At 35.3% G+C, this 140,017-nt stretch overlaps 2 protein-coding genes across 3 annotated transcripts; one reads left to right on the forward strand and one right to left on the reverse strand.

The window, feature by feature from the left end:
- Nucleotides 1–1,868: 1,868 nt before the first annotated feature.
- LOC121374428 lies at nucleotides 1,869–88,292 on the forward strand. The gene is made up of 18 exons (XM_041501530.1): nucleotides 1,869–2,012; nucleotides 5,856–8,040; nucleotides 15,586–15,690; nucleotides 17,625–17,733; nucleotides 18,155–18,251; nucleotides 18,617–19,715; nucleotides 26,065–26,144; nucleotides 26,385–26,490; nucleotides 64,961–65,184; nucleotides 66,311–66,392; nucleotides 67,554–67,679; nucleotides 70,174–70,229; nucleotides 71,484–71,589; nucleotides 78,940–79,013; nucleotides 80,751–80,849; nucleotides 81,117–81,236; nucleotides 82,558–82,655; nucleotides 83,031–88,292. The coding sequence occupies exons 1-18, from the start codon at nucleotides 2,010–2,012 to the stop codon at nucleotides 84,682–84,684; spliced, it is 6,423 nt and encodes a 2,140-aa protein (XP_041357464.1). The 5' UTR covers nucleotides 1,869–2,009; the 3' UTR covers nucleotides 84,685–88,292.
- A 9,724-nt stretch (nucleotides 88,293–98,016) lies between these two features.
- On the reverse strand, nucleotides 98,017–122,765 carry LOC121375115 (histone H4 transcription factor-like). 2 transcript variants are annotated; one of them, XM_041502360.1, is made up of 11 exons: nucleotides 122,650–122,712; nucleotides 121,728–121,890; nucleotides 115,949–116,149; nucleotides 112,845–113,071; nucleotides 111,835–111,940; nucleotides 110,814–110,966; nucleotides 105,235–105,312; nucleotides 104,196–104,316; nucleotides 101,686–101,824; nucleotides 100,737–100,861; nucleotides 98,017–100,296 (listed from the first exon to the last, which is right to left on the reverse strand). In XM_041502360.1, exons 3-11 carry the CDS (start codon nucleotides 116,127–116,129, stop codon nucleotides 99,927–99,929), a joined length of 1,500 nt encoding a protein of 499 aa, XP_041358294.1. In that variant the 5' UTR covers nucleotides 116,130–116,149; nucleotides 121,728–121,890; nucleotides 122,650–122,712; the 3' UTR covers nucleotides 98,017–99,926. The 2 variants fall into 2 exon arrangements, with proteins under 2 accessions (XP_041358294.1, XP_041358293.1); XM_041502359.1 differs by lacking the exon at nucleotides 121,728–121,890 and having other exon boundaries at nucleotides 122,650–122,765.
- Between the last annotated feature and the right edge of the window lie 17,252 nt (nucleotides 122,766–140,017).

Here is a 140,017-nt window from a genome sequence, read left to right on the forward strand (position 1 = left end):
ATGTGAAAATTACCAAATGTGCTCTAAAAGTGTTATTAAACAAAACAAACTTTTACATTGATTAACATTCTGGTACAGTCGTAGTTGTCCCACTTGACATTGCAGTGGGACGTAAGACTTTGATATGTAACAGCAGTTTAACGGTGTTAGTACCGTTTTACTAATAATTTGACTGTAATTACAAACATTCATGATGCAAAATTAGTAAATAGGCAGGTTTACTGTCTGATACTAGTTTGGTTAAAAAAAATTAAATGATTGTTGAGCAGTGGATTGATAATATGCACTGATTTTTTTTTACTGTTTTTTTTTTGGCACAGCTGATTCTCGGTTGAGCAGGTGTCAATACTAACCTGTATATTTATAAATATGCTGGTGTTGGGTATGCAGTTCTGTGCATAATAAACACCATGCTTTGTTTGCTTTCTCTGTTGGGAGATGCTCAGTCTTGTTTATGTTCGTCTGTGTGGCACACACACATTTACTACTATGATCAGTGTTAGTAACAAACAAAGCATAGTTCTCTTGGATATCAATATGTTTGTTTTGTTTAACAACACCACTAGAGCACATTGATTTATTAATCATCGGCTATTGGATATTAAACATTTGGTAATTTTGACATATATTCTTAGAAAGGAAACCTGTTACATTTTTCCATTAATAGCAAGGAATCTTTTATATGTATCATCCCACAGACAAGATCATGGATATCAATACATTTTTGGGCTGGGTTTTTTGTGTGGGTTTTTTTTTTTTAAACTGAAGCGAAATTGGTAATTTTCAAGATAAATCAGTGTTGTAATTGCTGCAGAAGACTGGTTGGTTCTGTGTTTCACAGTGTGAAGGAAGAAAAAAACAACAACATCCATAAACATCCAACCCACCCCCATATTTCTGTATGTTTGTTAATTTAATGCCATATGCCTTAGAAGTGGGGGTGGGTGTATGGGGTACTGGCTTCAAACTCTGAAGATATTGCATAACCCCATCCCCACCCCACCCCCGCTGAAAAATTGAAGTAATATATTAACTGCCCCTACACTCATTGAGGTTTTGTTATTCCTATTTATTCCAGTTTGTACACAATTAGCTGGAAAAAAAAAAATTTCATATTCATATATAAATACTCTATACAGTACTGCGTAAAACAAATTTGGCTAAAGCATTTTCAATTTGGCTAATAAAAATTCCATTTGGCTAATATTTTGGCTACAGGTATTTTTGATCCAGGGTGAGCCCTGCACACCCTATTAGTGTGTCTCTTATTGTATTGTGCTAAATATTATAACACTTTAACAAAACATGTTCAGCCATGTTTTGCACATTGCATCAATAATTGATCAGAAAAAGCTGGCAGCTTGCAGGGAAGCAAATTATTAGCCAGTAGGCAGATTATTGTTTATCAATAACACCCAGCATCATATGGGCTAAGTTCTGTGTTTAGTGTGGTTATCACTTTCACACAGCTTTTAAAACAGGTACAATTACACAGTTGTCTCTGCAGTAAATACAAACTGACAGAGAATGTTTTTGAAAATAAAGCATCTGGGCAGGTTGAATTAATCAATTTATACTACCGCATTACTCATTCCCAACCTTTTGTAGTGCATGTTGTTTGGTCTGCTGATTACGTATGTTAAGTTATTTGTTATTGATTTTTCTATGCCCGTATCCTATAGCCATACATTTTGTTATCACAGTGGGGTTTTTTTTTAAACACCAAGCCAGGCATATTGAAAATGGTTGTTATGGTTGACTTTTGTAGTAGAGGGTAGACAATTAAATAACGGTGAACCGTGATCAGGTAGCTTAGATCAATATCTAGACAGCAGCAGCATCGCTGTGTCATGTGACCGTAGCTCAACTCAATCTTAATAATTTATTCTGTGCTGGAAGTGTAGGATGTGATGTTCAATGGACATGCTTTGGTTGCTGTGACTTGGTCTGACAGCCCACTCACAATCAACACTTGACACCACACTGGACATGTAACACTGGCACTGATCATGGTAAGGAAATCTGCTTGTGGTACCGGTATACAGGTTTTGATAGTTAGTTTTAATGGTATTGTTCATACGGTGTGTCACTGCATGTAACTTGGTGGTTGCACATGTACGTGTATTTTGGCACACATTCCTTAGTAGTCGTCATCAACTGCGTTATCTTTCACATTGTTCTTGTAATTGCATGTTATACTCTTACAGGATTGGGGTTGTGTTAGATTATGTGGTGAAAACAAAACCAATGTACTTACTAACGGTTCTGTATAGTTTTTGTTGTAAAGCTTCAATAAGAGAGTGATTTTAATCATATATCACAAAAGAAAGCGAGTTTTATGCGGTTGAGAACACACAAGTTGTAATGTGTATGGTCTCTTATGGCAATGAATATAGTATTCTGTCACAAACAAAATGATGTCATTGATTGACGAATTGAGATGTTATCTCTCTTTCACTGTTGTGTGCTTTTATATGTTTTTTTTAAATATTTTTTCATGCAATATAATCATCACCATTTATAATTAAATAATTAAATTTCTGTTACATTCATTACAATTTAACGTCATTCCATTGGTGAAGCTGTAGCAGCATGAGTTTATTCATTTCTCGATGAGCTTAAAAAAAAAAAAAAAAATGTCGGGGTATGTCATATCTGATGACGTCACTTTATATTAGTAATTTGTCTTGATTTGTTACTTGATTAGAACTAAAACAAAATAATTCAAAAAAAAAAAATTAATTTTTAGTGTTATTATTAGTAAGTATATTTAACACTTAATTATAAGGATTGTCTGTTATTTCTTTTACGTTCATCTGGGTATGAACCAAACAAATCATCCACAAACTTATATGTGAATACCCCGATGAACGTAAAATTAATAACAGACAAACCTTAAATAAGGAAATAGAAATGTGATCAGTATTGCCAAGAATACAGAGAAGAAATAATTAGTTAAGGTTGTACACTATCATGTGAAACTGATTAAGCACCACGTTAAACTTTTTTTTTAACAAGGCCAACTCCTTAAGAATCACCAACTTTTTAAAATTTGTTTTATTCTTCATTCGTCCTTTTAAAACTGTTTTGCTTTTTTAGTATAATATCTAAAAATAAATAAAAAGACTAACTGGCCCATTTTTAAAGAAGTGTTCATTAAGGATCACATGCATGTGCAGGAATTTAATCAGTGTGGGGTTTAGACTGGGTTGTGAAGTTTCTAGGAGGTGGGGGTTGAGCTATGCTCCTCTGGAAAATATGTGTAAAAAAAATATTTTGTTTACTTGAGTGGGGACCTGTACAGGATTTATATGTCTCATGATCATTAGCAGTACTTGTGTGTTGTGGAATTGTAAGACGTTAGATATAGGCATTTCTTATAGATATAATATATCGGAGGTAAATTCGGAAAATGTTCCATTTTCACTGTTGAGGAAAACAATGTAAAATATTTTATGGTGATAAAATGAAAGAAGACAGGAGTTGTTACCACAGAATATGGGTAGGTAGAATTAGACTGCTCTAACTGACACCAGAAACATATCTTTTGTCATGGTAATGTCATGGTGATAAAATTGGCCATAAAATCCATCTACCAATCATATAAAGGAAAATGAAATGCTGGAAACAGGCTCTCTATTTGATTATGCATGCTGCATGAGGCACAGCCATGGCTATATTCTCAAGTGGAAGCTTAAAATCAGATTATTACTGTCGCCGATCAATATCCTGTCCTTTGTGCATTACTTGTGGCGATGAATACTGATGGTTTAGAATAAAACCGTTTGACCTGTTGGTAGTGCAGTTACACGCTGTGGTTTTATTATGCAGCTTGTTTTTGCCAGGTAATCTCAAAAACACATAATTAAATTTTCTTTGCGTCTATACACTTTACGGCAATCTGATTGGTCCAGAGGTGCTTTTTTTTCCCCCATTCATATCTCGATGAACCCAAAAACATTAAGCCATTCCTACTATCATCCCAGGCCCTACGCACTACTTGCAACAAGCCGAATTATTCGGGCAATCATATTTGGATATTTTGAAGAAAACTCACGTGAAAGCTACAAGAAATGTATACGATAAATGAATGGAAAATGCTATGGCAGAGTAGACATATGGATTGATACGCATTGATTAAAAAAAAGAAAAAAAAGAAAAAACCTCTTCGCTAATCATGACATGAGACTGTCGTTTGCCAAAGAAATCATGTAGGAAACTTCACGCCTGTAACTTACTTGTAAGCCATGTTCAACAGCTGTTGGCGAAAATTAAACGGTTCCACCGACAGCATAAATGTTAGACACATTCCCTTCATTCACTTTCATAAAATATAAACTAAACACGAATAGGACAATTCCTTCCAATATAGGCCTAACTAAATGATCCGTAAAAATGCACAGCAGCTAGATTCAAGTAATAGTGAATGAACGTTCGCATTCTTATGGGACATAAGTCTCAATGAAGTTTACACAAACAATACTACAGGCATATTTAAAGCTAAACAAAATAAATTCAGTTATGTATTGTTAAAGTATGCATATAAATTTAATTATAAGATTTGACCGCAATTATTTTTTGGTTCATGCAAGTATGAACCGAAAAAACTATCTGCACACTGTATGATCCCGCGTAAAAGTGAATATAATACCTCTAGCCTATAAAATCCAACACAAAATGTTTATTTATTTATTACATGTTTATTTGATGATGCCGATGTTTGTCCTCATGGGCTAAAGTGTTGTACTTGTTTACAATGTACTAGTTCTGTCAGTAGTTGGTTCGAATCCCTGACCTGAACGCATAAAAAGCTTAAATTGCATTGTTTCGCAGGTGTTGATTCTTGAAAAATAATCTACACCTAGAACAATAGTGAGACATAACAGATATGAATTAAAGTATATTTATTGTGTATGATGCCAAAATAATGGTGCCATGATATCGCAATACTCCACAGTACCAGACAATGCCCATCCCACCACACATGTAATTGCACCTGACAACACCCAGTATGGCTAGGATTGGCTCAATACCTCTTGGTAAACTCTTGACGTTGATGTGCTTACTGGTTATAATATTTTATTGATTTCACCACCATATTCCAAATATTATTGTGCCATCCATGCTAGTTTTAATTATTTCAGGTAAGAAAATGATTAAATCTAAATTTCATTTGCTACCAATAATAAACATTTGTAATATTATTGTCATAAACTTTGGATATTTATATATGTTTTTATGACTTATAGAGGTTATTGATTTTATATTGTATCTGAAACAAAACTGTCTGCTCCAATTCATCTGTGTAAAATACAGTTTTTGTTGTTTCATTTTATTTTACTTGTCATTTCTAAATGGGCAGGACAGTTCATACCAGTCATGGGGCAATGGTTGGAACAGAACAAATCCAAAGTCCATCAAGGGAAATGGATTGTGCGACCCATTACACCTCAGTCGAGTGCTCTATTGCTAAGCTACATCCAATCCCATGAGTTGGGAAATAGTTCTGTATACATGGACATACACAGCTGTGTTTAATGTTTCATATAGCAAAATACATTTGTAATGTCATTACCGTAGTATATGTCATATAAACACAATTATATTTCTTACACTGCTAAATAAGGCATGAGTATACAAATGTATATGTAGTTATGTAGATATTGCAGGTACATCATAAATGTATGTCTTTAAAAATTATTTAGTAGTTTTCTTTTCTTTATTACACCAATGAAAATTGTAACATTGTTTATTCTACAGACTACAATTATAACATTGTTTATTCTACAGACTACAATTATTTCAAAAATGAATGTTAACAAGATTGAAAGTGACCTTAATTAATGTATTTTCAGTCTACTGATGGTGAGAGCAAGCTCCCGAAAAGAAAATCTCTTCTACCTGGCATCCAGAAGTCACCAGGCATTTCGAAACCAAATTCAACAAGCCTGACGCAAACAGTGCCAGCAAATGCACCAATCAAAAAGCTGGAAATCGGAGAGAGAGTTTCAATTAGTGGAGTAAAATATGGTACCTTAAAATATTATGGAGAAATTCCATTAGCCAGTGGTATTTGGTGTGGAATTGAGTTGGATGAAGCAGATGGTAAGCATGATGGTGAAGTGGATGGACGACGTTACTTCACCTGCGAACCCCAACATGGTATTTTTGCACCCATTGATAAGGTGGAAGCAGTGCAATTTGTGCAGCTAAGTACAGAAAAAGATTATCCTGTTATTTCAAAGGAGAGCCCTGTTCATCAGCAAGATTCAGGAAAGAAAACTCAGTTTGATGAAGCAAGTATTACCAAGAAAAGATGCTTGCCACAGCTTTCTTCGAGGTCAGCTATTTCGAGTCACTTGCCATCTGCAATTATTTTCAATAAGAATGAGCAGAAGCAGATCCCTACAAAGTTCAGTGCCCCTAAGCATGAGGTGGGAGAGTCTAATATTGACCTTCAACATGGATCTCAGGTTACAAAGATTTCCAGTATTGTGACTAGTGCAATAAAACCTGTCATACAGGCAACACTGCAATCTCAAGATGCTGTCTCGAAATATAAACAAGAGTTTTTAGAACATGCAACAGATTCCAGCTATACTGATGCAAGTAGGCCAGATGCAGTACGAAGAATACCAAAAGCATCTAATCTGCCTGGTGCATCACGTTTACCCAAATATGGTAAAACTGACAGCAGGACTCTGCACAAGGCAGCTACAAGTACATCAGATACAAGCAGCCAGCACAACCAGCCAGCTATGTCACAACCTAGCAGTGATAAAACCTTTAACACAACATTTAATGTTGACAATGATGAATCTAATGGTGGAGACGGTTTTAGTGATGGAGTCAAGCTCCAGCTGAGAGCTGACAGCCGGCAGTACTTAAACCTGACATTTGATGCCGATAATGGCATGCCGTCATTTTACAGTCTACCAGATGTGGTGTCTTCGGCATCACCATCCCCAGAAACAAGGAAGAAGAATGAACAAAATTACATCTTTGACACCTGTGCTAGTGAAACTTCAAGTCTGTTAGATACTGCCATTTTGGACAACACTGATCTTCTAGATAACACAGATGTGAAGCAGTTAGGTGACATGAATTACCGGCCTGTAAAGGAAACCAATACATCTCAGACAGGTAAACTATTGGCATCCTATCCAGGAGAGGTGATAACCTCAACACCTTTGGCACAAGAGAAAATAAATGTGAATTCAGATTCTTGTGACTCTGTTGGACACAGACATGGTTCTGGTGGCCGTGTGCCAATACTTCCAAACCCGGGGATTCGTGAAATGTTTTCTAAATTGCCCGGAGCTGCTATGCAGAATCAAACTCAGATTTGTTCAAATGATGAAGTTGAAAATAATTTGTATGGAGATGATGACAATATTCTAACATCAAAAGAAAACCAAACATTTTATATTGAAGATGATTCTGTGTATAATACCACAGGGAACAGTGCTAATGTTGATATCAGTGTTCCAGTAGATGGATTATTGGTGGATAAAACATTTGTTGTGGAAAAGGGTATTACTGAAATTTCGATGCCATTGGAAGAGATGGAATTATTGGAAAGTCTTGGAAAGGAAGAACTTATTGAAGACTTTCTTGGGGCTATTACTGAAAGTTTTGTTCAGGATTTGGAACAGGTTTTAGACACAAAATGCATGACTGATTCAGGAATTTCGGCCAGATCAATGACGGAATCAGCAATTTCGGACAAACTTTGTGTCAGTTCCACAGGTTTGAGTAAACAAGGCATGGAGACAGTAACTGTTTCAACATCTGAAAATATAAAGTCGATGACTGATTCGGGGATTGCAAAGTCTATGACTGAATCGGGTCTTTTGGAGGCAATGCCGGTGATGCATTCTAAGAAGAAAGCCATGGTAGATTCGGGCATATCCGATGAGTGTATGAGTTCTAGTCAGCAAATTGACTTTGAGGAGCAGAGGCTTGAGTCCGACTTGAAAGCAGGTCATGTGAGGCAGGAGAGACCTGTATCGCTCATTTCCGCCACCAGTGCAGACACAGGTAACATTTTAAACAGTATAACCATGATTATAGGTCATAACTATTACTAGTAGTCCAATATATCTGCCATAGTGAATTTGTCATCCGGTTCAGTTATGATTTAGAACAGTTAGTTGTTATAACCAAGTTGGTCACATTGCGTTTACACAAAATTTAACATACAAACTCACATTTTGCCTTGAGTGAGTGTTCAGTAAATATTCTGCTAGTCCCATCAGCTTTGTTAAACTTTTTCGAATAGTTTTGTTTTGAAGTAAATAAGTGCTGCTGTTATGTTTCGTTCAGATGGTTAACCATAAATGTCCTTACAGACAGAAAGTAAATTGTTTGGACATCACTTTGAACATAACTAAATCAGATCACCTTCTCTCTGTTCAGAAATTTATCATTAGTGGTCTAAAGGATAGTAATGGCAGCTCTTATATTTCACTTTCACAACAAAACTTTTGCAACAAAAATGGATTGATATTCAAGCATTTTCAAAAGTCAATCAAAATTTTGTAATCTGCAGCTAACAGAATACTAACTTAACACTTAAGTCTTCTCGACACAAAATGGTGAGTTAGCATGTTAAATATCATGTACATGCAATGACGTGACCAACTTGGGTTGCAAACTTAATCTGACATCAAATTAGTTTAATGGCATATGTTTTGGACTATGTTAGAAGCTGATCTAAGTTATCACATAATACTTAAAAGGTTAATAGGGCAGCCCATGATTATAAAAAATTTAATTTCTCGCTGTTGGACCTCTATACGAAAACTAATAAATACAATATTTATTTGCATTTTGGTATAATTTCTGAACATCACATATTGGTCAGCATTTGTTAGGCACATTGAGTTAAGAAAGGGAGATACTATGTATTCTGTTGAAGTACAAAATAGATGGCTAATTTGCTGACAGGCTAAACCAGCAGACTGAGCAGTTAGCTCTTTTTAAAAACTTGTTTGGATGATTAATATAACAACTTTAAGGAGGAGGTAATCCTGAATGGTCAGTCCTTGTTATTCCTGCCTAAAACTCATATGTAACTTGCTGGTCCATCTTGTTATGGACAAGACAAGACAAGAATTTTATTCTCTTACACTGAATGCAGTCTGGAAAAAATATCAACAAAACTGATTTACAAAGTGTTTTTTGCAGTGGTACTGGACATTGTATTTGATTATTATTAACCCGGAATACTGACCCTCTCAATGGCAATTTGTAAATATCTACCTAGTTTACACAAAAGTCGCTTTTTAGTTGAAGAGAATAAATGATAAACAGTAATTACACTTGCTCTATTTGTATAATAATTAGGTATATACTCATGTAGATAAAGACGTACAATTAAAAATAAACTGGAATTCATCACCAACATCTGTATTGCATGAGTGACATATTATTCTATTTTGCCTCTCAATATTAAACCATATACAAGTTGAAATTGTTCCCAGTTTGTTTGTCTTGCATGCGATTTGCTTATGACCCTCACTGTGTGGCTAGTATTTTATCTCATTGTTGAGTAAGCAACATGAAGATTGTACATGTGGGGACTTGAAACAGGATAGCCAAGATCAGGTCACAGGTAAAGTAATAGTTGTATTTTGTTTTAACAGTAAAACAATGTAAACTGTGTTATATGTGTTTGTTACATATCATTCATGATTATTCTAAAGATTCCTCAATGAATACATACATGTATGTTTACTAAAAATAAGATTTTAACATTTTGAGGGTCAAGTTTTTAAATTTGTCATTGATATGTATTTGTGCTTGTGCATTATAACTGTAACTTTGTTATATTCCATTCAAAGAGCCACTTTGTTATACTGTTTGCTGTTATAGCAATGCTGGCTGTCCACTGACTTATTAATGCAATGCCAACCAGTGGTTTCTTATTTATAGACATGCATGTACGACACATATCAAACCATTATTGTAATAACCACATGTACGCCGGCCTGTTGGAGGAATAATAAATCAGTCATTGTTCTGTGTATTTGACATGTTGAGTATATGACGGTTTTGTAGTCATTGATAACCTGAAGAAATGTATTTAAGTTAGGACATGTATGTTTCACGTATGAAACAGAAAGGTATGGACAGCCAGGCATTATTATATACACTGAGTGATTCAAGAGTAAATGAATGAATGGATCTTTAACGATACCCCATCTATTAAAATATAGATCGGCTGTTGGGAGTCAAACACAGTAAGTACATCAATGTAAAGTAATTCAAGAGGTGACAGAAAGTGTATTTATTTATTTATTTATTTATTAGTAGACTTTTTTAAGATGATTTGTTAGGTAAGATATATAATTAGGTACATGGGCATCAATCCGGCTTTAAGAGTGGGGGGGGGGGGGGGTTCATGTTTGTGTGTGTGTGTGTGTGTGTGTGATAAAGGAAAAAGATGGGGGGGGGACATTTATATAAATTGTTCCCATGAGTTGAAAAGTGAGGGGGACGCATTCCCCCTGTCCCCCACCGATCGACGCCCATGATTAGGTACACTGGTAAAAGCTAAATATGTTAACATTTGCATATATTACTTTTCAAAGGTATCAGGTAAATTATTACCTGGGGAAAAAACTATTATTAGACTAGATAAGTGAATAAAAGTTTTGATAATTTCATAATCAAAATATATGTCCCTGAAAGGTCAAATTAATATCATGGATGTTTTATTGTGCTATATACCTTAAAGTGCATTGAAAATCTGCTAGTGTGTGTGTGTGTGTGTGTGTGTGTGTGTGTGTGTGTGTGTGTGTGTGTGTGTGTGTGTGTGTGTGTGTGTGTGTGTGTGTGTGTGTGTGTGTGTGTGTGCACGTGCGAGCATGCGCGTGTGCGTAAAATTGGTATTAATTATGAGGTGGTCCTAAAATTGAATTCCAGTGTTTGTTACTAAAATGAATGTGACAAAAACACAATTTACATATGACGTGTAGTTGGTGAAAATTCGGCTAAATAAAATATACTGACATTGAAGAGAAACTTGAAATTGTATTATAGAAAACCAACAAATGGTATGGTGTGATATGACAATATCATAAAGTTTAACATTTGAACATATGACAATATCATAAAGTTTAACATTTGAACGTCACATTGCATTTCGTGATACATGCAAATTGTTTACAAGTAAGGTTTATTTTTCATTTCAACTTATTTTTGTGCTTATATCCAATTAAGGTTCAAGCACGCTGTCCTGGTCTGTCTGTTCAGAACACTGGATTAGTTATTAATGGTTAGTGAGAGAGAAGAGATTATAGTGCTCTTACAATTACCTATTGAGTTGTTAAAACTCGCTCTGGATGAGAGCCAGAACCAGGCTGCAAACCCTGTACCTACCAACTTTATGTCCAATGACTTAACCATGACACCACCAAGTCTGGGGGTTTCTAAACCGTATATACTGTTTGGTATCGGTATCTTGTCGATACTGATTTACCGTACTAACCAAATCTCAAAATACTGAAATTTCTATATTGAAAAATGTTTTTTTGCCATTTAGTAAAGCACTAACAATATATCTGACAAATGCAAAATGGCTAAAAAGAAAAGCAGATGGATATGTTCTTCTTCAGAATGGACAGACAAACACGTACATGTATGCACTTTGTGTCAACGGAAAGTATATAAAATTAGCGGGTGAGCCTTATCTCGGGTATGTTTTTAAAGCTGGATATACCGAAAATACCAATTGATCACAGTATCGGTATTGTGTCAATACCGAATACCATACCAATAGCAGGGTAAATCACCCCAAAAATACTGTTACCGATACTGAACCTGAAATTTCAATGCCACCCAGTTCTATTTTTGATTAGTAGCAATATTGATCAAATTATTCAAATTTTATGTATGCAAAGTTTCTTTTGGACATGATAATAAATAAAGTTAGTTAAATTTGTGTTTTTATCTGTGAGTTTGTCAACATTGTCTGAAATTTGTAATTTGTGCATTACTAGATAGAGACCAGGAATAGAAACTAATGTTCACCGTCTCGTGGAAGTTGTTGTGGACAAGTACAATTTAAATAATGCTGAAGTTGTTGGAGACAAGTACAATTTAAATAATGCTGAAGTTGTTGGGGACAAGTACAATACAATTTAAATAATGCTGAAATTGTTGGGGACAAGTACAATTTAAATAATGCTGAAATTGTTGGGAACAAGTACAATTTAAATAATGCTGAAGTTGTTAGGGACAAGTACAATTTAAATAAGGTTGGAAGTTGTTAGGGACAAGTACAATTTAAATAATGCTGAAGTTGTTAGGGACAAGTACAATTTAAATGACAGTGAATTTGGTAGGGACAAGTACAGTTTAAATGACATTGAAGTTGTTAGGGACAAGTACAATTTAAATAATGCTGAACATTGTATTTAAATGACATTGAAATTGTGGACAGGTACAATTTAAATGACATTGAATTTGGTGGGGACAAGTACAGTTTAAATGACATTGAAGTTGTTGGGGAGAAGTACAATTTAAATGGCATTGACATTGTTGGGGACAATTTAAATGATGTTGAAGTTGTTAAGAACAAGTACACCGTTCACCGTCTCGTGGAAGTTGTTGTGGACAAGTACAATTTAAATAATGCTGAAGTTGTTGGAGACAAGTACAATTTAAATAATGCTGAAGTTGTTGGAGACAAGTACAATTTAAATAATGCTGAAGTTGTTGGGGACAAGTACAATACAATTTAAATAATGCTGAAATTGTTGGGGACAAGTACAATTTAAATAATGCTGAAATTGTTGGGAACAAGTACAATTTAAATAATGCTGAAGTTGTTAGGGACAAGTACAATTTAAATGACAGTGAATTTGGTAGGGACAAGTACAGTTTAAATGACATTGAAGTTGTTAGGGACAAGTACAATTTAAATAATGCTGAACATTGTATTTAAATGACATTGAAATTGTGGACAGGTACAATTTAAATGACATTGAATTTGGTGGGGACAAGTACAGTTTAAATGACATTGAAGTTGTTGGGGAGAAGTACAATTTAAATGGCATTGACATTGTTGGGGACAATTTAAATGATGTTGAAGTTGTTAAGAACAAGTACACCGTTCACCGTCTCGTGGAAGTTGTTGTGGACAAGTACAATTTAAATAATGCTGAAGTTGTTGGAGACAAGTACAATTTAAATAATGCTGAAGTTGTTGGGGACAAGTACAATACAATTTAAATAATGCTGAAGTTGTTGGGGACAAGTACAATTTAAATAATGCTGAAATTGTTGGGAACAAGTACAATTTAAATAATGCTGAAGTTGTTAGGGACAAGTACAATTTAAATAAGGTTGGAAGTTGTTAGGGACAAGTACAGTTTAAATAATGCTGAAGTTGTTGGGGACAAGTACAATTTAAATAATGCTGAAGTTGTTGGGGACAAGTACAATTTAAATAATGCTGAAGTTGTGGGGGACAAGTACAATTTAAATAATGCTGAAGTTGTTGGGGACAAGTACAATTTAAATAATGCTGAAGTTGGGGACAAGTACAGTTTAAATGACATTGAAGTTGTTAGGGACAAGTACAATTTAAATAATGCTGACGTTGTTGAGGACAAGTACAATTTAAATGACATTGAAATTGTGGACAGGTAAAATTTAAATGACATTGAATTTGGTGGGGACAAGTACAGTTTAAATGACATTGAAGTTGTTGGGGAGAAGTACAATTTAAATGGCATTGACATTGTTGGGGACAATTTAAATGATGTTGAAGTTGTTAAGAACAAGTACAATTTAAATAATGCTGAAGTTGTTGGGGACAAGTACAATTTAAATGATGTTGGAAGTTGGGAACAAGTACAATTTAAATGATGTTGGAAGTTGGGGACTAGTACAATTTAAATGCTGCTGAAGCTGGGAACAAATACATTTTAAATAATGTTGGAAGTTGTTGGGGACAAGTACAAGTTAAATGACATTGAAGTTGGGACAAGTACAATTTAAATGACACTGACGTTGGGGACAAGTTCAGTTCAGTTTAAATGATGCTGAAGATGGGGGACAAGTACAATTTAAATTATGCTTAAGTTGGGTACAAGTACAATTTTAGTGACACCAGACCCCTGGACCAGTAATTCTGACCAAATGTTTAAGATGCTGACTGTCAAGCTCTTTCGCCATGGAAACCCACTGTTACAATTTATTGCAACAAAATTAATTTGACATAACATATTGTTGAATTGCTGTTTTATTTGGTCTCGATAAATCTGGATGTTTACAATATTCATAATCGGATCTTGTTTTTTTCCTCTGAATCCATTGCCTACTGAAATTGTCATAATGTTTGATTGTTGTAATAACAAGAGACATGTTCAGAAGGCTAAATATTCTTGGTCGACCCATTCTACATTCTGAGCCTAACATTAAATGAATGTAATCAGATACGCATTTCTTGAATTTCTATATTTATATACACTGAAAACAATTGCAATGTTCATAAGAAAAGCAATAAATGTTAGGGTTTGACCACGATAAGTTTTTGTTTTAGAAATATCAACATTGTACTAGTCCCAATTAAACTAATTCTGAAAATATGCAACAGTCGAAAATAAGAAACCCATGAATGCAGTAACAAGCCATTGCCAAATACAACTGATATATTCTCGAATAAGATACCAGTGATAATTGTTAATGGCACCAATTTTAATGCAGTGTTTTATTCAAACGAAATATTGAAAACATCTAACAAGCAAGAATCCATTGTTCGAGAGAATGATATAGGGAGACCTGATCAAATATCGATCGGAGTCTCGAGTTCTGCTGAATCCGGAAAGGTTGCCAGATCTATGGTATTTGTTGTCCTGCATGTGGTTTTAGCTTTTATTTTCTCGGGATGCCTTAACAGTGGGAGGACTAGTGATTTTTCCTGGGGACTAGTAACTTTTCTAGACTACTAATCCCTCAGTAGAAATATTTCTTAATTATCTACCCATGGAGGTTGTGGTGAAAACTGAATCTTGTACACAATTCTGTTTTAATCTTAAAATAAGTTCGTCATGCAATATATTGAGCAATGGAAGTTGGAAAGTTCATTTGAATTTATGAAGACAACAGATGTGACTTAATTGTTGGGAATATATGCATGTTACTGACACCAGTTGGATTTACATTAGTACTAAGGGTTGATTTACTTTTATGTAACACAGTTCCAGACATCCTAGGAGTAGGTCTGTGGTTAATAATCTAGATATAATGCATCTTGTAGAAATCTCCCCAGGGAACATGAGGGTATATTCAGGACAGACATGTCTCTATCTTTGGTAGATATACTCCTGTGTCAAATGGTTAAGCACTTCATGTAACTTACAGAAGTCTGCTCGATTTAGTTTATATTTGACAAATGTTAATAGCTACTATTATTATATCTTTAGCACATTTTCTGTGTTTATTTTGAAGAAAATTAGCTTTTGTTACTTAATTTTTTTATTGATTTGACATAAATTTGTAAAAAATATTAATAATTGTTTTTTAAAATTTCGGATGTTTGTATGAATGTCAATGTTAATTTTGCTTTTGCAGGGTATTTCCCAGACACTGACTCAGAGATTGGCACCTTGACAGCCAATTCCCCATCTGATTGGATGGAAAAACAGAGTGTGGGGTTATCCATTTCAGACAAAAAGAGTGAGTGTTAGCAATAGCACATTAAAGATTCAGGTTTAATGTACATGGCAAACTTATAGTGATGGCTGTCTGACAAAAATAACATCGGGTTAAAGTCGGGTTAAAATTTAGTTAAAGTTCACTTATGAAAATATTTCCACTTCTGCTTTGGCTCTTATGTTTACAGACATCATTCTAGTATATGTTGGGAATATGCAGAATTATATTTAGTTAAGTATGATTAATGTTTTATTAAAATGAGCTTAAAGTTTTATTATTTAATTTTTTCAGTTGCCCATACATGTAACTGTTGAAATTGTTTAATGGATGACTTTCATATTTAGCATTGCTGTTCACCAAATGATAGTGTTTTAAATACACACCCTCAGCCTCAGGAATGTGATTCCAGGGAAGTGGGAAGGTCATTTAGAATTGGTTAAAAAAAAATTAAAAATCACTTTAATTGCATTAATTTTGAATTAATTAAGGGCCGGCTTTCGTTTCATGATAGTGCAATATGACACTAGGGCAAAGTCATTTGGTTAAGTTTCTCTAATTGCCTTTGGTTTTTAAATCCTATAATGGTTAGCTTTCATATTTAGTATTTGTATACTGATGGAAAGAAATAAAGGATCACACAGATAGTAACAAGAAATAATGACTACATCAAAATCAATTCATATTGTCAGAAGTTGACTGGGAACAATATAGGTAGCACATTCAAATGAATTACATTTGGTCTGCAGTTCGATTTGTTCCCTTATTTCTTTCCATCAGTATATATAAGTGTTCCTGCATGATATACCAATGATTGATTATAATCAAAAATTGATCTGTTTGACTATCGATGTGATGATTGATTCTAAAAATCCATAATCAATTATATAGGGGAATAAAGCTAACTGTAATTGTTCCTCCAGTTTAAATAATGGAATTATGTAAATATGTTGTGAGTTGTTGTTTGTTATTAATTATTAAAAAGAAAATTAGCAATTTGTAGGGTCTATACTGGTGAAACCGCTATGGTCCTTATAATTCAAATCTATCTTTTATATATATAATTCTAACTGATTGTGTAATCCAAAAGCTGATTGGTTGGTTCTAATTAATTATAACCATTGATCGATGATGAAATTCAAACTGATTCCCCTCACTAATGTTCATAAGGTGAATAAAGAAAGAAATGTTTTATTTAACGACACACTCGACACATTTTATTTTCGGTTATATGGCATCAGACATATGGTTAAGGACCACACAGATATTGAGAGGAAACCCGCTGTCGCCACTTCATGGACTACTCTTTCCGATTAGCAGCAAGGGATCTTTTATTTGCGCTTCCCACAGGCAGGATAGCACAAACCATGGCCTTTGTTGAACCAGTTATGGATCACGTTTTAAGTTTTCAAGTTAAATATTGTAATTATTTAATATGCTCTAAATGAAATGGGGTTATGACATTAACACAAATGAGTTTGTACCGTTCTTAGACAAACATAACATCATCATCATCTATCATTTGACATCTATGGTAGTGGCTTACAACTGTCTTTGATTTAATGTAAATTTTATCAAAATGATTTTAAACTACATTGCATTGTGGAATGGACTGGTGATGGTAGGAAAGAGTTATGATAGCAATGGTAGGTTTTTATAATGAAAATAGTGCTATGATCAGTGATAGTAGGAAAGAGTATTGCAATAGTAGTTATTTATGATGAAAGTAGTGCTATGATCATTTTGTGGAATGAGGCCCTGGTCTTGAATGTTAAAATGTGGTTTTAGAATTAATTTTAGTCTTAGCACTAATATGTAGCAAGATAATATAGTTTGAATACTGTAAAATAAATGACTGCTAAAACACCTCATGCTCTTTATTCATGCATGCATTAAATAACCAGTGATAATTATGTTTGTGTATATAATACTTGACACTGACAATGTGTTTTAATCAGACAAGGAACTGATGGCGGTGCAGACTGTGGAGCCGGAGACCAGGTCAGACTTCTATAGTGATGCTGGGACACTGCTCAACACAGACTCGGAAACAGACTCGGACGACGCGTAAATAATACACAATTATACACTCAGATCAGATATACATATACACATACACATACACATACACATACACATACACATACACATACACATACACATACACATATACATATACATGATAATAAACTATGATGAACTATGTATGAGTATTATTTGATTATAAACTAAGATAAGACATAATTTATGATTATAAAATATGATCAGCTGTATTTGATTATAAACTAAGATCAGCCATATAATTTATAATTATATAAACTAAGACGAGCTGCTGGTCAACAGAAAAAATACCGATCAGTTTTTTGAAATAGTAAATATATTATATATATAATTTATATATATTTGGTGATATTTCTTGTTTTTATTAAGTTTTGTGCGTGAATAATGAGTATATGATATATGTTAGAAGGAAGTGTTGTTGTTTCAGGGAGGAGGTGGCTGGCGTATGTATTACAGCATCTGACCTCAGTGGGATTGGCCTCCTACAGGATGACTTCGAGTCTGCTGATGCATTCAAAACAATGGTGAGAATGCAAACGAATTGACTCAAATCAAATATTAAAACGCTTTGAAATCAAATTAGTTTTAATATAACTTATGTGAGTATTGCTGCTAAGTTTTTAATCAAATTTAGAGATGTTGGTAATGTGAGTTGTTTTGTTAAAACTGAACTGTAACATTTATCGGCGATCACTTTCTTGTTTCTCTTGGTTTAAACAATATTTATTTCACAAAAGAAATGGATTGGCAAACAGGCCATTGGCCTATATTAATGCCTCTCCTTTCTCTTTGTTGCTGTAAAATTGTATTCCTTATCTCTGTTCCTTTAACAAGACAGGAGACCTACCTCATATGATTTTGATGCATGTACATTTTTTTTTTTTTCAAGGTCATGGACAAATCAGGTTCCAAGGATCAAGAAAAAGATAATTTTTTGAAATCCAGTACTGACCAAAGTGAGACATCTGAAACGGCGTCTGAAACCACTACTCCCTCTGTGTCAAACGGAGATTCTGTCATAGAGAGGGAAGTCATTCCACTTTCTAGTCATAGTGACATTCACTCTAGTCATAGTGATGTTAATTCTAGTCAAAGCGAGATTGCTGGAGAAGTTAGCAAAATTAACAGCTCCAAACCCAGTGAATTGTTGCCAAGTAAACCCAATTTAAATGTTGGGTATGTGGAACTAGTCCATGAGTCCTCAAAAGAAAAACATTCTGAACACAGGAAGTCCAGTGTAAAGAAGAAACCAATGGAAAAAGTGGAGCATAAAAAAATCAATGTAAGTAAAGTGAGATCCTCGCTGGCTGACTACATCAATTCACCCATTCCTGTGAAACACAGTGATGAAAAAGAAAATGAAACAAAGGCCAAGAAAAACATGTTGAACAAGAAATGGGGAGATAATAAAAAAGTGTCAACAGCAAAATCTTTAGAAAAAGTCAATGGAAATGAGTCGGACAAAAAGGAAAACTCTGAAAACAAACATAACAGAATTATAGTGGAAAAGGAGATTCCCAAAATTAAAAAGTCTACTCCAAAAAGCAAATGGGGGAATATTATGTCAAAGATTGAGGCAAACAAGGAGGTGCCATACAAGCCTAAACCAAAAAGCGAAATAAAAAGCAAGCTGGACATTTTTTCTGTATCAAACACGTCAACACCTAACATTGTGAAAAAAGAAAAAGAGTTGAAAAAGCCAAGATCAAAACTAGTGCAGGTTCAAAAGCCTGATTTCAGCAAAGTGAAAAGTAAGCTGAATATTACAGCTCCTCCAAGTGTGAAGAGAGACCAGTCACCAGCAGATGTAAAGAAAACAAGTTCATCAAAAAGCGGCAAGCGGCAATCAAATGGCAATTTGCATGTTGATTTGAGTGAATCATTAAACTCGGCCCAGAGTTCGGCTCGCACCAGTCACACAGATCTCAGTGGAAACGTGTCCGACAGCCAGTCCCTTTCTCCAGGCAGGTCCAAGTCTCACACACCAAGTAAGTCCATTGCAATCACTTAATCTAACTGAAATAAAACTAATAAATAGTGTGTTTCTTTGAAAAGTTAATTCATCCAATAAAAACCAGTTTCATTTCATTTCAACTTATTTTCGTGCTTATATCCAATTAAGGTTCAAGCACGCTGTCCTGGGCACACACCTCAGCTATCTGGGCTGTCTGTCCAGGACAGTAGGTTAATTGTTAGTTGGTTAGTAGTTAGTGAGAGAGAAGAGGGTGTAGTGGCCTTACACCTACCCATTGAGCCCTTAAGAACTCGCTCTGGGTTGGAGTTGGTACCGGGCTGCGAACCTGTACCTACCAGCCTGTAGTCCGATGGCTTAACCACTACGCCACCGAGGCCGGTAACCAGTTTCAGATATGATTTTAGTGTTGCGAGTAAAAACATGACCAAAACCTGTGAAAATATGTATCATGTTGGTGATGATGTTGGTGACTTTCAATTAACACACACCAATCACCTAGTAATTAAAACCCAGGAATGACTGATCATATTATGTCATCTTTACATCTGTATTATTACATGCAGTGCCAACCATTGTCATTTTATTGCACTAACACTGAGTGTACTGCTCTCGAGTCTAGTGGATTGCATCAAAGGCTGCATCTAATACGTGTATATAATGTAATTCGTAATACTCACCTGTCAAAATATCACAATCTTAATTGCAAGACTTTATTATTTGGTGACCCAAATTTTAGTACCCACGAAAATAGTGTTATATTTAAATCTGTTCAAGACTTTATAATTAATAGCAAACGTTTCGATAACTAACCATTCATTATTCCTCCTTCTCCCTTCCCAACTGTGACTAAATAATATCATATCAACTATCTATTTTTATTTTTCCTTTCTTCTCTCTCTCTTCCATTCTTCTCATCTTAGCTAATTTGAATTTATTTAAATTATTATACTATTTCTGTCATCTTGATGTATCAAACTTGTATTTATAAATGTAGGGAGAGGCCTTAATATAGGCTCTTGCGTGTTGGCCAATCCCAAACCGCATTTTGACGGCAATAAATATTGTTTAAACTATCTAATACGTGGCCAAATTTCTGTTTAGTTTGGATTAAGCTAAGTGGAATATTAGGCTATTGATTTTTAGACTGGCCCCCTGCCTTCTCGGTGGTGCTCTTCATTGATTTCATCATCTGCAGCAAATGTTTACTCAGACATCACTCGCAGGTCAAGTGTGTTACCACTGTAGTAATGTTCATGCAGTGTTAGAACTTCATAGCACATCCACCAGTAATGGTGGGCTTCAGTTCATTGCACTGGTAATGTTTACTGTTTTCACTCTTTATAAGGAATCCAGATGCAGAAACAAAATTGTATCCTATATTTATAAATATATTATGTGCATTTCTCATTCGGCAGTTCATTTTGACTTTAGTGTCATGCCAAAGACAGTTGTAGCTTTCATTTACAAATTTGTCCTAGTTCACAAAAGTTAATCCACACCTGTGATGTCACACTATTGTTTTTAGTGTAGATTATTTTTCAAGAGTCAACACCTGTGAAACAGTGCAATTTGAACTTTTTATTCATTCAGGTCTGGGATTCGAACCCACTACTGACAGAATGTATTCATTGTAAACAAGTACAATACTTTAGCGCACGAGGCCAAACATCTGCATCATCAAATAAATATGTTATTTAAGCCTTATAAACCTGATACTAGTGATCATAATATATTCTGGTGGAACACTGCGAAGATTGTTGGAAACTAAATCGGAAACCATATATTACACATTTAGCATGTGCATCACACTTAATGTCAGCCATCCACTGCTGAAGATTTCTTGACCAAATTCCCATTGGGCTATTTCTTATCACAGCCAGTGCACCACTACTGGTATATCAAAGGCTGTGGTTGGGCTATCCTGTCTATGGGATGGTGCATATAAAAGATCCCTTGCTGCTAATCGGAAAGAGTAGCCCATGAAGTGGCGACAGCTGTGTGGTCCTTAACCATATGTTTAACGCCATATAACCTTAATTAAAAAATGTGTTGAGTGTGTCGTTAAATAAAACATTTCCATTTCCATTTCTTGACCAAGTCATTTTAACCAATATTTTATGGAAAAAAACAAAATAATAGAAGTTAATTTAGTAGTCGTGTCATTTGTTTTAATGGACTAAGTTGGCGAATGCACTTGGAAGTGTAGATTCATCATAAATAACTAACTTGCCCATACCGGGCTTGTGAATGGTTTTTCACGAATCTACACCCCCTCATACATTCTACTAGGTTGATTTTTTTGTGCGTTCTGCATTAAAAATCAACCTAATATAATATAATATGTTTTGTTAACATATAACCCTAGAAATACTATGTGTAAGGAATTTCAAAAGAAAAATGAGAAAATGAAAACGGTCTTACAAAGTAAAATTTTAAAAAGAAAACAATAATCGCAGTGTTTGAAAAGATTGTTAACCCAGGTATTTAACTTGCCCTGGTTTAACATCTGGGGATAGTTGTTTTATAACACTGAACAATGGTGAAACTTTTAAGGTAAAAATAAATTTATGAATCACGAATCCAAAAATGTTATACAATGAAACCCTTCAACACCGGACCTCCTCTAAACCAGAATCCCCTCCTAACGTTTTTCACGGTCCTGTGATTTACGCAATTTTTAACACTAAATTGTACCCCTCTAAACCAGAATCCCCTCCTAACCAGATGTTTTCCACGGTCCTGTGATTTCGCAACTTTTAACACTAAATTGTACCCCTCTAAACCAGAATCCCCTCCTAACCAGACGTTTTTCACGGTCCTGTGATTTACACAACTTTTAACACTAAATTGTACCCCTCTAAACCAGAATCCCCTCCGTAACCAGACGTTTTCCACGGTCCTGTGATTTATGCAACTTTTAACACTAAATTGTACCCCTCTAAACCAGAATCCCCTCCTAACCAGATGTTTTCCACGGTCCTGTGATTTACGCAACTTTTAACACTAAATTGTACCCCTCTAAACCAGAATCCCCTCCTAACCAGACGTTTTTCACGGTCCTGTGATTTACGCAACTTTTAACACTAAATTGTACCCCTCTAAACCAGAATCCCCTCCTAACCAGACGTTTTTCACGGTCCTGTGATTTACACAACTTTTAACACTAAATTGTACCCCTCTAAACCAGAATCCCCTCCGTAACCAGACGTTTTCCACGGTCCTGTGATTTACGCAACTTTTAACACTTAATTTGTACCCCTCTAAACCAGAATCCCCTCCTAACCAGACGTTTTCTACGGTCCTGTGATTCACGCAACTTTTAACACTAAATTGTACCCATCTAAACCAGAATCCCCTCCTAACCAGACGTTTTTCACGGTCCTGTGATTTACGCAACTTTTAACACTAAATTGTACCCCTCTAAATTGGAAACCCCTCTAAACTGAACACCGGACAAACATTTCGGTTCCAACGTGTCAACTTAGTGTAAATCTTGCCCCTGAAAACTGGATGATCAAACTGATACCAATCAATGTGGCGCCACGAATTGCTCATAATATCACTCTGTCCGGAGTACCTGTCTGTGAACACGTAATATGTGCATACTTGGGTTCACTGTTATCAATGTAATCACTGTTACACGCCGCTAAGTAGGCAAGGTTGGCAACAAGGCAATAAATAATTAAAAGACCCATCGCCAGCTTTGATATTTAATTAACACATGCGTTGTGTTGTATTTTTGGTCAAGATAGGCTGAGTTTGGGTTTGTGTTAGGTGTTTTTATTAAGTTACGAATGTGATTTAGGTGTATATGTTCCTTCACAAATGTGTCTCATGATTTGCTTCAAAGATAGACAAAAATAACAATGAATTTAATTGACTGTCTTCCTATTGTGTGAATTTGTTGTTGTTTTAAAAATGGTTATTTAGCAAAATAAAGAGTAAACAAAAGTAATGTTGGCTTTTGCATGGTCGAACAGGTGTTAGTAACGTTTTATTTTCATATCGATTTTCAACATGACGGAATGTCCAGCTAAACGTCGCTGTGTTGAACTGTCACTCGATAAACTTAAAATAAAATTAAAAGTTTCGAAAGTATACCTAAACCAACATTAAGATCTTTGAGTGAAAAGTTTGGTATAGGAAAATCAATATTTGGAGACATCATCAAGAAATGAGAGGTTTATAAGGCAGAGTTTGAAAAAAACATTAGCGGAAATAAACAGCGGTTAAAATAATGCATACAAGTTTGATTCAGCAATTGATTGACAATGCCCCATAAATGCAAACAATTTCAACATTTCATTGTTGTTATTATTGTTATTTTTAAACACTTTATCATTTTCCCTATTTCATGGAGAATGGAAGGTAGTTACATAAATGCAGACCCCTTAAAACCGGACACCTCTGATAACCGGACATTTTACTTGGCCCCTGGATGTCCGGTTTAGAAGGGTTTCACTGTACATATATATTCAGTCATTTACCAGAAGTGCCAATAGAGCAGACTATTGTGGAACGCCAACAATGTATGACTTTAAAAACTAGAGAAGGTGATCACCTACGATTTATAAAAGTAAATACATTTTTATACAAATGTTCTAATAGAAAATAAAACAATTTTCCTCTTAATAAACTTTAGTACTAATCCTTTTTTTAGAACAAGAATAAAATGAACGGCAGTTAATTAATTTTGTTTTACCTTTTTGTTTGCACATTAAATTTAGGACATAATTTACATGGACATTTATGCTAAAAGGAATTGGATTGTCTGAATTTATTTTTGCTCAACCAATAAATGGGTTGTGCATGTTTTCAATTCTGATAGGCCTGTAGAACAATGATGTCACATTTTGTGGAAACCATCTGAAGATTGATAATGAAAGCGCTTTTGATTAAATTTCTTTTATTTCTGTATGTTTTCTGTTTTTGCTTACATTTTGGTTTTTAAACAAATATTCCATAAATGTTAAGCCGTATTCACATATTCACTGATCCAACCATGCAGCATATGCATACGGAAATGAGATCGAATAATCAGACGTAGTATTCACAATGTTCCAATATAAGTGCAATACATGTTTGGCAACAGGTCTTTGTAACTGTATTAACTTTCTCAGATGCACATTGATCTTTTGGTGGGAGGTATGCTTTTGTCAGCTTCTTGTGTGTGGTTTGGCATGTGGATATGATTTCAGTCGCTACATGAGGTGATTGAAATAAATCTGGATGCTGTATCCATATGCTTATCTCGTGCTGTGTCCATATATAATATCGGTGTACAAGTGAATATAGCTGTATTAAGCTTAGTTGCAGTGACTATGCAGACCATGCAATTGAATCAATCTGTTACACAAGTTAAATTTTATTTCTTTGCTTTATGCAGTCACATGGTTATAGGTCATTAAATAATAATGGATTAAATATATTGAATACATGTCTGTGGAATTGCTGTCGAGTTTGAACAATAACGTTATGACATTTAGATGTATATCTGGGAAGTTACCCTTGTCTGCAGTTAAAATCTTTGCAGTGGGTTTGACCACAATTTACAAAGATGTAGAGTTTATGAAGATCACACCATTGGATGACAGTATTTTCTTGTTCACCTCCAAGTAAATGTCATGCATGCTTTCCTGGGTCAAACCTCAACTATCCAGGACCTAGATTAATGGTTAGTACTGTAAATCAGGAAATGTTGGTGAGCCAGACATTTTAGCTAATATGGCAAGCATACACAAGATGATAATATTTTATGATGCTGAATTTGAAAAGACATACAACAGACTGTTGAGAGACATTTTGTACTATTGTTTTGTCAGTGATTAACTGAACACACAACAATGGTGACATGCTATTGATTGAAACTAAAGGACAGCAAACAACAATAGTTGATTAGCAGGCACATTACTGCAATTTTCTACTAAATTTATGTTGTCTGTAAGCTGCATGATGACAAAATTATCCAAAATTTTATTTCAGCTGATCTTACAACTTAAGGGTGGGTTTTGTCTTCTGATCTGGCAACTTCGCTAAAGTTTTATGTTGCTAATATGTCACTTATTTGGATTTCACTAAATTTTTACATCACTAATATTTTAGGATTTACAATATTTTGGTGAGTATGAGAGAAGCAAGTGTAGTCGTCTTACATTAAAACATTACTCTGAGGACAGGGATACAAACCAAGTTTGTCGCTCTTAAAGCTCATCAACTTACCACTATTATGTTTAAGAGAAGTCAGTGTTAAAACTCACTCTGGGGACTGGGCCCAAGTACCTGTCAGTCTTAAGTTAATCTAGTAAATAGTTTTTAAAATTATATTAATATTAGTAACAACTAATGAATCTAGTTTTATTTAGGAAATTCTTTGAGTCGAGTTTCAAATCTGAAGTCTGAACATCCATCAAGTGCAGGAAGTTCTCGCAGTGATATTTCTCAGGTATGTGTCTAAGTGTACATAAACATGTCCCTAAAATAACATGATTTTTACATTTTCAACATTAAAATAGGTCTTGAAATTTTGAGGGGTTTTAAACATTATTTAATGAATGCAATACTTATTTTCATTATCTGGATTCTAGCAATAGATTTCATTAAAACAATTATAACAGATTATTGCACAGATACTTATTGTAAACATTGTCTGTTGTTTTATTAGTTACCTTCGTTTATTGATTAGGTGTCGGTGAAAGTCCAGAATGAAAAGAACATTAAAAAGTCTGAGATGCCAAGAGCAGACAAATCAAAGAGGTTTAGTGACGTGAAGAGCTCAATTCCGCCCCCAGGTAAGTGATTTCTAAAAACTCATGTTTGTTTCTCATTTAATCTTATTGATACAACACTAGGAAAAAAAATAGATATAGCTATATTCATTTTACAGGTCTGTTTCTTTCAATCAGTGAAGACTACTTAACCCAATTTGACCATAGTCCCATATTATTGTGAATTTAGAATATTAAGTATTTTCAATCATTTCTTAGTGATATAAAATATTTTTTTAAACTAGAATACATACATGCTGCTATTGGTGTCAGTGTTTGTCACACCATTATGTGTGGTTAAAGTTATGAAAAGCAAAAGATTACTTTTCGGATAAAAACCAAAAATTGTTTATGTTTAATTTAAGTTTTTGCACTTGGTTCTACAATTACTGCGGTAGGTGAACGAAATTCCATAGCAGGCGTATATTTGTTTTTACATAATTACATACATACTTGCATACTAAGGGCCAAATTTACGAAGCCTGTTTTTCTGAAACGCAGGTGTTTAAGCATTGTAAATATATGTAGTTACAGGCATGTAAGATATAAACAGGTTTTGTAAATTCGGTCCTAAATGTACAAGAGACAATTGTCCTATGTGGTACACATGTTTTGTCTTGTGACAATTTTTGCAAACCTAATGAAAAGGAAGATGGATGGTTTGGCTAACATGAAATTCATTGTGCATGTCTTAAATGTTATGATGTATAATGTTTCTGCATGTTATAGCATCAGTTTGTTACCCTAACAGTATTTTGTCTTTCATGTATTAAAACTTAACAATTAGTCTTAATTAACTGGTGAACATTCTAGAGTTTTGTTTTTACTCTTTTATTAGTTTGGTCTGTATCATTTGTATAACAACACTGCTTTTTCTGTCTGCAACATGAAATATTTCCCTCAAACCTAATTTTATTCATAACACCTTGAGCAAAGTTAATAAAAATTAAAATTTTCTGTTACTTTTTTATTTTTATTAAAAAATTACATAGTTTATAGAATCCTATATAAAAAATCCTAAAAGGCCATACCTTCTAAAGAAGTGCAAATAAAGTAAGTTTGTTGAAATGTGAAGCCAGCAGCCTGACAGTAGATAAGATGCTGTTATAAATGGTTTGGTAAAACGGCTTGATGTTTAACTTGTAGTGCCAAGAAAATCCATTTCAAAACCAGCAGAGAAAAAACGTGCAGTGGCAATCAAAATTGATGTTCCTAAGAAAGATGCACAAAAAACATCGAACTCAAAACAGTCGCCGAGTAAGTGAAATGTTAGTGGCCATCCCGTATGTTTGTAGTCCGCTGGCCTCTGCATGGACAAAATGTCTTGACAAACTGAGCTTTCAGCACGCTGATTTTTGTTTTCTGTTTCCTTTTCCCCTCACATTCATTTGTTGTGTAAATACCGCGGTGAATTATTCTGTCGCCTTCCTTCAGTGTGAAAGCTTGTTTTATACCTATAACTATTCATTAGTTTTTCTCAGTTGTGGTTATTTGATGTTTGTTTTCGGGGTTTTGTTCTAGTATTAATATAAACTAGTTTACAATGGTCATGGATATAAATATTATTTTAGAAAAAAATGGAATTAATAATCATACTAAATGAAAAATAAAGAATAACAGTTTTCATTATGAAAGCTTGAGGTGCTTGCATCGCAGGATCAAACCATCTCGGTGGATCCATTCAACTGATTGGATTTTTTCTCATTCCAACCAGTGCTCCACAAGTGGACAAAGGCTGTGGTATGTGCTTTCCTGTCTCAGGGAAAGTGCATATAAAAGATCCCTTGCTGCATTAGGAAAAATGTAGCAGGTTTCCTTGGATGACTACGAGTCAGATTACCAAATGTTTGACATCCAATGAGGGGGCAGAATGTAGCTCAGTGGTACAGTGCGATCGATCTAGGATCGATTCCCGTCGGTGAGCCCATTGGGCTATTTCTCAATCCAGCCAGTGCTCCACAACTGGTGTAACAAAGGTCATGGTATGTACTATTCTGTCTGTGGGATGGTGCCTATAAAAGATTCTTTGCTGCTGATCGAAAAGAGTGGTGACAGCGGGTTTCCTCTCTCAATATATATGTGGTTCTTAACCATATGTCCGACGACATATAACCTTAAATAAAATGTGTTGAATGCCTTGTTAAATAAAACATTTCCTTTCTTCCAATAGCCGATGATTAATTAATCAATGTACTCCAGTGGTGTCGTTAAACAAACCAAAATTTTACTTTTTATGAAAACTATTATTTTTGTTCATTTCCCCTGCAGTTGGACTATCAATTTGTAATTTTTAAAAAGTAAATTTGTACATTATGATTAATGCATGTTACAAAATGTAATGATTATACTTAATTTTTACCTATTGTCATTATCATCTAGAATGCCAACCAGTCATCAGTCCAAAGTTAAGTTTTGTTTTGGGCACAAAGTTTAATTCCCATCTGCTGTGTGCTTCATTTTCATTTCAACTTATTTTCATGATTATATCCAATTGAGGTTCAAGTATGCTGTCCTGGGCACACACCATGGCTATCTGGGTTGTCTGTCCAGGACAGTGGGTTAGTTATTGGTTGTTAGTGGTTAGTAAGAGAAAAGAGGGTGTAGAGGTCTTGTGCCTACCCATTGAGTTGTTAAAACTTGCTCAGGTTGGGAGCTGCGAACTCAGTACATACCTAGCAGCCAAAGCTGTGTGCTAACGTTTCTCTAAATAATATACAGTAGTCAATAACATTGTTAATTATATTTCCTTGTTACCTTCCTCCGAGATGCGAGAATAGAACAGTTTATACATTTCAGTGCACCTGGTGTTGCAGTCGACAATATCATAGTAACTAAAATTATTAGTAAAACAAAATAAACATTGTCCAGAATTAAAATATATGTATTTTACTTAGTAATGAAGTATAATAAAGTGACAGTCAGGTATGTGGAGAAAACGGTTTTGGTTTTGATTCACTTGTTGCTTGCACAGTTTGGCTTAATATACTGCACAACACGACAAACTGTAGGCAGTTTTATAGCTACAAATATAACATTTTTTAAATATGGATCAGAATCTGGAATTGTGGTCGTTGGGGGGGGGTCTAGCAGAGAGCACTGTTCCATGAACTATAAAATTAATGCACACCCTCGGTTAAAAATCAACTATATAACTTGACCTACAACCCACCCTTCAAATGCCTAATCAACGACAGTCACACCCTTGTTTTGACTTCATACACAAGACATGTAGCATTTCTAACAGTAATTGTTTGATATGGTAAATTTGATGAATTCATGACACTTTTTATTTCTTTAATTTTTTTAAAACTTAAACCATATTGTGTCTTAACATTATGAAAAATAAAAACATACTGACGTGTAAACTGCTTTGTCTGCTCTCAGAACTGTTTTTACAGGGGTATAGGTAAGTAGACCAGTTTTTATTTCAATGTGGCAAAGCATTATAATAATGTAACTAATTTTGAATTTGAATGACATCAGTATTACAATGACGTCACTTTGCATCTCCTTACAATAACAATAAACTGGGTGCATGACAATTCCGTTTTAAGAACGCTCGAAAATTCCAATTCCAAATTGCTATTCAAAATGCTTTATTTGAAGATTACTAATGCACTAATTGTGTTTGAATTATGATAAGATATGTTATATTTATTGTCTACGAAGCCAAAACAAGAGTGCGAAAAGTGATTGGCATCTAACTTAAGCCAGGACATAACGTAAAGTAGTGTTTTGTACATGCAAATACATATATATTTTATTTGATCTGAAATAAAATAGTGAGGCTAGCTTTGTGTAAAATATTACTTAAAATGCCCTAAACCTAATTCATAATTCTTTAGAAGTAAGAATATCGTCACCATACCAGTAGAAGTTGATTAACAAAAATGTCATTAAAAGGCATTGCCTCAGGCCAGTATAGTGCCCTTGGACCTATAATAAGGTCATTGTGAAAAGCTCCATTTAATACAATTTAAATACAACAAGAATTTAATTGTAGTGAACACTATTCTGTTTACATGATGTGCAAGCACAGACAATTTCAATATTTAAAAGTTATTTAAGTAAATATTATGTGTGGGATCAATTAATTTGTAGTTGGTTTTTTACAAATAAATGTCGAAATAACAACACATTATTTATCTCAGATTTACTATGTATTCTGTTTAGTAACTTTCAGATAATGTTTATAAACATGTTATGTAGATGCATTTTGCAGCTTGTCAGTTTATTACATAAAATGTATTGTTATTCAAGTAATGATTTAATGTACCTATAGTAAGTCACAGAGTAGTTTATATTTATCACATTAGTACATTTAAAAAAAAAACAATTCATGAAAAATGTTTCATCTTATTTATGCACCAAAGCACATACTTATTTCATTCAAGGCAAAACTGCAAGGGGAGACAAATCTTTCTAACTAATGGACATGGTCATATTCCTCCTTTGATCACAGTTTATTTTAAAAACTTGCAATTGTTTAAGATTTAAAAAAGTGTGTTTGTTTGTTTGTTTGTTTATATATATACAACCTGTATATAACATTTGGTAATTTTGACATATAGTCTTAAAGAGGAAACAGCTATATTTTCCCATGTGTTAAATGGATCCAACAAACCACAGCACATATATCTGAAATAATGTTTGTAAAACCAATGATTATGGAGGACAGCCCTGAAGATTCCCACACAACTTATAACCAACAAGACCGATTGAAAACTGATTTTATTATTTTCTAAACTATAGAAATACATAAAACATGCAAATATACAAAGAAATCTGGTCTGATAAGATCATATGTTTGACCTCTGGTCAGAGGACCTCACATGATGCTATTAGTGAGTCTTCATAGTTAAATGACAACAATTCCCCAGCCATTGTTTATCCCAGCATTAAAACTAAAACACTACAATTCATAATACAAGGTTTTTCCCAATATGACGTCATAATATGGGAATCTTTGATCCATTAACAGTGTGTAAATGGAGCATTTTCGAGCACTGTTCGATATGTGCGAAATAAACATTACAGACATGTGTTGGTCTTCTTTAAAAACCATTGGTTCAAAATGATCTGTTATCGGGTGCATTTTATGGATAACAAAATGATGCGATAAACATACAGTTTCTAGATACATGTGTCACTAGCTAAGTGGCCAGCAGTGGTAGACTTGCAGTAACACTGCCTGAACATTTTAATAGTTTGGTGGAGACTGACAAGTTTCTTTAACTTTTAAAAATTTATTGTGGTTGATATGACCCAGTTCTAGGTATTTGGCAAGTCTGTGATACTATACACCCTTGATGCTATACACCTGTAATGCTATACACTCGAGATGCTATACACCTGTGATGCTATACACTCATGATGATATACACTTGTGATACTATATACCCATGATGCTATACACCTGTGATGCTATATACCTGTGATGCTGTACACCCGTGATGCTATACACCCGTGATGCTGTACACCCGTGATGCTGTACACCCGTGATGCTGTACACCTGTGATGCTATATACCTGTGATGCTATACACTCATGATGATATACACTTGTGATACTATATACCCGTGATGCTATACACCTGTGATGCTATATACCTGTGATGCTATACACTCATGATGATATACACTTGTGATACTATATACCCATGATGCTATACACCTGTGATGCTGTACACCCGTGATGCTATATACCTGTGATGCTGTACACCTGTGATGCTGTACATCCGTGATGCTGTACACCTGTGATGCTGTACACCTGTGATGCTGTACACCTGTGATGCTATATACCTGTGATGCTATACACCCGTGATGCTGTACACCTGTGATGCTATACACCCGTGATGCTGTACACCTGTGATGCTATACACCCGTGATGCTGTACACCTGTGATGCTGTACACCTGTGATGCTATACACTCATGATGATATACACTTGTGATACTATATACCCGTGATGCTATACACCTGTGATGCTATATACCTGTGATGCTATACACTCATGATGATATACACTTGTGATACTATATACCCGTGATGCTATACACCTGTGATGCTATATACCTGTGATGCTATACACTCATGATGATATACACTTGTGATACTATATACCCATGATGCTATACACCTGTGATGCTGTACACCTGTGATGCTATATACCTGTGATGCTGTACACCTGTGATGCTGTACATCCGTGATGCTGTACACCTGTGATGCTGTACACCTGTGATGCTATATACCTGTGATGCTATACACTCATGATGATATACACTTGTGATACTATATACCCATGATGCTATACACCTGTGATGCTGTACACCCGTGATGCTGTACACCTGTGATGCTGTACACCCGTGATGCTGTACACCTGTGATACTATATACCCGTGATGCTGTACACCTGTGATGCTGTACACCTGTGATGCTATATACCTGTGATGCTATACACTCATGATGATATACACTTGTGATACTATATACCCATGATGCTATACACCTGTGATGCTGTACACCCGTGATGCTGTACACCTGTGATGCTGTACACCCGTGATGCTGTACACCTGTGATACTATATACCCGTGATGCTGTACACCTGTGATGCTGTACACCTGTGATGCTATATACCTGTGATGCTATACACTCATGATGATATACACTTGTGATACTATATACCCATGATGCTATACACCTGTGATGCTGTACACCCGTGATGCTATATACCTGTGATGCTGTACACCTGTGATGCTGTACACCCGTGATGCTGTACACCTGTGATGCTGTACACCTGTGATGCTATATACCTGTGATGCTATACACTCATGATGATATACACTTGTGATACTATATACCCATGATGCTATACACCTGTGATGCTGTACACCTGTGATGCTGTACACCCGTGATGCTGTACACCTGTGATGCTGTACACCTGTGATGCTGTACACCTGTGATGCTATATACCTGTGATGCTATACACTCATGATGATATACACTTGTGATACTATATACCCATGATGCTATACACCTGTGATGCTGTACACCCGTGATGCTATATACCTGTGATGCTGTACACCTGTGATGCTGTACACCCGTGATGCTGTACACCTGTGATGCTGTACACCTGTGATGCTATATACCTGTGATGCTATACACTCATGATGATATACACTTGTGATACTATATACCCGTGATGCTATACACCTGTGATGCTGTACACCTGTGATGCTATATACCTGTGATGCTACTAGAACTCCATAGTCATTGCATTTCAAAATCTTCTTGCTGACGTCTTTTTCTTCATGTTTCTTCTTTTTCGAAACCTGTAGAAAAGCAACAAGTCATGAGTATTAATGTTTTATTTGGATTACATACAATATTGCTGTGTGAGATTAAACTCTACAAACAAATGATGTGTTGAGAAAAGTTGCCAATATTATCATTAATAATCTACCTCAAAACAGTTTTGTAATTACCTTCTTTATGTTTTTTTCTTTGTGTAAAATGATCTGTATTTGGATTTAGGATCCGTTATGAGGTATCTTGGTCAACTATATACTTTTAGTCTTACAAAAAACTGATGTTTTCAGAAAATTTGCCAGACTATATTATAATTAATAATTTACCTCAAAACAGTTTTGTAATTACCTTGTTTTTTGTTTGTTTTTCTATGTAAAGTGATCTGCAGTTAGAGTTAGGCTCAAACATGATGGTATATTTGGTAAACTAATATACATTCAGCCGTACAAAAAACTTGTGTGTTGAGAAAGGTTGCCAAACAGTATTACCCTGGTATAATTAATAATTTACCTCAAAACAGTTTTGTAGGTAATTTGTTTTTTGTTTGTCTTTATGTAAACTGATCTGCAGTTAGAGTTAAGATCAATTACGATGGTATCTTGGAGAGTAATTTAGTGTTTAGTCTTACAGAAACCCTAGATAAACCACGTGCTATCTGTGTGCCACTTGAAACTCACCTTCACTGAACTTCATCATAATGACAAACTGCCCTTCATAGAATATCCTTATCTAGATCTTTACTGTATTACATGTAACCGAAAAATGAACAAAGTGCCACTCTATGTTCTTAGTAACTAATTTACAATAGTGTTTATTATTTATTTATTTTATTTTATTTTTTTATTTTTTTTTTTTATTTTTTTTTTATTTTTTTTTATTTTTTTTTTTTTTTTTTTTTTTTTTTTTTTTTATTATTTATTTTAATGTACAAGGTTGCTGCTCATATTAAAACTAAAACATTCAAAACCAACCTAGTACATATACCAGTTTATATTCCTAGATATCTATTTGATTTTTAACCATGCATTAATTAAAGGTCCATTGTCAAATGTGGTTGCATCATGTTTTTAAAAATTAATCTAATATTCTACTTTCAAATAAAAAGACAGAGATCTATTTTTTAGGGGATACAACCCACCCATCTTCTACTCAGGTAGATCATAGTCACTTTCTTTTGTAAAAGGTGTTTTATATTCCACAGAACTGTTTTTCACGTGTTTTATATTCCACAGAACTGTTTTTCACGTGTTTTATATTACACAAAAATATTTTTTTTACAGATAAGAACATGGCACAAGTGTTTATTTATTCTAAAAAAATACCTTAGTATCATCTGGCTCTTGTGTTGTGCAATTGTGCATCATCTTTTAATATGAACCATTTACCCTTTGTGAATGTAAGCAATAGCTTTGTTAATACAGATGGCTAAAACCATGCAATGCCATGTGGTGTGGTGGAGGCTCTCATTGGGATATTAATTTTAAACATTTGTGACTTCATTTTCGTGTTTTTGTTTGTAAAATAATGTCTAAAAGATTTTGTAATACTAGATTAATTATAAGAGTTGCTGACAAAATATATTGCAACATATTTTTTCATACATACAAAATTAGTGGGAGATAAAATCCAATTTTGGCTGATACAAATATTAGGATGACCAGAAATGCATTGTCTATACAGATGCTATGCATGCATAACAGAAAAACATACTAGTAATTGTATCTAATGTGCACTTTTAGTTGTTCAAAGGGCTGTAGGGTCTATATCAGAGGAAAACATGTTATACTGACGACAAACTGAGGGTACCGGTAATCTCTTTAAAGGAACTGTTCTGAGTTTGCCTTCATTGTAAAAAAATTCTGATTAATAATTCCTTTTAATGACTCAACTTACAGTTTAAATAATAAATGTTCTTGTTTAGATCATGTCTTTGCATCCAGTGTGTTTCTGATTGTCTTAATATTCCTAGTAGCTTAAATGTCTCCTAATATTCCTACTGTAGTAGCTAAAATGTCTCTTGATATTCCTAGTAGCTTAAATGTCTCCTAATATTCCTACCGTAGTAGCTTAAATGTCTCTAGATATTCCTATTAGCTTAAATGTCTTTTTATTTCCTAATACATGTATATATATTTTTTCATACATATGAAATTAATGGGAGATAAAATCTAGTTTAGATTAAGTGCTGTAAACATTAGAATGACAAGAAAGACATTGCAAATGCAGGGACTGATATTCTAGACAAGAAAACACAGTGCATATGTAATAGTAATTGTTGAAAGGGCTCAACTAGTCAGGGACATGATGCAATAGCAGCAAACTTGGGTCATGCTAGTGTCACATATATCCGTTTACTGTCGGTTTATCGGTTATCACATCCATTTGTCGTCCATAAAACACATTCGATAACAGATGATTTGAAACCAATATTTCTTAATGAAGACCAACACATATGTTCATAGCATTTATTTGTCGGATCTAGTTTTAACATGTTTTGGACAGTGCAAGGATTCCCATATTATGACGTCATATTGGGATGTAGTTTAGAAAATAAAAATATTTACTTTTCACTTGATTTTGCTGGTTATAAGTTGTATGGGAATCTTGAGAGTTGTCCTCCATAATCAATTTGTTTTACGGACATAATTTCGAATATATGTGTCATGTTTTGTCAGATCCACTTAATGCTTGTGTTTAAACTGATCCAATAAATGGATCAGTTTACAGACATATATGTGTGTCTATAGCTTAAGTCTCTTTATGGGGTGAGGGGCAGGTGTAGATCAGTGGTAGAAATGTAAGGTTTGATACAGACACTGGGTCATGCTATGTGTCATGTTTTGGGGGAATATGCTTTGCCTTACTGGTAATCAGTAACAATAGTAGCCCATGTATACACCATGGCAGCAAGATTGTTTGGATACACTATGCACAACACTAAGTGTGACAATTACTTTGGTCTCAAATTGAGTATCCACTGATTTAAACAAACGTGTCAAACAGTTCTGTTCTCTGATGGAGAGTGACATAAGAGTTATACTATATGTTATGACAATGATTTTACAACAAATAATTTATGGATTGTGCTGTGACATTCTTGTTAGATGTGAAATGCAGAAAGTACTACTTAGAGTATCCCCATAAAGGCCCCCAACAAGATCACCATTTGCATCCTGGATGATATAAGATTCTTCCAATCTGTTAAAAAAAAACTTTGAAAAGGTCAGAGTTGAGGAAATGATTTTGTCTGTAAGAATATGATCTTCTGACATTTCTTTGTGTGTCTCTATACTGTCTTGTCTTTAATTGACATTTGAAAAACACGCTGTTCATCTTACAAATTCTTGCTCTCATTTTGGGTTATGTCAGCAATATTTTCATGCTGTCCGAGCATATTTAATTTTTTGGAAAGTTTTCTTTGTGTCATAATGAGCAGAATATTGTTGACAATTATATGGATGTTATTTGGTGACAGCGACAGTCAAACTCCAGCAACCCAAACATCTGCATTGACAAGAAACAGTGATGCCAAGAAGGGTATGTTCTGTCTGTGTTAATTAGCTCATATAGAACATAAGAAAATTACAACATCCAAAAGAGAATCATTTACTGTAATGGTTGCAAGACAATTTTTTAATGGTACAGTTATTGTCAGTTTACTTGTGTTTAAGCATGATATGTGTTTAGATTGGTTTTTTATGGTAGAAAGTAAAAAAGGCAAGATATAGGTATTACTTTTCTGGTAGCAACAGTGTCAACTTTTGGGTTAAAATTTTGCATTAAAGTTTTGTGTTTAGATCTATCCATATTTCACAAAATATAAGTACTAAATCAGTGAACAGGGCAAGCTGTAGCACTCGCCAAATTCGCCAATTGCGAATTTTGAAAGCATTTGGCGAATTTTATTTTAAATTGGCGAAATAATTGCATGTAATAACTGATGATATTTTGTTATAAATTAACTGGGGTTTTTTTTGCAATTTTTGAAGTTTCATAGAAAATTTGGCGAAATGTCACCCAGAGCTAACCCTAAGTGAACCAACCTATGGATGTTCATCACAACTTGCATGTGAAAAGAATTTAAAATTCATTAATTAAACATTTTTAATTAAAATATTTTTGTGTTTAGCTTAACATAAAAGTGTTGTGTGTAGCTCTATTTCTTATAAACTATAAGTCCTAGATCATTGAAACTTGTTTTTGACAATTTATTTTCTCATATATGGGATTCTGATCTCCAAAATGTCATTCTAATAAATTGTGTTTCATGAACAAGCTGCCAACATTGTTGCACTAAACAAAGAATATAGTGTAATTATGTCACTGATGGCAGGAAACTAAATATGACAATGTAGATATTTAAAAGCAATTACTTTTAAATACATCTTATTTGCTATTTAGTAATTAAATTTTATTGTGTAGTATCATGTTTTTTTATTTCTTTTTATTGGCATAATTTATGGAACTCTTTCATAAGGGTGCAACAGCCGATGTCAGTCTGTGTGGATCACACACATGTTAATTGGTTCTGTAAGTTTAATGACATGTTTCCTTTAAAAACTGGTTGTTTTTACCATGGAAATAATAAAGAAATTATCAATCACATTATGATCACACAAAAATAATGAAACCTGTTTGAGAACTAGAGGAGGAGGAGGAAATGATTTATTTAACGACGCACTCAACACATTTTATTTACGGTTATATGGCGTCAGACATATGGGCAAGTACCACACAGATACATAGAGAGGAAACCCACTGTCGCCACTTCATGGGCTACTCTTTTCGATTATCAGCAAGGGATCTTTTATATGCGCTATTCCACATATCACGGCCTTTGTTACACCAGTTGTGGAGCACTGGCTGAAACGGTTAATAGCCCAATGGGGCCACCGATGGGGATCGATCCTAAAGCAAGTGCTTTACCACTGGGCTACGTCCATCCCCATTGTTTGAGAACTGTGTTATACCTCTCATTCAAGGAATTGTGTTAGAACTGTGTTATACCTCTCATTCAAGGAATTGTGTGAGAACTGTGTTATACCTCTCATTCAAGGAATTGTTTGAGAACTGTGTTATACCTCTCATTCAAGGAATTGTGTTTATACCTCTCATTCAATTGTTTGGAATTGTGTGAGAACTGTGTTATACCTCTCATTCAAGGAATTGTTTGAGAACTGTGTTATACCTCTCATTCAAGGAATTGTTTGAGAACTGTGTTATACCTCTCATTCAAGGAATTGTTTGAGAACTGTGTTATACCTCTCATTCAAGGAATTGTTTGAGAACTGTGTTATACCTCTCATTCAAGGAATTGTGTGAGAACTGTGTTATACCTCTCATTCAAGGAATTGTTTGAGAACTGTGTTATACCTCTCATTCAAGGAATTGTTTGAGAATTTTCAAATGATCCTTGCACACATTTAATAATCTCTATATGTCACAAGTATTGTACCGTACCTGGTAGTTCTGATTAAACATGCTTGTATAGTAGCATCCTTATAAACATTATTTTGATGTAAAACTGTTTGATATAGCCATATATAATTCTTTCTGCCCATGTGAACTGTTACTTCAATATATAAGTAAAGGGAGAGAGGTATATGCAGTTACTAAAAACGGATGTGGCATGTCATATAATAGATAATAGTTTCCTCCTGCTAATTTATCCAAATTACTTCACAGTGCCAGTTAGGCCAAACAGGGGACAGCTAGCTGCCTTGTGGAATATTCCATATGTTAACTGGGGGTTACAGCTTATTCTGTCTCAAGATAGAATGTACAATCACATGTTTGGCAACCTGTCAACCAACTCTACTTGTTTCCCCCACAGCTATCCTATAATTGCAACCTGTTGATGTCTACCAGATATTTGTCACTATTCCTTGCAGAACACTTACAAACGTACACAAGAGATGTTGTTTACAAAGCAATTCTATTACCCTCTCCTCCCTAATTCCTGATTTGGGAGCAATGGAAGTTGTTTTAAAGGCCACCCCCATTTTGAGTGGCCTGTCTTTTATGGGTCACTTGATTTATCATACTGGTATTTCACAATTCTAGCTTTGTGTGGCAAAAGGCTTTTTTTTCTTGGAGAAGTTTGTTGGCATGTTACAAGAAATGTGGAGTTCTTGGCATTCTTTGTGGAGTCGGGACTAAAGATTGGTATTTAGAGACAGCAGTTTTGTGACTTAAGTACACAATGTATTTTATATACACAGAAAATTATTGAAGGATTTATTTTGGTTCAAGTTTTCTTGAATCATGTCCTCTTTTTTCTTTCTTTTGTTTTTTCTTCTTTTTTTTTTGGATGCAAGGTTCACTAAATGCAGTGCATTGTAAAATAATACATTCTGGTATATAAAGATGACTGTATAGACAAAAACATTTCTGACATTGTTGCAAAATCTGCTGTACATGTAGACATGTAAGAAAATATTTCTTTGTTTGCAAGTGGATTACATGATTTTCAGTACCTGGGGAACATCCGGTGGTTTACTACACTGCACAGATAGTAACGTATGTGTGACAACAACTTGTGAAGAATTACTCTGCAATGCATATTGGTCTTCAACTGCTTAAACAAGTGTCCGTTTGAAAGTCATTTGCAAGGGCAACATGTTTTTTTAACAAAGGAGGTGTAACTTGACATTTAGCTAAATACCAATAAACAACTGTGTACTCTACGTCAGAGACTGATCATCACATTTGAAATAGGATTTTGTCCTCCGAGCGGTGGTGAAGTTCCAGGAGATAGTTTATTCATCTTCGTGGTTGTTATAATTCATCATGAGTACAAGCAGACGGACAAAACAGTACTCCAGTTATTCTTTGCCTTATGTCGATTATGGTAGGGTCAGCTATGGTAGAACATCTGACTATGGTAGGACATCTGACTATGGTAGAACATCTGACTATGGTAGAACATCCGACTATGGTAGAACGTCCAGCTATGGTCACAGTTCTGATTATGGTAGATCAGATACTTACAGAAGCTCTGATTATAGTCGCAGTTCTGTCAGCAATAAACTTGACCATACCCGACAGGATTACAACAAGTTTTCACTGGAAGGTAGGTTATAAATATATATTCCTTAGAATGAGATCTTGCTTTGTAGAATAAATATTAACTTAAAACAAATTGCTTTGAACATCTAGAGCAAGGTTATTATTATCTAGAATCATTATTTAGGATCATCGGGAATTCAGTATTAAAATAGCATGTTAGGTTTTAATGCCTTTGAAATTTTAAGAGTAAAGATACTATTATAAAGGTTTAGTGCAAATTGCATGTAGATACCATTAATAAAGTTTGTTTTGTTTAACGACACCACTGGAGCACATTGATTAAATTAATCATTGGTTATTGGATATCTAACATTTGGTAATTCTGACTCGTAGTCATTGGAGATCCTACTGCAGCAAGGGATCTTTTATATGCACTTTCCCACAGACAGGAAAGCACATACCACAGCCTTTGTCCAGTTATTGTGCACTGGTTGGAACGAGAAAAAACCCAATCCGTTGAATGGATCCACCGATTTGGTTTGATCTTGCAACGCAAGCACCTCAAGCGAGCACTCAACCGACTGAGCTAAATCCTGCCCCATGCCATTATTATGACAAAAGTAATTAAAAAGTTTGACAAATATAAAACCCTTTTTAAAACTATCTTGAATGTGTACAGGTAGTTTACAAAACATTTGTGGTGTCACTGAGAAACTGAAATTTGATTATCAGTTCTACATTATAATCAGCCTTAATTGTATTACTTTCACATAAGCCAAGTGCAACAGGTTGTCAAAATGCAGTAAACAAATTTATGTATTTCTATTTTGACTTGGAATGCAGCACCGTATTTTAAGTTGTTCACAGGTAATAGCTGGTGGTGCTTGCCAGACAGACAAGCTAGTTTTGTTTTCTTTTAGCAAACAGCCAATAACAGCAGCCAGACTCTGATGTCTCTACAGAGAACTTGTACATTGATTTATTACTATTAATTACATACATGTAGTTAAATTCTGTTTAATATCTATGCAAGTAATAATATAATTAACTTGACATCCACTGAGGGGATTTGAAATAATACTAATGTACTTTAAAGCTGCCATCTTGCTCACTGTATTATATTGTGTACTAATGCAAAATGTACCACACATAACTACAGTTTGTATAAATGTTACAGGTATCTATGCTGTTAGCAGTTATCTTCAGAAGAGGGGTGGGATGTAGTCAAGTGGTAAAGTGCTTGCCTGATACACAGTCAGTGTGGGATCAATCCCTGTTGGTGGACCCATTGGGTTATTTTTTATTCCATCCAGTGCACCACAACAAGGAAGGAAGGAAGGAAATGTTTTATTTAACGACGCACTCAACACATTTTATTTACGGTTATATGGCATCAGACATATTGTTAAGGACCACACAGATATTGAGGGAGGAAACCCGCCGTCGCCACTTCATGGGCTACTCTTTTCGATTAGCAGCAAGGGATCTTTTATATGCACCATCCCATAGACAGGATAGCACATACCACGACCTTTGATGTACCAGTTGTGGTGCACTGGCTCCAGCAAGAAATAGCCCAATGGGCTCACTGACGGGCATCGATCCCAGATCGACTGCATATCGAGCGAGCGCTTTACCACTGGGCTACGTCCTGCCCGCTGCACCACCACTAAGGCCACGATATGTGCTGTCCTGTCTGTGTGATGGTAGATATAAAAAATCCAATGCTATTAATGGAAAATGTAGCGGGTTTCCTGTCTAAGACTATATGTCAAATTACCAACTGTTTGACATCCATTAATAAATCAGTGTGCTCTAGTGGTGTCATTAAACAAAACAATGTTTAACTTTATCTTTAGATGTTTAATTTATACTCGAGTTGCCATGTGTGTAATATGTGTTGTAGCATACACCAGTGAAATAGCACCCCACCTCTGAGTGTTATAGTGGAGAATAACACATTCTGTCACCTAGATTAGTGAGTATTGTGAAAGAATATCAAAGAATGGTGTTCAACAGGAACATATTTCATGTGGATGGTCTCATGTAAAATGGAGCATTCGCTTGATGTGTGGCTGGTTTGGGATCAATCCCCATCCGTGGGCCCATTGGGTTATTTCTCACTCCAGCCAGTGCACCACGACTGGTACATCAAAGGCCGTGGTATGTGCTATCCTGTCTATGGGATGGTGCATATAAAAGATCCCTTGCTGCTAATCGAAAAGAGTAGCCCATGAAGTGGCGACAGCAGGTTTCCTTTCTCAATATCTGTGTGATCCTTAACCATATGTCTGACGCCATATAACCATAAATAAAATGTGTTGAGTGCGTCGTTAAATAAAACATTTCTTTCTTTCATGTAAAATGGTTAAACTTTTTAACTGCTCAAAGTCCAGCTTTAAAGTACAAATACAGTGCTTGGCCAAATGCAATTATACAATATTAGAAGGAAAATTATACAGAACATCACTAAAGTTAACATGTATAGGATCTAAGTAACATATGTGCAGTTAATTTTGGAACTACTGTCATTTAAAATATTGCTTGTATTTTAGTTGTAAATGAAATGCTAATTTCTCCTTCTGTGTGCTGCTGACTTGCTAAGTGATGAGTTTATGGATTAATTAGCTATTCGCTGGTGATGGTTCCTGTTCAGACTGTCAGCTATTATTAGTTCACGTGCTGCCTGCCAAAGATAAAACACTTGGTGGAGTCCATTCTTTGTGTTTTCATATCAAGATTCTTGAATTAATGCCAATTTACTTTATCTCTTACAGATTTACAATCTGTATGTGCAAGTTGAATAACGGCTTATGAAACAGGAGTAACCTTTTTCAGAGTTGAGAAATAATGAATACATGTGTGCTCTCTAGTTGCTAATAGATATGACCATTTTATGTGAGGAGTTACATACTTGTGTATGTGATGAATTACATACTTGTGTATGCGAGTGTATGCGAGGAGTTACATATTTGTGTATGTGAGGAGTTACATACTTGTGTATGCGAGGAGTTACATACTTGTGTATGCGAGTGTATGCGAGGAGTTACATACTTGTGTATGTGATGAATTACATACTTGTGTATGCGAGGAGTTACATACTTGTGTATGCGAGTGTATGCGAGGAGTTACATACTTGTGTATGCGAGGAGTTACATACTTGTGTATGCGAGGAGTTACATACTTGTGTATGCGAGGAGTTACATACTTGTGTATGCGAGTGTATGCGAGGAGTTACATACTTGTGTATGTGAGGAGTTACATACTTGTGTATGCGAGGAGTTACATACTTGTGTATGCGAGTGTATGCGAGGAGTTACATACTTGTGTATGCGAGGAGTTACATACTTGTGTATGCGAGGAGTTACATACTTGTGTATGCGAGGAGTTACATTCTTGTGTATGCGAGTGTATGCGAGGAGTTACATACTTGTGTATGTGAGGAGTTACATACTTGTGTATGCGAGGAGTTACATACTTGTGTATGCGAGTGTATGCGAGGAGTTACATACTTGTGTATGCGAGGAGTTACATACTTGTGTATGCGAGGAGTTGCATACTTGTGTATGCGAGGAGTTGCATACTTGTGTATGCGAGGAGTTACATACTTGTGTATGTGACGAGTTACATACTTGTGTATGCGAGGAGTTACATACTTGTGTATGTGTTTTATATGTCACATTGTGTATCAAATTATTATTCAGTCAGATTAGGTTAAACATCCATTAGCAGTTTCTTGAACTGCTGTCACGTTCATGTATGTCTGATGTGCTGTAGGCATCAGCAGTGAATTCCTGTGTATTGTTAATCGTGGCACTTACAAAGGTCTTTCGTAGGTTGTCAAGTGAAATATTTCTGCATTACTGCAACACAGCACATATGGGTATAGAATGAAAGTAACCCCACACTTTGCTGTTGTAGTGTTTGATGTGCAGCCTGCACAGGCTTTAGAAAAACAAACAAAACAAATGGCATGTGTTGGTCTGAATATTCTGACCTTATTTGCATAAGTGTAAACAGTTTACACAAGTAAAATTCTTAAAAATTACTAACAGATTTGGGTAAATGTTGGTACTAATAGTTCAGGCCATTCCAACCAAAGTGTTGACTAAGCATTATGTTTAGGTCATTCCAACCAAAGTGTTGACCAGGCATTATGTTCAGGCCATTCCAATCAAGGTGTTGACCAAGCGTTATGTTCAGGCCATTCCAACCAAGGTGTTGACCAAGCATTATGTTCAGGCCATTCCAGACAAGATGTTGACCAAGCATTATGTTCAGGCCATTCCAACCAAGGTGTTGACCAAGCATTATGTTTAGGCCATTCCAACAAAAGTGTTGATCAGGCATTAGGTTCAGGCCATTCCAACCAAGGTGTTTACCAAGCATTAGGTTCTGGCCATTCCAACCAAGGTGTTGACCAAGCATTAAGTTCAGGCCATTCCAGGAAAGTGCATGTCAGGAATTTATTTTGGAGAATGCTCTTGTTCCTTAGAATTAATGAAAACTCACTACCAAGGACTGTTTTAACCATGTTCAACCTGTCATTCCAATATGGTGGTAGGTGAGTAATGGCAGCTTCTAATTGTTGAAGAGGTGCCTCTGGACTTCCCGGATCACCAGAATATGTTTCGCTCTGCCAGATTTGCCAGACGCATTACAACTCCTTTCCTCAGCCTACATCTAATAATGGTCACTCTCCTAGTGACCCAACTACAGCTAGGCGGTTATTTCGGTCTCTCGCCTAGAGACATATCTGAGAGACATCTGGAATGGAGGGCACAACGGTTGGGCTGACTGGGGGTGGGGGTGCTGGATGGATGGGGGTACTCCACCGGAAATAGGTTAGGCCATAGGGCGTAAGCGGTTTAGGCCGTAGGGTGAGCTAGGGTTGTCCAGGGGACTACCTCCCCCCCCTCCGGGGCCTCCCCATGGTTCGGCCACACTGAAGTTCCCGATAGGATGGATGTGCTCTCTATCTTTCTCTCCTAATAAATAAATAATAATAAAATTCTAATAATCTTAATTATTAAATAGCAACTTCCTGTGGCTCATGTCTAATCCAGCCTTTCCCCCCTTTTCCCCCAACACACAGGGCTTAATGTTCTTTTAAATTTGGCTGCCCATATAAAATTGGTGACAAAATTTTGTGGCTGTCTCTGTATTATTTTTATATTATAAATACCTTTAGATTGCACCATTAAAATTTTAAGTATAAATGCCCCCCTTTTGTTTATTTGTTTTTTAATTATCTTTTGGCATAATTTCAAAATTGTCCCAGTAACTTTCTGTCCCGGAGCAGACCCCCAGCTATCCAGAGTTTGGCCCCGGGATAGACATGCTTGAAGCCTTAGTGGCATATAAGCATGTTAAATATTATCAATCAATCAACCTGTCAGTCATACCCTCCCCCCTCCCAGTTTTCATTTGCTCTCTCCTCTCATGCCTGACCACCATGTGATTGACTGAAACAGAATAAAACAACAATCACTAGCTACTAATCAGATTATGATAACACCTGCTAACAGAGATATTTTCCAGGTGGACACATTTCTTCCATTCTGAAAAGTGTTTTTTTCTCTCTTTTTTTTTTTTTTTTTTTTTTTTTTATCAGTGAGTGTTCATGGTTTGTTTAGCAATTTCACACACCTGTCCATTTCATCAACATAGATAAATGTAATGGACCATGAGTAAATGGATCTGAGCTGAATGTAGTGTGGTGTGAGTTACTAGTAATAGCAGAATCAGTTCTTAAAGTTTGACTGTCCTGATAAGACAATGTTGTATCACATTAACCAGCAATTTTACACAAAAAACCTGGAACATGTAATGAGTAAATGGATCTGAGCTGAATGAAGTGTGGTGTGAGTTACTAGTAATAACAGAATTAGTTCTTTCTGTCTGACTATACTGATAAGACAATGCTGTACCAAATGCTGTACACAAAAAAACTTGGAACATGTTGTTTTTGGCAACTTAGTCTGTAAAAAAAAAAAAATGTTTTGTTCAATTATTTATTTTTCATTTTCATTTCCTACAGTTTCGAACACAGTCTGTTTATTATATTTATCTCACAGACATATTTTTTTAATGTTGATCTGTTTCATAAAAGTAGTCCGACAAAAATGTTAATAACAATAAAACACCACAGTAATATAAATAGCACCCAGCAAGTTTCTGTTAACTGAGAGCATTGATTTGAAGCAGGAAGGAAAAGGAATGTTTGTTTAACTACTATAATTAGGTGTTTAATGGTAATTGTGATATTTAGATTTGAGGGTGAGAAAATACCATGCAACAGGCTGTCCTCTTTAGCAGCAAGTTATCTTTTATATGAGGTTTCCCACAGACAGGAGAGAACATATACCATGGGTTTTTTACGGAAAACTTACTGGAATGAAGACAGCTCATATAAGGATCAAACTATTAACCATTAAGGACAGAGTTAGCCAACTCAATGGTTGCATTTTACTTTCCTCCATTTCCGACATATGACTGGTACGTTGAGATTAACAACATAGGTCAGCAGTCAAACGAGATCATGATGATGTGTTCCACTGCACTGTATTATGATACACATCATGTTTACATGTGGCATTTGTACATGCATACATACTTACACACAACCACAAACACAGTCACACATGCACAGTCACACAGACACTCACACACGCATGCACACACACACACACATGCACACACACACACACATGCACACACACACACATACACGTGTGTACACATACACGCGTGCACACACACACTCAGACACGCATGCGCACACACACTCAGACACGCACGCACGCACGCACACATGCACACACACACACACATGCACACACAAATACACGTGCACACATACACAGAGACACACATGAGGGACAGGCTAGCACGATACGCCATATTGAAATATGTAACTAATAGTCCATTAATGTAAAACAATTGCTGGTGCCATCTCTGTGATGAAGTCTGTTGAAGAACTTCATCTTCACTTAGCAGGAATGTGTTGTTTCAGTCACACACTGACACATTGACAGACAAATGGAGAACATGTGTTTTTACTGATTGAAGAATTTTGAACATGCACAGATAACAGACATTCAAAGCAAACCACTTACAAGTCAATAAATTCCAGGTTCTGACCCATCCCACAGGTTAATGAAATGAGCTTCCTTCCATGTGGGTTCCAGGGGAGATGCACTGTGATTTCTGGTACACCAGCTGTCGGTGAGTCCTGCAGACTTGAAATCATTTCCTCACTAGGTGACCAAGTTGAAAGACAAACATTCTTTGATGCTTAATAGACTTAATTTCCATCAGCATTCCTATTGACATTGAATACTGATCCTGTCACATCTAATTGTTCCTGGCCAGATAGGTTTTATAAAGTGGAAAGGTGGCAAAACATACATATAGCCTATATGCTACCAGTAATCAGAACATGACCTCTTGCTTCCAATTCATTGTAAACAAAACAAAAATGTTAAGAGAGTTAGTATGGGTTTAAAAGGTAATAGCGTGTTATATATGAGTGTATTTCATTTATATACACATGGAAATTAATCAAGCGCCATCTAAATTAAATTGTAATGGAGCCAAAAAGGTGCTTAGAAGTAATTGTCCATGTCGAGATGGAATCGATAAATTACCACTGAGGAGCAATTTTGTATGATTCCAGCTCCATAGTTAATTTCCATTTATTGCCCATTTGGGCTCAAATACTCTTGGTAATATTTTTTCGATAAATGCACAGTGTGGAGATTGCTAATACAGCCACTGATTGGCTGGCTTAAAAAAACAGTTGGTTGTTTGCCATGGCCGGAACTTCACTTTCATTTATATAATGTTTCCATTCATGAGTCTGATTACACATACGATATATGATCTACAAACATGTAGAGGAATGTTTTACTCGTTTGTTTCATAAACATAAAATGGTGTGTTTTCATTTCTCACACACCATGTGTTATTTTTGATAACACATGGGTTGTTAACACACATGTGTGTGTTATCAATTTTAAGACATACGACTGGCTGCTCCTAGGTGATGACCAGGTCACCAGTACCATGCATCCAATGAAAAACAGCACAGTGGAAATAGAATACACTGTGACTTATAGTTAACCTGACAATCATGTGTCTGTGACACATAAGTTAGCTACAAGTGTAACGGCTGTGAATAACGATTAGTCGAAAAAGATGTTAAAATTTGCTTAAAACCTGGATTTTGAGGATACGTTAAAAATGGAATATAACATTTGTGTCCGTTAGATACCATATATCCCACAACTCGTTGTTTAAAAACTATCAAACTTGCTTTTGCTCATTAGATAAGATAAAGCAAGGGCTTTAATAGCATAGAAAAATAATTGTTCTGATGCAACCACAGTCGTATTATTTTGTATTGTAAACATTTGGCTGTAAAAAGGTCACTGTTATGCCATGACGTCACTCACATTATGTCATGTACTGCGCATAAGGGTATATGACGTAATGGCTGATGGCTTTGTTGTAGACTGCAGAGGAATTTTTATATTAAAAAACATTTTAAAATGACAATGGGTATTAAAGAGAATAACCAACTTGCTACGAGGAGTTACAAATTATTTGTCCCTCGAATAACTGTTGTAAAACCCTCACCATAGGCTGAGGTTTACAACATTCATTCACTTAGGACAGATAATTTGTAATTCCTTATACCTTGTTAGTTATCCTATAAACATTTCTGTGTATATTTACACTTCATTATTTTTTCCTAGAACACGTTAAATATTGATGTATAATGACAATGTCTCTTGCTGTCAATCTCTTTCAATATCATCTGCATATACAACACTAATTTCAGTGTTTTATATTCACAAAAAGTTCACTATTACTTCTGAACTATAAACCACATGGTCAGAACTAAATTAATTGCTTAATTAATTTCTGTGTGGTTATTGTTCATCAGTTCCCTTTTTGTGCAAACTGACTGCAATAATTTCTACAAACATGAAGAACAGATGTAAAATAATCACTTGTCCATTGAACTAGGACCAAATAATATTTACAAATGTGCCACAATCTCTACTTGTGTGACAGTCTACAGCACAATGTAATAAATGTATTGTGATGTGTTGTAGCACAAACACCACTTAACACTATCATGCAGCCTATCCAGCCTGAATAGTTACAATAGTTACAATAGACCTAACTGGTAAATGTGTTCTACTTGTATATATTTGTAATAGCAAATGTGATCCATGTAACAATACACACACATGTAAGTGTATTTTTGTCATTCTAAAGATAAGTTTTTTCTACCTTGGACTTGTGACATTCCAGGTCTGGGATGGTTTTCAAGTCTGAACATCAGCTAGCCACTAAAGTAATTATCTCTTATTTTAGAGTCAGTCTGTTTGCTGAAACCCCAATCACCACCTTAACACATACAGTTTCTCACACTACCTGTTTAAGACAAATCTCCTGTCTCAGTAGATATGTGGGAAAGATTCCCAGCTTTCACTGGCCACTGAATTTTGTAATCTCAGATCTTTATTTACTTGAGTAAATGGAAAACACTTGAAGTTTTTGTGTGTAACAGCTCCGGAAATAAGTGAGATAATTTAAAGAGACTTTCAGAGATTATAATTACAAAGATGTACTGTTTCAAGATTCAGACTTTAAATTAATTTATAAGTTTTATTCAGATTTATTTATATCTTTTTCACAGTGGCGTGTGTAGTTGTGGATGATCCCGACTGAGACCTGTGTATTGATAGGACTTGATTGAACACTGTCAACACCAAACTGTTTAAATATTTGCCTGGATTCACAGTCGTTGGTCTAGTTCTGCACTTCAACCTTGGCAGGTGCCATGAATTTACACATTGACTTAAAAACATTTCAAAGCATTCAGTTATTTTTTAAAATAAAATTAATTGGTTTTCAAATATTTGCCAGTTCATTAACTGTTAATAAAACAAAATCATGAAGGGGTGGTGGTTTTGGGGGTCGAAACCCCCACCCCCCCCCCCCCCCCCCCCCCTGCTCAAGGCGAAAAAACCTTTCATATCCCGATTTTTAATGTAATTTCTTTCCAAAAAAATGTCGTCAGAAAGCAGCTTGGCTAGCCAGCAGAAAACACCTCAGAATAGCCCTAGAAGGGGTCAATTCGCCAGACACCTCGACCCCCCCCCCCCCCCTGCAAAAGTTCCTGCGCACGCCCCTGGGTATAACTATAAAATGCACCTGATAGCTGTTGTTATTTCTAAACATTTCCAGACTTCTTTCATAGATAATTTAATATAGACCAACTCAGGTCTTTCTGGTGACTGTATTCTCATGTAATGGCACTATTCAGTCTTCACAAAGTTTGACAAAACACATTTCTTATGAATGAAATTTAATAACATTATTTAATACTACATGTATTATTTATCTTTTATTGCTTTCCACAAAATACCTCTTTTTGAATGACACTATTTATGTTCGTTACACTGACTTCCTTTTTTCAGCCTGACAGATTGGGCCTGGGTTGGTGGCTCACAGTTCATGGTGATCTCTCATTGAAAGAAGCGTTCCACTTGCATTGTTGGGTTTGTGCTGGTTGGGAGGTGGGGACAGAAGGGGTAGTTGAATAACGACTGGCCGTTGAGTTGCTTGTAGTTGTGTCGGTTAGCTCCCCAGCCTGTTGCTCACGTGTTGGTTGTGTTTACCTGGCCACCTGTTTACTTTATTGCTCGGATCTTGGTCCTGTCATCCGCCATGGGGGACTTCTTCAAGAGCATGCAGCAGACCAGATTGGTGTTTCCGTTTATGGATTTTCTTTTTCGAAACACCCGGTTTGCAGCGTTACCTCCTCCGAGTGAAAGACAGGAGTACACCGTGGTGGAAGGGGGTGAGTAGGCTCAGTGAGGTCACCTGCTACACACAACCAAACATCGGCAAATCTACATGCATTCATTCAGTAATAAACCAAATGTTACCAAATCTACACGCATTCATTCAGTAATAAAACAATGTTATCTTATCTACATGCATTCATTAATTCATTTAGTAATAAACCAAATGTCATCTAATCTACACACATTCATTCATTCAGTAATAAAACAAATGGCATCAAATCTACACACATTCATTCAGTCAGTAATAAACCAAATGTCATTTAATTTACATGCATTCTTTCAGTAATAAACCAAATGTCATCCAATCTACATGCATTCATTGAGTAATAAACCAAATGTCATCAAATCTACACACATTTATTCAGTAATAAACCCAATGTCATCTAAAATACATGCATTCATTCATTACTAAACTTTATCTTCCATCTATACTCAGTGTGCACTGTTTAATTTACAAATGACAGTTATGCAAATGGAAGTTCTGTGAATAAATCAAACATCCACATTTACTATTTAACCATCAGGACAAGTTATCAAATGAGATACATTCTGTTAAAGCAGATACATTACTAGTAGATATTTTTATATCATTTAAGTCTGTTTGTATTCAGGGTCATATTTATAATGATCAATGTAATTGCATAAAGTCAGAGGTTTCGACATTAAGTATTGATAATTTTGAAGAACATTGCATTTTAACTACATCCAGTATTTGAAGAAGAAAAAAATTCAGCTAAGTGTAAAGAAATATTATGCTCAGTTTGAAAAGAATTAAGCTTCTTGAATAGAAATAAGGAGATCAGCAGTGATTTATTTTAAAACTATAGCTTTTATTTTGTAATACTACAAATAAAAAATCACTAGTTTATTTTGCTGGCATTTAGTTTTTAGAAATCAAGTTGTTATTAATAAATTAAAAAAATGGACTAAATTTAGATGGCGTCATTTTCTATAGTTTGAGAGATATTTAAAAATCAAACTGTTCAAATGTAACGCTACAGGCTTCTTGTTACAGTGTTGTGCCTCAATTCAGAATGCACTGTTTATCACCATACCTGGCCAAGTCAATAGCAACGGCAATGTGTGTAGTGTTTAAATATGACATTAATGCACTCTGTGACAGGTGACACTAAATTGATTATTAATACAGGTGGGTCTCGTGTTATTGAGATGGTTCACTGTACCTGCTCACAGTATGGAGATGTCGTAGTTGACTTAACTACAAATGTCCAGCAGTTAACACCTGTATAAAAAACAGAAGTTTGTAATAATTAACCAGCCTCGGTGGTGTCGTGGTTAAGCCATCGGACATAAGGCTGGTAGATACAGGGTTCGCATCCTTGTACCGGCTCCCACCCAGAGTGAGTTTTAATGACTCGATGCTTAGGTTTAAGACCACTACACCCTAGTCTCTCTCACTAACGATTAACAACTAATCCACTGTTCTGGACAGACAGCCCAGATAGCTGAGGTATGTGTGTGCCCAGGACAGCATGCTTGAACCTTAATTGGATATAAGCATGAAAATAATTTGAAATGAATATGAAATGTAATAATTAATCCAGGTATTTCTTTAATGATACCTTGATTAATTAATCATCGACTGTTGGATGTCAAACATTTGGTAATTCTGCCACGTAGTCTTCAGAAAACATTCACTACATTTTTTCATTAGCAGCAAGGGATCTTTTATAGAGCCTGTAATTCCTAGCTAATACATTTTAAAATGTCTGTATGGCTACATTTAAGCAGATGTATTTAAATGTTGTCATGTCTCATGTTATGGGTGTTCGCCAAATATGCAGTGTTATGACCTAAAAAGCTTATTTCTCGGAGTAAATATTTCACACTCTTTTGTTATTGACAAGGCGCACTTTTGGTGTTTTAATATTGGAATATGTTTCAAATATTTGCATGCTTTCTTCTATTTACTGTCACTGAACTGTGTGCCATTAAAATGCAATTTCCCGTCTTTTTTTGGTCTTTTTTTTTTGTGGAGGTAGAGGGGGGAGAGAATGAGAAGAATGAGTGTTATGAAACTGAACAATAATAGAGATTGTATTGATGTTTGAGTGACGTGTTTTGTCAGGAGCACTGCTGACTGTTCAACTGGTATTAATTGACATTAGGTCACTTGTATGTCCAGGTGATGATCATCATCATCCATCATGTGACTGTTAACTCACTACTTCACTTCATTTCCAAGTACCCAGTACACTTATTAAGAAATGTCCTGTATTCACATGGCGGGATGTGAAACATTCTTGTATTATTTCAGTTAATCAGAAAGTAGAAAGTATAAAAAAAAAAGAATCTGTAGGGGTTTTTTTTTCATTATGTTAACTTTTAACATGTGTCAAATATAAATAAATCATGTTTTAAGAATTCAATAAATATATTTTTAATAGCTGATAAATATAGTGAAACCTGTTTAAATCAGATGCATATTAGGTCCCCAGTAGGATCAGGTGTTTAGAGGGTCACATTAAAGAATTTAGAAAATTCAGGACCATGAAACTTTTGACAAGATTCTGGTTTGTTCAGGGTCCGGTTAAGACAGGTTTTACTGTACTAACAAACACTAATTAGCTTTGTCAGTCTTGACATATTCAAAAGAACAATAGATAAGTGTAGATTTTTCCTCAGTAAGCATAGTGTATAAGAATTGTTTGTCATTGTTTGTGAATTTATCATTGTATAACAAGTCACAAGTTGTATAAAATCATATAGCATAGTAAAGCCATTTTATGCTAAGTTTGTGGCTGGTGTACATATTTAGGTAAAACTACACAAAATTCTATTTTTTATGTCCTTTCCATGACCTGTTTTATGTAAAGACATCATTTTCTAAGGTTTATCAAGTTTTTAGCAAAAGTGTTCAATTGAAATACAGTAAACTTTGTAATTATACTGAAATAATTATAACACAGTTAATCTGGTATCTGAATGATTTTTAATTGCTCTGTGGTGTAGGAAGGTGCCAATAAGTGGGGGGGAGGGGGGGCACACTTTTATATTTACACACTTTTACACTATTATAAAGCAAATATAAAGGAAAAAATCCCCCGCTTCCTACACCAGTGCAGCAGTATTTTCATTTGACTGGAAACCAACTTCCAGTGGATGTACTAATAACTATACATAACTGTTGTCTTCTGTATGGTGTTAAGGCGATACCTGTGTGTGTATAAACACGTAGTACATGTACTGTGTCTGTCAGCTATGATATATCACCCGGCATGAAACTCCGGTGTGTCTATTGTGTGCTATTATACACTAGACCAACATTGAGTACTCAACGAGTCAGTTGACCGTGTCCAGATCTGTGGTCCTTGTCACACACAAAAATCACAGAGCTGTGTTTACTTACATTCTGTAGCTTGTGAGAAAGATTGTCACCAAAAATATATCAGCTGGCTGACCGTTGACATGCAATGTTTACACTGGTGTCTTTCATATGGCACTTTCTTGGACTTGTAAAACTCTGTTTACAAAGGAAGTTACAATGTCATTGTGTACCTGTTGTTGTATTGTCTGACACGACTAAACAGATTTGCTACTCTTAGGGACTGACTGGTTAAACCATCACTTTTAAGCCTGGTAGACGCATGGTTTGCATCCCTGTACTGGCTGAACCGTGGGTGAGCTTTAATATACAGAGATATTCAGCCACTATGCTCACGTTTCGCTAGGACATTTTTTTATTTACCTGGTAATGATGCACTCAACACATTTTATTTACAGTTATATGGCATCACAGGGCTAGCTCTGGGTGAGCAAAACTATTTGCCAAATTATATGTGCAAAATCCACTGTTATTTTTCAGCAAAATACCAATTATTACATGAAATGTTTTCGCCAAATCAAAATAAAATTTGCCAATTGTTCCTGAAATTCGCAATTGGCGAATTTGGCGAGTGACAGAGCTAGCCCTGCATCAGATATATAGTTATTGACGACAGATATTGAGAAAGGAAACCCGCTGTTGCCACTTCATGGGCTACTCTTTTCGATTAGCAGCAAGGGATCTTTTGTATGCACCATCTCACAGACAGGATAGTACACACCACTGCTTTTGTTACACCAGTTGTGGAGCACTGGCTGGAACGAGAAATAGCCAAATGGGTCCACCGACGGGAATCGATCCTAGGTGCTTATTAACCATTAACCTTTGGTCTGACGTAGTTGAGATGTGTGTCTAGGACAGTGTGCTTGTACTTTAATCAAATATAGCGCAAAAACAAACCGGCAAATATTTCTGCCTGTTACACACACACAAAACACACGCATGCGCACAAACACGCGCACACACACACACACACATTATATTGATACATGTATAAAGAAGGGAACTAACCCTAAAATTAATCCTAATCCAAAAACTATCCTTAACAATAGTGGATAACATCAGATATTTTACCACAAATTGTAATGAAAACCCATTTGTTTTGTGGTCTCATGGATAGTGGCTTAACTTTATTAAGTTACAAAGGTTCTGAAATGGATGGTTTTTTGCATGTTTGTGTGGTGTGTGTGTGCGTGTGCGTGTGCGTGTGTGTGTGTGTGTGTGTGTGCATACATACATGTGTGTATGTAAAAAAAAAAAAAAGTGTCAGATGATTAATTATATAGTAGCAGTAACACATAGCCCTATCCTTGTAATAGCTGCATATTTGATACACTGCCGGTGAGCCAAGTGTACATTCATCACTAGATGTGCAAGCAACTTCTTACAGGTCTAGATCAAGTACTGCTAGATAACTAGTCTAGATTGAGTAGTCCTAGATAACTAGTCTAGATCAAGTACTGCTAGATAACTAGTCTAGATTGAGTAGTCCTAGATAACTAGTCTAGATCAAGTACTGCTAGATAACTAGTCTAGATTGAGTAGTCCTAGATAACTAGTCTAGATCAAGTACTACTAGATAACTAGTCTAGATTGAGTAGTCCTAGATAACTAGTCTAGATCAAGTACTACTAGATAACTAGTCTAGATTGAGTAGTCCTGGATAACTAGTCTAGATCAAGTACTACTAAATAACTAGTCTAGATTGAGTAGTCCTAGATAACTAGTCTAGATCAAGTACTACTAGATAACTAGTCTAGATTGAGTAGTCCTGGATAAATAGTCTAGATCAAGTACTACTAAATAACTAGTCTAGATCAAGTACTACTAGATAACTAGTCTAGATTGAGTAGTCCTAGATAACTAGTCTAGATCAAGTACTGCTAGATAACTAGTCTAGATTGAGTAGTCCTAGATAACTAGTCTAGATCAAGTACTGCTAGATAACTAGTCTAGATTGAGTAGTCCTAGATAAATAGTCTAGATCAAGTACTGCTAGATAACTAGTCTAGATTGAGTAGTCCTAGATAAATAGTCTAGATCAAGTACTACTAAATAACTAGTCTAGATTGAGTACCACTATGTACCTAGTCTAGATCGAGTACCACTAGATAACTAGTCTATACTGAGTAGCACTAGATAACTAGTCTAGGTTTAGTGGCACTTTATAACTAGTCTAGATTGAGTACCACTAGATAACTAGTCTATATCAAGTACCACTAGATTGAGTACCACTAGATAACTAGTATAGATTGAGTACTAGATAACTTAGTCTAGAGAGAGTACCACTTGATAACTAGTATAGATTTATTACCGCTAGATAACTAGTCACGATTGAGTACCACTAGATAACTAGTCCATTTGAAGATTGCCTGTAATGTATAACCAAGTATGGACCAGTTTCATGTGTTTTATTATGTGTAGGACTGTTTATATAACAGAAATACCAGGCAACCTTTCTATTTGAGTGTTTTAAAGAGAAATGTATGTGAAATGTAGGTCTGTATTAAGTTTGTGAAATCAGAAATCTACTTTTAACCATGGAAACTGTAGGTCTGTATTAACTTTGTGAAATCAGAAATCTGCTTGTAACTATGTGAACTGTAGGTCTGTATTACCCTTGTGAAAACAGAAATCTACTTTTAGCTATGTGAACTGTAGGTCTGTATTACCCTTGTGAAATCAGAAATCTGCTTGTAACTATGTGAACTGTAGGTCTGTATTACCCTTGTGAAAACAGAAATCTACTTTTAGCTATGTGAACTGTAGGTCTGTATTACCCTTGTGAAATCAGAAATCTGCTTGTAACTATGTGAACTGTAGGTCTGTATTACCCTTGTGAAAACAGAAATCTACTTTTAGCTATGTGAACTGTAGGTCTGTATTAACCTTGTGAAATCAGAAATCTGCTTGTAACTATGTGAACTGTAGGTCTGTATTACCCTTGTAAAACTAGAAATCTACTTTTAGCTATGTGAACTGTAGGTCTGTATTAACTTTGTGAAATCAGAAATCTGCTTGTAACTATGTGAACTGTAGGTCTGTATTACCCTTGTAAAAACAGAAATCTACTTTTAGCTATGTGAACTCTAGGTCTGTATTAACTTTGTGAAATCAGAAATCTGTTTGTAACTATGTGAACTGTAGGTCTGTGTTACCCTTGTGAAAACAGAAATCTACTTTTAACTGTGAACTATAGTTGTGTGTTGACCGTGTGATTGTAAGAAGCCACCCATGCATGCACTCGTCCTCTTTTAGTGGTACAGATACATGGATAATGGATTTACCGGAAATAGATGTGCAATTAGACCCCATAGAATCGCCAATCTGTTGAATAGTATTGATAACAATCAGTAGCTATTATATTACAAGAGTGTCTGGTTTGAATTTCTTCATTCTGTACATTGGTGTATTTAGTGTGTCAGATGTAAACAATGTAAGATGTGTATCACGTGACAGCTTTGTCAAATAAAAACACTTCATACATTTGTAAGGGGTAGGACCTAGCTCAGTGGTAAAGCGCATGCTTGAGGCACGGTCGGTTTAGGATCAATCCCCATCAGTGGCCCAATTGGGCTATTTCTCGTTTTAGCCAGTGCCCCACAACTGTTGTAACAAATGCCATGGTATGTACTATCCTGTCTGTGGAATGGTGTATATAAAAGATCCCTTGTTGCTAATCAAAAAGAGTAGCCTATGAAGTGGTGACAGCGGGTTTCTTCTCTCTATCTGTATGGTCCATAACCATATGTCTGAGGCCATATAACCGTAAATAAAATGTGTTGAGTGCATCATTAAATCATCTGTAATATGATTAATTTTGTCACTTCATGGTTTGAAGTCTACCATGAAGATATTACAACACCACTGTTGATTTCACATAGCTGAGCTTACAAACATTAGTATTAAACCAGGAAAACAATGTTTAACTTTCTACCTTAGAAGAAAAGAATATTACCTCATTAATAATGTAAAAATGTAAATAACTAGTTCACCACATGCGAGTTTAACATAAACCACACTTTACTTTGAGGGATATGAAAATGAAATCGGCTCTCATTAAACCTTAGTATCCATGTAACATACTACCCGGTACATGATATGGTCTTCAGTTCCAGAAGAAGGAATAAACAGAGAAATAATACACGAGTGGCCGTTAGATACCATTTATCTCACAGTGTTCAACATTAAAATTTTGGGGCAGTATCCCAGTTGGATACTAACATTTAAAAATCTGGTATCCCACCTGAGAATTTAGTATTACATGGTATACCGGTGGGATACTGGGTTCTTGAAGTCTGATATCCAAAATTAAAATCTGGTATCCCCGGGATATCGGGATACCGTTAATCTCGAACACTGTCTCACGAGTTGTTTTAAAATGTATCTTAACGAGCGAAAGCAAGTTTGATACATTTTTAAACAATGGGTTGTGAGATAAATGGTATCTAACGGACACGAATGTATTATATTCTATTTCTTACATATCCTCAAAAACAGGTTTTAAAGCAAATTTTAACATCTTTTTCGACTAAAAGTTATTTACAGCCATTGCACTTGTAGCTAACTTATGCATCACAGACACATGATTGTCAGGTTAACTATACGTCACAATGTAATCGATTTCCACCATGTTGTTTTTCATAGGACGCATGGCACTGGTGACCTGGTCATCACCTAGGAGCAGCCAGTCATATGTCTTGAAAATGTTAACACACATATGTGTGTAAACAACCCATGATGTTCTCACCAACAGATGTGTAAGAAACCATTTTAAGCCATAATTATGACAGCCAGACCTCATTCCAACATTGCATAACCTAACAGTCAAATCAATTCTGATTTCCAACAAAATAAATCAAAGAAAAGGGCACCGTTTTCAACTGAACTAAATTCATCAGCAATATCACTGATTTACTGCAAATAGTTGTGTGAAAATAGTGGTGTGATCCATAATTGGTGACTTATTTTCAGCCCTCTACATTGCAGGGTTTTTTTTCATTTGGTGGCTAAAACATTTCCTACTATCTATATAAAAAAAAAAAAAAAAAAAAAAAAAAATATATATATATATATCACTTCAGTGTACAATGTAGACTGTTATTCAGATGTAGAAATGTAATTATGTATGCTATGACCATGTTTGGGGTAGGCCTGTGCAGTTTAGATAGGTTGTGAAATACTTTTCATAGCATTTTTGGTATTAACAGAATGGTGTTCTTTGATTCTACATCTAAAACTAAAGAAAGTTAAACTTGTTTCTTTCATTTAACATTATGCTCAAAGACTGTACTTTAAGGTGATGGTATAAATGTGTAAGCTGGGTCTATGAAGGACCAAGAGGCAGTATGCATGATCACACTGTAATAACAACAATTAAAGTACTTGTAAACAGATGTATATTGCAGTGTGTGTGTGTTTAACTGGTGTGGCATCACTGTCTTTTATTACTGGAATCTGGAAAGGTGGGCCATAAACGACTTGTGTACCGCATTGTTTGGTAACACCACTGGTGTCCTAACAACAACTTCAGCAATACTGCTGAACAATGGCTTCCACCTGTTGTTCACTTTGTTGTTTTCATCTCCACACCAACGTGATGCTATGCCCTAACTTTATTAGTTCCCTGTCATAGGAGACTAAAGGTTTTGTCTCCGTCTGTCCATCTCAGAATGTTCAGCTGGAATTCTGTATAGCTTTATTATGTAGAGTTACAGATCAAGCTAGAGTTTCATGGAAATTTAGGGGGCGTGGCGGGATGTAGCCCAGTGGTAAAGCGCACACTCGGTGTGCAGTTGCTGCTAATCGAAAAGAGACGTGGCGTCAGCAGGTTTCCTCTCTCGATATCTGTGTGGTCCTTAACCATATATCTGATGCCATATAACCGTAAATAAAATGTGTTGAGTGTGTCGTTAAATAAACCATTTCTTTCTTTCTTTCATGGACATTTATCCATTTATGAGTTTTGGGTAATGAGATGCATGTATTAGGAGATATTACAACTATTGCAGTGCATCAAGATATAACAGTTGAAATTTTGCACACATCTTTATTTTAGAGTTCCAATTTGAGCTTTGGGTTTTTAACCATTTTTGACACATTTACTGCTTTTCCACTTAGTTTTCTGAACTGCCTTTTTTTTTGCAATGCTTCAAGATATTTACTTGAAACTTTTGTATGTAGCTGTATTATTATATTTGTGGTGTGTACTATGGTGAAAATTTGTCAGGCCTGGTAAGGAACATGTATTTGCATTAGCAGTACTTTTCAGAATGCTCATTATAAAATAGCCATGAACATTTACTTACCTTCATATAAGATTATTACAATTTGAGATTGCAGTGTGTCTGACAATTTTTTTTAAAGATTTTTAATCGAGATACCGACTCCAAACCCTGAGTGAGTGCTCTGCAAGGCTCAATGGGTAGGTGTAAACCACTTGCACCGACCAGTGATCCATAACTGGTTCAACAAAGGCCATGGTTTGTGCTATCCTGCCTGTGGGAAGCGCAAATAAAAGATCCCTTGCTGCCTGTCATAAAAAGAGTAGCCTATGTGGCGACAGCGGGTTTCCTCTAAAAACAGTGTCAGAATGACCATATGTTTGACGTCCAATAGCCGATGATAAGATAAAAAATCAATGTGCTCTAGCGGCGTCGTTAAAAAAAAAAAACTTTACTTTTTACTGACAAATTTTAAAGTGACTATGCACTTACAAATAAATTTCACGCAACCAGAAATACTGTCCCAAAGTTGTGTAAGGACCAAGTACCTTTACACAGAAGAATATTTTAAACAAAATGAGTGAAAAAGTCAATAGTTGCACGTGTACGTCACAAAGTAAAGTGACGGTATACGGTACTACAGAGCTTCAAGCTGCTATTGTGGTGCTTCAAATATGTGAACAATGTGTAGAGTTTTATGACAGGAATGAGAGCTTCTGTTTGTGGGCTGCAAGATGAGCAAACATGGTGGTCAGTGGCCACCAAACGAGACTAATGAGGATTTATTTAGAAGTGTAACTTGTAAAGTTACATGTAAACCAGCTTTATTTGGACATCATTTCTAAGGCAAACATCAAAGTGTGGGTTATGTATGGGACTGTAGCCGGTACCTGCTTAATTGAGAGATTTGTGTGTGTCACCTGAAGAGGCTCAGTTCTGTCAGTGCTAGGCTTGCTATTAAGTATGGTTACACAACACAGATGGAGCAAATGTGTTGTGATTTTTGTAAGTACTGAAAATATCTTGGTTTATAATTCAGTAAAGACATTTGATTTTGTGTTAACACATTGGGTAATGTTAACTTGTCCAGTTGTTTACTTGTATGTTAATTGTTTTTGACTATTTAGATAATTTTGTTCAAACAACTAGAAATGTTGAGTTCATTTTAATGTATTAAATTCAATTATTTTTAAAGTATTTAATTTTTGTCTCGCCTTTACAAAGTAAAAAGGCAAGATATAGGTACAATGGTGATGACACCAACTTGTTTGTTAAAGTTTTGCATTCAGACCAGTTTCTTACATAGGGCAATGAAACTTGGTTTACAGTTGCACCTATGAATGTTCAAAAAGTATATGGTAATTCTTGTTCTAATTAAATTAATCATTAATTTTACATTACAAATTATTTCTTTTATAAAATGAATAGTTTAATAAATTTATATTTTAACATGCATTAAGGCAAATATGTTTGTGGTAGGCATGGCATTTAATTCACAATTATTTTGTTCTTGTCAAAACATTGTACATTTATTTATCCATGCAGACAATTATTTAAAATGAACTATTTACAGAATATAAGAGCAACATTTAATCCATACCTGTGACATCACAGGTGTAAAACAATCCAAATTGAACTTTTTGGGGCAGGATGTAGCCCAGTGGTAAAGTGCTTGTCTGATGCATGGTCGGTCGGGAATTGATCCCCACTGGTGGGCCCATTGGGCTATTTCTCATTGCAGCCAGTGCACCACGACTGGTAATTCAAAGTCCTTGGTATGTGCTGTGGGATGGTGCATATAAATGATCCCTTGCTACTAACAGAAAAATGTAGCGGGTTTCCTCTCTAAGACTATATATCAAAATTAACAAATGTCTGACATCTAATAGCCGATGATTAATAAACCAATGTGTTAGGTCAGGATTTCAAACATAATACTGACAGAACTTGTACAATGCTTCAGGAAAAGAGACTAAACATCTGTGTCATTGAATAAACTGGTAATTTAAGTCTCATAAACCTGTAAGCTTGTTGGAAACTAAATGGGAAATCAGAGATTATATGTGTAGCATGTGCACCCTTAATACCTGCCATCACTAGTAGGAATTATTGGCCAAATTGTTCAGGATAGATCCCAAAAGATCCTGTCATTTTTTATTATTAGTTTTATAAAATATTCTTTGCCATTTTAGTCCATATTTTCATTAAAAAAAAAATATATAATTGAACTTAATTTAGTTGTCATATTAATTTGTTTTAATGAATACCAGGTAATGGATGAAGTTGAAGAATGCACTTGGAAATGTGGATTCATGTAAATTAATTAACTCACCCCTACAGGTCTCGTTAATTATTCTTCATTAATCCACACCTCCTTGTACATTCTCCACTACATAATTTTTATACCACGGTCAAATAAGTAAAGTGTTTGTTGATGCCCTAAATAAATAAAGAAATTAGGTAGAATGTAACTAGATCAAAATAAAACACACATTTTCCATGTACTAGGCAGCAGCTAATTAATTTTAACCAGAGCTTGATTCGTTAGGTGTTATAATCTTATTCTGGTGGTGGGATGTAGTCCAGAGATCAAGCACTCATCCTATTCTGGTGGTGGGATATAGATCAGAGATCAAGCACTCATCCTATTCTGGTGGTGGGATGTAGTCCAGAGATCAAGCACTCATCCTATTCTGGTGGTGGGATGTAGCCCAGAGATCAAGCACTCATCCTATTCTGGTGGTGGGATGTAGTCCAGAGATCAAGCACTCGTCCTATTCTGGTGGTGGGATGTAGTCCAGAGATCAAGCACTCGTCCTATTCTGGTGGTGGGATGTAGTCCAGAGATCAAGCACTTGTCTGATACATGATTGATCTAGGATCAATTCCTGTCAGTGGGTCCATTGGGCTAAGTATCGTTCTAGCCTGGGCTCCACAACTAGTGTAATGAACATGGTATGTAGTATCTTGTCAGTGAGATGATACATATAAAAGACCCCTTGCTTCTAATATAAAATAATAGTTCATGTCATAGTGGCAGTGGCATGTTCAACACGATATAACCATATATAAAAATGTGTTGTTATTAAATAAAACAGTTTTTCCTTTGTCATATTCTGTAATGTCACAATTACTGGTTGTGTGTAGTCTTGTTTGTTGTTGAAACACAAATTTTTTGTCTACTGAAGTTTTGTCAGTACTGCAGACATTACCAATGCTCTACTACTGGTATGTCAAACACTTTCATTTGGTGTTGTTGTGTCCATGGAAAATGCATATAAATGACGTGTTGCCGCTCTTATACATGTATTATATCCATAGTGATCCATGTGGTGACAGATGGTTGCTTCTGCTCAGACAGCCCAAGTAGCTGAGTTGCATGCTCAGGATGTTATGCTGCAATCTCTACTGAACATATCTATTGAACTCTTGATTTGTGCATAAATATGACTTTGTAATTCAGATTTGTCTTGTTAGTGGCAGTCCTCTAGATGAAGTGGGAAGGGATCTAGAGAGGAACCGACTCATAAAGAAGCATCTGATTCATGGCTGCATTATGCTGATGGTTCTGTTGTCAGACTATAACACCTTCAAAATATCATTTATATTCCATAATAATTAGTTTTACTTCATTTAACAAGTGATTTCACATACAAGATATCACCTGAATATCTATTCTTTGTAGCCTTATATTGTCCTAATGAAATAACTTATTGTATTCTTCAGATCGAAACCGGGCTGTTCGAAGCACAAAGAGCACCTATTTGAAGTCCTCTCACCAACCGGACCTTGTCTCCAACTCACTGCAACCCAGTTCAAATGAAATATCTCGCCTGGAGTCACTATGCGAGAGTCGGACAAAAGAACTCAACTACGTCAAGATGCAACTCAAGTCAAATACTCAAGCCTTTGATGCAATGAGCTGCCTTGTCCGATACCTCACAGAAGAAGTAAGTGTGACGGGCTTTCAAAGTTATAGTTTGTTTTGTTTAACGACACCATTAGAGCACTTTGATTTATTAATTATTGTCTATTGGATGTCAAACATTTGTTAATTTTTAATTCATTGTCTTAGAGAAAAGCTGCTACATTTTTCCATTAGCAGCAAGGGATCTATTATATACACTTTCTGATGCCATGTACAACCATATGTCTGATGCCATGTACAACCATATGTCTGATGCCATATACAACCATATGCTTGATGCCATGTATAACCATATGTCTGATGCTATACAACCATACGTGTTGTTCCATATAACCATGTCTGATGCCATATACAACCATATGTCTGATGCCATATACAACCATATGTCTGATGCCATATACAACCATTTGTTTGATGCCATATAACCATGTCTGATGCTATGTACAACCATATGTCTGATGTCATACAACCATGTCTGATTCCATATAACCATGTGTCTGATGCCATATAACCATAGATAAAATGTGTTGAGTGCATTGTTAAATAATGTTTTGGTTTTTTAAATCGTATATAACAAGTGAAAACAAGTTGAATGTGATAGAAAGCAAATGTTGTGCATAGTGGTGAAATACCTAATGTGAAACAAGTGATGGGAATGCAAAGCACTAATTATAGACTATAGAAGATGTCACCCAAAGAAAATGACAACATTTATTTAATCATTTGTTACATTGTGAAGAAGACAAATGTTACTGCACTGTATCTTCTCTCAGTACAGTGCATAAATGGTAATGGTAACTCGTAAGAGTAGAACATGAAAGCTGAAACCTACTGCTTCCTCATAGAATATTATTTTCATTTAGCAGAAATGGTGTTGTTTTTTACTCATGGCTATCTCCATAAGTTTGAACACCTTGGAAGGTCCATGAAGAAGAAGGTCCCAAACATTATTGCTCCCTTTTTGGGTGCTTGGTTTGCATGCTTGCCATCCCCATAAATTAACTGTACAAGTAAAAACTTGAAACAGGACAGCTCTGCTAGCCTTAGATATGCCAGCCATAGAACACTGATTAAAATATTATTACGGTCCTTCATTGACAAATTCTGCTTTAAGACTTTACCAGCTGGACTTCTTTATTGTTTTGCAGCTGGATGCCTTTTCGGGTCCTTTGCTGTTGGAGAAATTGAAGACATTAGAAGCTGAACTGGTGGATGCCCAATCTCACATTGGTATGTTTGATTGTTATAACGAAATTTTATTATCCATATGGTTCAACATAACTGAGTTAATAATAATCATACGAAGTACATGTGTTATAATAAGTGTAATGACGTAATTTTGGAAAGCGACGTCATAACACGAAGTTGCTTCTCCAGCCCTAGCTCAGACTGTGCATTTGAAATATGACGTCATTTCGTCGTCTCCTAGTTTTGGCTGAAACATTTTGAGTTGGGTCTTGGTATTCATAAAGAAAACAACAATAATAATATGGATAATAAAGAAATTATTACACTCACGTGTAATTGCTCGGGCAATACAAAACTCCTGACACTCGTTTCGTAAAATCAGTACGACACACAAGCTTGTTTAATAATCTCTATATATTACACTATTACTGTGCTATATTACTAGCCATCAAACCACATCCCTTGTACTTACAAGATTACAAGTAACTGTCAGCAAATCTCACAAATATTAAAATTACTGAACCACAAATAACTGATGTGTTCCAACCAAGCATTTAAGATGTATATGTACTGCTTTTAAGATTTGTTTACAAAACAGATATGACCATTTCTAATTTTATTAAATTTTATTACTCATTGTTTAATATGTTTTACCACATAAAACAAAAATTCACAAGTGATCTTTATACTGATTAAAAAAAATTAATTTACAGATTACCATGCTGGTATGTCTTATTTATTTTATTCTACGACTTGCTATGACTTGTTTATTTTATGCTACAACTTGTTTATTTTATGCTAAGACTTGTTTATTTTATGCTACGACTTGTTTGTTTATTTTATGCTATGACTTGTTTATTTTATGCTATGACTTGTTTGTTTATTTTATGCTACGACTTGTTTATTTTATGCTACGACTTGTTTGTTTATTTTATGTTATGACTTGTTTATTTTATGCTACGACTTGTTTGTTTATTTTATGCTACGACTTGTTTATTTTATGCTACGACTTGTTTATTTTATGCTGTGATTTGTTTATTTTATGCTATGACTTGTTTATTTTATGTTAAGACTTGTTTATTTTATGCTATGACTATTTTATGCTAAGACTTGTTTATTTTATGCTACGACTTGTTTATTTTATGCTACAACTAGTTTATTTTGTGCTAGGACTAGTTTATTTTGTGCACTGTCTTGTAACAGGTGAGGTTGAGCAGCACAAGGAGAGGTTGGACAAGGACCTTGATGACCTGAGGCGGCGACACCAGGAGGAACTCGAGTCTCAGAAACAGAGTCTGGAGACGCGGCACACAGAGACAGTCAGACAAGGTATGACTTAGTACACTCAAATAGACGCATACCACACTCACACAGACACAGAACTCAAGTCTCAGAAACAGAGTCTGGAGACACAGCACGCAGAGGCAGTCAGACAAGGTGTGACTTAGTACACTCAAATAGATTCGTATCAGAACACACAATCAAATCTTCATTTTAGTACTCTCATATAGACCTCGTACCAAAACACAGAGTCAAATCTTATGTATGTATGGCCGTCTGTTAACATTTTTTTTATCCAGGCCATATCTTGCTTACAGGTGCATACAGGACTATCAAACCTCACATGTAGGAACAACTTGGAATGGCGTTGTGTCGCATACTATTATTAGGTTACTGTGACCTACTTTCATGGTCTCCTGCACATAACAGTAAATCTAGTCTGGACCGTATCTTGAATACAGGACCATCAAACCGCACATGTAGGAACAACTTGGGATGGCGTTGTGTCGCATTCTATTACTAGGTCACTGTGACCTACTATTCATGGTCTACTGTGCGTAACAGTAAATCCTAGTCCATACCATATCTTGCACACAGATGCATACAAGACTATCAAACATCACGTGTAGGAACAACTTGGGATGGCAGTGTGTCACATTCTATTACTAGGTCATTGTGACCTACTATTCATGGTCTACTGTGCGTAACAGTAAATCCTAGTCCGGGCCATATCTTGCACACAGATGCATACAAGACTATCAAACATCACGTGTAGGAACAATTTGGGCTGGCAGTGTGTCGCATACTATTACTAAGTCACTGTGATACAAATAAATCAGATAATTTGTCTATATTCTGAACATCATAGGAAAATCTTGTTTAACCTTTGAAGAAGTCAGTACATTATTAATCAGACAGCACCTTCTCCAATGAATACAGTATCATCAGTAGTTGGTCCAAAACAAACTGTTCATCCATCCCATTGCAAACATTTCACATAATTAGAATTGAATCATACCCGTAATATATTCATTAATATCTATGGTTTTCCATCAAACTTCTGACCGGTGTATCGTGTGCCTCACCGGTACTCTTGTTACTACATCTTACAATTCCAGCTGGGATTTTTTCGCTGGGTATTGTAACGCTCTTAAAAATAACCATGGGTGGTAGTTTCCATGTATATGCAGTGCAGGCGAGCACCATGGTTAGTGACGTCTTTTCATAGCCAGTTGTTCTGATTGTTAAAACTTGAACTTATAGAACATCCATTCTCAGAGTTTAGTTCCAGTAAATCTAGAAATTCAGTGTATGGTTTTTCTTTCCTGCCGATATACAGACTGCATCTCATGGCTAGGTTTTTTAGAGCTTGATCTCTAGCAGAACCAAATGCATATGTCAATGTTTTGTGTATTTTAAGATGCCAGTTTCAATTTCTAAACGTAATATGACCCACAGATGCCATGTGACATTCAAGATTAGGTTTAAATATATAGTTAGTTCCATACTGTCTGTAAGCTTTCATGCCTTGAGCAGTGTTTCCCAGCACCTTCTCCAATGAATACAGTATCATCAGTAGTTGGTCCAAAACAAACTGTTCATACATCCCATTGCAAAAATTTCTCACAATTAGAATTGAATCATACTAGTAACATATTGATTAATATCAATGGTTTTCCATTAAACTCCTGACGGGCATATCGTGTACCTGCTTACAGTCAAGTGATACTTAAAATGTGTTGAAGCTTCTGGTAACTCAGTCTATAAAAATATTTTGTTCTTATATTATTTCTTACATTTTGTTTTCCCTACTATTTTGAACACAGTTTGTTTATTATATTTATCTCACAGGCATATTTGTTATATGTTGATCTGTTTCATAAAATTGGTCTGACAAAAATATTACTGACAATAAAAAGAAAACCACAGTAATACAACTGAGAACATTGTAGTATCCATGTTGTCACGTAATATATAACATTGCATAATTTGTTTTTCTGGTGGCATAATACATATCAGCTGAGAGGTGTAAGTACAAAAATAAAATGCAGTGAATTTTATAATAATTGTACTAAAATTATAATACTGATTGAACCAGAAAATATGTTTGGCACTCATCCTTTTGTAAAAAAATGTGTTGAGTGCATCGTTAAATAAAACATTTCCTTCCTTCCTTCCTTCATCCTTTTGTAGATAGTTTTTCTGACACTCATCTGAAGAAAATCAATCCTTGGAGCTCGCTAAAGCTTGCTAAAGCTTGCTCAAAGGATTGATCTTCTTGAGACATTTGTTAGAAAACAATCTACAAAAGGGCTCGTGCCAGAAACTATTAGTTGTTTATATACCAGTGATACTTATTGGAATGTGAACATCTCAGGAATCTGTCCTTCAAATTGGATCAGTTGAGTGAGCTGTTAAGATTCAACACAGTGATGGCTCCACAGAACCAGATTTAACACAATGTCAATGCATTTTAAAAAACACAAATAGGCCAAGTTATAAATATGAAAACCGTGTACTGAGCTTTTGTTGTTTATTGCAGTACATGTGCATCATGACCAAGTGATTGCTTGCATCAAGGAATGCCACAGTGAAACTGTAAGTAAAAATCTGTTTGTTTCATTTCAACTTATTTTCGTGCTTATATCCAATTAAGGTTCAAGCACGCTGTCCTGGGCACACAACTCTGCTATCTGGGCTCTCTGTCTAGGACTGTTGCATAGTTGGTTGTTAGTTGTTTCAAAAAGTACCAGTGAAAATACTGTTTTGTGTGTCACCAATATTATGGTAAATTACTAACTGAAAACATATTTTATTGCTTTAATTTGTAAAAGCCGTGGCCATAAATTGCCCAACTTACTGAGACCCTTTCAAGTTTCTAAAACAAAGTATGTCTGTCCATTAAGCAGAATTTCTTCACTCTGTATTGTTTGATTTGGTTGTGTATTTAGTTCAGTTTGTTTAGTTGGTGGTTTGTACATTACACACAAATATATATAATTCACTTTAATGAGTACTTCACTTCCAAAGGTGGTTTAAACAATATTTGTATTGCTTGATTTGGTTTTGTATTTAGTTCAGTTTGTGTGGTTGGTGGTTTGTATATCAATAAGATTACACACAAATATATACTGTAGATCCTGAAATTAATGCATTTCTAAATTAATGCGAGTGATGGTGGGCAGATTAAGACCCTGCAATCATCACATTTGATATTTTATTTACCAAAAAAGAATCAAAAGGATTGCACAACAGGCAGAGCCTATATAAGTGCTCTCCTGAACAAGATGGACTCTCCTGAACAAGATGGACATCAGACAATATTCATAATCATATATATATAAAACATAATAATGTCCAGTGGCATAAAATATTTAACATAATTAATATTTTTTAATATATATAGTAATAAAAGGTAGAGAGTAGATAGAATAGAAATGGGATAGTCGATTGCTTGCTTGACTGGTGAACAATTAGTCAGTCTCGTCTACAATGAATTGTTTTTTAGTTCTGTTTTATAAATATGTTAGAATTTTAATTTTGGGGGTGGGTTATGTTTTTATAACGTGGGACATATATACAACACAGAAATAAATGCATAATATTATTAATGCGAATAACACAAACTCGCTAGAAGTTGCTAAATTTGTTTATTTATATGGCAGACTATTATAATAGAGCAAATATGGCCACTCTAATTGGCATGGAAACCGATTACACAGTAGTAAAAAGATACTATAAATATTACATGGTGTGTTGTATAATGGAGACAGAAAGTAATCTCTTGCTTGTCGGATTGATGCTACCCAGTTGCCGTTTGGTTGCCATATATTGGATGTGTGATCTTTGCAGGTATCTGATCAGCGCATTGACCACCAGAGAGCTCTGGATTCCATGAGATTGTCTCATCTGGAGGAAATAGAAACTCTTCGCACAAAACATGACCACCAGATGGAAGGCAAGTTACTGTTGTTGTACAGTGGTAACGTAGATATAATTACTCATGTCGTAAAACTGGATTTTATGTGTACATTCTTGTGTGACCTACTTTTTTCTGTTAGTTGTTTTGTTGTATGAACACATTTGAACTGAGAGTTTATGATAATATTGGAAGTACAACTTGTCCACTATTATTATCCATACGGTTGAAAATATCTTGGTTTCTATCAACGTGTTATGTTTCACTAGAAAATAAAGTGATTTGTAGCACCTTGTTGTCATAAGGTTGGCTAATGCCATTGTTTGGTCAATCAAATGAACCCCTCAAGTCATGATGTTTGACAGTTTGTTGTTCCATCATCATATCCAGTTAATTGGAAATTTAAAAATAAACTTATTTCTGTATTTAAAATCCATGTGTTCATTTAATTTCTTTATGCAGCTGTCAAATTTTCATGTAAACTTCACTAATCAAAAGTGAATATTTCAAGGACACACAGACAAGGCCTTATTACACTGACATTGTCAGAAAAAAAGCAAAATGATCATAAAGAGTCACAATTGTTTTATAATATTTGTTTTTATTCAAACTTTACGAAAATTACTATCATAATTATAATTATTTGAACTATAGTTTTGTTGGACAAATCAGGAACTTTCCAAACTAGATTCTCATGTATCATTTCGCAGTCTATTTTCAAAAAGGAAAACATTTTAATTAATTTTAGGTGGGGTTTTTTTCAAAGATATAAATTAAAATTAATAATGTGTAATTATTAGGATATTAAACTTCTTTCAATTTCGTATCAGATTTATGTTCCTTTTATTTGCTTTAGCTGGTGACAGTTCAGAATGTTTTTTATTCGTGGCATAAAATGGAAGCTCGTTTAATATCCTATAATGATGTCACCAAAATGTTTTCAATTTGCACCTAGTCCATTGTTAAATTATATTGACCCTTAGTGAATGTCACAACAATTATACACTAACATTGTGAATTTGATGAATTGAAGTTTGCAGTAAGTGTGACGTAGTGTTCATAAAAGCAGTGTTAAATTAAACCAAAATTACACCTGAAATACAACAGCATAGCAGCAGTGTTTCCACTTACTGGAAAATGCCAAACATCATGTAACTGATTATTCACCAATAAGATAATACGACATCCAAAATTGAGTAAACATGAGTGTAAAATTTATAGACTAGCAAAGGCATGTATTTTGATGAGGATAAAGTCATGTGGTTAACACACAGTGGGCGATGTTACATACAGGGTAATTGTTGAAACTGCAATCACAAATATATTTTTAATATTTAAGCATTTAGAATAAATCATCCAATTTAAGTTTGTACCAGTGATGCACCATTCTTTGATTTAGGAAGGCTGCTTAGCTCTACCTCCAGACTGTTACATAACAATACAGTGTTAGTCACTGTAAAGAATGTATGTAAGAAGGCATTTGACGTTCACTTAAACTGTAGTCGTCTTCTTATAGTTCATGTTCATTAACATTAGTCACAAGCAATAAGTGTCAAGCAAGGTAGTATTTAACAAGTTATATGTATGTTTTTAGATGTGTTTTGTTATTGAATGTGTTATCATAAATATGATGTTAAATTAGTATAGGAATAACCCTGGTTTGGTACTAAAGTAAATAATTAATGAACACACATTTGTATTACCTAATTAAATAAACTGCATTAACTATAAGTACTGTAATGTATCATCTAGGATACTTATTTACATATAGTATGTGTTTAAGTTAATGAGTCAAGTGTAACTGGTAACATTACTGACATAAACCCTGAGAATTGTCATAAAAAAGTTACAGCGTATATTTTAACTACCAAGTCTATGTCAGTCAAGTGTAACATTACTGACATAAAACCTCAGAATTGTCATAAAAGTTACAGCGTATATTTTAACTACCAAGTCTATGTCAGGCTGTGGTGGTATATTTGAGAATAATGGCCATGATGCATAGTCACAAATAATAAGAATAAAATGTCCATTCAGAGATTCAGTCACCACACTCTGTATACGGTTACGGGTAGAAATAACCTTCAGGCAGGAGAGCACATACCATGTAGTCAGGAATACTGGTGGGAATCCCAACAATGTATATTAAATATATTAAATGGGATTGAATCTTAGGTAGATGGTGTTCCTTCGTAGAGAAAATATAAATTGTTTTTATAGGTTGGTGGGGGCAAGACGTAGCCCAGTGGTACAGCGCTTGCTCGATGCGCGGTCAGTGTGGGATCGATCCCCGTGGTGGGCCCATTGGGCTATTTCTCGTTCCAGCCAGTGCACCACGACTGGTATAATAAAGGCCGTGGTATGTACTACCCTGTCTGTGGGATGATGCATATAAAAGATCGCTTGCTTCTAATCGAAAAGAGTAGCCCATGAAGTGGCGACAGCAGGTTTCCTCTCTCAATATATGTGTGGTCCTTAACCATATGTCTGATGCCATATAACCGTAAATACAATGTGTTGAGTGCGTCGTTAAATAAAACATTTCTTTCATTCTTTTTTTTATGGTTGGTAGTTGTATATACTCACCAGCTTTCAGAAACTTAATTTTGCTGTTGTATTTCTGTGTCAGGACACATATGACATAAACGGTTATGTTTATGAAGGATGTGCATGGGAAATTCACATAAATTGTTGTACATACACAATTAAGTAAAGCAGTTAGTGGCCTGGCAGCCATCAAATGTGCTCTTCACATTTTGATTTTCATTCACTAGCAGGCACGGCCATAAATTATTTAGTGGTCTCGTAATTAGCTCCTGAGGCTTGGTATTAAGGGCAGAATGAGAGGGGGCATTGGATGAAGTCTTGTATCAATGCCTGGGTGTGAATGTATAATGTTACTCAGCTGGCTAGTAGAAGTAACAAGATGTTTATTAAATGTTTATTCAGTGTATATTCGTTTTGATTAGGAAATAGCTCATATTCTAAGATATAACACAACCCCATTTTATTCATCTCCTACTGATCCAACCAGAGGGGACAATAGGTTTTGTCACCTTCGTTCTGCCTGTCTGTCTGTCTGTCTGTTTGTCCGTCTGTCTGTTTGTCCCACATATAGTTTTTTTTACCTTTGTTTTTACAATGCCTCAAAATATTCAGCTAATATTTTGTCTAGTTTTATCATGTACTGTTACAGATCAAGTTTGACTTTTGTGGCAATTTACCCATTTTTTCATAGAGTTACGGCTCTTGAACTTAGGAGATATGAAAATTTGTGGGTCCTGGTAGGGAAAAGGTATTGCTTTAGCAGTACTCTCAGAATGCTGTTTTAACATGATAGTGTATTATTAAACAGTATGAAGACCCAACACAACACAAATAAAGAAAATGCCTACCATTAAACTCTAGTACTAGTTAAACCACTTGCACCGACCAGTGATCCATAACTGGTTCAACAAAGGCCATGGTTTGTGCTATCCTGTCTGTGGGAAGCGCAAATAAAAGATCCCTTGCTGCTAATCGGAAAGAGTAGCCCATGTAGTGGCGACAGCGGGTTTCCTCTCAAAATCTGTGTGGTCCTTGACCATATGTCTGATGCCATACAACCGTAAATAAAATATGTTGAGTACGTCATTAAATAAAACATTTCTTTCTTTCTAGTACTACATAGTTAATTTTCTTTGTTGAATGTAACTGAGGCACATACATTTATAAAATAACACCTGATGTTGCCAAATAGGTTACACTTTTAAATCACTAATGAGGGATAAATTATACACAGTTTTCCACTTTGATCATATTATAGTATAACAGCTATTATTTGTATACCACCACCACCACCCCCTCCAGTCTTTGTGCCACCCCCAGTACTGCTTATTTGGTGTTTGTCTTCTTAGGAAGCACAAGAGGTTTTCATTGCTGGTGGTCATTAAATATTTACTCACTGAGGTTAGGGAAAGTCCACCTATGATAATGTAATCAGTTAAATAATACCATGCATCCAGTTTATGGAAGATTAATACTTACATCAACAATGATTTCTTCATAAAGTATTTACAGAAGAAATTGGAAAGCATGCAGTTTAATACCATGATCTTGCAGTATATATAAACACATATGTACACTTGATTTGAGCCAGCAGTATGAAAATAGACTTGTACCTTTGTAAATGGTCAAACTATACACAGTTGAAATTCCACCTGTTATTGTGACTCTCCCCAGTAATTCGCTGATCTGTATACCTATATTGAGTGAATATGATAGGCCAGTGTTATAAATAACTTGCTGACAGGCTTGGGACAAGTACCTGCTTCAGGTGAAAGCTGATATTACAGATGGCTTCTGTAAGCGGAGAAAGGATTTACCAGTGCAGTGTCTAGTGTCAGTCCTAGTGTCTGTACAGGATTAGATTTCTACCTTTTTGATGATGACGTAACATTTGTTATTCATTCGCATTTTCAACTGTTGCTTTGTGATATCAGATGTATTTGAGAGGTGTCTTTGTGGATGGTACAGATATCTACTTGCTAACATCACTGACAGTATATGTCAAAAAAACATCAGTTTTTGTAAGGGTGACAGCATAAGTAACTTTCTTCTGTGAAGTAAGAGAAAAGCTACAACTCCAGTTTGTGCTCAGCCGTCTGGAGACAACTAAACTGAAAACTTAACGGGATTCTTGGAGAGATTCAAAGACTTTTGTCAGTATACCATGCAGGATGTATTGTGTGCTCCAGTACTAAACTAACAGTTCGGACAAAAAGAATAGCTTGTATGGTAGATGTTTAACATTGTTAAACTCAAAATGGCCAAAAACGGGAAACCATTTCTTCAAGACGTAATCAGTTGCATGAAAGGTATTCTAATTTGTGTGTGTGTGTGTTTGGGCGTGTGTGAATATATACATATATTCTTGTGTTTGTCAGTTTTCTATTTTTATATCCTAATGTATATAGATTTTTAACTGATTTTTATTAGATATTATGAATGTGAAATCGCTTAATTCTCTGGATAGGCCAAATCAATCTGCAGTTTGTATTTGTAGACTAACTGTTCACTTATTTTAGGTGTTCTAACTAAACAGGATCAAACTGAACAATTTGTCCATGCTGACAGTCATTTAAGGTTTAGCCATACCTGGACATGGTGTCCACAACTGGGTTCAGGGCATGTTGACTGTCGACCCAGTCCATGTTGAGGTCTTGTGGTTTTCAGATGATGGTTGCTTATTTCTTAACAACCAAACCAACAAAATTCTAAACAAACTTTGCAGAAAGACATGAATCAAACTAAAAGTTTTAAGATAACAAGTTATAATAAGATTAAGTTTCAATATTACTTGGTAGGTCATCATTACTGTGTGTTTAAGCGTGTTTGAAAGGAGAAAACCTGACTTGATCTGCTAAGATAACAAGTGTGTCTAGTAATGTACTGTGGTTATAATTGAATGTGTATTGTAATACACAGATTAGGGGGTCTTGCATACTTGACTGACTTCACAACGACAGCAGTCTGTCAGTCGGTCGAGGAACATGGCCATATTATAAGAAATTTCCTTCACAAATAGTGACACTCAATGTCTCAGTGTGGTCCTATTACTAGCTAGGATTAATTTACTATTTTGATTATGGGAGAAGGAAAACACACACAACACCATACTATAATACAAACAACTGATTAATTTATCACATTCTATAATACAGTTGCTAGGTACAATATTTACTTCCAGTAATTATCCAAAACAAATGTGGGTGTTTGCTGTGGGGAGGGGGACATAAAATGGCAGCAGTTTTAATATTTAGGCCGTGAAAACTGATATCTATATGAAGAGTTGTGAAAACTAGTATAACATGGCCATTGTAGTTGTTAGTCTTGGTGATAGGTTTTATCACCTTTATACTTTAGAGGATTGGAATTATGTATTATTGTAGGCTGATCTTTGCCATGACGTAGAAGTTGGCACAGTATTCAGTAGTTCAGTGATATAATGTCACTGAAAAGCCAACTGAATTAACCTTTCCCCATAACATATTTGGTCTGTTTCAGGTTGTTTGAAAGAGGCCCTGTTATAACTTAGGTTTTGTAGTCTAAAAGAGGGTCCTGTTGTAATTTAGTGTTCAAATAGGTTTTCTTCAACTACTTGTAGTTTGAAAGAGGCCTTGTTATATCATGGTGTACAAATAGGTTTTCTCTCAGCTACTTGTAGTTTGTTAACATCATTCTCCAGTCACAGATTCCACATATACTGCTGTATCATTGCATGACCTTTAAACCAACACTGCATCTGTAAATATGTTGTACATCTGACAATGGATGTGATCCATTTTCTTGTTGGGTAACATTTAATTACGTCAGTTTAACCCTATCTGTTGCTATTCCCCCACTGTCTGTGCAGAAGTAAACAAGTGAAATTGGTGTGTTATTTTTACACTTGCCACCTGCCAACAGCATATATATTTAATATACTGTTATTTTTTGTAACTTAAAACATAATTTGTTGCAAACTTTTATACTTCAACGTTGCACCAATTTTTACTACATTTTGCACGTCAGAGAAAATTATACTAGCATATATAATTATTTATATATTAAGTAGACTACATGTGTCAACATTACATAAACAAACTCTTAAAGGAGTATTCATTACGAAAAATAAGAGTTCTTTGTTGGGAAGATGCCTGTCCAAAGTATCTATATCAATATGTGTTTTTAAAAATAGAAAAAAGTGCCGTACCAGAATTCATTAAAAAAAACCTTGAATATTTCTACTTTATAGCGATGGTCATCTTTATGAAAGGAATTCCCCCCCCCCCCCCATAAGTGAATGTGACATGGGTGGCGGAATACGATTACTTGACCTGCAGTATACATAGTCTGACAAAAAAGCCACTAGCCAAAAAAGTTTCCGAGACCGATTTCTCAAGCAACAGCAATTGTAATTAAAAACCCCACACAGTTTATGAGCAGTACACTGCAATCGTTAGTTTGAACCGGTATTTATACTGCTAAGATAAATGTTAGAAAAACAACAAATACAAACTAGCAAGATAAATCCCAATTATTGCAACTCTGCTGTGATACTTACAAATCACCATGCAAAAATCACCAACTTGAAAATGTTAAATATTGTTAATTTTGTTACAATATTAACTATCATGTTGGCAGCATCAGCTGCCTAGCTTCTTCAGGAGAACATGATTCTTTTAACTGTCTATGTAATGACAAACTTCACTTAATATTAACACTATAATAATCGTTTGATATTAAACGATAAGCACAACTCCTTTGTTTGTGACATTAATTAAATTTGTTTTCATGTTTTGTATTATTAACATATTTTAAAACATTGCAGAACTACATAATATTTAATGTACTTGTTTTATCTTTCAGAACTACATAAGCAGCATCGCAGTAAGGTGGATGACATGACAAATAGATTTGAAAGTATAAAGCTTGCACTCGGGGTAAGACTTGATTAACACAGCAGTAAGGTGGATGACATGACAAGTAGATTTGAAAGTATAAAGCTTGCACTCGGGGTGAGACTTGATTAACACAGCAGTAAGGTGGATGACATGACAAGTAGATTTGAAAGTATAAAGCTTGCACTAGGGGTGAGATTTGACTAACACAGCAGTAAGGTGGATGACATGACAAGTAGATTTGAAAGTATAAAGCTTGCACTCGGGGTGAGACTTGATTAACACAGCAGTAAGGTGGATGACATGACAAGTAGATTTGAAAGTATAAAGCTTGCACTCGGGGTGAGATTTGACTAACACAGCAGTAAGGTGGATGACATGACAAGTAGATTTGAAAGCATAAAGCTTGCACTCGGGGTAAGACTTGACTTAACACAGCAGTAAGGTGGATGACATGACAAGTAGATTTGAAAGTATAAAGCTTGCACTCGGGGTGAGACTTGACTTAACACAGCAGTAAGGTGGATGACATGACAAATAGATTTGAAAGCATAAAGCTTGCACTCGGGGTAAGACTTGACTTAACACTCACAGGTTACTGACGGTTTACAATGTAAATGAAATAAATTAAATGAACTTGAAACCTGCCTTAGAACACAAGTCTTTTGCTCTGTACCAGTAATTATACTTTTTGGTTTAGATTGACAAATATTTTGATATGTTACTCAGGTAAGGTCAAATTGTCATTTGTCTGACAGAGGCAAATATTCAAATTTTTGAAAAATTTAGTAAATGTTAAAATTTTTTATTTAGGTTCCTTTCTCACAAACTTTTCCTAGACAGTGAAACTTGGTTTATAGTTGGACTTATATATTCATCTTAATGTGCATCATTAATTTTATAAAGTCAGTTGCTGTGTGAGATTTTTGGTTTTATGAGATCACTTGTTATTTAAACATTGCTGGCTGTGTGAGATCACTGATTGAGATCAGTAGCAGTTTGAGATCAATGGTTATGTGAGATCAGTAGCTGTGTGAGATTACTGTCTGAGATTATATAGTATATATGAAGTGTCTGATGGAGTGCTGTGCTTAATTATATGATGTACATGAAGTGGTTGATGGAGTGCTGTGCTTAATTATATGATGTACATGAAGTGGTTGATGGTGTGCTGTGTTTAATTGTATGATGTACATGAAGTGTCTGATGGAGTGCTGTTTAATTATATGATGTACATGAAGTGTCTGATGGTGTGCTGTGCTTAATTATATGATGTACATGAAGTGTCTGATGGTGTGCTGTGTTTAATTATATGATATATATGAAGTGTCTGATGGTGTGCTGTGTTTGATTATACAACATATATGAACTGTCTGATGGTGTGCTGTTTAATTATATGATGTACATGAAGTGTCTGATGGTGTGCTGTTTAACTATATGATGTACATGAAGTGTCTGATGGTGTGCTGTGTTTAATTATATGATGTATATGAAGTGTCTGATGGAGTGCTGTGTTTAATTATATGATGTACATGAAGTGTCTGATGGTGTGCTGTGTTTAATTATATGATGTATATGAAGTGTCTGATGGAGTGCTGTGTTTAATTATATGATGTATATGAAGTGTGTGATGGTGTGCTGTGTTTAATTATACAATGTACACGAAGTGTCTGATGGTGTGCTGTGTTTAATTATATGATGTACATGAAGTGTCTGATGGTGTGCTGTGTTTAACTATATTATGTACATGAAGTGGTTGATGGTGTGCTGTGTTTCCAGGAGAAAGTAGAGATGATGAAGATGGAGTGTGAAGAAAACCGGCGACGCGCTAAAGCCAGTGAGGAGGCTCTTCTCCGAGATTCCGACGTTCGTGTGCATGTAAGTTAGTATGCACAGGCTGAGTCTGCTCAGTGAATTTGTGAAGATTTGGGTAATTGTAGACACATTTGGCTTCTGCTCTATCATTTTGTGGTTAACAGACAGTAACATCCATTTAAAACACAAACAAATATTTCACTGGCTCTGTCAGTGGTGGCCAACTGAAAATATAGAAATATATCTATTGGGTGGTCATCATATCTAGCAATTGTGTGTAGTGATTGCAAGATAACTCTAAATGTTTACATTTCTGGGGTTATATTTCAGCTTGCTCTACAGCCATACCAAAACTTGCCTAAGGAAATTGAGAGCTTGAAGACGGTCGTTGAAATGCGAAATGAAGAGATACAAAAACTTCGCCTTAAAAACATGGATCTTGAAAAACATGTAAGTTAAATCTTACATTTTGTTCTTTTACAGTTTTCCAAAATTACAGATTTTTCTTTTGATATTTTGTTGTATTATCTGAAGACAGCAATAATATTATTAGCAATAATACTGCCTTGATGTCTGAGATAAATCTGATACGACGACTTGAACTGCCATGGCCCACTCTTCTTGTGTAAGTTCTACATAGAGGAACTGGTGTGTTTGAGATAGGTTACACAGCTTAACAACATGAGCTGATGCTGGCTAGTTTCTAGCATTCATAGGTTACACAGCTTAACAACATGAGCTGATGCTGGCTAGTTTCTAGCATTCATAGGTTACACAGCTTAACAACATAGCTGATGCTGGCTAGTTTCTAGCATTCATAGGTTACACAGCTTAACAACATGAGCTGATGCTGGCTAGTTTCTAGCATTCATAGGTTACACAGCTTAACAACATGAGCTGATGCTGGCTAGTTTCTAGCATTCATAGGTTACACAGCTTAACAACATGAGCTGATGCTGGCTAGTTTCTAGCATTCATAGGTTACACAGCTTAACAACATAGCTGATGCTGGCTAGTTTCTAGCATTCATAGGTTACACAGCTTAACAACATGAGCTGATGCTGGCTAGTTTCTAGTATTCATAGGTTACACAGCTTAACAACATGAGCTGATGCTGGCTAGTTTCTAGTATTCATAGGTTACACAGCTTAACAACATGAGCTGATGCTGGCTAGTTTCTAGCATTCATAGGTTACACAGCTTAACAACATAGCTGATGCTGGCTAGTTTCTAGCATTCATAGGTTACACAGCTTAACAACATGAGCTGATGCTGGCTAGTTTCTAGTATTCATAGGTTACACAGCTTAACAACATGAGCTGATGCTGGCTAGTTTCTAGCAGTCATTTGTATTCTGATCAACTTCATGTTAGACAGCACCTAGTGACTGGATATTTAAAACTCATGATCAATGAAAGAAATAAGAAGAACTTTTCACTAGTCCCCCGGACAAATATATCTAGAAATCTACTTGTCCGCCAATACTTTCACTTGTCCAAATACGTTGTTAGTTTTATTCAAGTGCAAGGACATTAGTTTTGATTGCTGAAAATGAAACTGCATTGAAAATTTTGACTTGTCCACTGGACAACCACTGATGTACATTTTGCTTGTCCGAGCAAATTTCCACTTGTCAGGACAAACAAATATTGATGATGAAAATGTTTCTTTCTGCGTCACTTCGATGTTTTCCTATAATAAGATAAGATGTAGGTGATTTAGGTATGGATCTTTTTCATTTAAAGTCATTCTTGACAAAATTATGTTTCAGCTTGAAGAGTTGCCCATTGTGCAAGAGAAGCTGATTTCTTGTCAACAAAAAATTGAAAACTTGGAGGCTATTGTGAACATAAAGACAGATCATGAAAAGTAAGTTGGGGAGAACAGATTTGTTGTACACACGGTTGAATCCTTTTCCCACCACTTTCATCTGGATCCTGTAATTGTTATTATCCAAGTAGGTTTCACACTGTTTCTGTACAGCTTTCAACTCACCAGTAGTGGGTTTGAGCTCTATGTATCATCAGGGCATTGACATTATAAACATGTTGAAACATTTAACATTTCAGTTTGTATAATGTATTATTCATGTTTACATTTATTGTATGAATCTTTCGGTATAAATTATTTGGTAAGCTGTTTATCATCAAATTCAATCATGCATAGTAGGGGCTTAGTTTGACATGTATATTTTCTTAATATAAATTTGTTTCATATCTATAATCTTATCAACATATTTTACAGACAGCTTCATGGGAAGTGTCAGAACCTGATGAAAAAGTATGACAAGGAAAGCAAGACGAACAAGAGGCTGTCGATGGACTACGAGGAGTTAATGTGGCGCATGATCCAGGAATCTTCGACGTCCTCTGACAACGTCTACCATCGCCAGATCAGCCATTCTCCTCCCAGCAGTGGGAAGTCGTCACCGGACCCAGTTAGGAAGGGTCTCACTTCCACTGCTGGTGACGCGGAAGCAACATTACGCCGCTGCTATGGAGATGATTCCTTTGAGCGGCGACTCAAGCGGCGCTCAGGAACGTTCATCATCGAGTCAAAGGGATCATCTCCATCAGCCATTCCACAGGCAAAAAGATCATCATCAGAGGGAGTAGAACCATGTTCACCTCAATCGTCGGCCGTCTCTTGTTCGGATACCAGCAAACACTCTGTGACAGAGTTGTCCTCCCTGGACACCAGTCTACAAAGATCATCAGAGGGATTAGAACCATGTTCACCTCAGTCGTCGGCAGTCTCTTGTTCGGATACAAGCAAACACTCTGTCACGGAGTTGTCCTCCCTGGACACCAGTCTACAATCTGTCTCGAGCAGTGAGCTTTCCACCTCGAACACTAGTGACCAGTCTGTCTCACAACAAATACTGTCTCTTGACACAGCTGAGCAACCCGACTTGCAAGCGATAGGAGGGGACTGTGTGTTTGAAGATGAGAAGAATGACGATGCTGAAAAGAATGTCTCTGTAAACGTTTGTGTTGCCCTGCCAGATGAGGGAAAATGCCAAACCACAGATGAAGAAGAACAGTCACTTCCACAAAGTGACGAGGAACTATCACCTCCACATAGTGATGCACTCTTCTCTTCACACGATGGAGGACATTCCTCTTCAAACAATGGAGAACCATCACTTCCCCGTGACAGAGGTCTGTCAGCACAGACTGATGAGAAACAGTCAGCACAGACTGATGAGAAACAGTCAGCACAGACTGATGAGAAACAGTCAGCACAGATGGCACATACTGATGAGAAACAGTCAGCACAGACAGCACAGACTGATGAGAAACAGTCAGCACAGACTGATGAGAAACAGTCAGCACAGACTGATGAGAAACAAACAGCACAGACTGATGAGAAACAGTCAGCACAGACTGATGAGAAACAGTCAGCACAGACTGATGAGAAACAGTCAGCACAGATGGCACATACTGATGAGAAACAGTCAGCACAGACTGATGAGAAACAGTCAGCACAGACTGATGAGAAACAGACAGCACAGACTGATGAGAAACAGACAGCACAGACTGATGAGAAACAGTCAGCAAAGACTGATGATAAACAGACAGCACAGACTGATGAGAAACAGTCAGCACAGACTGATGAGAAACAGACAGCACAGACTGATGAGAAACAGTCAGCACAGACTGATGAGAAACAGTCAGCACAGTCAACACAGACTGATGAGAAACAGTCAGCACAGACTGATGAGAAACAGTCAGCACAGTCAACACAGACTGATGAGAAACAGTCAGAACAGACTGATGAGAAACAGACAGCACAGACTGATGAGAAACAGTCAGCACAGACTGATGAGAAACAGTCAGCACAGACTGATGAGAAACTGTCGGCTCATCACAGAGTAGTTAAGGAATCTGACGTGTAAAATAATCACACACCTACTGTATATCTTTGCCAGTAAGTCAACCTTGCCTGTAAGTCGAGCCCTGAAAACTTTTTTTTATTATTGTCCCTTTTATAAGTCGACCTATAAAAAATGACCAATAAATGTTAAAGTAATTCTTACTTACCCCCCCCCCCCCCCAGTTTAAAACAACATTGTGATGGAAAACGTTTGACTTGTAGTTGAAGATATACGGTAAACATTGGAAGTTAACTAGACCTGATCTTTCTAAGTGTTCAGTCACAGAGGCTGCCTGATTGGTTTTCAGGTGGATGAGACTCTGTGCCTTATCCTGCTAAATCAAGAGTGCAAAATGTCAATGGTCGTTCCATTGGTTTCATTCACTGGAGTTATCTTTGTGAATTGCAGAACTTGGTCACAGATTGTCTCAATTGTTTGAGCATGTGAATGACCTTGGACCAATATGTAGTCAGTTATTAGATCTACTACTCTTTGTCCTATTCCCAGTGGAAGTTTCCTAAACGTTGCTAAAGAAAATGTTGTGTATTAAAAAACCTAGAGAGCCCACAAAGTAATTCTGTGTGTTGGTGCATATTATATGGTTACGTTCTTTTGTGTGCCTATAATCGAAGAGAAATGATTATTCTGTAATATTATTATGAAGCTTGTGTTCAGTGCAGTGTGTGGATAAAAATATCTATATTAACCAAGGCCCTGGCCTGGTGCTTGTAAAACTTTTAGAGTCTAAACTCGAGACTCTAATAGAGTCTTGAGACGTGAACGTCATGACAACTCCATACAAATTGCGTGTGATGTCATTACAGATTGAGTGCGGGTCCTGTTCCACAAAACTGTCTTAGCGCTAAGATCACCTTGAGTGCATAAGGTAGTTACGTATTTAAGGTGATCTCAGCTCTAGGATCGCTTTGTGGAATGGAGACCAGGACTTCGACTGTAGAAACTTTTGATGATTAAATTAAGCAGATTGTTACACACATTGCATTAATGTTTACATAATATTTTGTTTTATTATTTAAAGAAATGTACCATCTAAAATCTAGTGATGAACAAAAACCACAGAAACATAGGTTAAAGTCAGGATTTAAAAACCACAAGTTAATAATTAAATTGTAGTTTGGTTTAATTTTGGTTTCAGATAACATAGGTAAAGAATGAAAAGCATAGTTGAAATATTGTTGAAAGGTTAATGTTTTTAAGTCTATGACAATTTTCACACTATCATTTTTGCTTCATACACAATAAATATAGCTTTTTTAAGTACAATATTTTCGTCAATCATTGTTAAATGCATGAGTAATCTTCAAACAAAAAAATTTCAATAGTATTTTTTCACTCAAACATCTCCTGCATTTTCAAAATAGAAGCATCATGCACCCAGTTTGTTGATATTTAGGGAGATGCAAAATGACATTCAAATACTGATGTCATTCAAATTCAGAAACGTTTATGTGATCTATGGGATGTGGCTCTTGTAACTTAGCTCTACATTGGTTATTTAAAATAATTGTTCATTCCATATTGAGCAGAGAACATCATTTATTTTGAAATAAAAATGTAGAACAAATATGTTCAGAGTTTTAAAAGATAAAAGAAACCAAATAGTAACATTTGTCCAATATAACGTAAAGCAAACTTTATGGGTCAAAAATTGTCATTGACTTTTCTTGTCCATTGTCAACTTTTAGTCTCAGGATTTCTCGTGTCTAAAACCTTTCAAGAGATGACTTCTTAAAAACAGAAAGAGCAAACTTTGGTGCTAGTTAGCTTGAAGGAAATGCAAATAATGTCTTTCAAACATGAAGTACAGCTAACTGTAGAAGACAGTTTCATTGTAATGCTGCTGATAAACTGGGCAGCATTTCATATCAACATGGTATACACGTGTAATACAGCCATGGCTGTCATACGGGAAGCCTAATGAATCTTAACATAGTATACACACACACGTAATACAGCCATGGCTGTCATACAGGAAGCCTAATGAATCTTAACATAGTATACACACACACACGTAATACAGCCATGGCTGTCATACAGGAAGCCTAATGAATCTTAACATAGTATACACACACACACGTAATACAGCCATGGCTGTCGTACAGGAAGCCTAATGAATCTTAACATAGTATACACACACACACACGTAATACAGCCATGGCTGTCATACGGAAGCCTAATGAATCTTGACCGTATACACGCACACACGTAATACAGCCATGGCTGTCATACGGAAGCCTAATGAATCTGAAAATATTAATAGTTTTTTATTTTGTTGTTAATTGATGTTTTAATAAATTTTGACATTAAATCAAATCCTAAGAATATTGTTAAAAAAATTTCATTCTAAATTCAGTATCAAAACAAAAGAGATGATTTAAAATCTGCATATTATATTTCTTTAATTCATGGTGACCAATTAGGCTGGTGTGGAAGTTAGCATTGAAATTAGTTTTTTTTTAATTTGTAAATTATATCTTCGAATTCATTTGTGTGTGTAAATACCGGTAGTTGTTGTGTGTCAATGAAATTCAGTTTAATGTTTTTGATCTTTGAAAAATAATAATATGCACTGTAAATTTGAGACATAATGAGTATTTTACATGAAAAAGTTTTCAGCTTTTATGTGAATAGATTAAATGTCAGAATTATATATAGTCCATGTGTGTCAGGATACTTTGCATATAGCTGTAGATATTTTAAGCTAGATACCTGCCAGCAGTATTGGTAAAGAGGGAAGCAATAAACAACAATTGGTTAATGATGTCAGTGAGTGCTGTTTTTACATCTTCATTTACATTTTCAGTAAATCAACACCGTGGCTGGGGGAGGGCATTCATCCCACACTTGTGGCTACCTCGGTATTTAAATGTCCCAGAATGCATTTAAGATCAGCTACATGTACAATGTCATGTCATGTCATAGGGTTTTACGTGCATATTCAGAACAAGCTGTTGTAACGCATGCCTGTTGTTGGCACAAGAGCCGGCCTTGGCCGGCTTCTCCGTCCATGACAGGAAAGGTGGGGGGAGGGGAGAGGAGGGACTGCCTGCACTGGCAGGTGCAAGGGAGCACCAGCAGCCCGATCAAATCGGTAGCAGGCGGGTGGGGTACATGTACAAGCCAGAGTTAACAAGAAATATTTGAAAGTAGGCAACAGCAGAATGGTTTAGATTTGGAACCTAATTCGTTTAAGTATTTATATAAATAAACACTTTAACTGACATTCGCTGTAAGTTAATGTATAAAATCTGTAGGTGGTAGAAGTTATTTTAAATCGGTAACCTACCATCTGAAAATGCGTGTTTTTAGCTGAGTTTTTTTGTTGTTTTTTATTTAAACGGGAGAAAAATGCTTGGTTTATTTTCTTTTTAATCACCAGAGTTATTATCAAACACATTGGTGATCAGAATTTTATGCAGAAATTTGAATTGCATAGCTTTATTCAAAGATGTATAGTGTAAGTATTGTTATTTCATTTTCATACATCATCCTGACCAAATTTTCAATTACTCTGTTACTTTTTGTAACACTGGGAGCATGTATAGAAGTTTGAATTGGGTTATATATACATGTATATTATAAAATAAAGAAATACTTCTAAAAATATATATTTAAAATTAGTTCCTTTTTTTTTCCACATATTTTTTTTAAACAACCTTTATTATTACTTTAATTTAGCATATTAATACTGTATGAATTGAGTATTTCTAGGAACAGACCGGTATTAAGATCTTGGTCTTGTCTCAATAGGTGTCCGAGTTACACACATCAGAGGTTTGCATTTATTATCTTATAATACAAAATGCTGATAACGCTAATGATTGACAAAGAATGCTAATTTAGTTTAAAATAACAGAGCATTTCTGTTCAATAGGAATAAAAACCATAGAAATGTATCAACAATCCTAAATGTTAGCATGGACCTATGCTCAGCATTCAACTGTTGGGGTTTGTGGTGTAATGTTTTCAAGTAAATCTTGCATTAAGAGTCACCTTTATTAGGGAGGTTGTGATTTCCAGCTTGTACAGGAAGGGATATTTTTGTTTTACAATATCTCAGCACATTTTAAACTACAGGTGTTTGGTGTCTTAACATTGGTTATTTTGACATTTTGTTTGGTCTAAAGACTGTAAACTCGTTGCCATAACATAGGCTTCTCTTTTTGGTCCTTTATATGCATTTTCCCATAGACAGGACGGTGCATACTGCAGCCTTAGTTGTAAACCACCAAGAACATAGAGGGTGATTGATACTCATCATACATCAGGCAAGCGCTGTATGGACTGAGCTAAATCCTTCTCAATCTAATTAAAATTAGCTCCACAATTACATGTGGATCTTACACCAGCCAGTTGGAGCTCATGTTCACCAATCAAAACCTTACTTGCAGAATCCTGCCAGTGATTTAAAACTAACAACACTGCGTAGTCCCCAATGTCCAGGTAACATTTCGTCTGTAAATAATAATTTAAATATTGACCAATGACACTTCGCCTTTTATAACGTTATTTGGGAGCATACAAATTCTAAAAATATCGGGCGAGTCTATTTTAGTGGCCGCAGTACAGCGAACCATACCAATAGGTACGGGGTGGGTTGTCAGTCTTTAATTTTACATTAAAAATTATTTATTTATTTATATTAAAAAAAAACTAAATCAGTCTTCAGTTTTACATTACAAATTATTTATTTTATAAAATAAAACATGTTTTAAGGCATTCATAATTCACACGAAACATGTCGTATACCCTAAGGATAATTCGGAATGTTTTCAAATTATTTTTAAATCACTGGCAGGATTCTGCAAGTAAGGTTTTGATTGGTGGACATGAGCTCCAACTGGCTGGTGTTAGATCCACATGTAATAGTGGAGCTAATTTTAATTAGATTGAATCCTTCTCATCTTCTACATATCTCAATACTGGCAAGCATAGTTGTTCATTAACTTTTGATCAGCTATCAATTCTTCTAAGAGCTTAGATAGTATCATTCAGAAACTTGATACAGGGATCCTCCGGGGCAGTTACTACAACTAGTAGAGAGAGATTTGAAATTGAATGTGACATTTCTAATTTTCATGTACTGGTAGTTGTACATTTCTACACATATGGAGTAACTAGTAACAATGTGTACGTATAGCACATGAGTTTTATCTTTCTACATATATGGATCAACTTGTAATAATGTGTACGTATAGCACACAAGTTTCTCTTTCTACACATGAGCAACTTGTAATAATGTGTACATATAGCACATGAGTTTAGCACATGCGTTTATCTTTCTACACATACTTGTTCAGGTTTCTGTACACACTGGAAATAATAGGCTCTCTGTTAACTACAAGTACTGTCTCTAATTAATAATTCTGCTAAATTATCCTATGAATGAAAATGACTTCTAGAAAACATCTGTTGGTCAACGCCAGTCGTCTCTGGTGTATGCATGTAGATAGAGAGTTATGTGCTGTATTCACTATCACTAGCGAGATTGTCAATGCCAGTCGTCTCTGGTGTATGCATGTAGATAGAGAGCTATGTGCTGTATTCACTATCACTAGCGAGATTGTCAATGCCAGTCGTCTCTGGTGTATGCATGTAGATAGAGAGCTATGTGCTGTATTCACTATCACTAGCGAGATGGTCAATGCCAGTCATCTCTGATGTATGCATGTAGATAGAGCTATGTGCTGTATTCACTATTACTAGCGAGATGGTCAGGATGTTATATAGATACCTTTTATCAACATCTAGTTCAAGTAAATGCTAATTCTAGTGGTACACTTTATCTGCATGAATTTAATAAAGACATCATTCCACACGATTTCACATAGTTTTGATTAGTATTAAATGGCTCGGTTGCCTCTGCTTCATCCTGCTTATTATGAACTGCACATTTGCTACATTGACCAATTCAAATACTTTGTTTATGTGTGCTTTGTATATTGTTGCTCTCAGGTTTTGACGTAATCAAAAGTTTTATTAGATCATTAGTGCTGTTTAGAAATACTTTGCTGTCATTTTGTTGTTACCTAGCAATAAATAAATATCATCTTCACTCTATACATTGTAATTGTAGACATCACCTCATAAAATGCTTTTTGTGTTCAAATATTTATTTATTATATATGTATTTGTTATCTTTTAAATTAAATTTATGTACAAATTAAAATGTTTGATTTATGTCTCCAACTTGAGTTCTCAAACATCTGTGAAATCTATCTGGAATAGGATACGTACAATCTAGGAACAAGAATCCAATAATATAGCCATTTGTTTGTCAATGACATGGATGTGAAGTCTCATTGTGACATTGCCAATTCATAGGCAGACAATGTCTCTCATAACTCCTCTTCTTCTTTTAGTACAGATGCTTTTACATCTGTCAGAAATAAAACTGAAAAGCAACCTATTAACTTTTCATCTGAAAATGCTGAAGTATACAACAGGCACTTCTCTTTGCAGGAGTTGCAGGATGCTCTATGTAGAGCCCATGATACTAAAGTAGGACCAGATGAAATACACTATTAACTCTTAAAACACTTACCTGAATCCTTAATGGTTCTATTAAATATCTTTTAACAAAAATCTGGATTTCTTGTGACTTTCCTTCCGATTGGAGAAAAGCCATTGTCATTCCTATTCCTAAGTCTGATAAGGATCCAACAAATCCTACCAGTTATCACCCAATTGCTTTAACAAGTTGCATTTGTAAAACCATGGAAAGAATCATCATCCATAGATGATATTTCGAGTTCCACAAATTGCTTACTAACGTGCAATGTGGGTTCAGGTCTAGACATAGCACAGTCGATCATCTTGTTAGATTTGAAACGCTTTGTAGGGATGCTTTCATCCATAACCAGCATTTGGTATCGGTCTATTTTGACCTCGAGAAAGCTTGTGATACCATGTGAAAGTATGGGATTTTGAAAGACCTCCATGGCATGAGCCTAAAGCCCCAGTCAGACTGGGCCTGCGACCAGGTTACAACCTAGCTGCGGCCGAAAAATGTTGGAATCACTGGCAAATTGTAGAAAGAGTGTGCAACTGGTCACAGAGGTCGTAGGTAATCACCAGAGCAAAATCAGTCGCAGCAAGGTCAATGGTCCAAATTGTAAGAGGTTGCAGACCGGTCTTACATGGTCATACCACCAGTTGTGCATAATCGCGGGTCAAGTAGTCTCACAATTCGTCATGCTACTGGTCATGCCACCTGACAATCAGTGGTGCGACCTGTCATGGCCCGTCCCGACTGGTTGCATGACCTTACGATTGGTGGTACCACCAGTCTTTAGCTCACAGACCAGTATATTTGGAGTGGCTTTTGGGGTTCGGGTCACTCTCCACTACAACACCCACTATGGCAGGTGTACCAATGCCGCCGAGAAGACTCGAACTTATGTTGACCCGACTGCAGATGGAGCGAATTATAGTTTCAGTTGAAAAGTTTGATGTGTACTCCTTGAGAGCTAGATGACTACTGATGCTGATGCATGATCGCGAGCCTTTATATATGATCGAGCGACCCATCTCACAATAGGCTGTGATCGATCGTCTGAGCAGTCGCCAATCGCCACCATTAGTCGCACAATTACCTACGCTTGATCTTTTGATCGATCTTCTCCAATCATTGGTGATCGCATGACCACGCATACCACCTATAGTATGATGATCTACCACCAGTCTTAAGAGCAATCACAGTATACGATTGCAAATGGAGATCATAGCAAACACTGCCGATTTGTCATACCTCGGCCAAATTGCCACCAATTGCACGATCCAGAAAACGTATGATCCATTGTGACGGAGGCTTTAGAGGCCTGACTTTATCTCAAATTTCTTTTAAAAATAGGTCTTTCAAGGTACGAGTGGGATCTACATTATCCGATTTTCACTCCCAAGAGATGGGTGTGCCTCAAGGTAGCATCCTGTCAGTACCCTTATTTTCCATGAAAATTAACAGTGTCGCCCAGTGTTTAAAACCTGGTGTTGATGTCAATGATTTTCAGATTTGCTACAGGTCATCCAGTATGAGTACCGGTATCATTGAATGTCAGTTGCAGCTTTGTTTTAATAAACTTCATCAATGGGCAACTGACAAATTTCAATTCTCAAAGTCAAAAACCATCTGTACGCATATTTGCCAGAAAAGACGTCACCATTTAGATCCTCGGCTGTTTCTGGACAAAAATCCAGTTCCTATTGTGGAGGAGACCAAATTTCTGGGGGTTATTTTTGACAGGCTATCTTTTGTTCCTCATTTTCAGTATGTTAAAAAGAAGGCTTTAAAGGCCCTCATCTTAAAAGTTATTGGCAAGACTGAACGGGGGCAGATCAAAAAGTTATGCTCCGACTTTAAAGATCTTTAGTTGTGTCTAACCTTGATTATGGGTGCATTGTGTATGGGTCAGCTCGTAAGTCTTACTTGCAAATGCTAGATACACAACCAGGGACTTGGGCTTTGTCTTCATGCTTTCAAAACGTCTCCTGTGGAGAGCGCCTACGTCAATGCACACAAACCTAGTCTGGGTGCTAGACTTGCAAAGCTTTCTCTGCAGTATGCTACAAAGAATGAATTGATGCCAAAACATCCTGCACATAATGCAGTGTTTGATAACATATCTACAAAGTTATTTGAAGCGAACTGAATGCCATTTGGTCTTCGTATTAAGCAGTTTTTATCAGTTTACAACATTGATTTAACCAACATTTTGGAAACACCATCATATTTTATTTTGCCACCTTGGTGTATCAAACCACAGAAAATTGTATTTGATCTTGTGCATCTAAAGAAAGATCGCACAGATGCAGTTATTTATAAACAACATTTCATGGAAATCCAAGAGAGGTTACTGTGATTACATTCCTGTTTACACAGATGGATCACAGAATGAGTATTCTGTGGCTTCTGCTAGTTTTTCCATCAGACACAATAATTTCCATGAGATTACCCAATTCAGCATCAATCTTTACTGCTGAAATCTGGGCAATCATTAAAGCCCTGGAACAGATTAAGGATTCATGTGCATCCAAATATATTATTTTGACACTCACTTTCGTGTCTCCATGCTTTACAGTACATAAAATTGGAGCATCCCTTAGTTGGGATGGTGATACGAAAATGTGTCTCTTTATCAATTGCCAATAAAGATGTTCTATTTTGTTGGGTACCCAGCCATGTTGGCATGAAGGGTAATGAAAAGGCAGATGTTGCTGCCAAGTCTGCTTTGAACTTGCCCCGTGTCAATGTTGGTGTTCCCTAGTGTTTTTACATTTTATATTCACCAATATATACTCGAGGAAAAAAGTTCCTGTGCTCGAAATAATTGCATATAGAATATTGTTTACTTCAAATCTGGTCATAAAACTTTCAGTAAATGAACGATATTTCAGCGGTGTCCTGTCAATTGCACGAGCTATTCATGCTTTGTGAATACAAGTTGCATTACTAGCATTTTGGGTCACATGCTCCTGTTTGACGTCATTTTTCTTATCATTGGACTCTAAAACAATTGTATGAATTCTAATCACTGAGAAAAATGCTTTTGTTGGTATCCAATCATCGTCAGTGTGATGTCACGACTCCAAGAAAATTAACTTCTTCAAACAATGGGTACGACTGAAGTGAAAATGGCACAAACGTTGTTGCTATTTATTTTGGTGTTCATCAAAACACTATGCAGTGTCTGCGGAGTTGTTCTCGACTGTTTAGGGATACTAGGGATCTTCCATGTTTAGGAAGTCGACACATGACGTCACATTAACAAACTGTCGATATCAAGCGGGTGGACATGTGGAATCATTTCGAAATGACAAGTTTAATGTCCCAATACACCCCTGAGTTAAGGCCAATCAGTGGAAGAATTGTACGCAACCGATTAGATGATCACAGAGTACGACCATGACCGTACATCAATACGTTGTTCTGTTACATTGTCACCGACGGCGCACCAAGCACTGTGTAGACCGTACTTCAGGTTCAGAAGGCAGGAGTGGATCAGCCTACTTTTAACAGATAAATAGTACATCTATGTAGAACACAATATTTTAAAATATTAAAATATAAATATCATTGAAATTTTAATGATGCACAGGAACTTCTTTCCAGGAGTATATCTTTTTGACTTGGCAAGATGATTAGGACGGTGCGATTGCGAACAAGTTTCATTCTGTGAAGCCAGTTCTGGGAGCGGCAGTCCTACAAGCCGTGCCCATACATATTTGACAAATTCATTTATTTTAGTGTGAACATTGTCAGTGTACACCGACTTTGTGCGCCAAATGAAATGATATATTTAGCAACAGAAATATTTTGGAATATTAAATTCCACCCAGAATTAATTTTAAATTAGCCTTTTGGGCACTCAGAGACTACCTTCTCGAGATTTTATCTCCAAGACATGTCACACAGTTCAGATGGTCTTTGTAGATTGCCTGTTGTGGCAGCTCAGCAAGTTTTGGCTTAAACCTAGGGGACGGCCAGGACAGATGACCTGATCCCCCAAAGTGTAGTAGTTAAGTGGGTTTCTGCTTCCTTGAACTCACATGGTTTTCCGATTCCCCTTCCCCATGATCATGGTACCCCTATTAAGATTTCATGGTGCTAAAATCGAGCAAGCTCCTCAATCACGGCGAGGCGAGTAGTTTTTTGTTTACAACTGATGTTTAGGGTTTCAGATCTGATGAACTAGTGAAAACGTTTATAACAGTCCACCCCGACACCCTAGACTCCCACCATCCTACAGGTGTGTTAAATCTTCAGTGTTTATTGTTTTAAGTATTGAAATAGAAAGGAGAAACTTTCTGTCTTATTTTCTATTTCTATGAAATACTTACGACAATAAACACCCCACAGGCTTAGGGTATTTTGGAGACAGAGGTCTGGTTACTCTATATTAGGTGACTCAAGAACTTATGAGGCTGATGATACACAGGGGTATTCGGTTGTGACAATCAGAACAATGGTGTGGACCGGTATCATCTATGACGCGGAAAAGTTTTTCCGTTTTGCCTTCAGGCTCAGTAAGTTGTTATATTTGGCTTTAAGGATTGGTTAACTAACATCTAACCCAGTGTTTATTGTTATACATAAGTCATAGAAATAGAAAATAAGGGAGACATTTTTTCCATCAACTTCTCTTTCAAAAGTTGACACAGCCAGACATTATTTCGTTTAGTACTACCTTAAGGGTGGTAAAAATGGCCATACAATGACTTCATTGTACCTAGACTTGGTTTCCATTTCAACACCAAAGCTAAAAATTACATTTTTTTAATGACACCACCATTGGGATGTCAAACAACTGATAATTCTAACATGTAATCTTAAAAACCCGCTATATTTTTCCATTAGTTTCAAGGGATTTTTATATGCACTTTTTAACAGGCAAGAAAGCACATACCATAGCCTTTGATGTACTGTATTTTCTCATTGACAAACAAACCTGTCAAATTTGGGGATAGAACATATAGACAGGAATCCCCATGGGTATCAAATGTGCTCCACTACTCTCAGATTTGTTTCTATATGCATATGAATCAGGATTTCTTATAAATGATGATCTGGTTAAATCAAAACAAAGGAATCTGGCTAAAACTTTTGACTTTACATTCTGCTATATTGATGATCTTAAATCATTCTATAATAGCACGATTACCTCCCATTGGTTTACCCATAAGTTAGAAATAAAAAGAGGCATCTGAAGGTATTAAATCAGTTTCCCATCTTGATCTATGCATAAGAGATTAAAAACGATACTGGTCTCCAAACTGAGCTGTATGACAAAAAGAGACTTCAATTTTCCCTTTGTCAAGCAATATACCTTCTGCTCCAGCTTTTGGTGTTTACATATCGCAACTTCTATGATACCTTAGGGCATGCTCATTGTATGTATATCATTTAGGCACAGTTGGTCCATCAAGATGATGATGTCCAGGGACTCCCGAGGGCATTCAGAAAGTTTTACGATAGATTGTGGTAGACATATGAAGACTATATCTACTTAACGTAATGCATCACTGACCAAAATGATAGCTGAAGCTATTCCATATTTTGAATTTGTGCATGCTTTTTCATCTCTTTGGAGAAACTTTTGCACATTTATTATTTGTTCATTGTTTTAGATGGAGTAACAGACTTGACAGCGGTGGTGGCAGTACTCATGATGGGTGCCACCAGTGGAGCAGGATACGCTCACCTTTTGCTAACACCTGATATCATCAGTTATGACAGTGATTCATGAGTGCATGTACTTATCTAATGAGTTCTATCAGTGCTAGTTTTGATTTAATAGAAAATTAGCCTGAGTGGCAATCCTCTTTTTGGCACTGCAAAGATGACATCTCCAGCAAAGGATCTTTTCAGGAGTAGCTGTCCTATAGACGAGACACTAGATAGATATCATAGAATCAACCACTATTTTGCCAAATGCAGAGATACAATCCTGACCATGTATTAGGGTTCTGTCATTCAGATTTGACATTAAACTGAGAAAATATGGGAAACAACTCTTACTTCCATATATATTTGTATAATAAACACCAACGAAACACAGATCCTGGTATTGGCAGGTTCTACTGACACTATGCATAAAAAAAAAATCAGTTAAGAATTAACCGCAATTATTTGTTTGTTTATGCAAGTATGAATTTTTTCGTATAAATAAAAAATAAATAATTGCAGTCAAATCTTATAATTAAATTTATATGCACACTTTAACAATACATAACTGAATTTATTTAGTCTAGCTTTAAATACGCCTGTAGTATTGTTTGTGTAAACTTCATTGATACTTATGTTGTGTAAAAATGCAAACATTCATTCACTATTATTTGAATTGGGTGATTTTTTAAATGTCATTTGGTAAATGACAATTTTGATAAGCGACACAATTTACAGTAGAGGGAACCATTTAATTTTTGCCAACAGCTGTAGAACAACACTTACATGTAAGTTTTAGGTGTGAAGTTTAAAACATTTCTTTGACCATCGACAAGTCTCATTTCATTAGCGAAGAGGGTTTTTTGGGGGGTTTTAATCCATATACATGTCTACTCTGCTGTAGCATTTTCCATTAATTTATCATATATAAAAAAACATATATCTGTGTCACAATATTATTGCTTTTCTATCTTTCATGTGTGTAGTCTACAAAATATTTAAATATGAATAATCCAGCTTGTTGCACAAAAATAGTGCAAGTCAGCTGGGTGGATTGTAGTAGGTGTGGCTTACCTTTTTTCGGTTCATCAAGATTTGAACGAAAAAAAGTAAGCACCTCTGGACTAATCTGATTGCTGTAAAGTGTATAGACGCAAAAAAAAAAAATTTTATAAAGAAATTGAACCTTTTATTCAAATATAAACAACATTCTTACAATACAACCCAGAAGAAAAAATGAGAATACTTCAATAGAAAATAAACACAACAAAAAACCTAGATTACATGTATCTTGAAGCTGAAAGATTTGTTTTTGAATACTCATTTGATAATCAATAAATGTGAATGCAACATGAAAATAGTGCTGTTCCAATGTTTTTATAAATCAGTAACTCAGGTCACTGCCAATGTCAACAAGTCCTGCTGTAAAGTTGATAATAAATTTAGAGTGTATCTCTGGTGTTAAATCAATGACCTTCAAAGAGCTCAACTGTTTTTTCATCACGTCATGTCTACCACATCTGCAACAGTGACATTGAAATCTATTTGTTCGAAGATTACCGATGCATCTTACTGCTTTTTGAAGAAAATATTTTAATATAAACAAATTCAACATTTACAGAGTACAAAGTCAAAATGATGGTGTGGGAATTGACTGTCGAACGTAGCTATTGATTTGATTTTATCATCAAAACTGGCAAGAGTCAACAACATTTAGTACTTGAAGAAATAAATATAAATATCGGGAAAAGTTGTACTTAACTTTCCTTTAATGGTGTATGCCAGAGTATATACCAAGAAAAATGCTTTCCTTACAAATACTGTGAAACATTAATATTAAAAGGACTTCAAAGATATTATTATTTAATATATTTCCTTGAAATATTAAAGTAGCTAAATTAAAACAAAAATTGTAGCTACCTTGCAAAACATTCCAGAGACTTGAATGTCACATCTGCGTAAATTGATTCAGTGAATAAAATAAGTCCTGATTAATCTAGCTTAAAAGCACAGATCCGTTCCATTCCGTGAAAATGGAAACCAAGTTTAATTCATCTACAAACCTGTAACACATGGTTATAACAGAGAGAAATTAAAGTCTGTGTTGTTTAAACAGGGAAATGACATGTAAAAATAACTAGTTTGTCTCAATAATCATTACTTCTCGGATTAACGTGAGTTTTCAGAATTATAAATGCATTTTGGGGTATTACAAAAACCTAGACGACCACAACCATTTTAGGCGTACAGAAATTAATATTCTAAACAATAAAATGTAAGTACTTCTAATTTACATTATTAAAAACGGCTTTAATAGTGAAAAACATGCTGCAGTGTTTTAGAACTAGGGTCTGTGACTTTAAAAAAAAATTAATTAAAAAAATATTAAAGGGACTATCCTGAGTTTTCGGCCCTAACAAAACTTCTGTTTGTTCACCCTACAAAATAAACATACAATCTGCTTTTTCCTGTTATCTTTTTAACAGTTATCTTAACATGTTTTAAATATAAAGAATTATAAAAATAAATACATTTGTAATTATCTTTGGCCAAATTATTTAAAATTTCATTTGGGCATAGGAAAAAATCATAAATTTGTATGTACAAAATTATTTTAGACAAAAAATATTGAGATACTACAAAACATATCAACATCCAGAAATACAGTGCTTATTATAGAGATATTCATATTCTAAGCAAAAAATGTTAGTAAATTGTAATTTTAATGATGTAAAAATATTTTACTTTCCGAAAACATTTTTTAACGGACTACAAATTCAGGATAGACCCTTTAATAAATGTTTACTTTTTTAACGTTCTAGACGCAACTACAATTTAAGGTTCATTGATTGTGAAAACTTAATATTGTAGTTAAATGCAAAAGTTGATGCCATCGTTACCGATGCTGCTGGAAAATGAATACCTATATTTCGTTTTCTGACTCTAGTCAAGATGAGACAATTGGTAACTGGTTAATTTAGCTCTAGGCAGTTTATAAGTTATATTTATGGGACTTTAGAATTCCGAATTAAAATGAAACAAGAGTAACTGACACGCTGAGTCAGTAAGATTTCACTGGTTATTACAGAGGTCCTTCAAAATCGGTGACAGTTATGTTTGAAGTAGACTTCATCAAGGTGGATTCTGAAATAGAAATCACAGGTCCCATGAGACTCTGTCCATTGAGAGCAACATCACCCAGCATCTCCAGATTGCAAGATGGGTTAAACTGGTTTGATGACGCACCATCATCCACGAACATAGAATTTTCACCACTAACTGCCATGTTCATCTCCGAATTCAAGGACTCCTCTAGGTGTGATGACTGCCGGCTATCTGTTTCCATAACAACATGTTGTTGGTTGTCAGAGTTCAGAATTTGTTCGGTGACTTCAATGCTTTCATATCTAATTGTCTGAAGACGCCAAAGACCATCGGAGTGTAGTTTATATCTGAATAACATATAAACAAATACACATCAGCATACTGGATAGCTGCAGTTAGTTTTTCAGGCTTTCTCAAAACTAAGCAATAAAAACAGTAACAGTTTATAAATGAAACAATGAAATAAAGTTAATTATTAAATTTGAAACAAATATGCACCAATTTAGTAAATTCTCAAAAGTATTTTACATTTTCTCATAGCACATACAAGCAAGATGATTTATTTATGATCAGAATGAAGATGTGTCTGAGAACATAGAACGTTATGGGGTTTCAAAGGCCATGACTGCCTTTAAATACCTCCAATAAAGAAAAATGTCTATTTTACAAACCAAAAAGAATGTCATACATAAATATGATTTAACTGTGTATGAAATATGTGGTCTTGTTATACTGAACATTTAATAATACTTGTTCTCGACTGAATGAATACAGTTGAAACACTTACCGGAACCTAGAATGTCCTGAAGGCCATTTGAATTTGTGCTTTTTTTTCAAGTGTTTTGACAGTAGATATCCACGAGTGAACTTTTTCTGACAGAGGTGACAGCAATATTTCCGAGCATTTCCAACCTAAAATAGAAAACAACAAAAGCTTCATTATTAGCATATTATATATCTTATTAGCAGTGAGATATAGAGAATACTACATGAGTGTATCTACCATACTTATAGAATGTACAACACACATTTTCCTCTACATTTAGTTGGAAATGATCTTAGACTAGTAGTTGTAAAGGAATTACAGTTACCAATGCAATTTTTCTAGACAACTCTAGTAAACTTCACCTCTCCTTAGGCCCAAAACCAGGACATAACATTGACGAAATTCGACATAAATGTAGTATTCTATTTCTTACACATACTCAAAAGTAAAACTTATTTATGGTACTGTGTGGCAGTTACTTATACATCACACAGGTAATCAATTTTAGGTTATCTTTCACAGTAACAGAACAATCAATTTCAGCCGTCCTTATGTTACTGGATGGTATGGTTGTGGGGACCAGTCACAAGTCTCAAAAGTGATCATAATATGTTACAGACAAAATTGATTGACAACGTGTCATCTTTTAATGTGTGTGCAAGAAAATAAGATGACAAGAAAGACTTTATTCAGTATAAGTACTCCGTACCAAAATACACATGCAAGAGATCAAATCGCTGTGTTTTTAGTTCTTAACATCATGTACATGGTAATGACACCTTGACAAATTTTGAAGGGTTAATCGTAGATGGCACTAAATTTGACAGAAATAATTGATGGTAATAAATCTGTGAGAGTCAGTACTGACCAATTTTTTTTATTATTCAACCATCTGACACACACTATACATCTTGCAGGCCTGCTAAAACTACAAATCAAGAAATAAACGTTTTAAACGAGTACAATAAACCTCATGTATTTTCTTCATGTGGTTTGCAATGGTCCAGTAGTTGCGTGCCTCAAAGGTGCATCCCTCGATGTGGCACGAGTACGCAGGCTGGCCGCTATGACTCTCCATGTGACGGCGCAGGTCAGCGGACGACTTGCAGCTGGAACAGTCAACAGTGACAACATCATTCTACTAGCTCCAATAGTAACGCACATGAAAATAACCAAACACAAAACAAAAACAAGATGAGATTGCAGGGTGAGATATTGCACCATGTATTAGAAATATATAGGTATATGATGGGAGTAATCAACAGTCATATCACCACAGGTATCAGAAATGTATAGGTATATGATGGGAGTAATCAACAGTCATGTCACCACAGGTATCAGAAATGTATAGGTATATGATGGGAGTAATCAACAGTCATATCACCACAGGTATCAGAAATGTATAGGTATATGATGGGAGTAATCAACAGTCATGTCACCACAGGTATCAGAAATGTATAGGTATATGATGGGAGTAATCAAGTCATTTCACCACAGGTATCAGAAATGTATAGGTATATGATGGGAGTAATCAACAGTCATATCACCACAGGTATCAGAAATGTATAGGTATATGATGGGAGTAATCAACAGTCATATCACCACAGGTATCAGAAATGTATAGGTATATGATGGGAGTAATCAACAGTCATATCACCACAGGTATCAGAAATGTATAGGTATATGATGGGAGTAATCAACAGTCATGTCACCACAGGTATCAGAAATGTATAGGTATATGATGGGAGTAATCAAGTCATGTCACCACAGGTATCAGAAATGTATAGGTATATGATGGGAGTAATCAAGTCATATCACCACAGGTATCAGAAATGTATAGGTATATGATGGGAGTAATCAAGTCATTTCACCACAGGTATCAGAAATGTATAGGTATATGATGGAGTAATCAACAGTCATATCACCACATTTATCAGAAATGTATAGGTATATGATGGGAGTAATCAACAGTCATATCACCACATTTATCAGAAATGTATAGGTATATGATGGGAGTAATCAACAGTCATGTCACCACAGGTATCAGAAATGTATAGGTATATGATGGAGTAATCAAGTCATATCACCACAGGTATCAGAAATGTATAGGTATATGATGGGAGTAATCAAGTCATGTCACCACAGGTATCAGAAATGTATAGGTATATGATGGGAGTAATCAAGTCATGTCACCACAGGTATCAGAAATGTATAGGTATATGATGGGAGTAATCAACAGTCATATCACCACAGGTATCAGAAATGTATAGGTATATGATGGGAGTAATCAAGTCATATCACCACAGGTATCAGAAATATATAGGTATATGATGGGAGTAATCAACAGTCATGTCACCACAGGTATCAGAAATATATAGGTATATGGAGTAATCAAGTCATATCACCACAGGTATCAGAAATGTATAGGTATATGATGGGAGTAATCAAGTCATATCACCACAGGTATCAGAAATATATAGGTATATGATGGGAGTAATCAACAGTCATGTCACCACAGGTATCAGAAATATATAGGTATATGGAGTAATCAAGTCATATCACCACAGGTATCAGAAATATATAGGTATATGATGGGAGTAATCAACAGTCATATCACCACATTTATCAGAAATGTATAGGTATATGATGGGAGTAATCAACAGTCATATCACCACATTTATCAGAAATGTATAGGTATATGATGGAGTAATCAACAATCATATTACCACAGGTATCAGAAATGTACAGGTATAATCAACAGTCATATCACCACATGTATCAGAAACGTATAGGTATATGATGGGAGTAATCAACAGTCACATGTTTTTTAAAACTTGAACCAATGATGTCACATTTATCAACAACTGAAGAAATAATGCTTCCTGGTCTGTTTACAGGACTACGTCCAAAATAAACTAGATTTTATGAAGTCATTTTTATCATTTCTTTTTCCATAATAAAAAGTCAATTTTCTCCAATACCATAATCAAGAAGTCAGAGACAGGAATTACTGGACATGTAACAAGAATGGAGTGTGTTCATCATGTTATACGTAGTGCGTCAAAAATGGGATCTATTTAAAAGCATGTTTTGGCAAATGAAGTCAGCATCTGAGAGCATCAGAGAGCAATAGAGTATTACATACAGCAATAAACCAACAAATTAAGTAAATAATATTTATTGTATTGCTTTTCTGTTACACATTTATTTTACTCTTTGTCCAGCTGTGCACAACTACTGATTACTCTAGGATACAAGTTAATCACATATGTTGATATAATTATGATTAGATACATAATCCTCTATGTAGTACAAGGTACAGATACAGCAGTGCTGGATGTTAGCAATTTTCTCTGTTGCATACATTTTTCATGATGCAACTTCAAAAAGTGGGAAGATTTGTTATCACCTGATATATTTAAAACATGTGCCCGTCTGTCAGCTAGACAAGGATAAAGAAAGTTTTCGAGAATCACTTACCGGCGCTCACAGTGTGCACAGCTGAACGGCTTGTCTTCTGTATGTCGATACTTGATGTGTGAACGAAGACTAGAGGGCGCTGGACACGTCATGTCACAGAACGGACATTTGTAGTGGTTCACTGAAACAAGTACCAGCACCATTTTACACACTTTCTTATTCTCACTATTGTAGAACATCATAACTGAGAAATTTCTTTACATTTTTTACTTTCCAACCTCAATAGCTCTAAGACATTAGCCCGAGGTCAAAATTGAAACATTTACGGATATCAAATAGACAATAACACCCACAAATCTAAAAACTCCATATGGTTATATTAAATAGACAATAATAACACCTATGAATCTAAAAACTCCATATGGTTACATTAAATATACAATAATAACACCCATGAATCTAAACCTCCATATGGTTACATCAAATAGACAATAACAACACCTACAAATCTAAAAACTCCATATGGTTACATCTAATAGACAATAATACCCACAAATCTAAAAAATCCATATGGTTACATCAAATAGACAATAATATCCATAAATGTAAAAAAATCCATATGGTTACATCAAATAGACAATAATATCCATAAAAGTAAAAAAATCCATATGGTTACATCAAATAGACAATAACACCCACAAATGTAAAAACTCCAAATGGTTACATCAAATAGACAATAACACCCACAAATGTAAAAACTCCAAATGGTTACATCAAACAGACAATAACACCCACAAATGTAAAAACTCCATATGGTTATGTCCATTACAAACTGAAGCATTATCAAATGAATGTCTTGTATTTTTTAAAAGAAATACCTAGCTACAGTCTAACTGTAGACCTGTGAAGTTAATTTGCACGTCCCGCATTTTAATGATGACACTCTCTAATGATGTCACTAACTTATCTATTTGATGTCTGATAACACACAGCAAAATCTGGTAATGACAGTTAAAAAACAAACTGTTATCATATGTACTACTTTATTATCAGATTTATCACCAAATTCAACTTCCAGTTGTATCAAACAGCATTTTACCATGATGTCTCATGTGGTCTCGAAGAAGTCGTTCTGTAGCAAATCTTTTGTTGCAGTGTGAACATTGGTAGCAATGCACTGTAATTAGAAATATAATCTTTTGTTGCAGTGTGAACATGGTAACAATGCACTGTAAATATAAATATAACTTATATAATCTTCTGTTGCGATGTAAACATTGGTAGCAATACACTGTAATCATAATTATAATCTGTTGCAGTGTGAACATTGGTAGCAATGCACTGTAATCATGAATATAATATTCTGTTGCAGTGTGAACATTGGTAGCAATGCACTGTAATCATGAATATAATATTCTGTTGCAGTGTGAACATTGGTAGCAATGCACTGTAATCATGAATATAATATTCTGTTGCAGTGTGAACATTGGTAGCAATGCACTGTAATCATGAATATAATCTTGTCTTGTAGTGTTAATACTGGTAGCAATGCACTGTAATCATGAATATAATATTCTGTTGCATTGTGAACATTGGTAGCAATGCACTGTAATCATGAATATAATATTCTGTTGCAGTGTGAACATTGGTAGCAATGCACTGCACTGTAATCATGCAAATATAATATTATTCTGTTGCAGTGTTGAACACTTGGTAGCAATGCACTGTAATCATGAATATAATATTCTGTTGCATTGTGAACATTGGTAGCAAATGCACTGTAATCATGCAAATATAATATTCTGTTGCAGTGTGAACATTGGTAGCAATGCATGCACTGTAATCATGCAAATATAAATATAATCTGTTGCAGTGTGAACATTGGTAGCAATGCACTGTAATCATGAATATAATATTCTGTTGCAGTGTGAACATTGGTAGCAATGCACTGTAATCATGAATATAATATTCTGTTGCATTGTGAACATTGGTAGCAATGCACTGTAATGCACTGTAATCATGTAATATAATATAATTTCTGTTGCAGTGTGAACATTGGTAGCAATGCACTGTAATCATGAATATAATATTCTGTTGCAGTGTGGTAAATGCATTGGTAGCAGCAATGCACTGTAATCATGAATATAATATTCTGTTGCAGTGTGAACATTGGTAGCAAATGCACTGTAATCATGAATATAATATTCTGTTGCAGTGTGAACATTGGTAGCAAATGCACTGTAATCATGAATATAATATTCTGTTGCAGTGTGAACATTGGTAGCAAATGCACTGTAATCATGAATATAATATTCTGTTGCAGTGTGAACATTGGTAGCAAATGCACTGTAATCATGAATATAATATTCTGTTGCAGTGTGAACATTGGTAGCAAATGCACTGTAATCATGAATATAATATTCTGTTGCAGTGTGAACATTGGTAGCAATGCACTGTAATCATGAATATAATATTCTGTTGCAGTGTGAACATTGGTAGCAATGCACTGTAATCATGAATATAATATTCTGTTGCAGTGTGAACATTGGTAGCAATGCACTGTAATCATGAATATAATATTCTGTTGCAGTGTGAACATTGGTAGCAATGCACTGTAATCTGTAATCATAAATATAATATTATTCTGTTGCAGTGTGAACATTGGTAGCAATGCACTGTAATCATGAATATAATATTCTGTTGCAGTGTGAACATTGGTAGCAATGCACTGTAATCATGAATATAATATTCTGTTGCAGTGTGAACATCTTGTAGCAATGAACTGTAATAGTGTTGCAGTGTGAACATTGGTAGCAATGCACTGTAATCATGAATATAATATTCTGTTGCAGTGTGAACATTGGTAGCAATGCACTGTAATCATAAATATAATATTCTGTTGCAGTGTGAACATTGGTAGCAATGCACTGTAATCATAAATATAATCTTGTCTTGTAGCAATGTTAATATTGGTAGCAATGCACTGTAATCATGAAATATAATATTCTGTGTGCAGTGTGAACATTGGTAGCAATGCACTGTAATCATAAATATAATATTCTGTTGCAGTGTGAACATTGGTAGCAATGCACTGTAATCATAAATATAATATTCTGTTGCAGTGTGAACATTGGTAGCAATGCACTGTAATCATAAATATAATATTCTGTTGCAGTGTGAACATTGGTAGCAATGCACTGTAATCATAAATATAATATTCTGTTGCAGTGTGAACATTGGTAGCAATGCACTGTAATCATAAATATAATATGTCTGTTGCACTGTAATCATGTATAATATTCTGTTGCAAACATTGGTAGCAATGCACTGTAATCATGAATATAATATTCTGTTGCAGTGTGAACATTGGTAGCAATGCACTGTAATCATAAATATAATATTCTGTTGCAGTGTGAACATTGGTAGCAATGCACTGTAATCATGAATATAATATTCTGTTGTGTGAACATTGGTAGCAATGTGTAATCATGAATATAATATTCTGGTAGCAATGCACTGTAATCATGAATATAATATTCTGTTGCAGTGTGAACATTGGTAGCAATGCACTGTAATCATGAATATAATATTCTGTTGCAGTGTGAACATTGGTAGCAATGCACTGTAATCATGAATATAATATTCTGTTGCAGTGTGAACATTGGTAGCAATGCACTGTAATCATGAATATAATATTCTGTTGCAGTGTGAACATTGGTAGCAATGCACTGTAATCATGAATATAATATTCTGTTGCAGTGTGAACATTGGTAGCAATGCACTGTAATCATGAATATAATATTCTGTTGCAGTGTGAACATTGGTAGCAATGCACTGTAATCATAAATATAATATTCTGTTGCAGTGTGAACATTGGTAGCAATGAACTGTAATCATAAATATAATATTCTGTTGCAGTGTGAACATTGGTAGCAATGCACTGTAATCATAAATATAATATTCTGTTGCATTGTGAACATTGGTAGCAATGCACTGTAATCATGAATATAATATTCTGTTGCAAACACTGGTAGCAATGCACTGTAATCATAAATATAATATTCTGTTGCAGTGTGAACATTGGTAGCAATGCACTGTAATCATAAATATAATATTCTGTTGCAGTGTGAACATTGGTAGCAATGCACTGTAATCATGTAATCTGTTGCATTGTGAACATTGGTAGCAATGCACTGTAATCATAAATATAATCTTCTCTTGCAGTGTGAACATTGGTAGCAATGCACTGTAATCATGAATATAATATTCTGTTGCAGTGTGAACATTGGTAGCAATGCACTGTAATCATAAATATAATATTCTGTTGCAGTGTGAACATTGGTAGCAATGCACTGTAATCATAAATATAATATTCTGTTGCAGTGTGAACATTGGTAGCAATGCACTGTAATCATAAATATAATATTCTGTTGCAATGTGAACATTGGTAGCAATGCACTGTAATCATAAATATAATATTCTGTTGCAGTGTGAACATTGGTAGCAATGCACTGTAATCATAAATATAATCTTGTCTTGTAGTGTTAATACTGGTAGCAATGCACTGTAATCATGAATATAATATTCTGTTGCAGTGTGAACATTGGTAGCAATGCACTGTAATCATGAATATAATATTCTGTTGCAATGTGAACATTGGTAGCAATGAACTGTAATCATGAATATAATATTCTGTTGCAATGTGAACATTGGTAGCAATGCACTGTAATCATGAATATAATATTCTGTTGCAGTGTGAACATTGGTAGCAATGCACTGTAATCATGAATATAATATTCTGTTGCAGTGTGAACATTGGTAGCAATGCACTGTAATCATGAATATAATATTCTGTTGCAGTGTGAACATTGGTAGCAATGCACTGTAATCATGAATATAATATTCTGTTGCAATGTGAACATTGGTAGCAATGCACTGTAATCATAAATATAATATTCTGTTGCATTGTGAACATTGGTAGCAATGCACTGTAATCATGAATATAATATTCTGTTGCAATGTGAACATTGGTAGCAATGAACTGTAATCATAAATATAATATTCTGTTGCATTGTGAACATTGGTAGCAATGAACTGTAATCATAAATATAATATTCTGTTGCATTGTGAACATTGGTAGCAATGCACTGTAATCATAAATATAATATTCTGTTGCATTGTGAACATTGGTAGCAATGCACTGTAATCATAAATATAATCTTGTCTTGTAGTGTTAATACTGGTAGCAATGCACTGTAATCATGAATATAATATTCTGTTGCAGTGTGAACATTGGTAGCAATGCACTGTAATCATAAATATAATATTCTGTTGCATTGTGAACATTGGTAGCAATGCACTGTAATCATAAATATAATCTTGTCTTGTAGTGTTAATACTGGTAGCAATGCACTGTAATCATGAATATAATATTCTGTTGCAATGTGAACATTGGTAGCAATGCACTGTAATCATAAATATAATATTCTGTTGCATTGTGAACATTGGTAGCAATGCACTGTAATCATAAATATAATCTTGTCTTGTAGTGTTAATACTGGTAGCAATGCACTGTAATCATAAATATAATATTCTGTTGCATTGTGAACATTGGTAGCAATGCACTGTAATCATAAATATAATCTTGTCTTGTAGTGTTAATACTGGTAGCAATGTACTGTAACAACAAATGAAATCAAGTATGAGGAGATTTTAAAAAAACAAACATCAAATGACCGTGGCTTTACCTTTGGGTCATTATAGAACATGATGTGTGCAGTTGAAAGAGTTACCTGATGAACAACATGCACACGGGTTTAATTTATCACCCGTATGTGTTGTAGATCACAGTGTACTAACACCTCTGTGGGTCACAATCTTACTTCTAGTGACAAACATGTAACATACAAGCTAACGTGATTGGTCAACGTATTGGAGTTAACATAATTCACTGAGACATGGTTTTTACACTTAGAGAAATTCCACAACTTTTCCAGAACATTTTAAGATGTTTCCAGGACACAAAACATGCTATGAAAGCATTTATTCCAGAATGTGTGACTCCATTACTGGTTATGCACTCATATGAGCAGTTTCATAATCAGCTATAACAGATCAATATAAATCGCATTTCTTCACTTTCTCCAACTTTCAACAACATTACTGTTATGTGTCAATTTTAATACAAACTGTCACTTTTTAGCATCTTGTACAAGGGATTCTTGGGAATTAATGTTTTTTCGAATTTCAGATATAAAACAATGCACTGCCCCCAACACTTTTAAAACCTATAGAACCATTTTAAACCTATTTCAAAATGATCTTGTCGTTAGGTTACAATCATGATGTGCAATTGAAAAATACTCTGATGAATACTCATACTAAATATCAAAGCCATACATTTTAAGTATATAAAAGACAATCAGAGAAACATTAAATAACACTTTTTAGAGGCAATATTGACACTGATACATATATTGAGACCAGATAATTGGTTCAGTGTTCAGAGTAAAGGGGTTGTTGGTTTTCTTTCCTTAATTTTTAGTGTTAAAAGTTGGTATCATAAATCACAAGATGGACATATCTGAATTAGAAAAAATTGAAGGTTTATGCCAGTTCAGTTTTCAAGTTTCATTGTAGACAGATTTAAAATCATGATGAAATTCTTTAAGGACTTACATGATGTTTCCTTCTGTCGTTTGAGATGATCAAAGAGTTTGGTGCGGTTTGAGAAGAGCCCGCCACAAGTTGGACATGCAACCACTTTCTCCTGGGTGTGACTCCTGATATGTTCCCGCAGTTTGTACTTGTTCTTGAACTGGCTATCACATCCTAAAATATAAAGTAACATCAAACATAATACAGTTGAAAATATTAAAAGCAAACAATATTGTAAGTAAATGAACACTGGGTAATTACCAGTGATGAGAATGTGGGTACCGTACACTAAATATGAACACAATAAAGGATTTAGTTAGGAACAATGTCACAATTCACTGTGATGAAAATATAGATATTTTAAAATATTGACTTTGTAAGTCAACCCCATCCTTTGACTTACTATTTAATGTAATACTTAGTGATATACGGTAGATAGCTACTTTTCATATTAAACCCTCATCAGTACATCATGGATCCATGCAGACCCCAGGCATATATGTTTTGTGATATTTTTTATCAGTCATTTTGGGTTTTTTTACCATTATAAGTAGTTGTCACCTCCACACATGCCATCACAAGGACCAAAGATTATTTGATTTTGTACAGACATAGAATCTGGATACCATTTTCAATTGGTATCCGCACAGACTTTAAGCTGAGTGCAGAAAGCAAGATTATCAGTGTCAAAAATGTGAAAATAAGGGGGAAGTGTATAATTCTCACCAGAATAATGTCACAGAATTAAAATATTTTGTACTAGAATATCATTAGTTTTGTTTTGTTACCAAATAAAATAACAATATCAATGTACTCTGAGACAAAAGAAACATGAACAGGAAAATCAGAAAGGCCTGGACTAGTGGTAGGATCCAGGTGGATCTCAGATTTACGGATTAGCAAGTTCTGACAACAGTACTGATGAAGGTTAAGTTTAACTGTCTACAAATATTTAAGTATTTTCAATTAACTATACAATAACTTTAATATGTGAACAGTGTGATAAAGATTACAGGTAGCAATCTGTTTTCTATTACTGTACCTTCCCATGCACACAGACAGCCACCCACGACCTCGTTACCATCGGGAAAACCGTCCACGTGCTGATTCACATGACCATAAAACAGAACTGGGTTGTCGAGAATTACCTGAAACAACATTTTAGAACATATACAAAAATAATGATAGTTGTTCACAGCTGCTAATACGGTATTCCAAAAATACATACATATTGGAATGAAAGACAGTAGAAAAACGTTTAGCATGTTAAAGAGACTGAAGACACGGACAGCTACAATGTATACTCCACATGGTTAAAGAAAACTCTTACTCAGTCTTAATAACATGTTAAAGAGACTGAAAAACATTTAGCATGTTAAAGAGACTGAAGACACGGACAGCTACAATGTATACTCCACATGGTTAAAGAAAAACTCTTACTCAGTCTTAATAACATGTTAAAGAGACTGAAAAACATTTAGCATGTTAAAGAGACTGAAGACACGGACAGCTACAATGTATACTCCACATGGTTAAAGAAAACTCTTAGTAACATGTTAAAGAGACTGAAAACACAGACAACTACAATGTATACTCCACATGGTTAAAGAAAACTCTTAGTAACATGTTAGAGAGACTGAAGACACGAACAGCTACAATGTATACTCAACATGGTTAAATAAAACTCTTAGTAACATGTTAAAGAGACTGAAGACACGGACAGCTACAATGTATACTCCACATGGTTAAAGAAAACTCTTAGTAACATGTTAAAGAGACAGAAAACACGGACAGCTACAATGTATACTCAACATGGTTAAATAAAACTCTTAGTAACATGTTAAAGAGACAGAAAACACGGACAGCTACAATGTATACTCAACATTGTTAAAGAAAACTTTTAGTAACATGTTAAAGAGACTGAAGACACGGACAGCTACAATGTATACTCCACATGGTTAAAGAAAACTCTTAGTAACATGTTAAAGAGACCAAAAAGAAGGACAGCTACAATATATTTGAAACAATGACAGTTGTTATCAGATTTATTACCCCACATTCTTTCCATCCGCATTGCAGACTCTCTGGAAGCTCCGGTATCCAGTTACGACTGTGACAATCCATCAGACATGGCTGGGCATTGCTCTTCGTCATAAGGAGTTCACCGAAACACTTCAATTTAACATGGAATGCGTGGAAGTAGACATGTCGTTCAAAATCGCCATAATTTCCAAGAATCTGACACCCGCATTCACACCATTTGCAGCTGTAACAGTTTGCTGGGGATAATACAAATTGTGGTTAGAAAATAGAAATATTATTCCATGGAAAATAGTGGAATATTTGTTTAATGATCCCACAAGACATTATTAGTGTGCCCTGTATACATGTGTATGTACTTTGGATTAAAGAAAAAAAAAAAAAAAAATCTTATGTGGTTTTGAAAAGGTTATAAAAAACATATCTGGGTTTCAGATGATGTCTAAATTATGCATACTAACATGTTTTTCCATGCCCATGTCAAGCAGTTATTTTAATAAAAATTCAGCTGATTTCACCCTTTCAGCTACTGAATTATATAAATACAAAGGCACACAATGAACGTCAAGGTATTGACTTGTTTATAGTCGAGATACCACATTGATTATTGCCAAACATCCCACTTAGCACCAGTCTCCCAGTTTTGTTTTAGTCGAGATACCACATTTATTAATGCCAAACATCCCACTTAGCACCGTGTCTCCCAGTTTTGTTTCACTGCCACTACAGCTTAAATGTCAATAAACATAGTGCTGTGACTAATTTACATCTAATTTGCAAAGTTATCAAATTCTGAAAGTGTGTGATCTGAGAAACATCACGATTCACATACTTTGATTACACTGGATATGCTAGCTATTATATGATAAATAATATTTACACCACCTTTATATAAATGAAACTTGGGTTGTATACATGTACTAATAATTTGTTTCATTTGAGAAAGATAGAAATAAAAGAGCAGCACAATGTTATCTCATATTAGGGAATCACTTTTAAATTTTTTAAATTCTTTTACAGCTACTTTTGAAACTTTATTAAAATAGTACTTTTACTTTGATTACTTTGTTCACAAAGACGAGTGACCGTGATTTACCCTTTTGAATGACAGACCAAAGAAAGAAATGTTTTATTTAACGACGCACTCAACACATTTTATTTACGGTTATATGGCATCAGAATGACAGACCAGCATCCATACATATCAACTGAATGTTTGAATCTACATTTAACTACATAAAAGATGAGCTGACTTACCCATCATATCAACCTTTTCAAGAGGCAAACTGAGGGGTCAGCCTATTCAGAGTCAGATGAAGGGGGCATCACGGGATGATTAGGAAATGTTTTTGGGGAGGGTCGGGTGGAATACTTTAAATGTTTTATTAAGGAATACTAAAAAAAAACTTTGGCGATTGTATCATCAGAAATAAGTTTCAAACAGCTACATTTGAAGATCCCATATGGGGTAGAGGGAGTGAATTTTTTTAGTTTATGGCATACTTGACACATTTTGTAGATGATGATACAATCAGAAATAAATTTCATGTAACTGCATGTGGAGACATTGTATTAAGTCTAAAGAGTCTAAAGCAGAAAAAGCATTGTTGAACATACCTGAAATAAGCAATAGATTTAATTGTTTAAAAGGTACAATACTAGTATATTATACTAAATAAAGGAATCGGTGCAGCTTTCAATTTCGGGCTACATGTAATATAACATGTTGCTGGGCTATCACACTGCCTACCACTGAAATGTAAAAACATTCCAATAGTATATCAATATATAACTTTTACTTTAGACATATACACCAAATTTAAAATCTGAATGGAATACAAAAATATTCAAACTACTGTAAATCAGAAAATATTAGCGACCTTAAAATTTAGCGAAATCCATATCAGTGACATAAAACTTTAGTGAGGTCGGTATATCATACATTAAAAAAAAAACGTAAGCCAGTTTTTGGTTTTTTACGACTGACTGGTCACAAGAACACTCGACACTTTTTGATGTTATGCAATGTGCACGATTTCCGGTTTGAAATTTAGCCTCAAACATCCATGTGACGCTGTTTGTCTCCAACTTAATTTTAATAAAAACATTGCAGTGTTATACATCTAAATTCATTAGTATTTTTTGCTTTATTTATTTGCATAACCTATAGCCTGTTGTTTGACTGACGAAACAACCACACATAATCAGTCCAATAAAAACGTGTTTTCGGAGTAGTCTATTGTGCGTACAGGGGTCGTAAGTTTTTCCACTGAGACGTACTAGTATTCTTTGCTCTGGTACTGTTCTCACTTTGTCAAATAAAGAAACAATGTTTTAGCGTCAATGACCGTTATACCGTTGTTACCAAGCCCGTAACAATTTGTTTTCATGGATTTGTTTTCTATGACAGAACTAATTTATTTTTAACCACAATTATGTGTCTTTATTGCTAAAAGTTACAAACATTGAAACTATAAGACTGTATTCAAAATACTGACATTTCGTTTTGCTTTGCTGCGACACTGCATCGAAAGTGATAATAGTTTTAATTATTGTGCCACGAACGGTAGTGTACATAGGATATGTGACTTTTTATTTGCCTTGGTTCTGAAATCCAATTTAATTGTTCACAGTTGATTAATTCAAATCGTTATTAAATATGTATACGTTTTAAGACTTGTTTGATTTTTGTTTTAATCCGACTTTAGTTTATATTTAGCGTCATGACATGTTAGCGTTTTTTATGGCTTTGCTAAATTCGCGAATATTTTATGCTCGCCAACATTTTCTGATTTACAGTATTTGGAATTAAATTTTCAGTTGATACTTATAAAATAAGTAATATTTATAAATTTTTAAATAAAGTAGAATCTCGTTGAGTGGAACTCGGAATGGTCGAATACACCACAAAGCTCGAACCAAAAGCGATGTCCCGAGTTACACTTACACAATGTTGACCGAATGGTTCGGTCGAACTACCCGATGGGCCGAACACTTTCTCGAGCACCGACACAGGGTTCGAGCCAACGGAATTCAACTGTAGTTTAAAATTAAATCAATGAAAACATTATGTAAAAAGTTCAATGGTCTATGTGTACATACTATCTAAAACTCACCATTTTCCAGTTCATCTTTGCTGGCACTGTACTGAACAATGTGGGCGGCAATATGCAAGAGGAAATCTTTCACAGTTGACAATACGTTTTTACATTCTTCCCATTCACAAAGAAATGTGTACTCGTCATCCCTAACCACCACAGGCCGATTCACCTTTTTTTTCTTTTCTTTCTCAGTCATACTGCAGATCTAGACAAAATCTAAAAACAATTAAAATATAAGTTATTTCAAGTCTGCATAATATTCAGTTCAATATTTTGGCATGAAAATTTTAAGAACATCTGTTTGCAGATATAGAAGGAATGTTTTATTTAATGACACACTCAACACATTTTCATTTAGTTATATGGCGTCGGACATACATGTATGGTTAAGGACCACACAGATAATGAGAGAAAAAACCTGCTGCCACTGCCACACAATGAACTATTCTTTTCTATTAGTTAGAATATTTTATATAATTTTGAGAGTACTGCTAAAGCAATACATGTCCTACATGACCCAACAATTTTTTGTATCTCATAAATTCAAGGGCCACTGTGAAATAGAGAATAATTAGTTGGATATCTGTTTTACCCTGTGAAGATAAGAATGGGAAATTCTGTGAGGCTTTGCTGAGTGGAATTTCTCATTCGGCCTCAACAGGATAAACCAGATATCCGATATATAATATCCAACGTCATCAACTAGTATTATTTTTATCCTGCAGACCATAAAAATTAAGGGGAAAAGTTATTATTTGTTATTTTAGCCACATTGTACAATGACCCAGAGTGTGATATCACATGAGCTAGTAGCAGGATATGACTGCTCTATAAGTCATCATATTCTGTCAATAGAAACGGTGGTTGCAAGATAAAACTGGGTAAATCACCATGAAAATTAAACTTCATCAGTAACAGTACATGATAAAGCTATATACAAAATTTCACCTCAATATTTTCAGGTATTGCAAAACAAAAGGCCTTCTAAAAAAATAACTCTGGTAAACCAATATTCACATTGCCTAAATTCAAGGGCCATAACTCCGTCAAAAATGCCTTATGACGTCATGAAGCAGTGAACAGTACTTTATTTACGCTATTATCATCTAATTTCTTTATAGCTCATAAAGAGATTGAAATTATATATTTAAAGTAGTTTTTTTCTACAGCATGTAAAGCAAACAAATGAGAGTTCATGAGTAATTTATAATTTCATTGTGTATATTTCATTGTAGGGACAATATCTAGGCCTAACCTGTTTTATGTTGAAACGGTTAATTTCGTCTACCAAGGGGTTGGCAAGTAGGCCTACTGTGTCTAAAATACACAGTTTCCTATATCTGATGCCACAGATCATGTTTCTGCCAGAGGGTAAAACAGGTATGGCGCCATAACCAAATTATAATTTTTTTAACTTAACATTTTGATAAAATTAATGATTCTTATCATTATTGTATGATTTTCTTAACCCTAACCCTAAATGTAATCCATTTTCTTTGTTAGGAAGGCCCCCCCTTACCCCCTGTTGACTGTCACTGCATTCAATTTCATAGCGCCATACCCACTAATTTCTTTCTGGCAGAAACACTGGTGACCTGCTTTTGAATAGGGGTATCAGGTTTCTTCTTGTAGCGTTTATACTAATTACTTACATGTAAGTTTAATATCATAATTGCACTAAAAGGTGATCCAACTAAATGTATATGGCATCAGAGTTAGGATACTATGATACAGTACTTATCGTCCTCTCAGTGAAACTGTCCAGATGGAAAAGACCACAATGCTATTTTTTGTGGTAAATTCCTCACTTATTACAGGAGTACACCTGTAAATATGACATACCTAAACTAATTACATCATGGTGTATGTACATTCCGGGCACAATATTTTTCGCGAACTTCCAATCAGTTACATGCTAAACTGTTACACAAAACAAAGTGACATTCTGAAAGTAACGAAGTATCAAGGAAACGGTTCTTTAAAGAAGAGACAAAGTCAAATATGAGCCTTGTATATTGGAAAGATGCATGCCCAGACCACCACCACATACTGACTATTTAAGACAAGAAAAACGTGATTATTCCTGCTAACTGGGGGCAGCCATTTTGTTTTGTTTTGTTTTAATCGCGTCTGATACTCTAGTTTGATAGGATGTAATGTCAGCTCCCACTAACTCTTGTATGTAGTGTTAACAAACATGTAATTTATGACAAGGCACTTCCATTTGATCAACCTGGCTTGTAAACCAACATAAATGACTTGTTAATATAAGAAACTATTGAACTAAATATATTTCAACAGAATGAAATGAGGGTATAGTATTTTTCTCTCTTAAATGCATACTATTAAGCCTATTGGTAGGCTACATTGAGCAAAAACGACTACCCACAATAACCAAGTAATAATTTTCGTTTCGGGAGGACTACGTAATTGGTCAGTTCTGTGATTTTAGATGGGGAAAGTCTACTTAAGAGTTTTACAGAATTATTTACAGCAATAAAGCATCAAGGCTAATAGTTTCCATTACCATTTTAGGGGTGGCAGGTTAATTCACAATACCCTGTGATGTTAATAATACTGGTACATATTTTTGTGTCTAGACGGCGGTAATTAATTGCCATGTCTGGTTACCTACCAAATATACACCTGCCAATCAGGAATCATAGGAAGAGGCAATCAACTAAGAAAACACTCTGTTTATCATTTCAGTACTAGGTTAATGCATGGACAAAACATGATATAGTTGTTTCCACTTGTTTTGTAGCCACTTTGACAATGGTGATTTATTTTGTATTGAAAAATAATATATTTTTATTGCTGGCTTACTGGGATGAATATCACATCAGAACATTGCGATGCATGCCTATTTCATCATCCCGCAAAAATCAGGTATGTTTGTTTCTTCAGTTCTAAGACTAATTCCTGATGTGACGTATTATGTAACCACCAGGATGGAACAAAATGGCTGTGTCCATTATATAATATAATAGCTGTGACATTTAACTGTTTTATTAATTAAATATAATAATATACTTATTGATATTAAACAACAATGTGAATTATATATATATGCATATTAGTCCAAAAGCCTTGCACAAGCATTCCTTTAAGAATTTGCTAAACTTATAGTATCATCCAGATACACAGTTATTAACATAAAATTGTACGTTCAATAATAGCTTGAGGTAATTCATTAGGTTGCACAAATACAAATTACGTAACTGAACAATCGGTTACCTTTAGAATTAGAAATCATGTGAACACTTCGATTAAATACAAGAATTTGAAATATTACTATTGGGGGTATTTACGTAACAGAATGGGGCAGCTATAGTAGCTATACCTACATATACCTATACATAGTAATAGTGGCACGCAGAGCACTGTCATGCCCATGACGTTATTAATTACCATTACATTATGACAGGGTATAAATGATTAAAACAGGATCCTGGAATAAAATAATATTTTTCTTCAATTTTAGATGCATTATCAGGGCTGGTCATATCCTAAAATTTTCAATTGCCCACTGGGCAAGTAACTATCAAATTTCACTTGCCCACAAACAAGTTAACCCGTCCTAAAACGTAAGCAGTTTAAATTAAAATTAAATTGTACGTGTCCAACAATTTCACATCATACAAAGCACTGTATTACTAATTATGTTTATTTCCTTTAATTTGTAAATGTAAAACAAAAAGAAATTGCTATCGGAATAAAGGAAAATTAGAAATGAGTTATGATTTATTTATTTTTAAACTTGAACACTTTACTTTAGAATGATCATCGAAGATATGCTACTTTGAGTTAATGATTTCATAGTGAATAACATTAATTTTGGTTGGGTTTGGCCCCTGTGTGTGTGTGTTATGACAGACGAGTGTACTAGAGATTTTTGTTTTAAATATTTAAAAAAAGTATACCCCTCTATTTTTCATAATGAATTTTACTTGTATAATGCATGATAATGTATTTATGGATATTTAATTTGCAGGGGGGGTTATATCCTCGTTTCTCCTTAGAAATTCCGGCATTTGGCACTCTTGACACACCGACTCAGTCGGAGACTGCTTTGATCCCGTTACAATTTTTCCTGCACGAGTGCCTACTCACTGTTCTTTAACATTTAGTCAATAAAATTTTAATTGCATGTATATTTAATACATCAACTTAATTGGGAAACAAGTGCGAAAATTTGCAGATGGATAACCTAATATCGTAATATGAAACACTACTACGTTAGTGAAAACTAACTTTAAAAAGAGTCTACTTATTCATTTTAGTAACATTCTAAACATCTTTTTCTCAACTCTTTAACATTTCCGGCAATTTACTTCACGGACACCAACATGAAATACCGTGATTTACGAATAAAGGTCTAATTTCTTAAATGCCTTCAAAAAGGAGGGGCATTTATTCAAAGATGTGAGCCTACTTCCGGTCAAATACGGTACTCGATATATTAATCAGGGGCCACATATACACATACACACTGTACGTGTACAGGGGATGGATGGGAGAAGAAGGGAGGGGTTGGGGTCAGTTATAGTTTTCTTACTTGCACAAACAATTGAAGTTGGTGAACGGCCGTAAAATTTTAAGTGTACAAAAGGGATAAACAGGCAGTTTGTGTTCAGAAATTTTGGTTGCCCGGCAGACGACTGAATTGTAAATTGTGCTAGTCTGACATTTTTTTTACTTGTCTGGGGCGAGCGGATGAGTACTTTTGCCAGCCCTGCATTATACATTGTAATTTGTAGTGTATATTGATGATAACCAATTAATGACATTGATTATCAGCTTTATTCTGTTCTGGTTGAATGAGAATTCTCCATTCTTGCCTCCACAGGATAAAGCCGATACCCTACACATCATCAACTATTCTTGAAGTATCAACATTATAACACATTACATAGTGGGCACAAGTTCGACCCGTATCCCCCTTTCAATGGTTAGTCTTAGAGCCTTTGATATAGAAGGGTACGGGGCAAATTATTTCCATGTAGTGTTTGCCTCAAATGGACGCACTCAGTTTTATTGGTCATCCAATCATTCAAAATAGTTGTTTAAAATTCTATAGTCCATCCCATCCTCCTGCAAAAATGTTTTGATGTATTGTAGCTGAAAAATGTTGAATAGTATTTCCGTAAATATCGTATTCGTGTTTTTGTCGTTAGGTGAATGCAGTTTGGGACGTCGATGGTATCCTGGCGTCATATGTTTTTGATACGATAAGCAAAAAATTAAAATATAATAAAAACAATACTTCGTACATACAATACTACTTTACCTTTCTCAAGTCACATTAGTTTATTGTGAAAAACAGTGATAATTTCCCATGAACACCAAATTTTCCTCCAAAAACACTAGCTGCCAAGTCGTACAGGTGTTTCCGCTATATTTTCACAAACGTCATATGTTTTTGATAGTTTCATAGGCTGTCTATTTTTGTCCTTTTTATGGCAGCGAAGGGTCTATACTCCATGCAATAATTTACATCAAAATCTTCTTTTGAAAATAAAATCATACAATGTTTGTAACTTGTAAAACATATTGAATAATCTTCAGACCTATAGACAGTGTACACTTAAAACATATTTACATTATGTTTTCGTCATAGGCTAATGTCTAATCCTCTTGTTGTACGTATCAACGACACCTAAATTCAGACTGTCACCTTAAGTACTCTGACAGCGATACAGAACTATATTTTCAAAAAATCTAATTCCACCAAACCACCTTTATTTGTAGTAAATGTAAATGCACATGTAAACATGCCCCCACCAGAAATTACCGAAAAGATCTTTGCTGTGAATGACATAAGAGGTAACCCAACCAGCCTTCCTAAATTTTATTGTTCAGTGTAATGATCACGTGGTATATCGTTGAACTTTGGCAGGTCAGATGTCAGTGTTGCAGACGATAACTTTGCAGGGATTTGTGACACCTGGATTTCGCTATGTGAGGCATTTCATTAGTACCAAAATATTGCATTACGAAAAACTGATAACATGCACACTATTTATGGTATTATAATTAAAACATAAAGTTGGCAGCTTGACTTGAAGCATTTTTAATATTGTGCGGTAAAAGACACTTCGTTGTTTATGTTTAGGCTGATAGTGACGTAATATCTCGCGATACATGCAGTTACAAAGAAAGTATCGAAAACATATGTCGATCGAAATTGTATGACGGTACGATATGCTAATACATGATCTATTACTAACCCTAATTTTAAAGCTAAGCCTGAATGAACTGAATGCTGGAATTCGGTAGTCTTGCCAATGTTTTTTGTAAATAATTTCAGTTTTGTTTGATGCAAGTAGAAAAGTAAAAGTGTTTTGCATATAACAAGAAAATACAATTTTTGTGTCCAATTTAGAAATGAATCTGGTCAGAAATAAAGTTGTATGGTAGCCATTTCCATAGCATCATGCATGAAAAAAGGCGTTCCATGTGGGACGGGCTACAGTAGTAAATAAATTTTTTTATTTTTTTTTTAATGTGTATATTATAGTAGAAGTTCTAATGTTTACATTTCAAAGTGAAAGTCAATAAATAAATAACTTTGGCGGGAAGCCGCTGTTAAGCAACTGAGACAGCACCATTAACCACGCCAACAAACCATTCATAATTCAGAGCATTCCCACCTCACTCACTAAGTCATGCATTTTTAACTACGGTATAATATAATACCCTATTCCCTGTCTTACGTTATATGTCTCGTTTAGATATTTAAATATGTATCAACACTGAATATTCTATTTCATCAACATATCCCGTGCCATCATTAATTTTGTAGACCGTTCTTCGTGGTTACCGTGCATTTCGTACCCGATCCCATTCGTCCTTGACAGTTTTGTACCCGCTACCATATTATTCCCTAAAAAATTAATCCCTTGGTAATGCGTTAACTTATTTGAATTGTATATTAGTATTTTTAACTGTTTGTTTTATGACGGTTCAAACTTGCTTACTGTGGACACGGAAATACAAGAATTTATAACAAACAAAATAACAATAACAATAACAATAACAATAATAATATTATTATTATATTAATAATTTAAAAAAAATTAATAATATATATGCATACAGTTAACAAATATATAGAGAGAATAATAAACGAGTTACCAGTTAATATAAAATTTATGTCCTGAGTGAAATAATTTTCATTTGTCACGAGCTTAAAAAATAGCACATTTGAAATAATAAAATACAGATATTTTTGCAAACGGAAGCAGCAAATATAATAACTACAATTTTAAAAGGTTACGCATTGTAATATTTGTAAAGGAAAGGTCCACAGAATATGCCACTTTTAAAATGATAAAATACAAAACATTAAATTTAATAAGTATGGGGACGAAATGGTACTGAGTACGAAATGTCCAGTGACGAACCGGATCGGGTACGAATCGTCACGTAACCGTTTTTCACAGCAAAATCGAAAATAAAACCCCAGTCTATTACGATTTCGGTCTCACCACACAGACGCTATTCGTATTTTCTTTTATTATTATTCTTATTTAATTTATTATCCTCCTACGAATTCTAAGACTATGTTTATTGCTATTTATTATTGTTGTTGTTGTGTTGTTTTTATATATTTGAATCAAGATTGCTTCTCGATGGCACCATTTGAAGATAATATTATTTTATACGGTACCATTTTGTTGTTGTTGTTGTTGTTTGTTGTTGGTTTATTTTTTTTATTTTTTTTTGGGGGGGGGGGTTCACCCAATTTACCCGTGGTCTAGTGGATAAGCTGCTGGACAATCTAGCTGACGACAGTGGTTGAAATCCTGTCAAAGCTGGCTCACACATTCCATGGGCGGATCCAAGGGGGGACCAGGGGGACGCGTCCCCCCCAAAAATTGTTCAAGTGCCCTCAAAATGTCCAAGTGCCCTTTTTGTTTGTAGAATTTTTTTTTTTTTAAGTAAACAATAATTATATTGTAGATAGATGAAATCAAGATTTTCGTGTACATGCGCAAGCTTGCAGATATGTGTCTGTGTTATTGAGTCTCAATGGGGCCCCATTGAGGTTCTAACGCGAGTGACGCCAATTTACTTCATTATTGCTAGTATATTATGACGTAGAACTGTAGGAATTCATATTAATTGTAAATATCAAAACTTGTAGTAAGGTGCCCTTTTGACGAGTCAATGTGCCCTTCTTTTTTGGTCCCCCCCCCCCTAAAAATATTTCCTGGATCCGCCCATGCATTCATTCATCTTTCTCATCTATCATATCATTCTCATTATCTTAATGTAAAAAAACTTTCCAATTTCTCCCATGATTTCAATCTGTTTTGACCCTCTCTATCAGTTTCCTCCGATTCTGTCTTCTGAGCAGTCCACACCATTGCCTACCTGTCATAACTTCCTCCACGGGTGCAGTCTCTGTGTATGTTCCTGCACCCACCTGTCATCCTCGTCCTCTGCCACTAATAAAGCTGGTTTGACCCACAGCACTAACTAATGACCGCCAGTAGTAGGGGTGCATAGTAGGTGGTTACAAGTGCCTCTTAACAATGCCAGAAGTAAGTACTAAACACTACCCGAAGTGATCAGACTAAGCCTACAGTTAAAAGCTGATGGGAATTGCAGGTGTGTGGCACGGATAGCTACAAGAGACAAGCACCTGTCGCATTTGGAGAGACAAGGACTGGGATGTGGAGGTGGAAGCAAAAGAAGTTGAAAGACAGGAGGAGTTGCCAGATCGGGAAAGAAATGAGATGGAATTCAGAGGAGAGAAAGGAAAGGGACAGTGGAATAATAATATTTAAAAAATTGCACTGGCTACCTGACTGTAGTCTAGTACATATATATACTCCAAAAAAGAAATATGGTACATAACATTGCAAAATATGGCAGGCATAACTGTGTACAAATCATGTTAAATTCGCTAACCAGTGTTGCACAACTGACACAGCCTTTTTTAAATTATACTTATTTTCATGCTTATAAACACACCTCAGCTGTCAGGGCTATCTGCATGTCCAGAACAGTGGGTTAGTGGTTAGCGGTTAGTGAGAGAGAAGTCAGTGTAGTGGTCCCACTGAGTTGTTAAAACTCGCTCTGGGTGGGAACCGGTACCGAGCTGTGAACCCAATACCTACTAGTCTCATGTCCAATGGTATAATCACAACACTACCAAGGCCTTTTGTGGGATCTTTTGTTGCAAATGAAAAACGTGAGTTTCATCTATCACTGTGTGTTACTCTGATGGACTGAACAATGTCTTACGTTCGTTGTTTTTTTTCTCAACTTTAACTTGATATTTTCTCTTAATTGATGAAAAAAATAAAATAAATACTGATACACAAATGAATGCCTTGTCATGACAGTTGTTTAGAAAAAAGCATCCAAATGCTCAAAGTACTATTTTAAATTAGAATGACATCACTGTTTGACTGACATCATCTTGTTTTAATCTTGAAATTTATGCTTGTCCTAGGTCAGGAGTAAAATTATGCTTGGTTCATGTTACACACCTAACATTTTAGTGTTGCTTTCTGACTACCATAAGTTTAGTAGAGGCTTCCGACTGCTTCCAGTTACAAGCCCCTAAAAACTCTACCTTTTTCTTACAGCTAAGCAGATTGTATTGTGTGACAGCAGACATTGAAATATGATGCCTAGGTTCTCTTAATTATGTCCGTCACTGCCAGGGTGTGTAACATAATTTTAGAGGGGTGCACTGTCAGGAAAGGTTGGAATGTCTGATTTTGTGATGGGAAATTGCTGAATAACTTTTTAAGTTGTCTTATTAGTCCCCTGCAGGTCCAAACAGAAGGGACAATAGGTTTTATCTCCATTCTTTTGTTTGTCTGTCTGTCCCACATATAACATTTATCATGTACCATTACAGATCAAGTTTGACTTTGAACTTAGGAGAAATTTGTTAGGCCTGGTAGGGCCCATTAGGCCTGATAGTGGATGTGTATTGCTTTAGCAGTACTCTCAGAATGTTTGTTAATTTGCATATTCTGTATGTTTTTTGTGACAAACAAAAGCAAATCAATAGATCCTAAAATTAGACTAACTAGTGACCTGCAAAGGTGATTTCCACAAGCACTTCGAAATCATGTGACTAAAGTATGTCAACATATCCAAAGAAAGACTTTCACCTCTCACTTTCGCTTTTTTATTGTCACACTATGGGGATTTTCATTTCTAACATTGAAAATGTTTACAAGTAAACAACTTCCATAAATGTAATTGAAGATGCAAACTTTATATGTCAATAAAAACTAAAAAAAGCTATATTTTAGGCAAGAGTAGCTTAATAAAGTGGTTACTTGAATAAAGTGTAGGTTCAACAGTCCTTGTACATGTATTATATATGTTATATATTGGCAGAACCAGAGCAGGGTCCCAGCTTTCGCATTGGAAATGCCAATTTTAATTACTTTTAAATTCATCATCCACAGTATAGCTTAGACCATTAAACTGTGGGAAAACGCATCCCTGAACACTTTCTGGAGAGCATGCTACCAAACCCCTCTACAGATCTCACTCAGTTTTGAAAGCTGTTTTAGAATTTTGTGACCCCTCCCTTTACCAAATCGTGGATCCACCTCTCAGTCATCAAATTGTCAGAAAACTGCTGACAATCTAACATCATGTATGTAGAATATGGACTCAGTCTTTATATCTATTTTGTACTACAGTGTATTTATAAATATGCACGAGAAACTGAGCATCACAACAAGAGATGGAAGAGGAGACAACATACGGATCACTAGACAGTTGCCAGGAGACGGAACCTAAGGGAAACACCAGGATTTGCCAACCTTACCTCCCAGACATACACAATTGCATTATACATGCACAATTGCGTGGAGTCTCCCCTGGGTTGTCATGCCACGATCGGAAGAGATCAGGCCCTTTCTAAGGGCCCTATAGGCAACCTAGGGAGACACCTCATCATCCGTAAGTCTTAATTAATGAGCTACTCTTGGCCTACTAAAATCCAAACCTATACGTAGCACCCTACCTTTTATTCTTTAGAACGACCATCAAAATTTCGCCAAACTTCCTTCATTAAAATGCGCACTCATTTCCCTTTGGCTTAATCCTACAGGACATTCCAAATTACATAGCATCATACCACCTTCCACCTGTTACCGGCTATGGTTGGACTGCTGGTGCTCCCTTGCACCTGTCAGTGCAGGCGGTCCCTCCTTCACCCACTCCAACCCTTTCCTGTCCTGGACAGAAGAACTGGCTGAGGCTGGTATTTGTGTCCAGGACAGGTGTGCGCTACAACAGCTTTCTCTGAATGTGCATGTTAAACAGTTTTTCAAGTTCCAAGTTCCAAGAGCTTCACAACCAGCCAATAGTACATTTATGTATCTTCAAGAGTAATATTTTAATTTATTATTTGTTTTAAATAGGATACATTGCATTTGTTGCATAACACTGATGCTTCATGAGGTGTGCATCAAATCAGGCTGCACTGTAGGAATAACACTTTCAATTAGGTTGTCACATCATATCAGAACACAGAAGATCCTGACCGTCATAAAAACACCAAACAGGACACTTTTAAAAAAATACTCTTTTTTGGTACAGGTTGCAAGGTACCAAAGAAGAGAATTCTGTGTCAAAGTTCAAGGTGCACAGTCAATTATTTACGGAGTAAAAACAGCTGTGGCTGTGATTGGTAGTAATTTGTAACATTGATTATTTGTGCAAATACTACTATCCATTGGCAATAAATAAATACACTTTTATTTGTTATACAGTTGTTATGCAGTATACACTAGTGCAGGGTTATCTCCAAAATGGAACACGATTTTAAGCAAAAATTATGGTTGCTAATAAAAGCATTAATTACATTTTTTTTAATGGTATGTGACCCCCCTCCCCCATTTTCTTGCATGTAGACTAGATGTGAGGTGCCACACTTTTTATTGCTGTACTTCCTGGGTGTGTTGATAAGCTGCTTATATCAGTTTTATTAATAAATGTTAACATTATCGGCAAGAGAAATTGATTTGGTCCAATGGAATTATTGACAGCTTTATGGGTTTGTGAGGATGTATCCATTCAGCTGATTGGGATTTTTCTCATTCCAACCAGTGCACCACAACTGGACAAAGGCTGTGGTATGTGCTTTCCTGTCTGTGGAAAGTGTATATAAAAGATACCTATAGCTGCATTAGGAAAAATGTAGTGGGTTTCCTCTGATGACTATGAGTCAGAATTACCAAATGTTTGACATCCAATAGACGATGATTAATTAATCAATGTGCTCTAGTGGTGTCGTTAAATTTTTAATTACAACAATTTATGTACTGCAAGTGGTCTAATTACTCTAGCATACAACAATCTGTGATCAATTAAAGAAAACTGATGGGCCTTGTTGAGTTGCAATACCTTCTTAAACAAATTCTGAATCCCCAAGCCAAAAGTAATTTGAACTGTAGTAAAAGTAATTTAGAAATCAATTGTTTAATATATTACCTGTAGGTACATTCTCTCCATATATCTGAGGTTTTTTTGTTGTTTTTTGTAATTTTACGTGACTGGTTACAAATCAGTGACTAGCCAGAGCTAGGGTTTTAAGTACAGAGTCTGCATATATTGCTTTCTTAGTTTTATCTTTTGGAGGAATCAGCATCTTATTTGTGATTCAGTCTTTTTAAAAAGCTAGAGGGGTTCTTTCTGATATGGGTTATTTGTTGTCAGTTAAGTGGATCCATTGGTGTCAAGTCCGGTCAGGTCAGATCATTTATTAACATTAAAGTCATATAGAAATACTGACATTAACATCTTGGAAATATTTATCAATAAAATACTCCTGTCTGACAAGCGACCAGTCATTATGTGAAAATTGCTACGTCCAACAGTCATGCACCACTGAATACCCAATGAGGCAAGGTGATGTGAAGGGGAAAACAGCATTTTGTCATTCGGCCTATAAATATTTCATTGTCATTTAGTCCACTTCAGTTTGTGTTAACTTAGCTGTGACTTGCACATAATGTTGTCTCTTATGGTAAATTTTAAGTTTGTATATATATACTAAAACGCAAAAGAAACGCAGGTCCTGAAAATGCGAAAGAATTGCACTTTGTAAAGCAGTATCTTTGGTGGAATTGAACCTCAACTGTGTTAAAGGACATGTCACACACCCACACCGCAGTCCCACCTGTGTGTCAATTTCATTACCTGTGTGACGTCACGAATTCTCAAAACACGTTGTTTGCACGTGCTGGATCATCCGTATCATGAATCCAGTGCAAACACACTCATTGAAATGCTTATAAAGCCTACACACCTGGATTTAATCGCATAAATTCAATTTGAGTAGTGACAGACAACAGAATCACATTTTAAAAATGCCGCGACTGACGCAACTCCAGCGAGGGATGGCCATCGGGATGTTGCAAGCCGGACAGACCCGTACTGCTGTAGCCAGACAATTGGGATGTCATGTTTCGACAATCGCACGCCTTTCTCAACGTCACCAAATCACTGGATCTGTGAACGATCGACCACGCACCGGCCGCCCGAGGGTGACAACCGCAGCCCTAGACCGGTACATCCGGGTGACCCACCTTAGGAATCGGATGCTGCCAGCAGCTAACACCGCTCACCAGGTGCGTGGTCCACGTGGTCCAGTGTCCGCCGATACCGTCCGACGCCGTCTGAGGGCAGCAGGACTCCGTAACCGCCATCCTTATGTGGGACCAATATTGACCCCTCGGCACCGCCAACAACGTCAACAGTGGGCGCAACAACATCAAAGATGGCGACGTGGCCAGTGGCAACAAGTTCTGTTTACTGATGAGAGCCGTTACAATGTTTCCAACGCTGATGGCCGAATCCGAGTATGGCGACGTCGACATGAACGTTACTCCGACTGCTGTGTTCTGCAGGCCGACCGATGGGGCGGGGGTAGTGTGATGGTGTGGGGTGGGTTCTCATTCAACCACAGAACACAACTTCATGTGTTCAGACAACGCGTTAATGCCGCCGTGTACCAAAATGACGTCATCAACAATCACGTCGTTCCCTTCTTTGCCGCTCACCCACGTGTGCGCTTGCTGCAGCAAGACAATGCCAGGCCGCACACTGCCAGGGCAACACAGGCGTTGCTGGCTCAGCACAACATCCCAACGTTGCCGTGGCCAGCCTTATCACCGGACATGGCGCCTATCGAACACGTCTGGGATGAAATCGGACGTTGCCTTCAGGCTCGCGGACAACCTCAGAATATGCAGGCGCTGGAGGCAGCATTGGTCCATGAATGGAACTCACTCCCTCAGGCATTCTTTCAACGGCTTGTCAACTCAATGAGGAGACGTTGCACTGCCTGTTTGAATGCCCAGGGTGGTCACACGCGATACTGACTTTGACAATGCTACAGGTCGTCTCTTTCACATTTTTAACATGGACCCCCACCCTACTTTATGACATGAAACAATAGCCAAAAAGGAATTCAATCAAAAATTTCCAACACCAATGTGTGCCGAATTGGTGTAGCTCCAAAATAAATGTTGAAATCTTCATTTCGTTTTCTTTTTTTAATATTTTATATCCAATTTAATGAGAACCTGCGTTTCTTTTGCGTTTTAGTATACATAACTGTGTATGTGAGGGTCGGATTTAACTCAGTCGGTTGAGTGCTTGCTTGAAGTGCTTGCGTCGCAGGATTGAACCACCTTGGTAGATCTTATCAGCTGATTGGACTTTTTTTTGTTTCAGTTTACTAGTGCATTACAACTGGTCAAAGGCCATGGTATGTGCTTTCCTGTCTTTGGGAAAGTGCATATAAAATGTCCCTTGCTGCATTAGAAAAAATATAACGGGTTTCGTCTGATGACTATGTGTCAGAATTATCCAACATCTGACAACCAATAGCCAGTTATAAATTAATCAAAGTGCTCTAGTGGTGTCGTTAAACAAAACAAAACTGTGCATGTTCCTGTTTTTCTCAATGCGTAGGGGTCGTAGCTCAGTCAGTAGAGTGCTCGCTTGAGATGCTTTGATTGTACGATTGAACCCCCTTGCTGGATCTATTATCTGATTGGGTTTTTCCCATCCCAACCTGTGCCCTACCACTGGTATATCAACATCCATGGTATATGCTGTAGTGTCTGTGGGAAAATACATACAGTGCACCGGTATAAAAGATCCCTTCCTGCTAATGAAAAAAATGTAGGGTGTATACTACCAAATCAAATCCCATAGACGACAATAGTAACATATGTGGCTAAAACTCCTACCTGCAGCATATCAATCAGCATATCAATCAACACTACCACCCCTTACCCTTAAAGTGAATCAGAACAAATTGGGGGTCAAGCTGGTCATTTCTGAGATAACTAGTAGCGTCTATGACTACCCTAGTTCCGCACAAAATTCGAGTACTTTTTTTTACAGGTGCCCCATACATGTTTCAAGCACAAGGCTACTTGACACATTTGATACTAGATGAAATAAAATTGCATACATTTTTTGCCCACATGAAACTTCTTTTTTTTTACAACCAACACACTCACATTTATCACTAATCACAGGACTTGTGGTGTTCACTTCTCTATCAAAAGTTTGGTGCACCTCGAACTTTGACCCAGCCGGAAGTTATTTAGTTTAGTACTACCTGTAGCGGGTTTCCTCTGAAGACTGCATGTTACAGTTATCAAATTTTTGACATCCAGTAGCCAATGTTTAATTTATTAATATGCTCTAGTGGTGTCATTATTTAAAACAAACTCAATATTATATTAAAAAATGTTTTATTTTCATCACTTCAAAATTTATTTAAAGTGTTTAATTAAAAAAAATGTTTTAACATGCACTAAGATGAACATATATGGATGTAACTATGAATGTTACAGATATGTTTATTGTAGGCGAACATTTTCATGCATTGATATAACAGACAATTAATGGATGATTTGGCATTTACAAACCACAAGTTTGATTTTGCAAACATACACAATGACACCATGTGGTTTAAATAGTTTACATTGACCCCTCTCATTATTGATTTTTGAATAGAATAAAGAGAACTTTGGTTTTTGAAAATTATCTTTGAATGTCAATAAAATACAAAGTTATAGCAATATTCAGAACAGCATTTACAAGGGGGGCATTCAACAATTACATAATATTCTGGGGGTATCATTGGCTGTATTACGGAATGTAAAGTTTAAAGCTTGTTTTGTTTAATGACACCACTAGAGCATATTGATTATTAATCATCAGCTATTGGATGTCAAACATATGGTAATTTTGACATATAGTCTCAGAGAGGAAACCCGCAACATTTTTTCATTAGTAGCAAGGGATCTTTTATATGCACCATCCCACAGACAGGATATCACATACCACAGCCTTTGTTGATGCAAAGTGGTGCACTGGTTGGAACAAGAAATAGCCCAATGGGCCCACAAACAGGGATTGATCCCAAACCAACTGCACATCAAGTGAGCACTTTACTACTGTACATTATGGGTAAAGTGTTATGTAATGCTTTCAAAACAACTGTTTCATGTTATTTAAAAAGTAAAATACCAGCAGTAATTGCTATTTTCTTCTTTAAAGACACTGACCCTAGTTTCAAGCCATAAAAATGGACACTATAAGTTTGAATAATAAACAAACCTGTAACACATTTGAATAAAGTTACAACAGAGTGAAACAACAGTGTGTGACATTCAGATGAAGGAAGGACAGAAATGTTTTATTTAACGACGCACTCAACACATTTTATTTATGGTTATATGGTGTCAGACATATGGTTAAGAACCACACAGATATTGAGAGAGGAAACCCACTGTCACCACTTCATGGGCTACTCTTTTTTTTTATTAGCATCAAGGGATCTTTTATATGTACCATCCCACAAACAGGATAGTACATACCACAGCCTTTGTTACACCAGTTGTTGAGCACTGGCTGGAACAAGAAATAGCCCATGGCGAGCGCTGTAACACTGAGCTATGCATGTCCCGCATGAAATGAGGAAATACCCTTAAAAATAAACTAGAGCTCATCTCCACAACTGTTACTTCTCAGAGGTATGTGTGTTTTTAAAATATGAAAAATGCTTTCATAAGAATTAAACACCAGGATTGCCAAAGACACTTAAGTAGTACGGAAATGGATAATCTAACAATAAAATCTAAGGATGTCTGATTTCAGTTATCAAAAACAGCTCTAATAATTAAAATATATGCCATAGTGTCTGTCACTTTAACAAATTATTTTCTCTCTGGCATTTATTTCCAAACTAAACCAGCATAAATACAAGAAGAAAATACAATAATATTAGTAAAATTGCATGGAAAGCAAGGGAAGTATTGATCAGCATTAAATAATTTTAGGGCGGGATGGCTTTAGTGTTACAAAATGTTATATGAGGGGAGGGAGTATATCATTGTATTTTGCATAAATAATTATTGAAGTTGTTTACATAATTTTTTTATTGTTTTATCTTTTGTGTCAACTTTTGCATTAAAACTTTTTTTTAAATCTGTTTAGATCAGTTTCAAACAAACTATACATGTAAGTCCTAGGCCAGTGAAACTTGATTTATAGTTTCAGCTATGAATGTTCATCACACTGCAATGAAAGGTTATATATGGTAGGTGAGACATTTATTTCTGCATAATTCAAAAAAAACAAAATAGGTGAGATAATAAATAGAATAACAAACTTTGTATCATTTATCAAATGTATTCCTCTCCTGACATTATTTTCACTTGTTACTTGTCACTTGTTAAAGCTCTTTGCATAAATTTGATAATAACTGATAACTGGTTTACTATTCTCTTATGTATTTCGTGGTATTATGGCAGCACTGTTATTTTATACTCTGACCAACAGCTAGATTTGTATTTATGACTCAGTCGGGTTTTTCAGCTAGGAAACAAGACAAAGCTCAGTAGCAGAGTGCTTGCCTGAAATGTGATGGGTCTTGGGATCATTCTCCTGTGATGAACTCACTGGGTTATTTTCCACTGCAACACATTTTCTACAACTGCTATATACATATATGCAAATAACTGATTTATGCTATAAACCGATATGCAATAAAGTGGATTCGACTGTATTTATAGGAAGGAAGGAAAATGTTTTATACAACAGCTTGCTCTGAATGTGCACATACATCTCATTCTCGTTCATCTTTTATTTAACGACGCACTCAACACATTTTATTTACGGTTATATGGTGTCGGACATATGGTTACGGTCCACACAGATATTGAGAGAGAAAACCTGCTGTCGCCACTTCATGGGCTACTCTTTTCGATTAGCAGCAAGGGATTTTTTATATGCACCATCCCACAGACAGGATAGCACATACCACGACCTTTGAAATACCAGTCATGGTGTACTGGATGGAATGAGAAATAGCCCAATGGGCCCACCGACGGGGATTGATCCCAGACCGACCGTGCATCAAGCGAGTACTGTACCACTGAACTATGTCCCGCCCTGCAATATATTGATATGTCAGGGGTGTAGAAATGGTATATATCTCATTATAGTTGGCCAATATTTACTAGTCCACCAGAATTTCTACTATGCTGTCAAACTACAGCACACTAATAATTACTATATATATCATTTCAAATGATCATCCAGTGAAAAGAAAATTTGTTAAAAAAAAATTTTATTGCAAAATTTGCTTTCTTTATATTGATACTAATTTAAAATGGGTGAAATGAGAATAATAAAATATAAAAAAGTGCCAAACTGAAAAATAAAATTAGACATCACTGAGACTTGTGGAAATAATTCAGGCACTGGATTTTTCTTCTTAGTTTTTCTGTTTTGTGGTTGCACTAAAACATTGTCCACCAACCACAGCACCACAACTGGTCAATTAAAGGCTGTGGTATGTGCTTTCCTGTCTCTGGGAAAATGCATATAAAAGATCTCTTGCTGCTCATGGAAAAATGTAGTGGGTTTTCTGTGATGACTACAAGTCAGAATTACAACATGTTTGACATTCAATAGCCGATGATTAATTAATTAATGTGCTTTAGTGGTGTCATTAAACAAAACAAACTTTAACTTAAAAACATTGTCCAAATATTGCCCCATTATCAAAATAGTGCATGTTACTGTTTCAATAACTGTGAAAGTTTGAAGCAGATTTCTGCAATTAGTTAAAATGTATTCATTAATCCCAAATTGTAAGTTTTTTATTTTTTCATTCTGCAAACCAAATGTTGTAATTAGTATATATTAGTAAATAATTACATATTTAATACCATAGACAGGACAGCACATACCATGGCCTTATACAAGTAACATTCATAGAATACTGGTTGTAAAAGAGTGAACCTGTCCCCAGAATGTTTACCACAAAGTTGTCACTGTTATTTATAAATAAGGAGATGAAGAACCATCATTAAAATGACAGTTTTATGCATCTTGTCTGTTTGGAAGATGAAGATAAGACTTTAGTCCAGCTGAGATGATACACATGTGTGTACTATAATTAACAAGATATGATCCTTCCCTCCCAGTGGTAATTTGGCTTGTATCCTCAGCCAAACATTATCCCTATAACTGTGGACAATGACTGTTATTTTAAGATAAGGTTACATATGAGATGTCCACAAGGCTTTGACCATGGCATGATTCATAATGTTGAACTGTACATCAACAAATATTGAACTAGTCAAACTGAAAGATCTCAGGGAAAATCTGAAAAAACTTTTATAAAACATGTTCCTCACATACATAGAGTATAGTAGGTGATTAGATAATTTAGTTTTCACACTGGCATAGGAAGTGGGGGAAGGGGAGCATGATCCCCCCCCCCCTCCACACTTTGTAGTAGCAGCAATTGTTTTTATATATTTATACATGTACATGTATTTATATATATGTGTGTGTGCATGCCCTCCACCTTTTGGCACCTTCCTACACTCATGTTTCATATGGTAAAACTGAGGTTCATAATCTCCATTTGATCTTTCATTAATTTGTTCTTCCATTTATTGTTAATTTATTGAAAATAGTGAACACTGGACTTTGTAGATGGTTTGATTGGATACAAATGTGATTTAGTTAGGAAATGCCACTTTTTAAATATCTTGCTTTATACTTGCTTTATAATAGTGTAAAAGTGTGTAAATATAAAAGTGTGTCGTTTCCCCCCCCCCCCCCCCCTCCCCAACACTTTTTGGCACCTTCCTACACTCATGGCTAATATACTTTTAAATGTAATTATGTTTAATTTGAAATATCTAATTTGAAAAGCAAACATCTAACTAAACCTCATTCACCATGTAAAACTGATGGAATATTTTGCCTATTACAATCAATATATACACTTAAAGTTAACATGTACATAAGTTCATTTATGATCAAAAATATCTTGGTACATATCAAAGTGATACGTCCCACTAGAACGCCAAGTGGGATGTAACACTTTGTGACGTCATTGATTGGCACATTATAGCCTAACAAAACAAGTTGAGTGATATAAATTAAGATCGATTATGGGTAATAGATAGGGTATTATACTCACTACCTTTTTGTATCGTGTTTAAATCTCTCGTGAAATAATTTTCATTGTTACTCGTTAAAGCTTGTGACGGTTGAAAATTACTTCATGAGGGACATAAACATGATATGAAATGGAAGCTCGTTTAATATCCTATAAGTGCTGTCTGTCCATTGAAAGCTGCAATTTCACCTTCCCATCTTATAACATTGTTTATTAAAGCAAAACATAAACACAATTGCCGCTTTAATAAACTCAAGCAAACAGGTCTTTCACTATGTTTTTTTATTATTATATTGTTAAAGAAATCAGCAACCCATCTTGTAATTGCTCATGGCAAGTTAATATATTTTTATGTGATCTAGATTGCATCTGTATGGTATCAAAGAATGGCTTGTCTTCAGTAAAATAATGTGGATGATTTATTAAATAGTTAAATAATCAAAATATTCCCAAGACTGCAGTTTTAAGGGAATAGACATTAAAAAACAAACAGGATTTAAACCTTCAGTATCTTTATTATATGATATACAACAAATTTAATCAGTGCAAAATATTCCTAAAATCCATTTAAAAAAAGCTCTGTTGAAATCACCATTCTGAACAAACTTTATTGATGGAGTTTTCTCCCTTGAACCATGAATAACCAAATATATGAACTTGCAAGTAATCAACAAGTCTTTACATAGACATAGAGTAGCCATATACAATGCATACAATTTAAAATGGCAAAGTTATTCAAGCAACATATCCTTTTAAAATAATGTTTATTAAAAAAATTGGTGTTAGTTTAGTAAAAATTAATCTGTATGTCAAAAATGTTGCCAACTTCCCTTTGGTAATGTCCTTTTTTTTCTGTTGATCATTTTATCTTTTCATGTTTAAAATTAGTTAGAGTGGACTTTTTCCTGATCTCTTTTGACCTTCTGTTATTATGTAGGGATTCTGTAATTATTTATAAAGTCACTGGTCACTGAGCCTGTGATTACCAGATTGCACTGGCCATGCATGAAATACCTGTTCATCATAAACACAGCACATCACTGGCTCAGTTAATGGGAGATGGATTTATTTTGATGGTTTTATTTTTACAAACTTTGAGAAAGATTGTTTTGTATAAATAATAATGAAAATGATAAAATATTGATGTTTTATTTGATTATTTTAACTTGTTAGTTCGTTATAATTATGCAACAAAATAAAAATCAATAAATTAAAAAATAGAAACATTTTTAACAATACCTCAGCACTTTTTGAAGTACAACTATTTTTGTGCCTTGCAAATGGTTATTTCAAAACTTAATAATAATAATAATAATAATAATAATTAATCTTTCAGTACAAATAGAGACTGATCTTCCATATGACCCTTTTTCTAAACTATATCATCATTTAATATACATTCATAAACAAAAAATCCCCAATAACACATATAATAGTTACATACATTGCAAACAAGGCATCAAACATATTTAAAATACAAGCTTGGGTGGTCTCTCATATAGCATTTTCTAAATTAAATAATACTTGTACCACAATGTTACATTTACCGGTAGGTTATAAACTAACCGTGTGACCCTTTGGCACATGACTGTAAACATAGGTGTACGGTCACCTATTCTTGTAGGGGGGCAGGCTGCTTTTTGCCTGAATTAAATAAATTATCTGGGTAACAACATTTGAAGAGTTTAGGTGCAAAACGCGATATATCCATTTTTAATTTTCAGTAAAAAAAAATATTTTAATTGGCGTATATCGCATTTTGATAAAAAAAAAACCCAGGATTTACCCAATACAATTTCATAAGGATCAATCACATTTTGCAGCAAATCAGCAGGCCTATGATTAGCCCTTACTGACATACAATAATGGCTTTAACTAAAAACTAGAAAGAAAATGGTTTATATCACGTTTCGCGCCTGGACTTCATTTATTCATATTAGCATTACTGCCAAAAACCTATATAAGTATATAGGGTTGCTAATGAAACACTACACATTTTTACATTGATTACAACTAATATTGTGGTTAGAATGATGGAAAGACATGGTGAAACAGCTTCAGGCATTCTCATTTTTCCTGAAAATCTTGATTATTTTTTCCCGAATTTAAGGATTTACTCCAGCACTGAGGGGGGGGGGGGGGGGGGGGGGATTAGTTGCAACCCATGGCCCCTGTCTTCAGTGCTTATGGTAAGTATTTTAGTTTGAAAGAGGCTACAAATTGATGGTGCATTTTTGACATTCTCATTGAGCTGACTTCACATGTAAGCTCCTTGGTATAGAAAAAACTTCTTTTATAAAATTCTGTTCTTGGAGTGGGTATGTATAGAAGATTTTGTGATGAGGATCTGAGGTTGTGATTTTGAGTGTGGTCTGATTGAAGAAATTGTTTTGTGGAGATAAGTTATTTTGCACATCATAGTGCTGGTGCGAAAGTTTATCATTTAATTCTTTTACATTCAACCATTTTAGCTCATTAAGAATTTCTTCAGAAGACATATCTTTGCCAGTGTCAAGAGTGCCCTTGATTTTGGATTTTGGGTAATTTGTCAAGAGTAGTATATGGACATATGGTTGAGAGAAAGGAAACCTGTTGCTGTCACATAGCTAGTCCTATAAAAAAAAATGGCAAGGAATCTTTTTTATGTGTTTTCCCATAAATAGGACAATAAATACTACTATTTTTTATATACATGTATACATGTAGGTCATGGTTTGGATGTGGAAAAACCCAGAGTTTGTTGAGAGTTATCTATACTATGACATTGGTTTAAATGTCTTTCTTTAAGTAAAGTCTCCCTTTCCCACCCCTCCCATTCCCATCCATTATACTGAGACTGTGTTGAAACCAATAACTTGCTGCACAGTCCAGTGTGATTGTCAATGTTTGCTTATTTATTCATAGTTGTAGCACCAAGAAGTCCTAGGCACCGAGGAGTAAGTTGATTTAATAAGCAATGTTTACCAGACATTAATCAAATCAGTCATCTTACAGGGTCATGTATCTAGCAAAGAAAACCAAATTAATTTTTCAAGTGATTGATTTTTAAAGTGATTGATAAGCAATATTAAACAAAGTAAGTTACGTACCGATGGATAATGAAACATTTACTAACTTCGTTTTACACCAACTTGATCAAATGTATCATGTAATATCAAACACTGGACTGAATTGGTGATATTTGTCTAAAATCTACATGATGATAGCCTCAAGATCAAACTTCTGGTGTATGCCAATGATTAAATGTTGACTCGGGTTTCCAGTGTTGGTCTCACACCTCAGATTCTCATTTTATTTTTTAATAGCAAAAATAATATTGACAGCAATGGGCGCATGTTTAAGTCAATATTTGAACGGTAACATCTTTCTGTTGCTGATTTACAAAGACATGAATCCTTCCTTGTAAAAGCTTGAAGCAGTATTTTCACTGACTGGCTAAATTAATGAAACGTGAATGATATTTTACATGCTTTTGTAAATGTACTACAAGTTGAACTTGAAGTAATTTCAGATTTAGTTTACATGAGTAGTTTCATATTGTGTTCATTGATTGAATTACATTCATGAATACAGTTCAAGTTAGTAAG

Source organism: Gigantopelta aegis, chromosome 6 (genome assembly GCF_016097555.1).
Source record: "Gigantopelta aegis isolate Gae_Host chromosome 6, Gae_host_genome, whole genome shotgun sequence".
NCBI classification, from domain to species: Eukaryota; Metazoa; Mollusca; class Gastropoda; order Neomphalida; family Peltospiridae; genus Gigantopelta; species Gigantopelta aegis.

Coding starts and splice junctions, on each gene's coding strand:
- LOC121374428 (XM_041501530.1), top strand. Junction 70,230..71,483: donor AGGAATGCCACAGTGAAACT/GTAAGTAAAAAT, acceptor TGATCTTTGCAG/GTATCTGATCAGCGCATTGA. Junction 71,590..78,939: donor ACATGACCACCAGATGGAAG/GCAAGTTACTGT, acceptor TTTATCTTTCAG/AACTACATAAGCAGCATCGC.
- LOC121375115 (XM_041502359.1), bottom strand. CDS start 116,129: ATGACTGAGAAAGAAAAGAAAAAAAAGGTGAATCGGCCTGTGGTGGTT. Junction 113,072..115,948: donor CAAAGATGAACTGGAAAATG/GTGAGTTTTAGA, acceptor TATTATCCCCAG/CAAACTGTTACAGCTGCAAA. Junction 111,941..112,844: donor GCGGATGGAAAGAATGTGGG/GTAATAAATCTG, acceptor ATGTTGTTTCAG/GTAATTCTCGACAACCCAGT.